Source organism: Herpailurus yagouaroundi, unplaced genomic scaffold (assembly GCF_014898765.1).
Source record: "Herpailurus yagouaroundi ecotype Mexico unplaced genomic scaffold, PumYag 193, whole genome shotgun sequence".
NCBI classification, from domain to species: Eukaryota; Metazoa; Chordata; class Mammalia; order Carnivora; family Felidae; genus Herpailurus; species Herpailurus yagouaroundi.
Genome location: NW_024412424.1, coordinates 9,090,158 through 9,226,487, shown reverse-complemented (window position 1 = coordinate 9,226,487; position 136,330 = coordinate 9,090,158). Strand labels below are relative to the sequence as shown.

The 136,330-nt window shown below is 47.0% G+C and overlaps 6 protein-coding genes across 24 annotated transcripts in view; 1 reads left to right on the top strand and 5 right to left on the bottom strand.

The window, feature by feature from the left end:
• Positions 1–6,592: 6,592 nt before the first annotated feature.
• On the bottom strand, positions 6,593–8,340 carry IQCF3 (IQ motif containing F3). Its single transcript, XM_040445532.1, has 3 exons — positions 8,238–8,340; positions 7,792–7,836; positions 6,593–7,043 (listed from the first exon to the last, which is right to left on the bottom strand). The coding sequence occupies exons 1-3, from the start codon at positions 8,253–8,255 to the stop codon at positions 6,648–6,650; spliced, it is 459 nt and encodes a 152-aa protein (XP_040301466.1). The 5' UTR covers positions 8,256–8,340; the 3' UTR covers positions 6,593–6,647.
• Positions 8,341–17,469: 9,129 nt separating this feature from the next.
• On the bottom strand, positions 17,470–70,158 carry LOC121011263 (IQ domain-containing protein F5-like). 5 transcript variants are annotated; one of them, XM_040445529.1, is made up of 4 exons: positions 69,958–70,157; positions 49,828–49,901; positions 20,312–20,434; positions 17,470–19,245 (listed from the first exon to the last, which is right to left on the bottom strand). In XM_040445529.1, the coding sequence occupies exons 3-4, from the start codon at positions 20,375–20,377 to the stop codon at positions 18,727–18,729; spliced, it is 585 nt and encodes a 194-aa protein (XP_040301463.1). In that variant the 5' UTR covers positions 20,378–20,434; positions 49,828–49,901; positions 69,958–70,157; the 3' UTR covers positions 17,470–18,726. The 5 variants fall into 5 exon arrangements, with proteins under 5 accessions (XP_040301463.1, XP_040301464.1, XP_040301461.1 ...); XM_040445530.1 differs by lacking the exon at positions 49,828–49,901 and having other exon boundaries at positions 69,958–70,158; XM_040445527.1 differs by lacking the exons at positions 49,828–49,901; positions 69,958–70,157 and adding an exon at positions 46,853–46,906.
• On the top strand, positions 47,304–48,262 carry IQCF6 (IQ motif containing F6). The gene is made up of 2 exons (XM_040445533.1): positions 47,304–47,625; positions 47,837–48,262. Exons 1-2 carry the CDS (start codon positions 47,611–47,613, stop codon positions 48,203–48,205), a joined length of 384 nt encoding a protein of 127 aa, XP_040301467.1. The 5' UTR covers positions 47,304–47,610; the 3' UTR covers positions 48,206–48,262.
• A 6,142-nt stretch (positions 70,159–76,300) lies between the features above and the next one.
• GRM2 (glutamate metabotropic receptor 2) lies at positions 76,301–87,338 on the bottom strand. 7 transcript variants are annotated; one of them, XR_005781557.1, is made up of 6 exons: positions 84,963–87,338; positions 81,747–82,584; positions 79,170–80,245; positions 77,831–77,885; positions 77,110–77,290; positions 76,301–76,880 (listed from the first exon to the last, which is right to left on the bottom strand). XR_005781557.1 is itself a non-coding variant. In XM_040445513.1 (6 exons), exons 2-6 carry the CDS (start codon positions 85,410–85,412, stop codon positions 76,807–76,809), a joined length of 2,619 nt encoding a protein of 872 aa, XP_040301447.1. In that variant the 5' UTR covers positions 85,413–85,548; positions 87,212–87,338; the 3' UTR covers positions 76,301–76,806. The 7 variants fall into 7 exon arrangements, 5 of the variants coding, with proteins under 5 accessions (XP_040301447.1, XP_040301446.1, XP_040301449.1 ...); XM_040445513.1 differs by lacking the exon at positions 77,831–77,885 and having other exon boundaries at positions 84,963–85,548; positions 87,212–87,338; XM_040445512.1 differs by lacking the exon at positions 77,831–77,885.
• Positions 87,339–88,126: 788 nt separating this feature from the next.
• Positions 88,127–122,490, bottom strand: TEX264 (testis expressed 264, ER-phagy receptor). 7 transcript variants are annotated; one of them, XM_040445525.1, is made up of 6 exons: positions 121,046–121,155; positions 120,036–120,111; positions 117,240–117,532; positions 107,492–107,713; positions 94,169–94,337; positions 88,127–88,310 (listed from the first exon to the last, which is right to left on the bottom strand). In XM_040445525.1, exons 3-6 carry the CDS (start codon positions 117,495–117,497, stop codon positions 88,156–88,158), a joined length of 804 nt encoding a protein of 267 aa, XP_040301459.1. In that variant the 5' UTR covers positions 117,498–117,532; positions 120,036–120,111; positions 121,046–121,155; the 3' UTR covers positions 88,127–88,155. The 7 variants fall into 7 exon arrangements, with proteins under 7 accessions (XP_040301459.1, XP_040301458.1, XP_040301455.1 ...); XM_040445524.1 differs by lacking the exon at positions 88,127–88,310 and adding an exon at positions 90,137–90,731 and having other exon boundaries at positions 121,046–121,154; XM_040445518.1 differs by lacking the exon at positions 88,127–88,310 and adding an exon at positions 91,079–93,998 and having other exon boundaries at positions 121,046–121,157.
• A 5,814-nt stretch (positions 122,491–128,304) lies between these two features.
• The window catches only part of RAD54L2 (RAD54 like 2), a 112,294-nt gene continuing 104,268 nt past the window's right edge, over positions 128,305–136,330 (bottom strand). For all 3 annotated transcript variants that reach the window (XM_040445509.1, XM_040445510.1, XM_040445511.1), the window contains 4 exons: positions 135,594–135,793; positions 134,429–134,518; positions 132,123–132,215; positions 128,305–129,482 (listed from right to left, as the gene is read on the bottom strand). In XM_040445509.1, the coding sequence (XP_040301443.1) occupies positions 128,488–129,482; positions 132,123–132,215; positions 134,429–134,518; positions 135,594–135,793 (1,378 nt within the window). In that variant the 3' untranslated portion in view covers positions 128,305–128,487. The remainder of the gene's footprint in view (positions 129,483–132,122; positions 132,216–134,428; positions 134,519–135,593; positions 135,794–136,330) is intronic.

Here is a 136,330-nt window from a genome sequence, read left to right as displayed (position 1 = left end):
TCTCTCTCTCTCTCTCTCTCTCTCTCTCTCTCTCTCTCTCTCTCTCTCTCGATATAATTTACATTCTACAAAGCTCACTATTTAAAACTGTACAATCCAGTAGTTTTTAAGCATATTCACAAAGTTGTGCAACTATCACCACTATCTGATTCTAGAACATTTTCATAAGCCCCCAAATAAGCCCCATACCCATTAGCAGTTAATCTCCATTCTTCCCTACCCCAACCTCTGGTAACCACTGAACTTCTTTATGTCTTTATAGATTTGCCTATTCTGGATATTTCATATGGTTTGAATCACACAATAAATGGCTTTTTGTGTCTGGCTTCTTTTGCTTAGTACAATGTTTTCAGGGTCCACTCATGTTTGTAGCATGTCAGTATGTCCTTATTTTCTATGGCTAAATAATATTCCATTGCATGTATATACTACATTTTTAATCCACTCATCAGTTAATTGGCATTTGAGTTGTTTCTACTTTTTTAGTATTATGAATAATATACCTGTAAGTATTGATGTGCAAGTTTTTGTATGAGCATATACAATGCTCATACATTTTCAATTCTCTTGGATATATACCTAGAAGTGGAATTGCTAGGTCATATGGTAAGGTTTTTGTTTTTTTGTTTTTTTCCTGAAAGCAAAACAGATGCACCTGGGTAGCTTAGTCAGTTGAGCATTAGGCTCTTGACTTTGGCTCAGGTTCTCTTGGTTCATGGGATCAAGCCCCACATCAGGCTCTGCTCTGACAGTGTGGAGCCTGCTTGGGATTCTCTCTTTCCTTCTTTCTCTGCCTCTCTCCCATTCTCTCTCTCAAAATAAAGAAACTTAAAAAAAAACAAAAACAAAAACAAAACTGCCTTTTACAACCACCAATCTGTTCTCTGTATCTATGAGTTCGTTTTGTTGTTTCCAGTTTTTAGGTTTTTTTAGATTTCATATAAGAGAAACCATATGGTATTTGTCTTTGTCTTGCTTATTTCACTTAGTAAAATGCCCTTGAGTTTCATCCATGGTATCATAAATAGCAAAATTTCATTATTTTTAATGGGTATCCCATAAAATGGGTAACATTCCATTGTATGTACAAACCACAATTTCTTTATCCATTCATCCATCGATGGACACTTAGGTTGTTTCCATATCTTGACTATTGCTGCAATGAACATGGGGGTGCAGGTTATCTTTTCAAATTAGTTTTTTTGTTTTGTTCACATAAATACCCAGAAGTGGAATTGCTAGATCGTATGGTAGTTCTATTTTTACTGTTTTCCATAGTTTCAGCACCAATTTACCTGTCACAACAGTGCACGAGGGTTCCCTTTTCTCCACATCCTGATCAACTTGTTTTTTTTAAATTTTTTAATGTTTATTCATTTTTTTGAGAGACAGAGAGAGACAGAGCATGAGCGAGGGAGGGTCAGAGAGTGAGAGGAAGACACAGAATCTGAAGCAGGCTCCAGGCTTTGAGCTGCCAGCACAGAGCTTAACGTGGGGCTGGAACCCACGAACTGCAAGATCATGGACCTGAGCAGAAGTTGGCCACTTAAGCGACTGAGTCACTCAGGTGTGCTGTCATCAACTTGTTATTTCTTATCTTTTTTTAAAAAAAATCATAGCCATTCTAACAGGTGTGAGGTTATATCTCATTGTGGTTTTGATTTGCATTTCCCTGATGACTAGTGATGTTGAACATATTTTCACATACCTGTTGGCTAACTGTGTGTTTTCTTTGAAAAAATGGCTTAGATCTACCCATTTTTATTATTATTAATTAATTAATTAATTGATTTTTTTTTTTTTTTGAGAGAGAGAGGGCGCAAGTGAGCAAGGGGCAGAGAGAGAGAGAGAGAGAGAGAGAGAGAGAGAGAGAGAGAGAGAGAATCCCAGAAGGGACAAAGAGAGAGAGGGAGAGAGAAAGAGAAGCAGGCTCACCCGAAGTGGGGCTCGTGTTTACCCACTGAGGTTTGAGCTCACCCCAAGCAGGGCTTGTGCTCATCTGAAGTGGAGCGCAAGCTCACCTGATGTGGGATTCGAACACATGAACCGTGAGATCATGACCTGAGCCAAAGTCAGATGCTTAATGACTGAGTCATCCATGCACCCAGACTGGCCCATTTTTAAATTGGATTGTTTGATTTTTTTGCTATTGAGTTATATGTGTTCTTTGTATATTTTGGATATTATCCCCTTATCAGATATATGACTTGCAACTATTTTCTTCTATTCAGTAGGTTGCCTTTTCATTTTGTTGATGCTTTCCTTTGCTGTGCAGAAGAGTTTTATGTAATCTCACTTGTTCATTTTTGCTTGTGTTGCTTTTGCTTTTGGTGTCAGATTTTAAAAAATCATCACTAAGACCAACGTCAAGGAGATTACCACCAATGTTTTCTTCTAGGAGTTTTATAGTTTCAGGTTTTACATTCAAGTCTTTAATACACTTTGAGTTAATTTTTGTGCATAATATGTAGATAATGGGCCAGTTTCATTCTTTTGCATGTGGTTGTCTAATTTTCCCCAACATTATTTATTGAAGAGACTGTCCTTTCCACATTGTTTATGCTTGACTCCTTTGTTGTAAATTAATTGACCATTAGTATATGAGTTTATTTCTGAGACCTCTATTATGGTACATTGACCTTTGTGTCTTTTTTTAATGTCCATACCATACTGTTTTAATTACTATAGATTTGTAATATAGTTTGAAATCAGGGAGTGTGATGCCTCCAGCTTTGTTCTTCTTTCTCATGGCTGCTTTGGCTTGTCAGGGTCTTTTGTACAGGTTCTACTCAAATTTACTGCATGTCACACAGGATCACAGGGAAGCATCAGGTTTTAGTCAGGTGGCAGAAAGCAGGAGTAAGAAAAGAACTTCTCCCATGGCCTCTATCAGAGTGGGAAAGGCAAGGAAGGATAGGGTAAACAGGTTAAGATTGCCTGGTTTGAGTCATTTCTGTGGTTCCTAAGCTATATAGATGTCTAATACCTGGCTTCGAATGATTAAGGCAGAGGATTATGGCTTCCTGGATGTAGAGGACAAAGACAGAGGGGGTTTACCCTGAATTGGTTAGTTTGAGACCCATATAAATTGTTCCATGTATCCGTAGTTTGTTCCTTTTTACTGCTGAGTAGTGGTGCATTGTATGGATGTACCACAATTTGAATAGTCATTTGGGTTGCATCCACTTTTCTGGCTATTATTCTACTATGTAATTTTTGTGGAAGGTTTTGTGTTTTCAATTTTCTTGGATATATACCTAAGAGTGGAATTGCTGGGTCTTATGGTAACTCTACACCTAACTTTTGAGAGATCATCAAACTATTTTCACATCAGCTACCCCATTTTACATTCCTAAGAGCAATCTACATAAGATCCAGTTTCTCCAATCCTACTATCTACTGTATTGTAGATATTACTATATTGCACAGCTGCAGCTGACTGCATTTGCTGATGGACTGATGTGAATGGGGATGGATAGAGATAAGTAAAAGGGAGGGTTCAGAAGAGAATTTGAATCAAACAGATGTGGTGAATGGTCAAGGCACAAGGAGAAGCAATTTTGGATAAAATCATGAAGTGTGGGGGTCCTGTCTGCCACATTATGTTTGAAAAAACCTATTATACATCAAAGCAAGACATTAAGTGGGAAGTCATACGTTGGGTATGGAATTCAGAGGAGCTATTAGGGATGGTGATGTAGATTTGAATGGCATCAGAATATAGCAGATAGCTAAGACCATGTCGGTGATGTTATCTGGGAGTACACATTAAGAGGGACTAAAAGAACTTTTATGATTGAGCCCCTCAAAGGTTAGAGGCTCATCAATGAAGAAGCCATTGATAAGATTAAGAAAAAGCAGCCAGTGAAGAAAAAGCAGGAGTGTGTGATGTTCCTGAAGCCAAACAGAGTGTTTCAAGTAAGAGAGAGTTGTCAACTTGTAGTCTGATGCAGAGAGAAGGCAGAGAGCAGAGGATTCACCATTTTCATGTAAGCAAGTTAGTTGGTGATTTTAGATGGTGTTAGTTTTTGTTGTTCAACCAACCACCAAAACATAGAGACTCAAAACAATAACCATTTATAGAACTCACAGGTCTGTGGAGTGACAATTTGAGCTAGGATCATCTGGGTGATTTTTCTGTTCTCAACTGGGTTCGCTAAAAATACGTGGTCCGTTGGTAGGTGTGATGGGGGCTGGTGATGTAAGATGGCCTCATCAGAGACAGCTCATCTCTGTCCCATATGTTGTCTCATGCAACAGTGGTAATCTCCTTGTTCGCATGGGAGATGGTTGTTTAAGACCTCTTAAAGTCTAGGCTTGCAACCGGCACAATATCACTTTTACTGCATACTATTGGCCAAAGAAAGTCACAGGGAGGCCTAGATACAAGAGGAGGTTAAGTAGCCTCTGTCTGTTATTGATAGAGCTACAAAGTCACATTGCAAAGGTGCATGGATACAAGGAGGACAGTAATTTTGGTCATTTTTGTAAACAATCTCTCTCAATCAATACCCTTGACCAGTGTAGCTTCCATGGAGTTGGGGGGAAGGAAAGACCAATTGGAGTGAATTTATGAGAGAATGGGAAGAGCAAGAGAGGAAACAGTGACAACATGTTTTTCTATAAGAAGATGCAAAGAACTGGATAGGAGGTAGTCAAGAATGGACTTTTTAATGGTGGAGGATACTTATGCTGATGTAAATGATTTGGTGAAAAGGAAGAAACCAGTTCAGAGAAACAAATGAAATTACAGAACAACATCATTGCAAAGGCAGGAGGTGACAGTGGGCAAAAGGAAAAGAAGAGCACCAGAAGAGCAAAGTGGAAGGGGTGGCATTGGATGGGGCAAAGATAATTCATTTCAACTCAAGGAAGGCAATGAGTGTGGTAAAAAAGGCCAGCTGAGATGGAGGATGAGACAGTAGGGAGACGGAAGTCCAGTCTGCTGCCATTTTCTCAGTTAAGGGTGTAGTGATATCATCATTTGAGGTCAAAAGGAAAAGAGGAAGAATAGCGCATTGAGGAAAAAGGAAGTGATGTGAAATCTTCAGGTCAAAAAACAAATTTACAGAGAAGTGTCTTGAGAAGCAAGTCTGTCCATCTGTGGTCTTGAAGATAAACCCAAACCACGCAATACAGTGATTTGTTTTTCTTCACAGAAATTCAGCTTTTCTTGTGGATGAAGTAGGTGAAGGGTTGGGTTCACACAAAGGTGGAGAGAGAGGGCCAACAGTGGTAAAATTGTAAGAGAATCCTTGACAGAGAATGGAATCTGAGCTGGGGAAAAGGGTAGTACAATACTGGTAAAGTCAATCTTTGGGAAGTCCTTATTAGGACTGAAGAAACATTTGGATCAATGCATAAGAATCAGCGACTCTAACACAGAGGTTGACAAACTTTTTCTGTAAAGGACCAGATAGTATTTTAGGATTGATGTCACAATCACAACCACTCAACTGCAAACCATAGTTTTCTGACTTCTGCCCTAAAGCATAGAAAGCAAAAGTTAGAGACCAAGATTATTAAAATCAGTATTGGTGTTGCTGTGGTCAGTTATGACAAGGACCAGGACAATGCCACCCAAAGTATGGTGAGCATTTGCTACCACTGAGATTAAGTACAAAGATTGAGATTAAGCACTTAGAAATTTGTATAGCAAATTGAAACAGAAATTTTATGTGTGTCCAGCCTAACAAAAGTAAGCCTTATATTCTGTATACATTTTCTACTTGTTTTTTCCCACAATTCATTTTTATTGTTTTACAAAAGAATTAGTATATGATGGATCGGACACTTTTTTTTTTTTTTAAGGCCATTCCTTAAAGGCAGCTTGAAAAGCAACAATCTCTGGTGCAATTATAGGAGTGGGTGATTCAGGTAAAATGGAAGTCAGAATCACTGGAGGTAAGAGGCAAGGGGCTTGGAGCATCATCTAAGTTAATACTGAAGTTACTAAGAATGGTGTCACACATAGGGTGGCAGTGATATCAGTGGGAGCCCTATTTTGTGTTTCAGCACCCTGGAGAAGCTGGTCCTGAGGATGGAAGCAGAGCTGAGGTTCCTTAAGATCATGATACCTGCTATTTCCCAAAGAAAACAGCATCCAAATTAGCACAAAACTTGAAAAACCTTGTGCCTAGTCACCACTAAGGTCAGCCTCCTGTGCATTCTATGGGCTGTACTGCTCTCAAGAGCCTGCAAAGTGTCTGACTTCTGTCTAGGGGCTTGCCAAATAGACAGCCAATGGGTGCAAGCCCCAGCTGGCTCATGATGGCAGGCTAACAGAGCATGGATTCAAAGGCGACTCTCATAAGAAGAGGTGCCTGGAGTCTTTGGGAATATAAAGCCTAACTGCTCCCAATTGCAAGATCAGGAGATAATGGTGCCAGGGCTATGGAATGGTACACTTGGCTCTTGATGTGTGAGAACAGCTTCAGGTAGCAGTTTCTGATTTGGATAGAGCCAGTGGCATATGGCCACTGTCAGTCAGCACTAAAGGGTGGGAGTGGGGGGAGAGATATCTGTCTTTTCCCACATAGAAGGTGGAGGCCTTGGGGTCTTCATGGTGTAAGAGTCACTGAGACACACAAAACCTGGTCAGACATTTATTGGGGGGCAGTGGAGTAGTTCTCCACCCTCTGGTACTTTTAGACTGATAGGATTTCAATATGGAACTCCGGCTGGTTGGGAGTGACTTCATATTGTGCCTGTAGAATATCACTGGTCTGGAAGGCAAAATAGCTCTTTGGGGCCTGAAGGATGCAGACAGCATTGCATATTCGGCGGTAACGTCGATGGCACTGCCACATGCGAACCCAGGACTGGAGCTTGACTGCCGCCTCCTCCTGGATTACATAGATCTTCAACAGGTCCCGCCGCTGCTTAAGAACCCGCCTCCACAAAAGTGTTCTCCACCAGAGCTGAATCATCCAGGCCCTGAGGGCTGCCACCAGCAGGGTGCGACGTACCAGGGTGCCACGCCACCAGGCCTGGATCTTCTCAGCTGCCTTGATTCTTGCTCTGTGGCGTTTTTGACAAAGCCTCTAACCAAGCAAAGCAGAGGACTCCACATGAATTTGTTATGAACAACCACAAGTCTGGTGTCTGCCACGAAGGAGCTCTGATCTTCTTTCTTAACTAGCCTTTCTCCTGGTGGTTCTGAGGACCCAGGAGTCCTGGGTGGGGTTTTGCCTCTACTTCTACCTTACCTGTGGCCATAGACGTATTGGTCATCTTCTGAGTCATGGTGTCCTCATCTACAAAATGGGGATATGCTTGCCCTGTGATCTTCACAGGTTCTGTGGAAACAATTTCTGATCCAGAAGACCTGCCATGAGTGTGAGGAACCAAAAGGTCCTCTGAGGATGAACCTCTGCATTTATGGCCTACATCTCAACCCAGATTCCAGCCTATGATGCTGCCTCCTGATGCCTCATGCCAACCCATAGCCCCTTGAGGGTTTTCCTTTACCTCACTTCTTTTGATTTCCACTACCTTTCAGTCACCGCTATATCCTTCTAAACCCAGGCTTTACTTTCTCTGGATTTCCAGTTCCCACTACTGTGCCCCACCTTCCAGTGGCCTGTCTGCATCCTGATTCCTCACCTCTCTGCTGTCTCTTCATACTTAACATAGCTCACTCAGAATAGGGAGGGAATTTATGGGGACAGGAGGGCAACACTGAGCTGACTTCTCAGCTGTGGGACCAGAGATGGATCCTTCACTTTCAAGAACTCTGTGCTCAGATGGTCAATGAACTGTGGTTCTCTCATGCTCCTAGGCTCCACCTACCTTCAGCTTCTCAGTCTCTAGTGCATCCTTATCTGGACCAGACTTCTGCAATCAGAATATAGAGAGAAAGCATGAGTGAGGACCAGTTTCTGTGCAAAGTCCTCACAGGTCTACTTCCCCATTCTTTCTGAGTCCTTTTTTTTTTTTTTAAGATTTAAAAAAAAAGTTTATTTATTTCATGTGAGAGAGGGAGAGAGGGAGCATGAGTGGGGGAGGGGCAGAGAGCGGGAGAGAGAGAATCCCAAGCAGGCTCCATGGCATGGAGCCCAACACAGGGCTCAATCTCACAACTGTGAGATTATGACCTGAGCCCAAATCAAGGGTGGGACGCTTAACTGACTGAGCCACCCAGGTGCCCCTCCTGAGTCCTTTTGAAGTCATCTGGTGCTTCCCTCTGCCATGGGCTAACTCCCTACTTCCAGGGAGGGGGTGTTTGGCTGTCTTACACAGCATTTACCGCCCATGGTTTGGGGCAGTAGTTCAGGTGTTCACACCCCCTCTGGTTGCTGCTCCATTGGTCCTGGCAGAATCAGGAAGGGTGGGAGAGGAGGAGATAGCCATGATGTCACAAGGGCAACTATGACCCAGGGACCAGGTTGCCTCAAATTTTTTGGGTAAAGAGGAAACATCTACCCATTTCCCTCCTGCCAGGGATTGACCAGGGATTGTCCTTGGGGAAACCATAGCCCCCGTGAATCTGTCCTGTCCAAAGGATGACCTCTAGTCTGGCCCACCCACAAGACTTTTCTGTCATCATCACTAAGGAGAGCTGCTTACACAGTGCAGAGGAAGGTTCCTGGGCTCAGGGTGCTTCCTGTGTCTTGCCTTCTTTGCCTCCATGCCCTTCCTCAGTATGTGGGAAAATCCTTCTTTTAATTAGTGAGTATGTGAGACTGTGAGTATGGAGGGTGAGCAGAAGGGGCTAAGGAAGGGTCAGGATGGAGGTACCTCAGCCTATTTCTATTCCCCTCCAGCTGCTGAACCTCTGTATTTCTACAGTTGTTTGGTGCCTAACAAGCCAATATATGTTCCTTAAAACAAAATAAGCCCTTCCACTCAGTGTCTGAAATTTACTGGGCTGGAGGAATTTTCCAAACATGAGTCATTATGTAAGAGACAGTGTTCCCCAGTGTAGATTCCTCTAGTGGTAGCAATGGTCATATTTGAAAGAGTCACTTAGTTATTCAGGCTTGCCTCCAAGACCAGCTGCCTCTGGCTGTCCCCACTGCCATCTCACAGGCACGCTCACTTTCATCTCTTAACTGACTCTGGATAGCCCCCTCCAGACCTCAGTGACATGCTGACGTGGTCTCTTCATTTCAAGACCTTAACTCTCCACCAAAAAAGATGAGGACTTGGCTTTCTGCCCCATCCCCAAAACCTCACTTTTTCTCCCTTCATCTTCCCCACTAGGTCACTTGCTGCCATTTAGGTCCCCAATCGCAATTTAGTGTTTATATTATCATGACTCTGTGAGTGCCACTGACCACTGTGCCATGGAGCACATTCTGGTTCCCTATCCTTTCTTGCACAATTTCATAAAAGCTTTTTATCATGAAAATGTTTAAATATATACACAATTTGACAACAGATAAGGACTCCCTATGTGCTCATGACCCAGGATAACCTGTTTCCCTGCTCTCTGCCCCACGGATGAGTTAAGCCATGGCAGAGAGTGCCATGAGGAACATCTTCCCGCATGTGTCTGTGCCTCCATGGGAGGGATTCTCCAGGGAATGCACATGGGGGTGGCTTGCTGTGTCATGGGACAGGTGGTTCTTCCATGCTACTAAATGCTGACAGATTGTTTTCCACAGTGGCACCACCAGTGCAACCTCTGTCAATCACCTCCTAATTTTCGTCGAACTGAAAGACGTGAAGTGGTGTCACCTTGCTCTTTTAATTTCCATTTTTATCACTAGGGACTTGAGCAGAGCAGGATTCTTCAGGGTGAATAACAGGGATCCAACCTTGACACAGACCCTTTCTAGCTGTGTGCACTTGAGCAAGTCTTCCAGTGGTGTCTGTTTCCTCCTGGGCAAAGTGAAGATAGAAACATGGTTCCTCCTCCAAGGAGCTCTTGTGGAGATTCATGAAGGTGAAGTCCTTGGAATGGCACCTGGTCTTAGTACTGCTCTGTGTCTTTCAGCTCTTATGATTATTTCATCTTGACCTTCTAGCATCTCTGTGTAATTGCCTGATAGAGTCCTTTGCCTATTTTTTCTGTTGGATTCCCATCATCCTCTTGGATGACTTCCTTGGACAACCTTTTGTGGATAGATATGTTACAAATATTCAAATATTCTCTCCCCAACAATCATCGGCCAGCTGACTTTCTTCATGGTGTTATTCATTGCACAGATATCATTCCATCCATTTCTCCCTTTGTAATTGTGCTTTTGAAATTTTTTTTTTTAATTTTTTTTTTTTCTTTCAACGTTTATCTATCTTTGGGACAGAGAGAGACAGAGCATGAACGGGGGAGGGGCAGAGAGAGAGGGAGACACAGAATCGGAAACAGGCTCCAGGCTCTGAGCCATCAGCCCAGAGCCCGACGCGGGGCTCGAACTCACGGACCGCGAGATCGTGACCTGGCTGAAGTCGGACGCTCAACCGACTGCGCCACCCAGGCGCCCCTTGAAATTTTTTAAATTAGTGCTTTCTCATCTAGGGTCACATATTTTCCTGTTAAATTCTGGTTTACATCTTACACTGAGGTCTTCACCAAGTGACAGAACATGATCCTGCACATTGGGTCTCCTTCTTTCTTGGATTTAGTCCCTATTTTGGATACAGCACATGTTATGATAGTTTCCTAAGGAAAAGTATATGGATATCAATATGTAGAGATTTGCATGTCTGAAAATGACTTTTTTTTTACACCTTCAAATCTGATTGATAGTGTTGCTGAGTATGGAATTCTAGACTGAAAATAGTTTTCCCTCAGAATTTTGAGGAATTGCTTTAACTGTTTTCCTAGAGGTCTAATGTTACTCTGATTCCTTTCTCCATATGATGTGACTTATTTTTTCCTCTCTGGAAGCTTTTAGGATTTTCTCCTTATCCCTTATCTTTAGTTTTTAGGATGTTCTGAAATTACTGTTGTTTCAATAAGTGATTGCACAGTGAAGGAATACATGATTCCATCTAGGTCTTAGATTTATGTCTTCATCAGGGTTCAAACCCTACTCCCTAGAAACAACTGTCCCAACATTTCTGAGCCAACCATCCCAGATCCCTCACACCCACTAGACATGTTGTTCTCAGCCTCTCTGAGATGTTCCCCCACTCCCTGCCTCACTCACTGTATGGGGCACATTAGTTTATAAAATTTGTATTATTCAACTATTGGAAACTTTATTAGTTTTTTAAAAATCATTTCTACCTTTTAATTTTCTCCATTTTAATACTTAGAGAAAACCTATTAGATCATAGATTGATCCTCTAATTTTCCAATATTTTCTACACTATTTTCTTTGTCTTTTTATTCTACTTTTTTAGGAGGTATTCTCCATTTTTAAAAGTCTTAACTTTCAAGAGCTCTTTCTTGTCCTTGGATTATTCTTTTATAGCACAGTATTCTTATTTCATTGATTTGTTATCTTTTATTAGGAATAATAGTAATAGGGGCACCTGAGTGGCTCAGTCAGTTAAGCATCTTACTTTGGCTCAGGTCATGATCTCATGGTTCATGGGTTCCAGCCCCACCAGCTCTGTGCCAACAGCTCAGAGCCTGGAGCCTGCTTCGGATTCTGTGTCTCCCTCTTTCTCTGCCCCTCCCCGGCTCGTGCTCTGTCTCTCTCTCTCTCAAAAATAAATAAACATTAAAAAAAAAGAGAATAGTAGTTGTAATTGTTAAGTTTGGTTTTTTAAACCTTTTTCTTCTGTTCCCAGTATGATCTCTTTTCTTTTAAGTCCCCTTTTTTCTTTTTATTTCAGTCTCTCATGTTAATGATCCTTGGTTGTTTATTCATGTGTGTGAGCGTGGCACTAAAATGCTAAAGGGAAGCTCAGGGTGCATGGGTGCGGTTTCTTAACTGGTACCACTCAGAGTCGGTTAATAAGGCAGAGTTGGGTTTTGTTTCAGTGGGGAACCCCCCAAATTAGCATTCATTTGTTTTATTCTTTGGAGCTTGTGGTAGATTGCTTTAGTGGTCTTACATTCATACTTTTTCCTATGGGACTTTGTAGTTTCTTCCCTTAAGGGGACAGAATCTATCTTCCTGTGCCTTAGATTGGCAATGTGATGTGCTTTGGCCAACAGAATAAGGTGGAATGATGACATGCAAGTTTGGCCTTGGCTTTGAAAGTCTTTGCCAATTTATGTTTACCCTCTTGGACTTCTGCCATTGCCAACAAGGAAGTGCCCGGGGTATGAGGAAGAGGATGAGAAACGTGGGGCAGAGTTTCTCTAGACAAGCTACCCCAGTTAAACACAGCCTAGGTCAGCATGCTTACTGCTGCCTGCCACTGAGGCTTGTGGCAGTCTGCCATGCAGCATTTGCGTAGCAATAATTGACTGATGTCCCAGAAAGGAATCCCAGAACCTCAAGTCAGAGAGTGGAATGAAACCTGACTGACTGCAAGCCTTCAGGGAGCTGAGCTGGCACCAAGGGTTGGAGGCCTCACTGTCTAGCCTACACACTTTCAATTAATTGCTCCATTTTAGTATGCCTTCCGCCACCTCTGCCTTCACCTCTGCCTTCCGCCATGACTGAAATATTGGAGTCTAGATCCTCTCTGGTTCAACTTAGGCAGAAAAGAAAACTCTCGTCAGCCAGGGTGGAGGAGGGGCTATTGCCAGCTGTACACATGAAGGAAGAGAATGGGATGAGGGAAATCCAACAAATCCGTATTTAAATGTTTACTCCTCACCTTAGATTCTTAGTGTCTCAACTACACACTGTTATTATTACAGTCTTTTGATGTATTTTCATGTGCTTTACCATACTCCTAGCTCTAGTCTTTTTGTCAAAACCGTCTTAACTGATTGTGGACACTTACTTAATATGATTTTTTATCAGCTTGTCAAGTTCCCAAAAACTCCTGATCAGATTCTTATAGGAATTGAGTTCCACCTGGAGATCAACTTGGAGATAATTTGCAATTTTACAATGTTGAGTCATTCTATCAATAACTATATGGTATATCTCCCCTTTTATTTGGTCTTCTGTTACCTCCTTTGAGCTATGGACAAGAGTGGCATATGTAACTTTAAGGATATGCCCTAAAAGAGAAGGAATATGCCTTTCTCCTTCTCCTTCCTCCTCGCTGGCTAGATTGTGGAGGGGATTGTTGAAGTTGAAACAGCCATTTGGGATCATGAGGTGATCTTGGGCTCACAGACTGTATACAGCAGAGTAACAAGGTAGAAGGGGCTAGGATTCTTCACCCTCTGAAGTGCCATCCCAGGGTTTGGACACCTATTTCTCAACTTCTTTGGAAAGGAGAAATAAACCTCCAATTTATGTGTGGCTCTGCTATTTTGGTCATGCTGTCCTTCACAGTGACCACATAGTTAAGATCTACCCCAGTGGTTCTCAAAGTGGGGTTCCCTAGAACAGTAGCCACAGCATTACCTAGAAAACATACTAGAAATACTCATTCTTGGGACCCTGTAAACTAAATCAGGTATGTTGGGTGGGGCCAGCAATCTGCTTTGATGAGCCCCCTCACATGATTGTGATGTATGCTACAGTTTGAAAAGCATTGCTCTATTTCGATCCAACACATATAATAGGATGTCCACTTTCTTTAAGAGACACAGCTCAGAGGTTATCCTAGAAGTGAAGACTGCACACATGTGCTTTATGTAAGTCGAGTGAGGCAAGAGAAGGACCTGACAATTCTATTCATTCCTAACACAGTTGTTTCATGAACGGCTGATGGTTGCCCATGACTCCTGCCTGCTGACTTGTTGAACTAGGCTAAAGACTCCACATTTGGCTCATAGGTGACCAATCCATGATTAGATTCACATTCATTCATTCTAATTCTAGATAATTAGCTGATTTACCCATCAATCTATAGCACTTTCCCTTTTCACCACACTACACAGCATTAGAAGACCTGGGTTCATTAAATGAGAGATAACCCCACGCTTACCTGAGAACTCCCTAGGCACACCTTCTGTCAGGTTTCTAACTCAAAAACTAATTTTTGAAAACCACTTTCTGAGAAGCAGTTCACATCAAATTCAATCTCTTTTAATTTTTTTTGTCCTTACATTTTATTTAAGTCTTTTTTAAAAATTTAAATTCAAGTTAGTTAATATATAGTGTAGCAGTGGTTTCAGGAGTAGAATTTAGTGATTCATCACTTACATGTAACACCCAGTGTTCATCCCAACAAATATCTTCCTTAATGCACATCACCCATTTAGCCTATCTCCCCAGGCACCTCCCCTCCAGCTGCCCTCAGTTTGTTCTCTGTATTTAAGAGTCTCTTATGGTCTGCCTCCTTCTCTGTTTTTATCTTATTTTATTTTTCCTTCTCTTCCCCTATATTCACCTGTTTTCTTTTTTTTATTTAAAAAATTTTTAATGTTTAATTTTGAGAGAGAGAGACAGAGCACGAGCAGAGGAGAGGCAAAGAGAGAGGGAGACACAGAATCTGAAGCAGGCTCCAACCTCTGAGCTGTCAGCACAGAGCCCAACGTGGGGTTCAAACCCACCAGCCATGAGATCATAACCTGAGCCGAAGTTGGACACTTAACCAACTGAGCCACCCAGGCACTTCCTTTTGTTTCCTAAGCTCCACATATGAGTAAAATCATATGATATTTGTCTTTCTCTGACTTATTTCGCTTAGCATACTACACTCTAGCTCAATCCACATTGTTGCAAATGGCAAGATTTCATTCTTTTTGATCCCTGGGTAATATTTAAATGTTTATCAATCTAGTGAGATTTTTTTTTTTTTTGCTGTTTTAACAAACTGACATAAGTGAAAATGAAGGTTTACTGGCTCACAAAATGAATTCCCATAGTATAGGTAGTTGTAGCTTCAGGCATGGCTGGCTCCAGGGGCCCAAAGGAATCCTCACGGCTTAGTCTTTATCTTGGCAACTGATGGATCCACTTTACTCTGTGTCAGTTCAATTCTCAGCTATTTCCATGTGGTGCCCCTAGCAGCTCTGGTTTCATAATCCTTATAGTTGGTAATCCTAGGAGTTTCAATACAGCACCACAACAGAGACTCAATGGCCTGACTTATGTCATGCACTCATTCCTGAACCAATCGCTGTGGCCACATGCATAAAATATTCTGACATTTCTAAGTACTTGCACGTCCTAGGCTGAGTTTAGGTTAGGTGCATGCCTCCATCATCCAGGAGCAACCATATCGGTACGCTCCATGAGACTTCTCCATCTCATCTTTGAGGGGCTCTTAGGGATAAGGGGCAAGCAAGACCTAGAAGAGAAGAAATACATATAAGGCAGGTTAGCTATTAATGATCTCTACCAGAAAGGTACAGATCCAGAAAATCCAGTGAATTGAAAAACAGAGACATCATGAAATGTGTAGGACAGAGGGAGGCCCAGACTGGGGGAGAAAGATACTGAGGAACAGATTATAGATATAATGAGAGACAGAATTATGAGGGATAGACCGAGACACATAGAGAGATGAAAACCAACAGAGAGAGCAGTATCTGTAGATGAAATGGCGAGACCAATAGATCCTCCTTCCATTGCCCATATATACACACACACATACACACATGGAAGCATTGCCAGAGAGACATAATAATTCCAAAAATCCTAGAATAACATGTCAACTGGGTATGAAGGACCTAGGATGGTTGTCTGAGAGATTCATTCAGGGATGGTGGGGCAGCTGTTTCCAGAAAATAGGCTGTGAACCATGGTGAAGCCACAAATTCAAGTCCTGGTAGGATTGTGTATTCATTCATTACATAAATGTTTATTGAAACTGCAAAAAGACAGCCACAACCTAATGAAAAGTTTCTCAAAGTTTGAACAGACTTTTCTCCAGAGGTGGACAAATGACCAAAAGGCACAAGAAGATGCCCAACATCATTCATCATGAGGGAAATGTAAATCAACTGCAATGAGATACCACTTCCCACTCACTGGGTTGGCTAGAATTTGCAAAAATGAAAAAAAAGTGTCAGAAAAGATGTAGAAAAATTAGAACCCTGTACCCCATTGGTGGGAATGTAATGTCGTGTAGTGGCTAAATATTTGTAGTGACATTATTCACGTAGCCAAAAGGTACACACAATCCAAATATCTATCAAAAGATGAGTGGAATGGGGTTCCTGGGTGGCTCCATCAGTTGGGCGTCCAGCTCTTGGTTTCGGCTTAGGTCATGGTCTTGAGGTTCGTGAGTTCGAGCCCCACATGGGGCTCAGTGCTGACAGTGTGGAGCTTGCTTGGAATTCTCGCTCTTCCTGTCTCTCTGCCCCTTCCTGCCCTCTGTCTCAAAATAAATAGATTTTTTTAAAAAGTTAAAAAAAATGAGTGGATAAACAAAAGCTGGTATAGACACACAGTGTTAATCAGCTATAAAAAGTCATGAAGTACTGATGCATACTACGGTGTGGATGAGCCTCAAAACCATAGGAAGTGTATGAAACGAGACAAAATATTTTATTATTCCATTTATATGAAAAGTCCAGAGTAGGTAAACTTATGGAGACAGAATGCAGATTGGCAGTTGCCACTGGCAGGAGGACGGGCTACCAGGGAATTAACGCTTAATGAGTATAAGGTTTTCTTTTCTTTTTTAAAAATTATTTTCAATGTTTATTTATTTATTTAAAAAAATTTTAATGTTTATTTATTTTTGAGAGAGAGGGAGAGACAGAGCATGAGCATGGGAGGGGCAGGCTCCAGGTTCTGAGCTGTCAGCACAGAGCCCGAAGCAGGACTCAAATCCATGAACTGCGAGATCATGACTGAGCAGCCGGACGTTTAACGGACTGAGCCACCCAGGAACCCTTTCTTTGGTTTTCTTTCTTTCTTTTTTTAATGTTTATGTATTTATTTTGAGAGAGAGAGTGTGTGTGAGTGGGAGGGGGCAGAGAGGCAGGGAGAGGGAGAGAGAATCCCAAGCAGTCTTCATGCTAGGCACAGAGCCCGATGTGGGGCTCGATTTCACAACCATGAGATTGTGACCCGAGTCAAAATAAAGAGTCAGATGCTTAGCTGACTGAGCCACCCAGGTGCCCCTTAATGGGTACAGGATTTTCTTTTAGGACCATGAAAATGTTTTAGAACTTGATACAGAAGACAGTGGTTGCTTAACATGGCGAAGGTACTAAAGGCCACTGAATTTTTAGTCTTATATATATATTTTTTGTATTTAAAAAAAAATTTTTTTTCAACGTTTATTTATTTTTTGGGGGACAGAGAGAGACAGAGCATGAACGGGGGAGGGGCAGAGAGAGAGAGACACAGAATGGGAAACAGGCTCCAGGCTCTGAGCCATCAGCCCAGAGCCTGACGCGGGGCTCGAACTCACGGACCGCGAGATCGTGACCTGGCTGAAGTCGGACGCTTAACCGACTGCGCCACCCAGGCGCCCCTAGTCTTATATTAATCGTTAATATTATATGGCTAATCTAAAAATGGTTATGTGAATTTTACTTAAATTATATTCATGTTTTGTGTTCTTTCATGTGATGATCAGTCAGGTGCAGCTGCAAGAAAATAGAAGCACAAAATAAAGTTTATTATACTTCAATGTCTCAAAGAAGAGGTCATCGCATGTCACACAGGGTCATCAGGTTTTTGTCAGGTGGCAGAAGACAAGGATGAGGGAAAAACTTTTCCCATGGCCTATGTCGGAGTAGGAAAGGCAAGGCAGGAAAGGGTAACAGTTTAGAATGGACTGGTTTGAGTGTTTTCTGTGGCCCCTAAGCTGTTGGGGGTGGGCAGGTGCCTAGTACCTGGCTTGGGATAATTAAGGCAGAGAAATGCAGCCCTCTGGGGTGTAGAGGACAGAGAGAAAGGAGGTACCTCCCTGAATAGGTTAGCTTGCAGATGAAAGGCGTGCTCTGGGATGAGTCCTTAGCTATCTCTAAGAACTAACTGGCTAGACCTGGGCGGGGCAGTGTCTCCCAACCCAGAAAGGGACTTTTTTTTTTTTAAGATGACAAAATGACATGATATACAAAACCTAAAATATACATACAATAACATATTGGAAAGGGAGAGAGATGAAGAAACAGAACCTACTGACCTAGGTTCTGGGAACACAGATTTGAACCCAGAGTCCTTATTCTCCTGAAGCTCATCCTCTAGTGGGGGCAACAGAAAATAGAAAATGAGGCAAGATAACCTTGGGTAGTGATGGGAACTTTGAAAAGAGGAAAGCAGAGTCAGGAGCTAGAGCGTACAGTAAGGTGGGGAAGGCATTTCAATAAGGTGGTCAAAGAAGGTCTCCTTGAGGAGAGAGAGTGGAGCACCTGAACGGAGACACACCTGAACGGAGGGGGAGCTCCACCTGGTAAGAGCATCCAAGGAGAGGAGGCTGCAGGTGCAAACTGCTGAGATGGGAATGTGCGGGGGAGGTCTGAATAGCAGGGTGGGCCAAGGAGGACATGGAGAGGGCGACGTGGTAAGGGCCAGACCCTGCAGGCTTATCTAGACCATGGGAGGGCTTTTTGAATTGTTCTACATTTAATGGGAAGACATGGAAGAATTAAGGGCATCAGGGGACACAACCTCCATGTGGCATAACTATAGGAGGTACCATTTATATGGACCACAGTGTGAAGGAGTCTCCCTGGAGTTGGTGGAGTTGGTGGCCCTGCATCCCCAACTCTCCTACCCATGGCAGACATTGCTAATCAATTACAGATCCCCCTCACCCAGAACCTGGTAGTTAGAATCCTTTTCCACAAGGGACCCCAGATGACCTCTGCCACTTCCTCAGAGCGGACCGTGACATGCCCGGTATCTGCCATCATTTTCCCTGACCCTTTGCTGACACAGGACCTCCTGGAGCTTGTGACAGAGATCTGGTGACACAGAGTTGGAGCAGACCTGAGTAGCTCTTTATTGGGAAGGGGATGCAGTCTGTAATCTGACAAATCTGTGACCCCAGAAAAATCTCGAGTTCTAGTCCCAGATGGGATGCTGTGAGGTCATAGCTGCCCTGGAAAAAGCCACGGCTATGGCAATTATGCCAGCGCCAATACAGCTGAATGATGTGGGCAGCATGGAGCAAACGGCAATATCGCTGGCGTATGTGCCACATGCGGACCAAGGACTGTAGCTTGACCACTGCCCGTTCTTGCTGAGCGTAGGACTCTAGGGCTGCTCGTTTCCTCTTTTCCAGCAGCTTTGCCAGTGTCATCTTCCACCACTCCTGAATGATCCATGCTCTGAGTGTCGCATGCAGCAATGTCCTGCGCACCAGGGTGCCCTGCCACCAGGCCTGGATCTGTATGGCTTTCTGTTCTTGGTCAGGGAGCTTCTTTTTCTTTGGGGGAAGAGGTTGCAAAGACAAAGAAGGGACTCTCAGGGGACATTCCCCACCCAACTCAGCTCCAGGCTGTGCCAGGAATGGCTCCTGATCCTTTGTCAACAACGTCCCCTTCCTCAGGATTTCAGGAAGGCTAGGCAGGGAGCCAGTAGACCAGATAGGTGTCCTGTCTCTGCCCCTCTCTGATTAATGGACCTGGACACGTCACACTGTCTGTCCCCTGCATCTCAGGGTCCTTATACGTCCTAGCTACCACGTGGTGACATGGACCTCGTTGGCCAGCCTGGAACCAGTACATCATGTATCGTGTTGCACATGGGCCTGGCCACCTACCTGGGGTGCAATATCCCTTCCCTTACATCCCACTTGGAGGCTGGAGAAGTGGCATCCTTTGCTCACCTTTCATGCCTGACTCCAGCCCAACCCACAACCTGCTGTGTCCCTCCGGGAAGTCACAGTATAGAAGTTTCCCTGCTCCACATGGTCTGGAGTCCTTACTGAGAATGAGTCTTACTCATTTCTCACTTTCACTCTTCTTGGTTCTCACACCCTTGACTTTAGTTAGCATGCATACATGCACACATGTGTGCACATACACACACACACATGCTCCCACACAGTTCTACACTCAGCTCTCCCTGTTCGTGGCAATGCCTTCCCTACACTGGCTCACCATTCCACTCCCCAGCTTGACATGGTCTGATCCCCACTTGTTCCCCTCCCTACAACCAAGTCTCCGTGCCTCAGTCACCCACATTTCTCTGACCGAGAAGGAACTAAGAGGGGAAGATAATCAAGGATGAGTCCATCCCTACTCACTCCAGCTTGGGATAGGCCAACCATTCATCCTGGTTGCCCAGGGACGTTCTGGGGTTATGCTTATTGTTCCTGAGGAATAATTGATACCACTATCTTTCACCTGTGGATCCTAGTTCAGATGACAAATTCCAGGATCATGCCATGCTATGGGGCACAGAGAGGACAACCCATGACTGTTGAGTGACTCAGGTCAGAGATGCTGCAACTAGGAGTTAACCTTCAACTTTGAGGACCTCTCACTCACCTTTGGTGGAGGGGGTGGCGGTGTGGGTGAAGGCTGTATTTTTTTCTTTTTCTCTTTCTTCTTCATTGATCTGGTTTCATCAATGTCTTCTTCTATTGTGATTTCACAAAACTGGCCATCCTTCTGTAATCAGAGTTTAGAGGGGAAAGGTATCGATAGGTGCTCTTTGTACAACTTTGTGCCAAATCCACCAAACACTCAACCTCCTGCCTTGCCCAGAGACCCTAAATGTAGGACTGGCACCCTGAGTTAACTGTGCAAATCCACCTTCCCCTGACTGTAACTTTGGGTGGCTCTCTCTTACACAAAACCAAATGCCCATGACTTGGGACATAAATGGTTCAAATCCCCTCCAGTCTGCAATCCCCTAAATTCCCCATGATTAGGAGCTCAATGTTTTCACTGCCCCCAGGTCTGTGCTCTCCCAGCCACAGCCCGGCAGGAAGAGGGAAGAAGGAGACAGGGTTATGATGTCATAAGTGTACCTATGACTCAGGCAACAGGATGGTTCCAGATGTAGAGTTTGTTTTGGTGAAAATGTGGAAATCCTCCCACTCTTTCCTACGTCAAATGCCCAAAATTTGGCTAAAAAGGCAGCACACTGAAAATACTGGCCCACTGGCACCAAAGTGTATATAGAGACAGTCATTTCTGGCTAGTTGGTAAAAACATAAAGTTGAGACAATTTAAACATTTATTAATAGAGAATTCAATTACACGCATTTCAGTTCAAACAAATAATGGAACCAAATAAGCATTAGAAACAAGGAGTTTGGAGCAAAATCTTAAATGCTTCACAAAAGGTTTATGAATGGCTGGAAAGCACACGAAAAGATACCCAACATCATTAGTCATGAGGGAAAGGAAAATCTGCACCATATTAAGATACCTTAGAGAATGACGAAAATAAAAAATACTGACAACACCAAATATTGGCAAAGACACACAGCAGTTGAATCTCTAATAACACTGCTGGTGGGGGTTAGAAATAGCATTTGGAAAGGGGTTTGGCAGTTTCTAATGAAGTTAACCATATATCCACCCTATAACTCTGCAGTTCTACTCATAGGTATTTATACAAGAGAAATGAAAACACATGTCTGCAAAAGAGCTGTGCGTGCCTGTTCATAGCAACTTTATTCAAAGAGGTCAACGTTGGAAACAACCCTAGTGTTTACCAACAGGTGACTTGACAAAGAAATTGTGGTATATTCATTTAATGAAATAACAGACGGTAATAAAAGTGAACAAACTACTGATACACACGATAACAGATGAACCTCAAAAAACATTATGCTAAATGAAAGACATCAAAGAGCATCCACAGGATGATTCCATTTATATAAAGTTAGAAAACAGGCAAAACTAAACAATAGATAAGATAATTCAGAATGGAGTTGACATCTGGGGGTAAAATGTAAGAAGTGTTGCCTGCAAACAGCACAAAGAAAGAGAAATTTGCTTACCTTATTTTGGATGGTGGTTATCAGGGAATACAGAATTATGAAAACTCATCAAACTCTATTAAGAAGCACTTAATAAAGCCACAAAAAGGGGGTATGTAGAGAGGAGGCCATCTAAGGTTGGAAGGTGTTAGTGTGAAGTTAACAGGATGAGGGGGTAGGGGAAGACAGGTGTAGGCTGGAAGATGCAGGCAGAGGTGGGAGGGACACATGGAAGGCACGGGAAGCACCTGCTTGGAGATATAGGTGTTGGACAATCTCCAAATGCCAGGCTTGCATCTTTTAATTTCTTTCGTAGTTTAGATCACGGCCCAGAAATTTTTTACTATATTGTTAATTTTTTTCCTTTTTTTAAAAGTCTATTTATTTTTGAGAGAGAGAGCATAAGCGAGGGAGGGGCAGAGAGAGAGAGGCAGACACAGAATCCAAAGCACGCTCCAGGCTCTGAGCTGTCAGCGCAGAACCTGACATAGGACTCAAACCCACGAACCACGAGATCATGACCTGAGCCGAAGTCGGATGCTTAATGGACAGAACCACCCAGGAGCTCCTATATTGTTACTTTTCAATCCATTCAAGCATAATTAAAAAAATATATATTTTGATCAGTTCTTCCAGTATTCTCCAGTATTTTCCAGTAATTAATCCTAATTACTTATCACAGCATTATCAGAAGTGGAAGTCTCTCCTGGATCATTTGTGTGTTTTTAAATCGAAGTACATTGATACACAAGGTTAAATTAGTTTCAGGTGTACAACACAGTGATTTTAACAAGTTGAACCCCTGCTATATTTTTATCCACTGCCTTATTTTCAACTTCCATCACGTTTTGTTAACAAAATACAGGTGTCTTTTTTCAGCATTCTTGCATTTATTAAAATTCAAAAATCAAAATTTGATTCTTGTACCAAAGGATTTGTAAACAAAGCACATACAGTCATACGTAGAGCACATGTAACAGTGAAGAGCAGCACCAACCCCCCCCCCCCCCCAGTAAACCTTCTAGAATAACAGTCACCAGTAGAGAATTCTGACCAAGAGCTTCTAATGATGGAATGTGTTAAAGCCACACTTACCCCCACAGGCCAGATGCAGAGCCAGGTGAACACAGCCTGGAACCAGGCTCAAAACCATTCTCATTCATCGCAGCCCATGGCACAATCTCAGGACTGCACAGACCACTACGGCCTCTCTCTCATGGTTTCACACCGTCCTCCTTCCGGACATGCAAGCTTGGTTTCCTTGTATGTGTGCTCGTGGAAGGGGTGACAGCCCCACAGGCTCCAGCTGTGCCTCATCAGGGCAGGAGCACACCCTTCATGCTCCTGGAACCATCCAGGAAAGTGACAAGGAGACTGGTGGGCAGGAGAGGGACAGAACCAGCTTGCAGAGGATACCTCTTGGGTAACACCATTCTTCTCTTTTTTAAAACAGTATTAAATTCAGAAGCACACAGGAATATAAAAATAGTAATCCACTATGTTTCATTATCAATACATCTTGGATTCTTACCCTGCCCTTTTAGCAAGGGTTTAAAAGTTTTGGAAAAATCTAAACAACAGACCTATCCATCAAAATAATTCTGCAGAATCTTTCTGAAATGACCCAGAGAAGAATATCAAATGGTGTTCACTAGTCCCAGTATACAGAATCTCTGTGACTTCCTGGAATTCTAGAAATATCTAGTGCAGCCATATGCTGAGGGGATCCATGCAAAATGTTCAGCAGGTTTTCTGATGTATCTCTGACAGTTTTCATCATCTGTGTGAAAGAACTGCCTTAACAGAAGAGATCCAGTTCAGATTCAGTATCTTGAGGTGGCAAGTTCGGGGCAGGGGGCAAAGGCACCACGCAGTAGCTGAGCTCTAGGGAGAGAAGCCTCTGGAAGGAGAAGCACCAAGACCTGGATGCTTCTACTAGTTGCTGGCTATAGCAGCCCCATGACCCTTTCTTTGATGTCCAGGGTCATTGCCATCCTGCTCCCACCAGACCTAGGAGTAGATGCATGAACTGTGATCTTTCCTCTTCAGGACAACATCTCAGCCACCACCTCAGCTGAGGATCTGTCCACCTGCTCCTTGCTCAGCTCAAAGCACCTGCGGGCGATCTGCGACTGTCTGGCATCCTCACTCACCATCAGCTCCCCGGTACATGTATATGCCCATGGCCTGAACCTCAAGGAAGAATCTCTCCACATCTTGGTAAGCTTTTGTGTATTTGTGCCTAACAATGAGTTCACACCACCCCTGGTGAACCTCTGTGTCCTGCTGGGGGAGGTGGTATGTCTTCTCCAGGCTTTGCAGAGTTCAGGGTTCAGAAGTCTTCTGCTCCAAGGGATACTCCAGAAGCAACACAAGCTTGTCTGGAAGGAGATTTTCAAACACTCCTTTGGTCTCCCTTCGTTTCCATTGTCCGGGTCTCCGGTTCACTGGAATCCATTTTCTCAACCTCAGAGCTCACCTGTCAAGTGCAAGGCCTCGCTCAGCCCGGATCTGGCCCTCCCTCTGCAGCACCTGCCCATGTAAGGTGAGCGGTGGGCTCACCTTACCCCCCACCGCCTGCTGGCCCATGGGAGAGCAGTGGGGAGTGCGCGTGGCTAGCAACAGCTCAGGCGCAGAGTGGGCAACAAAATACAGGTGTCTTTTGATCCAGCAAGAAACTCTGTATTTTTAATAGATGAATACTGCAGATTACATTTATCATAATTTCTAATATGCCTGGACTTACCGCGATACTGTTTTATGGCTTCCATGCCTGGTTTTCCCAGGAAGTGGCCAGCAGAAGGGAGGAATGCTTTGTCACTCAGCCCCTGGGGAGGGAGGCTGCATGCACAGATGTTGCTTCTCAGCTCTTGCTCTGACCTTCCCTGCTGGCTCTGGCTACAGCCAGACTCTGTTGTCCTACCCTGAGTGGAGATGCCTGGGCAAGGGATGCAGAAAAATAAAGCCCAATTTCTATACTCCCTGGGGACACGTGTTAGAACATGTTCCCTGTCTCTATTCCCATCCCAGTGAGCCTGAACCCTAGGGTCTATTTCAGAGAGGAGATTTGCCAGATCTGTCATCAGGAGCAGAGGCTTAGGGTGGCCTCGACCCAGGCCCTCTTCTATGTGATAGATTTCCATAAGTGGCCATCAGGTTGACTGAGCATGAGGTAGGCTAGGGTTTCCTATATCATGGCATTCTCTATTTTAAGCTCCACCTAGCTTTGCAGACCAGACAGATAAAACAGGAATCAAGGAGGGACCCGGTAATACTGTCTGGGGTCCAGAATCTAGCTGCAGCTTGAGCCACATCTGCCCCTTGAAAAATGGGCCTCCAAAAGATAACCACATCAAATCTCTGGAACTTGGGAAAGTGACCTCCTACCGTAAAAGATGGGATTAAGTGAAGGGTCTAGTGAGGAGGGGCTTATCCTGGATTATATGGGATAATGCGATCACACGCACGCTTCATCATCGCACGCACACGCTTCATCAGAGAGGTGCTGAGGGAGTTTTGAGAGAGACACAAAAGGGAAGGCAATGTCAGGATGTAGGCAGAGGTCACGGCAGAGGTCACAGCAGAAACTGGAAGAGGCAAGGAAGGAATTCTCTAGAACTTGTTGGGGGAGTATGGCTCTCCTGATTACCTTGATTTCAGACTCCAGCCTACAGAACTGAGAGAGAACAAATTTCTGTTGTTTTAAGCTCCCATGTTTGTGGTAATTCGTTGCAGCAGCCACATAAAGTAATACACCCCGTAAGTTTTAAGTGAAGCAGTAAAGTCTCTTTTGCTTAAGCCAAGTCAGTTTTCTGTCATTTGCAACTGAAGGAGTCCTAATTCAGACAGGAGTTTGAGAGAACAGAGAGGCAAAAAGCATGGGGAATGTTATCTGAGCATAATGGAGGAGAGAAGAGGGGAAGGGGAAGGGTAGAGAAAAGGGGATGATGAGCCCTGCTAAAGTGGCGATGTGGACACTGTTGCGGGGAGGAAAAAACAGGCGGAGTCAGCGCAGCAATGGGAAGCGATAGGACCATTATGATTATCAATTATGACATAGGAACATCCATGCCATATCTACAACTGTGTGTGCATGCGTGCGTGTGAGAGAGGCAGAGACAGACAGAGAGACAGACATTCAGAGAGAGAGACAGTGATCAGAGGGATGAAGCTGATCTGAGACACAACCCAAGAACTGCCAACCTAAGTCTGCCTGAAAGCCCAAATGATGGAGCACCAGCTTTGTGAGAGAAAAGAAGTCAAATAGTGATAAGCCAAATTCCAGTACCTAACAGAACAAAACTGGGACCTGTTTGTTGTATGCAAAGACATAAAAAACCTGGCCCCATACTAAAAGGAATCAAGGTAATACAAAGTTAGGGTCAGGGGCTAGAAAAAGCAGAACTTGCCTGAGGAAGGAGAAGGAAAAAGGAAAGGAAGTGGTCCCTTCTCAAATCCACGTAACTGCCAAATGTGTAGACAGCCTTTATTGGTACATACAAGGGCAGACCCAGCCATGGGGGATGCCCAGCCACCACTATCCTCATCAAAGATGATTGTTAAATTTTTATAGTGTTTATTTCCCTTATCCTCCCCCCTTTAAAAATAAGGTCTTTAGGGGCACCTGGGTGGCACAGTTGGTTGAGCATCGATTCTTGATTTCAGCTCAGGTCATGATCTCATGGTTCATGGGTTTGAGTCCCACGTTGGGGTCTACACAGACAGTGTGGAGCCTGCTTGGGATTCTCTCTCTCCTCTCTCTCTGTTCCTCCCCTGTTCTCTCTCTGTGTCTCTCAAAAATAAATAAATAAACATTTTTTCTTTTAAATAAGGGCACCTTGAGGCACTTGGGTGGCCTGGTCGGTTAAGCGTCCGACTTCGGCTCAGGTTATGATGTCACGGTTTGTGGGTTCAAGCCCCGTGTCGGGCTCTGTGCTGACAGCTGGAAGCCTAGAGCCTGCTTCAGATTCTGTCTCTCTCTCTCTCTGTTCCTTCCCCGCTCATGCTCTGTCTCTCTCAATAATAAATAAAGATGAAAAAAAATTAAAAATAAAATAAAATAAAATAGGGGCACCTTGGTGGCTCAGTCAGTTAAGTGTCTGCCTGCAGCTCAGGTCATGACTCTTGGGTTTGTGAGTTCAAGCTGTCAGCACAGAGCCTGCTTCGGATCCTCCATCTCCCTTTCTCTGTGACCCTCCCCCACCTCACACATGCTCGTTCTCTCTCTCAAAAATAAACATTAAAAAAAATTTTAATGAAAAAAATTAAGAAAAAATAACGCCTTTATAACACATACATAGAATATGTATCTAGACAGGGACCATGTTGTGCAATTCAATTTGTTTTACTTACACCTTCCATGTCAGTCCATAGAGAACAACCTTATTCTTTGTGGTTTTATTAAGTGCTTCTTAATGGTGTTTGATGAGTTTTCACAATTCTGTATTTCCAGGTAACCACCGTTCCAAAACAAGATATAGCAAATTTCTCTGTCTCTTTGTGCTGTTTGCAGGCATAGACCTTTTATACCTAGATGTAAATTCTATTCTGAATTATTTTACCTGTATTTTCCTTTTGCCAGTTTTCTAACTTTATATAAATGGGATCATCCTGTAAGTACTCTTTAACGCCTGGCTTCTTTCATTTAGCATAACATTTTAAAAATATTTTTGTGAGAGAGAGACAGAGTGTGAGCAGGGGAAGAGCAGAGAGAGAGGGAGACATAGAATTCAAAGCAGGCTCTAGGCTCTGAGCTGTCAGCACAGAGCCCCATGCATGGCTCGAACTCATGAACTGCAAGATCATGACCTGAGCCAAAGTCAGACGCTTAACCGACTGAGCCACCCAGGCACTCCTAGCATAACATTTTTGAGATTCACCTATGTTGTGGTTATCAGCAGTTTACTCATTTTCAAGTTAAAATTTCTGTCCTATGAATTTGACTGCTTGAGGTGCCTCATATACATGGAATCATTTCTTTCTGTGAATGACTTACTTCACTTAACATAATGTTCTTAAGGTTCATCCATGCTGTAGAATGTGTCAGAATTTCTTTCCCATTAAAGGCTGAATAATGTTCCATTGCGTGTATATACCACATTCTGTTTATTCATACATCTGCCAATGGCCACTTGGGTGGCTTTCACATTTTAACTGTTGTGAAAATTGCTGACATAAACATGGGTGTACAAATATCTTTTTGAGACTCATTTTCAATTCTTTTGGGCATATACCCAGAAGTGGGATTGCTAGATCACATGGTAAATTCTATTTTTAATTTTTTGAGCGTTCACTGAGCTGTTTCTATGATGGCTGCACCATTTGACATCCCCACCAACAGTGCACGAGGGTTCCAATTTCTCTACATCCTCCCCAACAGTTGTTATTTGTGGGTTTTTTTGTGTTTTTTTTTTTTTGAGAGAGAGTGCAAGTGAGGGAGGGGCAGAAAGAGGGAGACAGAGGATCTGAAGCAGGCTCTGCGCTGACTGGCTGACAGCAGCGAGCCTGAGGTGGGGCTCCAACTCACTAACTGCAAGATCATGACGTGAGCCCAAGTCGGATGCTCAACCGAGTGAGCCACCCAGGTGCCTCTGCTGGTTTTTTTTTTTTTTTTTTTTTTAATAGTATCCATCCTTATGAATGTAAGGTGTGTCTCACTGTAGTTTTGATTTGCATTTCCCTAATGATCAGTGATGTTGAGCATTTTTACGTGTATTTATTGACCATTTGTATGTCTTCTTTGGAGAAACACTTATTCAAGTCCTTATTCAAATTGGGCTGTTTCTTACGGAATTTTAGTTCTCTATATAGTCTAGATATTAACCTCCTAATCAAATACATGATTTCAAGTATTTTTCCCCATTCTGTGGGCTGCCATTTTACTCTGACAATAGTGTCTTTTGATACACAAAATTATAGCTCAATTTGTCTATTTTTTGGTTTCCTGTATCTTTGGTGCCACATCCAAGAAATCACTGCCAAGTCGAATGTTGTGCAGCTTTTGCCCCGTGCTTTCTTCTGAGAGTTTTAGGTCTTACATTCAGGTGTTTGATCCACTTTGAATTAATTTTTTACTATAGGTGTTAGATAAGGGTCTAATTTCCTTCTTTGGCATGTGAAGATACAGTTTTCCCAGCACCATTTTTTAAAAAGTTTCCTTTCTCTTTTGAGTGGTCTTGGCATCCTTGTCAAAAATTACTTGACTACATAAGTGAGGGTTTATTTCTGGGCTCTCTGTTCTATTCCATTCGTCTGTCTTTATGCTGGTACCACAGTGCTTTGATTACTGTAACACTGTAGTAACTTTTTTTAATGTTTTGTTTGTTTGTTTGTTTGTTTGTTTGGTAGTAACTTTTGAAATCAGGAATCAAGAATGTGTGAGTCCTTCAGTTTTGTTCTTCCTTTTCAAGGCTGTTTTGGCTATTCAGAGTTCTTTGAGAGTCCATATGAATTTTAGAATGGACTTTTTTTATTTCTGCCAAAAAATGTCTTTTGAACTTTGATAGAGATGGTGTTGAATCTATAGATTACCTTAAGTCTTCCAATCCATGCATATGGGGTGTGTTTCCATCTATTTTTGTCTTCTTTAATTATTTTCAGCAATGTTTTGTAGTTTTCATTGAACACTTGTCTTTCATTTTCTTGGTTATGTTTGTCCCTGTTTTATTATTTTTTATGCTATTGCAAATGAATTTTGTAATTTCCTTTTCAGACTGCTCATTGTTAGTTTACCGGGAACAACTGCTTTCTATCATTGACTTGGCATCTTGCTACTTTGCTTAATTAATTTATTAGTTATCACAGTTAGTAGAATCTTTAATGTTTTCTACATATAATATCATCTGTGAACAGGGATAATTTTATGTTTTCCTTTACCATTTGGATGCCTTTTATTTAAATTTCTTGCCTAATTGCTCTGGCTAACACTATGTTGAACAGAAGTGGTGAAAACAGACATCTTTATCTTGTTCCTGACCTTAGAGAAGCTTTTAGTCTTTCACCATTGAGTACCATGTTCACTGTGATGTTCATATATAGCTTTTATTATGTTGACTTAGTTTCATTCTATTCTTAGTTTGCCCAGTGTTTTTATCATGAAAAGGTACTGAATTTTGTCAAATGCTTTTTCTGCATTAATTGAAATGATCGTGTGGTTTTTTCCCCTTCATTCTGTTAATGTGGTGTACTACATTGATGGGTTATGTATGTTGAACCATTCTTGCATTTCAGGAATGAATCCCACTTGGTCATGTGTATAAAGCTTTTAATATGCTGCTGAATTCAGTTTGCTAGTATTTTTTAGGATTTTTGCATCAGAGTTCATAAGGAATACTGGTCCAAAGTTTTCTTTTCTTTCTAGCCAGCCCTGCACATGTTTTTGATGATCCCTTGTCTTTGGGTCAGCTTTCTTTCCTCTTCTTCTGTGGGTACTTGAAGATGTCCTTCCCAGCTAAATCTAGATGCCACTCAGCACGTATCTCTCCAGCTCTCCTCCGTGCTTCACAGACACACTGTTGGTCCTTTTTATTTTTTAGATATTGTACGTGAGGAACAAAATTTGAGCACTGCAGCCCAGTATATAAAATCCTTGCTCCTTACTACATGAGATGGTACAGGAAACCCAGGTATCCAAAGGTTTAATACCTCAGGGCTGGTGCCTTAATTTTCTTCCATAGCAAGCCAGCCACCTCAAGATTTTCTATGGCAGCCAATGCCAACTGGAAGGACAAGGTCCATCACGACTTCCTTCCTGGGCTTTTCCCCAACCATCTATGTATATGTCTGCCATGGCACTGGGTCATGGCTGTGGTGACATGGTCAGGAGGAGATTTTACTTTGTTTCCCTTCATGGATTCCCTTGGGCTAGCTCATGTGATGGAAGCAAATATAAGGAAGAGGATGTTCTGGAGATGCATGTAAAGAAATGGTCATAAAATGGAGCATCTTGAAGATGCGGCTGGAATTCAAGGCAGCTTTGGGCTCTGCAGGGCTTTTGCAGAACTCACTCTGGGCCACTTTCTCCAGTTTGGTTAATTTTTATGTCCTAACTTTTCTTGCTACCACCATTTCTTTATGATCTTTATTCTTTTTCTTTTCCCTGCCTTGTAACATTGATTACTGAGGAACTGGGGCTTGGCCACCACCGCTCATAACCCTCACATGTCTAGGCATGAGCCTCAGCTCTGCTACTCCCTTTTCAACTGTCTCTACTTTTTACAATTCGAACTTCAGGGCACGAGAATTTTTTTCTTTTTTAAGATTAAAAAAATTTCAATCTCTACACCCAATGTGGGGCTCAAACTTACAACCCCAAGATCAAGGGTCATATACTCCACCGACTGAGCCAGCCAGGTGCCCCAAGAATGTTTGCTGATAGTGTTGTGTGCTTAAAAACAAGGTTCCACAGGGGCGCCTGGGTGGCGCAGTCGGTTAAGCGTCCGGCTTCAGCCAGGTCACGATCTCTCGGTCCGTGAGTTCGAGCCCCGCATCGGGCTCTGGGCTGATGGCTCAGAGCCTGGAGCCTGTTTCTGATTCTGTGTCTCCCTCTCTCTCTGCCCCTCCCCCGTTCATGCTCTGTCTCTCTCTGTCCCAAAAATAAATAAACGTTGAAAAAAAATTAAAAAAACAAACAAACAAACAAAAAAACCCCAAGGTTCCACATATATCCAATAGCTATTTCAAATATTATCTTTTTTTGGTCCACTTTATCCTGTGAATGTCCAGGATAAGTATACGTGTAGAATTTTCTACTTGTCTCTGTAACTCTATCAGCTTTTTGTTTTTTTTCTACAAGTTAAATGTTTGTTTATTTTTGAGAGAGAGAGAGAGAGAGAGAGAGAGAGAGAGTGCAAGTGGGGGACGGGCAGAGAGAGAAGGAGACACAGAATCCGAAGCAGGCTCCAGGCTCCAAGCTGTCAGGACAGAGCCTGATGCAGGGCTCCAACCCATGAACTTCGAGATCATGACCTGAGCCGAAGCTGGATGCTTAACTGACTAAGCCACCCAGGTGCTCCTATTTACACATTTTGAAGTTATGTTGTTGAATACATACACATTCCCAGTTATTATGGCTTCTTGGAATAATGTTCCTTTCATTGGTTTAAAAAAGGACCTGCGGAGCGCCTGCGTGGTTCAAATGGTTAAACGACTAACTCTTGGTTTTTGGCTCAGGTCATGATCTCACAATTCATGAGATTGAGCCCCTTCCAGCTCTGTGCTGAGCAATGGGGCCTGCTTGGGATTCTCTCTCCCTCTCTCTCCCCCCACCCCACTACATGCGTGCACTCTCTCTCTCAAAATAAATAAACTTAACAAAAACAAAAACAGGAACTGCCAAGAGCCAGATAGTAAATATTTTGCGCTCTGCCAGCCATCTAGTCTCTGTAGCAACTGCTCAACCCTGCCATTGTAGCTCCACAGCAGCCATACACAATATGTAAACAGACAAGAGTGGCTGTGTCCTAAAAAAACATTTTTTATAAAAACAGGCAGTTGGTTGGACTGGCCAGTGGGCCACAGTTTGCTGACCCCTAGTATAAAACACTTTTAGTCCTTCCAGTGTTTAAATTCCACTTTATGTCCTATTTATTCTATTCTATGTTGCAATAGCTTTCTTTTGTTGAGAGTTTGCCTGATATACCTTCACCTTTTTGTTTTCGAATTTGTTACTTTGCTTTAGCTGTCCCTATTATAAACATTTGGTAGATGCATTTAATGTATTTAATTCCACCTATGAACCTGCTTTTTAAAAAAATTTTTTTTTCAACGTTTTATTTATTTTTGGGACAGAGAGAGACAGAGCATGAACGGGGGGGGGGGGGCAGAGAGAGAGGGAGACACAGAATCAGAAACAGGCTCCAGGCTCTGAGCCATCAGCCCAGAGCCCGACGCGGGTCTCGAACTCACGGACCGCGAGATCGTGACCTGGCTGAAGTCGGACGCTTAACCGACTGCGCCACCCAGGCGCCCCACAAGGTGAGCATTTTAACTTGCAGCTCTCCCAGCCCAGATGCTTCATAGTAACCAAGACAGATAAACTGCACCTGGTGCATGGCTTTCTATCAAACACCCTCAAGACACATGACAAGGGAAAACCAAGGCCAACGCCTGACTGGGCTTGCTGGTAAGGATGCAGTGGGCCACTTTTGATTCAGACAGTTTATCACTCTGGTAGACAGTGAAAGCAAGATTATTCAAAGCGCCATGTCCCTGTGGTTCTTGTCTCCATGCGACAACAGGAAAGATATGAAATAAAAGGGCCAGATGACTGCAGTTCAAGTCATTGCCGAGGGGCCCAATCTAAGCTACTGCTGGGTGGCTTTATATTCTGCAGTTCTATGGGGGGGGGGGGGCAGGGCAAAGAGCCCTGCTCTTCTTCAGAACCCAGGGGGAGATGGCAACGGTCTCATAACAGCCTCCCAGGGAAGACAGCAGCTCCTGACATGCCCTCTGCTCCCTCATCTTCCTCCATTCCAGGAGGATCCCAACGTGTCCGGTCAAAGACTTGGATTCACTGTGGTTCAAGCTTTTGCCTTTTGTAACCTATGTGCATGTGTGCAAGTCTGCCACGACAAGGTCATTCTGCTACAGCTTCATCCCCTTTCATGTATCCACTAAGATTTCTCAGGGGCTCAGGCCACTCCATCAGATACCATCATTAGTTGTGCATATGGGGCCTGAGCCTCATCTTAAGGCAGCATTGGATGAGTGACCATAACGTGACAATTCCCAGTCAGGTGATCAGGCCCACTGACAGTACTGACTGCAGCCAGGCTCTGCATCTGGAGCCGAGCCTGCAGAGTACGACATTCATCCAGATGCAGCAGAAGTGCTGGCAACAGGGCATGCTCCACCCCGCCCAGGCAGTAGAGTCCGGGGCGGTGCCCTTGTCACCCCCACTCACACTAGAAAGCTCAGCATGATTAGCAGTCTGTGAAACGGTATTAAAGAGTCCAAAAAAATAGGATGAAGCTGCAGAGAATCTTTTCAGTGTCCAGAAAGTCAATCTTGTTCTGTTATCTCAAATGGAGACTGCTCCTTTCTGGAATCAGCAGATGTTGGCAGGTTTCAAGAGTTTTCATTTTCTTTTATTTTTAATGTTTATTTATTTTTGAGAGAGAGAGAGAGAGAGAGAGAGAGAGAGAGCAAGTGGGGGAGGGGCAGAGAGGAGAGGGGCAGAGACACAGAATCTGAAGCAGGCTCTAGGCTCCGAGCTGTCAGCAAAAAGCCTGACATGGGGCTTGAACTCACAAACTGTGAGATCATGACCTGAGCTGAAGTCAGGTGCTTAACTGACTGAGCCACCCAGGCACCCCAAGAATTTTCATTTTCAAGGTTTTCATTGGTCAGTGGAGGGTGGTGGCGGCAGTTTGGGTAACACTGACCAGATGCCCTGAGGACAAGAGCTGAGAGAGAGTAATGGTCCCTGCACCCCTCACCCTTGGGGTCTAAGGGCATTCTCTTCTTAATTTAGCTTAGTTCAGCAAGAATCTGGTTCCGTGGCCTTCCTTATATACCCTGTGCCATCCTAGCACACCTCCCATCTCCTGACATGTCGGCCACATCATCACCACCTTAGGATCTGTCAACCATGGTCATGATCAGACTCTTTGCAAGCAAATGATCTCTGATTAGGCAGCCTGGAAGCCACTTTTGGAAGTACAGACGTCTGTGGGAAAGCCCAGCCTCACTCTTGCCCTTGACTTACAAGGTTCTTCCCCTTGCTGGAAAGATCCCAAACATCCTCTCTAGTATTTCACATCTCTGCGGTGTATCTCCTAAATTTATCTTTCTGACTTCATCTTCCTTCCTGTCCTCCTCTCTTACTCTGCTTCTGCCATACCAGCCTCCCTAGTGTCACTCGAACATGACAGGGACATTCTTGCTTCAGCTCCTTGACACCTCCCATCCCCCAGATACTTGTATAGCTTCCTCCCTGCCTCCTTCATCATGAAGTGACCCACAATCTGACCACCCCTATAAAAGTGGTACCTCCTTTCCATCCAGCATGCTCTGCCCCCCCCCATCCAACTTTTCTCTATAACAAACATTACTATCCAAACATTCTCTATATAACTGTTCCATAAATACAGGAATCTTGCCTGCTTTTTTTCACTGTTGGATCCCCAGCCTCTACAACACTTTGTGGCAGAGTGGATGCTCAATAAATAAGTGTTGAGTAAATTAATTTGGTCTAATCCAGTGAAATAAATCCCACTGAGCACAGGCCACTCAGCCCTAGTTCATGGACAAGTGCCTTCCCTTGGCCCCAGGCCTAGTCATGGATTCCAAGCAACACTAAGCAAAGAATTTCTGCTCAAAAATTCACTCATCCATTCAACAATTACTGAACCCCTACTATGTGCCAGGTACTATTACAGGCATTTGTTAAAGCAAAGAGTGAGACAGGGAAAGTCCATACCTGCATGGAGGTCACATTCCAGTGAGGAAAACAAACCAACAAATAAATGAGCTTTCCATGAACTGGGACAGATGGTCATTTCTGATTGCTGTGCACTGACGAAGGGGTTTATGGATCCCACTGTCTAGTTTTGACAATGCTAACCCTCACCAACAATGACTAGTGTGTTAGAAAGATTCCTGCAAAAAACCCTAAACAGAAATGTTACTTACTGAACTCACAAGTCACAGAAAGAAACCCTGGTGCTGCAATTTTTCTAGCCTCTAGAGGGAGCTCCTAATCAGCCAAAATAAGATGCCATGGAAAATGCTTTTAGAAAAACAAATGTTTTGAAACATTTCCCTCCCTATGTGACTTTGTTGCCAAAAAGTTCACTTATAAAAATTCTTATAGCTAAACACTTAAAGCTTTGAAAATATAATTTCCTTATATACTTATCACTTATCTCCCACCTTCAGCCCCCCTTAAATTTTATTTGTCAGTGTTCTGGACAAAAGAATTAACTAACAAACTGCCAGAAGTATAAGATGCAGGGAGAATGTGATCATTATTATAAGAGATTTCAACATCTGTAGCCAAAACTAAGGGCACAGGGGAACTAAGAAATGATAACAAACAAAATTCATCAGACACATGCAGAACTTGACATCTTTCAAAACGGAGAGCAATCATTTATTTCATACATCCAAGAATATTTACAAAGGGCTGGCATGCACTTGGCCGGCAAAAAGAGCTTAATTTACAATTAAAAAAAAATTTTTTAATGTTAATTTATTTTTGAGACAGAGAGAGACAGAGCGTGAGCAGGGGAGGGGCAGAGAGAGAGGGAGACAGAATCCAAAGCAGGCTCCAGGCTCTGAGCTGTCCATTGCAGAGCCCAATGTGGGGCTCGAACTCACGAACCGCGAGATCATGACCTGAGCTGAAGTTGGACACTTAACCAACTGAGCCACCCAGGCACCCCTCAATTTACAATTATAATCAGTATGTCTAATTATATCAGAAACAAATACGTTAGACATGTTTAAAGTGTTACCTCATTGGAAATTAAGGAAAACCTTTGATGGAAGGTGAAACCAAAATAAAACCACAAACTACAGAAACAGCAAAAAGAAAAAGAAGACTACTTGTTATTTTTTTCTGAAAAGAGACTATTTCCTAATGAAGCCTGGACATGGACAGACTCTCACAGCCACAAAGCCTTCGTTATTAAGGAAGAAAGACCAAAAATGTGGAAACCCAGTACTCATCCTTTGAATGAAGATAAAAACAAGAACAAAAATGATAGAAGAATCCAAAACAAATGAGGACAAGGGAGATAATACAAAGAAATAAAATTTCAAATTACTGAAACAGACACGCGGCCCCCCCCCCCCAAAAAAATTACAGGAAAGATAAATAAGCTTAAGACCCCCTTATTTGAGGGGTGCCTGGGTGGCTCAGTCCGTTAAGCGTCCGATTGCAGCTCACGTCATGATGTCGCAGTTTGTGATTTTAAGCCTCGCATCAGGCTCTGTGCTGACAGCTCAGACTCTGGAGCCTGCTTCAGATTCTGTATCTCCCTCTCTCTCTGCCCCTCCCCAGCTTGTACTCTCTCTCTCTCTCTCTCTCTCAAAAGTAAATAAACATTAAAAAAAAAAAGACTGGTTATTTGAAAAAGACTAATAAAATATATAAACTTCTATGAACCAGATTTAAAAAAAAGAGAGGGGGTAAAAATATACAAAATAGGAAATGAGAGCTGAGGACTACAGTAAATTTATAATTATTTGGAGAGAGTATTCTGTTCAATTTTATGGCTAACCAAATTTGAAAATATTGAGGAAATGGATGATTTCCTAGCAAAATATAAATTATTAAAATCAACCCAAGAAAAGTTGAAAACTTGAATAGATCAATTACCACAGAAGATTATATTTATTATGTATTAAATATTGCCTGGGAACCAGATGGTTTTATGGCTGAGTTTCATTTAACATTTACAGAGGAGATGATTCCAAATCTATTTAAATGATTCCACATAATAGGAAAAAAGAGGGAAAACTCTCCAATTCCTTTCAGGAAGCCAACTTAACATTCACACCAAACCTGATAAAGATAGGCGCCAAAAAGAAAGCTAGACAGACCAGGGTTTGGCAAACTTTTCCTGTAAAGAGCCAAAGAGTCTATATTTAAGGTTTGCAGGCCATACGGTGTCTGTTGCAAGTACTTAACTCTGTGTTGGAACACAAAGGCAGCCAGAGACATTATGTAAATAGATGAGTGTGGTAGTGTTCCAATAAATCTTTATTATGGACACTGAAATTTGACTCTGACATAATTTCAAGTGTTGCAAAATATTATTATTATTTTGATTTTTTCCCAACCATTTAAACATGTAAAAACCATTCTTAGGTCATGGATTGTACCAAAATTGGCCAGATTTGCTTGGGCAGGTACAGTGGTTTGCTGACCAAGGTAATAGCCCAATTTCACTAATCCATATAAATGTGAAAATGTGAAATAAACATTACCAAATAGAATCCAGCAATGTCAAAAGAATCGTACAGTGGGATTAAATCAAGTTTATTCCAGGAATGGCTCAATATCAGGAAGAATTAGCATATGCCCTTAGTGAACAATTCAAAGTAAAAATGAACAGCCACTTGGCCAAGTCAATATATGCCTAAAAGGATGCTTATAAAGTTCAGCAGATCTTAGGAACACTCTGCAATAGGAAGAAACTACTTAAAATTGATGAAGACTTATTTTGTTTCAGGCAAACAGCATTCTAAACGGAAAGGAGAAAGAAAACAATTTCCAATAAAATCAGGAACCTGACAGGGATGCCTTCTATCATTCTTATTATGCACAGTGCTTTGGGTCCCGCAAACGCAACAGGATGGGAAAATTAGTATAAGTTTTGAAAAGGAAATAAAAACTATTTCCTTCTGTTGCTGATGTGATCATATACTTTGAAACTCTAAGAGAATCTAATGAGAAAAAACAGTCTATGAGAAATAGTAGAAAATTTGGCATGTGGCCTCATAAAATAAATATATAAAAATCAGCAGTGTTTCTCTGTATTAATAGTAACCAAATGGAAATTCAGTTGGATAAAACATTCCGTCCACAACAACAACAAACTATTAAATACTTAATAATAAATTAATCTGTAAGGACAATAACAGCATAAGAGAGGGGGAGCAATACAGGGTCAAAGTTTTTATATACAGTTGAAACTAAATTGTATTAATTTGAGTGGGCTGTCGTAATTTAAGGTGCTAATTGTGATCTTTGGAGTGACACTAACAAAAAATTTAAAAATATATAGTAAAGGAAACAAAAAAGGAATCAAAATGGTAAACTAGAAAACTTAACACAAAAGAAAGCAGTAAAGGAGGAACTGAAAAACAACAAGAGGGGTGCCTGGGTGGTTCAGTCAGTTAAGCGTCCGACTTTGGCTCAGGTCATGATCTCATTGTTCATGAGTTTGAGCCCTGCATCAGGCTCTTTGCTGACAGCTCAGAGCCTGGAACCTGCTTCGGATTCTGTGTCTCCCTCTCTCTCTGCCCCTCCCCTGCTTGTACTCTGTCTCTCTCTCTCTCAAAAATAAACATTAAAAAAAATTTTTTTAAATAAAAGAAAGAAAACAACAAGGATATCACATATAGAAAACAGCAAGATGTCAGTTCTTTCTTATCCATGATTACATTAAACAGCTTAAACTCTCCAATCAAAAGCAGAGAATGACAGAATAGATTGTAACAAAGAAACATGGTCCAACTATATTGTCTACAAAACACTCTCTTTGTATCCAAGAACACAAACAGGTTGAAAGAGGAAGGATGGAAAAAGATACTCCAGGAAAACCGTACCAAAAGAGAGCTGGGTAGATATACTAATATCAGATACAGTAGAGTTTAAGACAAAAATCGTATAAAAAACAAAGACGTTATCTAGTAATAAGAGAGTCAATCTATCAAGAATATGTTATAATTATAGGGGCGCCTGGGTGGCTCAGTCGGTTAGGCATCTGACTCTTGATTTCAGCTCAGGTCTTAATCTCGGGCCAGTGAGTTCAAGTCCCGCATTGGGCCCTGCGCTGGGTGTGAAGCCTCCTTAAGATTCTCTCTCCCTCCCTCTGCTCCTCTCCCCCACTTGCACAAGCTCTCTCTCTCTCTCTCTCAAAAAAAAAGTAATAATTATAAACATATATGAAAGTAACAAAAGTCTCAAAATATAGGAAGCAAAACCTGACAGAAATCAGTGGAGAAATAGAAAGTTCAACAATAATAGTTGGAGACTAATCATTTGATCAATTAGACAAAAGATGCTAGGGAAACAGAAGATTCAGACATCACTATATAGCAACCAGACCTGACAGACATCTAGAGAACACCCCTCCCAACAACAGCAGAACACCATTCTCCTCGAAGGCATGTAAAACATTCTTCAGGACAGAACATATATTAGGCTACAAAACAAATCTCAATGAATTTAAAAAGGTTGAAATCATACAGAGTATCTTCTCTGACCACATGGAATGAAAATAGAAATATATATATATATATATATATATATATATATATATATATATAGTAGAATGTTAATAAAAATAATAGAAGGAAATCTGGAAAATTCACCACTCTGTGAAAATCAAAACCACACTTTATTTAAAAAAAAATTTTTTTTAAGTTTATTTATTTTTGACAGAGAGAGAGTGCAAGCATGAGCTGGGGAGGTGCAGAGAGAGAGGGAGACACAGAATCTGAAAAAGGCTCCAGGCTCTAAGCTGTCAGCAAAAGAGCCTCACGCGGGGCTCGAATCCATGAACTGTGAGATCATGACCTGGGCCGAAGTTGGACACTTAACCTACTGAGCCACCCAGGGGCTCCAAAAACACACTTTAAAAAAAGAATATTTATTTTGAGAGAGAGTGTGTATGCACGTTCAAGAGTGGAGGAGGGGGAGAGAGAGAGGGAGAGAAAGAGAATCCCAGGCAGGCTCCACCGTTGTTAGTCCAGAGCCTGAAGCCCGAGGCTGATGTGGAGCTCGATCTTACAAACCATGAGATCATGACCTGAGCCGAAATCAAGAGTCAGACATTCAAATGACTGAGCCACCCAGACAACCCCTACTAAAAACACACTTAAAAAAATTTTTTTTTAATGTTTATTTATTTTTGAGAGAGAAAGACAGAGCATGAGTGAGTGAGGGGCAGAGAGAGACGGAGACACAGAATCTGAAGCAGGATCCGGGCTCTGAGTTGCCAGCACAGAGCGCGATGCAGGGCTCAAACTCACAAACCAGGAGATCATGATCTAAGCTCAAGTTGGATGCTTAACGGACCGAGCCACACAGGTGCATGCCCCCAAAAACATACTTTTAAATAACTAGTGGGTCAAAAAGAAATCCCAAGGAAAATTAGAAAATACTTTTATATGATTAAAAACAAAAACACAACATCCCAAAATGGATGGGATATAGCAAAAGCAGTGCTCAGAAGGAAATTTATAGCTGTGAATGCCTCCATTAAAAAAAGAAGAAATATCTCAGGGCACCTGGCTGGCTCAGTCAGAATAGTCACTGAGAGTCACTCAGTGACTCAGTGGCTCTCAGAATAGTCAAGAGAGTCACTCTTGATCTCAGGGTCATAAGTTTGAGCCCCACATTGGGCATACTTTACTTAAATAAATAAACTTAAAAGAAAAGAATATCTCAAATTAATAACCTTCCACCTCAAAAAACTAGAAAAAGAAGAGCAAACTAAATGCAAATAGGGCAGAAATAATAAAGATTAGAGCTAAGATGAACAGAATAGAAAATAAGATAAACAATAGATCAATAAAACCAAGTTGATTCTCTAAAAAGACTAACAGAATTGATAAGCCTTTAGCTAGACTGAAAACTCAAATTAGTAAAATCAGGAATGAAAGTGGGGACCTTATAGAATAAAAAGATCATGAGAATCTTACAAACAATTTGCTATACCAGCAAATTAGATAACCAAGGGGAAATGGGCAAATTCCTAGCCACACACAAACAACCAAAACTGACTGAAGAAGAAATAGAAAATCTGAATGGGACTGTAACAAGGAAAAAGATTGAATCAACAGTTTAAAAACTTCTAATAAAGAAAAGGCCAGGGCCAGCCGACTTTATTAGTGAATTTTATAAAACATTAAAGAACTGATACCATTCCTTCTAACAATCTTCCCAAAAACAGAAGAGAAGAGAATCTTCCTAACTCATTCCTTGAGGGCAGCACTTCCATGATGCCAACTCCTGACAAAGATACCATAAGAAAAAAACTCTAAGGACCAATACCAATTATGAGTACAGATGCAAAAACCTCAAAAAAAAAATCAGGAAATCAAATCCAAAAACATATTAAAAGGTATACAATGGGACCTAATGGGATTTATCCCAGGAATGGGAGGAAGGCAAGTGCAACATATGAAAATCAATGTTAATAAAGGGGAAAATCACATGATCATCTCAATTGATACAGAAAAAGAATTGACAAAATCTAGTATCTTTTCATGATAAAAGCATTCAATAACCTAGGAGTAGAAGGAAATTTCTCAACTTGATAAAGGGCAGCTATGGAAAACCCACAACTGACATTGTTCTCAATGGTGAAAGACTGAAAGTTTTTTCTCTAAGATGAGGAATAAGACCAAGATAATCTGCTTTCATCACTGTTATTCAACATCATACTGGAAGTTTTAACCAAGGCAATTAAACAAGAAAGAGAACTAAAATGCATCCAAGTTAGATGAACCATGGGTTTGGGCCCTGCCTCGGGCTCTCCGCTGTCAGCACAGAGCCGGCTTCAAATCCTGTCCCCCCCCCCGCCTTTCTCTCTGCACCTGCCCCATTCACACACTCTCTCTCTCTCAAAGTAAATAAACCTAAGCAATTGTTTAAAAAGAATAAAAATACTTAGGAATAAATTTAACCAAGCAGGTGTAGGACTTGTAGACTTAAAACTATAAAACACTGAAAGAAATTAAAGGAGACCTAAGTATATGGAAAGATATTCTGTGTTCATGGGTCAGAAGACTTAATATTCTCCAAATTGATTTACAGATTCAATGCAATACCTTTCATTCTCACTGCCCTTTTTTTTTTTTACAGAAATGGAAAGCTCAGATGGAATTGCCAAGGTGTCAGAATAGCCAAAATGATCTTGAAAAAGATAAAGTTGGAGGACTCAAACTTCTCAATTTCAAAGCTTACTACAAAGCTACAGTGATCAAGATAGTATGGTACTATCTAGATATGTAGATCAATGGATTAGAATTGAAAGACCAGAAATAAACCTATAGATTTATGTTCAATTGATTTTTCTTTTATTTTTTTAATTTTCTAAGTTTATTTATTTTTTGAGAAAGAGAGAGCAAGAGCAGGGGAAGGGCAGAGAGAGAAGAGGACAGAGGATCTGAAGCAGGCTCAGCAGAAAGCCCAGTGTGAGGCTTGAACTCAAGAACCATGAGATCATGACCTAAGCCAAAGTCAGAGGCTTAACCAACTGAGCCACCCAAGAGCCCCTGTGTTCAACTGATTTTTCAACAAGGACACCAAGACTCAGGGGAAAGGATATTCTCTTCAGCAAACACTGCCTGGACAACTGGGTAACCCTCTGCAAAAGCATGGAGTTGCATTCTTGTCTCACAGCATATACAAATATTAACTCATAATCGATTGAAGTCCCAAAGGTAAGAGATAAAACTATAAAACTCTGAGAAGAAAACACAGGAGTAACACTTTATGAGCTTGGATTTGGCAGTGGATGGATTCTTAGCTCTAGCACCGAAGTATAAGCAATGGAAGAAAAATAGATAAATTGGATGTCAACAGAATTAAAAACTTTTGTGCACCAAACGTCATTATATGAAAAAGGAAAAAACAACCTACAAAATGGAAGAAAATATTTTTTTTAAATTTTTTAATGTTTATTTATTTTTGAGAGAAACAGAGACAGAATGCGAGTGGGTTAGGGGCAGAAAGAGAGAGAGACACAGAAGCAGAAGCAGGCTCCAGGCTCTGAGCTGTCACACAGAGCCCAACCGGGGCTCGAACTCACAAGCTGTGAGATCATGACCTGAGCCGAAATCAGACGCTCAACCAACTGAGCCACCCAGGTGCCCCAAGAAAATATTTTCAAATCAAATATCTGATAAGGACCTAGAGTCCAGAATATATAAAGACGTCTTACAACTCAACAATGAAAAGACAAAGAAGCCAATTAAAAAGTGGTCAGTAGGGGCGCCTGGGTGGCGCAGTCAGTTAAGCGTCTGACTTCAGCCAGGTCACGATCTCGCGGTCCAGGAGTTTGAGCCCCGCGTCAGGCTCTGGGCTGATGGCTCAGAGCCTGGAGCCTGTTTCCGATTCTGTGTCTCCCTCTCTCTCTGCCCCTCCCCCGTTCATGCTCTGTCTCTCTCTGTCCCAAAAATAAATAAACGTTGAAAAAAAAAATTAAAAAAAAAAAAAGTGGTCAGTGGACATGAATAGACATTTCTCCAAAGAAAAATACGCAAATGCCCCCAAAGCACATGTTCAACATCATCTGGCAAATGCAAATCATAACCCCAATGAAATGCTATAATTTTTGAAAGTGGGAAATAACAAGTGTTGGCAAGGATATGGAGACTGGTGGGAATGTAAAATGGCCTGGATGCTGTGGAAAACAGATTGGCAGTTCCTCAGAAAGTTAAACACAGAATTCCCACATGACCCAGCAATTCCACTCCTAGGTATATAGTTAAAAGAACTAAAAACAGGTGTTCAAACCAATACTTGTACACAAATGCTCAGAGCAGTACTATTGACAATCACCAAAGAGTGAAAAACACTAACATATCTGCCAATTTATGAGTGGATACACAAAATGTGGTATATCCATGCAAGAAAATAGTAGTTAGCCATAGAAAGGAATGAAGTACTGATACATATTAGAACACGGATGAACCGTGAAAACATGCAAAGTAAAAGAAGCCAGTCATAAAAGGCCATTTATTCTCTCATTCCATTTATAAGAAACATCTGGAATAGGCAACTCCATACAGACTAAAAGCAGATTAGTAGCTGCCAGGGTCTGGGGTGACAGAAGGGTAGGGGGAAATGACTGTGTAATGGATACACGGTTTATTGGGGGGGGGGGGCGGCGGCAAAATTAGAATTAAAACAAGCCGAGGGGCGCCTGGGTGGCTCAGTTGGTTAAGTAGATAGCAGTGATAGCAGTGATGGTTGTATAACATGGCACATGTACTAAAAGCCACTCAATTATACACTTTAAAATGGTTAAGGGGTGCCTGGGTGGCTCAGTCAGTTAAGCAACAAACTCTTTTTTTTTTTTAATGTTTTTTTAATTTATTTGAGAGAGAAAGAGCCAGAGAGAGAGAGAGAGAGCAGGGGAGGGGCAGAGAAAGAGAGAGACACAGAATCCAAAGCAGGCTCCAGGCTCTGAGCTGTTAGCACAGAGCCCAATGCGGGGCTCAAACTCACGAACCATGAGATCATGACTCGAGCTGAAGTCAGACACTCAACCAACTGAGCCACCCCGGCGCCCCCAGCAACCAACTCTTCGTTTTGGCTCAAGTCATGATCTCAGGATTTGAGATCAAGCCCCGTGTTGGGCTCCGTGTTGGGTGTGGAGCCTGCTTAAGATTCTTTCTCTCCCTCTAACGCTTGTGCTGTCTCTCTAAATAAACAAAATAATAAAATTGTTAAAATGGTCAATTTTATGTTATGTAATTTTTACCTCAATTAACTTAAAAAAAATACATAAAACACACAAAACAGTTTTATATTTCCTTAGGTACATGGATGTACCGTGTCTATAAAGGCATAACCAATTGTCCAGGATACTCTCCAAGCTGGAATTAGTACTAATGCCAAGAAGGATTGCTAAGGGATATTTTAGCTTGAAATATATGAATTAAAAAGAAATTATTTTTAATAGAAAATGTAAATTAGTCTGTGCATGGTATAAATTCTGGAGGAAGAGCTTTGGAGGCAAATTTCATGGGAAATCCACTTTCCACCTTACATGTTTCTGCATTATTTGAAATGTTAGCAACATATGTACCATTTTATAATCAGATCAAGAAATCAAGCAAGGAAGAGAGCCGGAAGCTGGGGAGCGGAGGGGACTGATGAAATAGAGACCAAGGCTCATAGTCTGTAATCTTACCTCTCGCACCCATCTGCTGCCACTTTGTGAATACCTATAAAAGCATGAACATAAAAGGGGCCAGCAGGTTCTCCCAGAGACTTCTAAGAAGGAGACAAAGCCAAGGTATTCTGGCAACAACACACCTAGGCCAGAGTGGGGTAGGAGAGAGACTCACAAGGAATAGTGGGATCTGACACCCTGATCATGGCAACCTGGCCCAGATGGACTGAGCCTCCGAACACTGGCCATGCCCACAGCCTGTGGATCCCTTCTGCAAAATCTGGCGGACTGGACTAGGAGTGGATAGATGCCTGATGCCAGGACCAACAGCTGAGTGCAGCGATGGAGGCCTTTAAGACACTGATACCAGCTCTCTGCTCACCCAGACTGACAGTCATTAAAGGAAGCAACAGAGTCTGCTCCAGAGGACTTTTCACATGATGCAAAGAGCTGGTGTGGCTGACAAGAGGGACAGAACCTCTGAGACACCCCAATGGCCAATGCCATGGCCATGAGAATGAGCGTTCACACAAGGTCTCAAATACACATAAACAGAAGCCACAGACAGTGCATAGCCCAACAAGCAGCGGACGCCTAGCAAACCCTCATGCAGAAAAATGAATGCTAACACGCATGCTAAAGCCAGAGCCACAATGGCCTTCCAGATCCCAAAGGACGCCCGGCATCTCTGCATCACCTGCGTCCGCACTTCCAGTCCCAGCCCTGAATCCTGGAATCGCAGCTTTCTGTGAGCTCCCGGGAGACCTGGCTGCACAATTGCATTCTTACACACGGCAGGGCAGATCCAGGTTTTGTGGGGCCTGAGGTTTATATAATTTGGAAGGCCTACTTTAAGAAAAAGAATACAAAATTACAGGCTTGAAATTGGCAAGTGAATAATGAAGGACAAATAAAGAAATTACAACAAATTGTAAATTCTCAAAAGTTGGCAAATACCAAAGCATAGCATCATGTATATATTAGCTCACCTTCCCACCTCTATCATGCTTTTCCTACATCTTTTTGCAGCATAACCTTTGGTTACTTCTGAATATGATGATTTTGTAATATCATTTTTGATAGAAACTTATTTATTATAGATACTCAGGATGCCATGAAGTAAAGTATGATTTCTCATGCTGACTTACACACTGTTTGTTCTGAGTAGCTCTGCTAGTTGCTGCACTGAAATCACAGGAATTCTGATCAATTCCCTTTCACAAAATTCACGCCAAAATAAGAGAAAAGTATGGCATGTTTATAATGGTCTCACTGCATTAGCAGGTATATTCCCGACAAGACAGAACCTCAGTTTTAAGCGGGCATCAGTGAGAACAGAATCTTCCAGTTACGGTTTTACATGTCTAACAAGAGGAAGAACTTTCTACAGAGCAGCTTTTATCTCCATACTTTTCAAGCCTCCGTTTTCCTCCCCCGCCCACCTACTTCTGGTGCCTGGCACTGTAGGGCATGTTCATATCACCGTAGCAGCATGTGTCGCTGCATCTTCTTACCATGACACAGTAACTGGTGAGAGCCTTCCTGGAAGCCATTTCTAGTGGAATGGTTGGCAAGGATGTATCTATTCCCCACGGTGACTGTGAACGACATAAATCTGTCTCATTTAACCCATACTAAGTACACATATCCCAGCTCTGTTTCTCCTTAGTCATGTCCCAAAAAGGGCCGCAGCCACTCCAACACCACCCAGTAGAAGAGTGACAGAGGTGGTCAGACAGGGGGAGACAGAGGGCCTCTTCAACTGTCTTGCTTTCAGAAATTTTACATGAAAGCATACTAGCCTGTGAATGCACTGTTTGGAGGCCCTCCCATGGGCTCTGACACTTAAGCTTCTGGAAATCCAAACTGGCTATGAGTATTCCTAAGTAAAACCCCTTACTTGAAGGAAAGCTGCATGAGTCTCTTATTGCTGCCGCCAACAGGAACAGAAACAAGTGACTGGAAAGTGTAGAAAGAGCAAGACTTAAGAGGCTAGTTGGGTCTGTGAAATATACTGCAAGCAAGAGATAACGGCCGACCTCCAGAATGATGGGAATTAACAAATGAGGGGACTGGTCAATCCGAAAGGAGGCACGAACAAGAGGAGAGAGGAGAGAGATGTGGCAAAAATGTGGATGGACAGGACCTGATGAGGGAGGAGACCTGTGTGCAGGTGGGCGGAGTCTAACGGGGGGGGGAGTGACTAACAGTTGAGGGCGGGGCTAAAGACTAGGGTGGCCTGATAAATGAGTGGACTCTGAAGACCAGGGCCATGGACACACAAAATGTGAGTAACACCCACACGGAAAGGGTCTGCCTGACAGATAATAAGCAGTGACTACTGATGAGTGGGGGACTGGAAATAAGATGAATGGGCCTGGAAATGGGAGGGCAGGGCCACCTGTGCCAGGCCCCCTTTCTACCCAGCACCACAGATGGGGACAGAAATGGGAGGGTACCCCAATGAGCATCTCCGTGTTCTTCCCTCCCCTGATCAGTTAGAGAATGCAGCCGTAAAGATTCAGTCATGGTGGCGTGGCAACATGGTGCGCCGGACGTTACTGCACACAGCACTCAGGGCCTGGGTCATCCAGTGCTGGTGGAGGTCAATGCAGGCCAAGATGCTGGAGCAGAGACGGCGCCTGGCACTAAGACTCTACACCTGCCAGGAGTGGGCAGTGGTGAAAGTGCAGGCACAGGTTCGGATGTGGCGGGCTCGCAGACGATTTCTTCAGGCACACCAAGCGGCCTGCATCATCCAGTCTCACTGGCGCTGGCATACCAGTCAAACCCGGGGTCTGATCCGGGGCCGCTATGAGGTCAAAGCCAGCCGGCTGGAACTTGACATCGAAATTCTCTTGACCTAGGGCACTAGTAGAGCCAAGGAGACTGGATCTCTCTTCCAATAAAGACACTTAACTGAGCATACTCTTGCTCTTTGGAAATTAGAGCCATGAAAGAGGGATCAGCCCATCCCAGGGTACCCCACTCTAGGCCCTTACTCTTAATGCAAATCTGACCCATCCTGTACCCAGAAGAGACCCCAGGACCAAGGACAGGCTCTGACACCTCAGCCAGCCCGACCCCAGCTCTCTCCACAAGCAGGGTTAGGCATTGGGCTTTATTTTTCTGCAGCCCCTCCCCAGGCATCTCCATTCAAGATAGGACACCAGAGAGTCAGGCTGCAGCCAGAGCCAGCTGGGAAGACCAGGATTCCACAGGCCTATGCTAGGCAGGGTCCTCAGGGCCAGTGCAGTGTTTGACAGGGAGCCAGGAAGACAGGGCACCCAGCTGAGCAACAGCAGGACAGGAGCTGTGCCTCACTGGGGGATAGTCAGCCAGAGCTAGCCTCTGGGGAAGACCAGGACAGGAGCCCAGGAGCAGCAGCTGTGCCTGCCGCTTCCACCACCAGGGGTTGAGAGACAAGGTTTCCCTCCCCTCTGCTGGCCACTTCCTGGGAAAACCAGGCACTGTGGGGGAGGGGAGAGAGAGCCCAGGGAGGTAGGGCTGAGGAAACAAGCAGAGGGAGTCCAAGGGTAGACAAGGACTGTCCCTATGCCACTGGAAGTCATTGGTTTAGGGATATGACCTCTAAATCTTACCACATCTTCAGAAGCAGCTCTTCTGGCCTCCCCCCAAGATCCACTGTATTTGCCCCAACCCTCCCACAGATGGCCACGCCCCCTGCAGGGCCTGTCTCAGGAGCTGATGGCCTGTGCTGGCTGAATTTCTTGCTAACTCTCAGCACCCAGGCTCAGCCCTCTGTCTCTGTCTCTCACAGCCTCTGCTTGGATGCTCAAGGTCCCTCAGATATTTGTCTCTGAACCTGCCTCCCAGAAGCCTGAGGCTCATGACCCTCCCCAGGTGTCTGCAATGGGTGGCCTTGCCTGAGAGGTGGGAGGAAGTGTACAGAAATCAGAGGTCCTCAGGGGCCTTGCATCTGGGTAAGGCTTCCCCTCTCCTCAGGGGTGTGCGTGCATGCGTGTGGGGCTCAGGGGAGGGTGTTTCCAGAACAGCTATGGCAGAGACGGGGATTCAGGGATCAGTCTGACACCCATTGCCTCCAGTAGCTGCAGGTGGCAGTGATGCAGCCATAGCTTGCTCTTCCAAAGGAACCCCTCCAGGAGCTCTGGACACAGCTCTCATCTGCCCGCCTCGCTGGCGTGAGAGGTAGGAGACTCGCTAGGTCTGCATGCTGAATATGGCAGAATTCTGCATGACTTTCCCTGTAGGCACCACCCCTGCAGCGAGAGATGGTTAAAACCCAGGCTGGCAAGGCTTTACTTCTCTGATTCTCAACCTATGTTTCATTGGAATCCCCTAAGACACAAAACATACCAATGCCTGGGCACATCCAGAGATCCTACTTTTACTGGTCCGTGGAGAGGCCTGGACATTGGAATTCAATGTGCAACCATGATTTGAAAACCGTTGAGTTAAGCCCTTCCCAGCTCAGGTAATATAGCCCACTAGGCCCACGTGGTCCTACCTGGGGATGGTGATGCAGAATTCCAAACTGCTCGCCAGGCTCAAGGTAATTAAGGCTTTCCACTCTGCGATGAGCTAAGAATGCAAAGTAAAACAGGGATTCAGAGGGAGAGCTCCTTTGGTGGAAAATTCTTGGAAGCAAGAAAACACAGGTAGCTGGGGCTGGGATGGGGAGAGGCTGTTGGGGGGAAAATACGTGGGGCCTCTTATCCCCAGAGACAGGACCCCAGGAATATGGCACCATTCCTGTGTGAGCAGTGGAGACTCAGGGACCAGCCCAAGAAGGTCAAGCTTCATCCAAGGTCTAAACTACCACCTTGGGTGTCCCTCTAATGGCCGGGGGTCTTGAGAACCGGAGGTGTCTGGACCTGTGGGTGTTGGGCAACAGACAGCCTGAGGCAGAAGAAATCAATGGACATAGGATGGGAATCCACAGAGAGGATCTCCTTTAGCAGCCAGGTCTGTGGCTAGAGTCGGCCTGGATTGGTGGAGACACCCAGAGCTCCTCAGCAGAGGTGAGGCTGTAGGTGGGGCTTTCAGAGTCAGACCTCTCAAACCCTCACAGAACATCACAGAACTTCCCTTCTCTTCCCCATCATCATTGAGAATTGAGCTGGAGAAGGAACTCTCCCTGAGAATACACTGAAACACTAGAAGTAGGGATGGGGGGGAGGGGGAGACGCTTGTAGCCTTGGGGCAGGAGTGGTCCTGAGCACACTCTGGGGGACTTTGTATCCCCATTCTTGCTCTTTCCCCAAGTGACATTGTGTCCCCAAGAGATATTGCCCTGTGCCTGATCAACAAAGAAATAAACTGACCTTCAGACTGGCCCAGCATACTAGGCCCCTAAGAAGATAGTTCAGCAAGTAAGGGCCCATCTCGTACTGGTCCCTTGCAGCTCTGAAAAAGGATTCCCAGATGGCATTTCATTCTTGCTCCCAGGATGCTCACCCCATGCTCTCAAGCCCCTCACCTGATACATCTCCAATCTCAGTTCTGATTCTACCATTCAGGGCCTCCATCCTGCCTTGTCTTCTGCTTCTCTCTGTCCCACATGGCAAACCCAAAATGAGATGGCGCTGTGCAATTACAAGATTTGCAGTACAGATACAGTAATTAAGATAGTGCAGTATTGTTGAAAGAATAGATCAATGGAACAGAAGAGAGAGCCCAGAAATAGACTCACACAAATATAGTCAACTGAACTTTGAAAATGGAGCAAAGGCAATCCAATGGAAAGGTTTTTTTTCAATGAATGATGTTAAAAAACAACATCCACATGCAAAAAAGGTGAAGCCAGACACAGACCTTACACTTTTTACAAAATTAACTCAAAATGGATCACAGAAGTATAATACTCCGAGAGCCGTGAAAGAATTGATAAGCTGGACCTCATTAAAATAAAAGCTTCTGTTCTGCAAAAGACGGTGGTTATGAGACATAAGAAAAGAAACCACAAACTGGAAGAAAATGTTTGCAGAAGATAGTTGATAAAGATTTGTTATCTAAAATGTACAAATAACCCTGAAAACTTAATAATAAGAAAATGAACAACTCATTAAAAATGAAGAAAAGACCAAGCAGACACTTCACCAGAAAAGAGGTACGGATGGCAAACTAGCATATGAAAATATATTCAACATAATACATTATTAAAGAATTGAAAATTAAAACAATAATGAAATAACCCTACACATCTATTAGGAAGTCAAAAATCCAAAACACTGACAACACCAAATGCTGGCTAAGATGTGGAGCAACAGGAATGCTTATTCAATGCTGGTGGGAATGCTAAATGGCACACCCACTCTGGAGGACAGTTTGGTGGTTTAATACAGAACCAAACATAGTCTCCCTATATGATCCAGCAATTCAGCTTCTTTGTATTTACTCAAGTGAGTTGAACACTTATGTCTACACAAAAATCTGCATATGAATGTTTATAGCAGTTGTATTCACAATTGTCAAAAGTTGAAGGCAACCAAGAAGACTTTCCAATGGGTAACTGATAAACTTACTGCGGTACATCCATACCACAATGGAATATTTAGTGAAGAAACAAGCTGTCAAGCCACAGAAAGACATGGAGGAATTTTGAACTTAAAGCTGAAAAGGTAACATATTGCATGATTCCAACTATATGACATTCTGGAAAAGGCAAACTATGGAGACAGTAAATGGTTGGCAGGTGTCTGGTGGAGGGAATGAGGGATGAACAGGTGAAACCATAGGAGCATTTTATTCTGTATGATACTATAAATGCAGATACATGAAATTATGTATTTGTCAAAAACCAGAGAACTACAAAACACAAAGTGAGCTCTGATGTAAACCATGGGCTTTAGTTAATAATAATGCAGCAATACTGGTTTGTCAATTGTAATAAATGTACCACGCTAATGCAAGATGTTAATAATAAGCTAAACTGTGTGCAGCAGGATGAGGAGCAGGGAGCCCATGGGACCTCTATTTTCTGCTCAATTTTTCCATAAACCTAAAACTGCTTTAAAATGAAAGGCTGTTAATATAAAAAATAAAAGGCATAATGACTAGAACAAAAGTACTAAAGCTGTCTGCATTTGTTTTTTTTTTTTAATTTTTTTTTCAACATTTATTTATTTTTGGGACAGAGAGAGACAGAGCATGAACGGGGGAGGGGCAGAGAGAGAGGGAGACACAGAATCCGAAACAGGCTCCAGGCTCTGAGCCATCAGCCCAGAGCCCGACGCGGGGCTCGAACTCACGGACCGCGAGATCGTGACCTGGCTGAAGTCGGACGCCCAACCGACTGCGCCACCCAGGCGCCCCCAGCTGTCTGCATTTGTAAACAGCTTGATTATGTACATAGAAAGTCATTAATTATCTACTTGAACACCTACTTGAATATGTGAGTTTAGTAGAGTCATGGGATATAATGTCAATATACAAAAATCAATTGTCCAAAGAAGGTATATAAATGGCCAACAAGCACATGAAAAGATGTGCAGCATCACTAATCATTAGGGAAATGCAAATCAAAACCATGATAAGATATCACTTTGTATCCATTAGGATATGAAGACTTTTCTGAAAAAAACCAACAAACAAAAAAACCCAAAATAGCAAGTGTTGGCAAGGATGTGGAGAAATTGAAAAGTTTGTGCATTGCTGGTAGGAATGCAAAATGGTACAGCTATTGTAGAAACTTGTATGGCAATTCTCAAAATATTAAAAATGGAATTACCATGTGACCCAGCAAGTCCAGTTCTGGGTATACACCCAAAAGAAGTGAAAGGAGAAATTCAACAGATAGTATGACCCATGGTTATAGCAACATATTCACAATAACCAAATGGTGGAAGCAACCCAAGTGTCCATTGATAGATGAATGCATAAACAAAATTAGCACATATGGAATGTTATTCTGCCCTCAAAAAGAAGGAAACATCAACATATTTTATAATATGAATGAATCCTGAGGATATAATGCTAAATGAAATAAGCCAGTCACAAAAGAACAAATACTATTATGATTCCTCTTATATGAAACTTCAAGAGTAGCCAAATTCATAGAGACAGAAAGTAGAATGGTGTTTGCCAGGGGGAGGGGGAGGAGGGAATGGGAAATTAGTGTTTAATGGATACAGAGTCACGGGGAGAAGATGAAAAAGATGGATGGTGGTGATGGTTACATAACAGCATGAATATATTTAATCCCATAGAAACATTCTCTTAAAAATAGTTAAAAGGGCAAATTTTATGTCATGTATATTTTACCACAGTAAAAAAGTAAATTATAACTAACAAAAAACTGGAAAATGAAATTAAACTTAAATAAGCATTTCCAATAGCATAAAAAAAAAATCAAATGCCTAAGAAACAGAAATAGAAGATTTCCATGCTGAAAACTACACAACATTGCTGAGAGAAATTAAAGAAGACTGAAATAAATGAAAAAATATGCCATATTCATGAATTGAGTGACAATATTGCTAAGATTACAGTTTCCCACAAATTGATCTATATATTCAATACAATCCCAAACAAAATTCCAGAAGATTGTTTTTGTGCAACTTAAAAGGCTGATTCTAAAACCTATGTTGAAAAGCAAAGGACCTAGAACAGCCAAGACAGTCTTGAAAAAAATCAAATAAAATTGAAGAGCTTACCTCACCTGACCTCAAGCCTTACTAGAAAGCTACAGTAATTAAGACAGTGTGGTGTTTATTAAGATAAATAGATCAATGAAACAAAATAGAATCTGGAAACAGTCTCACCCATTTGTGGTCAACTAGTATGATCTAAGTCCTACATGTAAAAGCTAAAAAGAAAGTTTCTAGGAAAAAAAAAAAGGAATGTAGTGATATCCATGAAAATGACACAGTGGATGGCTCCTAGGCCCATTCCTCCATAGAAACATCAAAAAGTCAAACAAAAACTATCAAAACCAACTTTGTCAGAACTCTACAAAACAGTCAAAAGTTTACAGCAACCAAATGAATGCTGATTAAAGAAAAAGGCAATTTAAAAACAGTAGGAAGATTTTGTGGAATTTTTACTTGCCATTGTCCCATCCCTCCTCTTCAGAATGAGGGCTGTCTTGCAGATGGCAGCCCAGTGTGGGACCTGGTTACTGATTCCAGAGCAGAGCAGACCATAGAATCATGTTTGCTGGTCTAATCTGTCTGGGTGTTACCTGAAGGACTAATGCAAGGCACCTGCCTTCGGTTTGCCAATCTCAGAGCTCATTTGGGGTGGAAAAGCAGTAAGCGTTCCTGGAACAATGTAAGGCAAATGAACAACCTCAGGTGTTTGGGGGAAAAGATTACATATTAGGCACACAACAGAGTGCTAAAAGCCTCATGGGAAAATCTGGGTGTAGTTTCCTTCAGAAATTAAGGCATTCAAAGTGCCTGTGTGTACTGGGAAATTAAAAAAGCCATGTTCATGACCAGGGCAAGACTTATGCTCAGAAGACACCTGCAAAGACCTAAATCTTTCATCCCTGTCTCATCCCTAAGCTGTTTGGAAGCAAAGACTAAGGCAGATGGCCAGGCTAAATGGCCTGGCTAAGTGTTGAGGGAGTGTCCCAGTGCAGAATCAACTTGCAAAAAGTAGAAGAGTTCTTTTTTCTTCTCTCTCTTGGAATTCAAGAAATTTTCCAATAAATCACTAGCTGAACACAGGTAAAGGAAGACAGACTTCAGAGACCACACATTACAAAGAACATAGACTTGGGGAGCTTGGGTGGCTAAGTCGGTTGAGCATCCGACTTTGGCTCAGGTCATGATCATATGGTTCATGGGTTCAAGCCCCATGTTGGGTTCACGGCTGTCAGCATGGAGCCTACTTTGGATCCTCTGTCCTCTTCTCTCTTTGCCCCTACTCCATACACATGCATGCACACACACACACACTCTTTCTCCCAAAAATACATAAACATTTAAAAAAGAACACAGACTTAAAATAATAATTTAGAAAAGTCACTAACCAAACAACCATAGCCCACAACAAGCCACAAAAACACAACTTGGGAAGAGAGAAGATTCTGACTTCCAGAGTTGCCACATTATAATCAAAATGTCCAGTTTTCAACAAAAAGTTACAAAACATGTGAAGAAATAGGAAAGTATGACACATTCACAGGAGAAATGACCAGAAATTGTCCCTGAGGAAGCACAGACATTGAGTCTACCAGAAAAAGAATCTAAATCAATGGTCCTACATATTCTCAAAAAGCTACAGGATATCAGAGACAAAGAGTTAAAGGAAACTGGGACAACAATGTATGAACAAATAGAGAATATTGATAAAGAAAAATAAATTATAAAGAGGAACCAAATAGAAAATCTAGAGTTGAAATGTACAGTAACCAAAATGAAAACTACTAAAAGGTAGTTTTCAGCAGATTTCAGCAGGCAGAAGAAAGAATCAGTGAACTTGAAGATAGGACAATCCAGTCTGAGGAGAATAAATAAAAGAAGAATGAAGAAAGGGGAACAGAGCTTAGGAGAGCGAGACACCATCAAAAGTACTAAAATATGCATAATGGGAATCCCAGATTAAGAGGACAGAGAGTAAGGGACAGACAGAATATGTGAAGACACAGTGCCTGAAAACGTCTCACATTTAATAAAATACAATAATCTAAATACCCTAAAAGTTCAATGAACTCCAAGAAGGATAAACATAAAGAAACCCACACTGAGGCACTTTATAATTAAATTGTCTAAAGCCAATGACAAAAAGAGAATCTTGACATTAACCAAAGAAAAATTCATCATGCATAAGAGACTTAGTAAAATTAATGGATTTCTCATTAGAAATCAGGGAGATGAGAAGGGAGTGGGATATTTTTAAAGAGCCCCTAAGAGACTTTAGATTCAAAGACACAGAAAGGTTGAAAGTAAAAGGATGAGGGGTGCTTGGGTGGCTCAGTTGGTTAAGCGTCTGACTTCGGCTCAAGTCATGATCTCACAGTTTGTGAGTTCAAGCCCTACGTCAGGCTCTGTGCTGACAGCTTACTCAGAGCCTGAAGGCTGCTCTGGATTCTGTCTCCCTTTCTCTCTGCCCCTCCCCTGCTCACACTCTGTCTCTGTCTCTCTCAAAAATAAATAAGCATTAAAAAAAAAAAAAGTAAAAGGATGGAAAGACAGATTCCATGCAAACAGTAAACAAAAGAGCTGTAATGGCTGTACTATTACTATTTTAAAATGTCTATATTAAAAAGAGAGATCTCGGGGTGCCTGGGTAACTCAGTCAGTTAAGCTTCCGACTTCGGCTCAGGCTGTGATCTCATGGTTCGTGGGTTTAAGCCTTGCATTGGACTCTGTGCTAACAGCTCAGAGCCTGGAGCCTGCTTCAAATTCTGTGTCTCTTTTTCTCTATGCCCCTTCCCCACTTGTGCTCTCTCTCTCTCTCTCTCAAAAATAAATAAAAACAATTTTAAAAATGAGAAAAAAGAGAAAGATCTCAAACAGAAAGGGGACAAAAATGTCAACCAGCAATACTATATTCAGCAAAACTGTCCTTCAAGAATGAGGTAAAAATATGGGGCGCCTGGGTGGCGCAGTCGGTTAAGCGTCCGACTTCAGCCAGGTCACGATCTCGCGGTCCGTGAGTTCGAGCCCCGCGTCGGGCTCTGGGCTGATGGCTCGGAGCCTGGAGCCTGTTTCTGATTCTGTGTCTCCCTCTCTCTCTGCCCCTCCCCCGTTCATGCTCTGTCTCTCTCTGTCCCCAAAAAAAAAATAAATAAACGTTAAAAAAAAAAAAAAAAAAAAAAAAAAAAAAGAATGAGGTAAAAATAAAGACTGCCCCAGACCAACAAAACCTGAGGGAGTTTTTCACCATTAGACATGCCTTATGAGAAGAACCAACAAGAGTTCTTTAAACTGAAATGAAAAGACATTAAACAGGAACATGAAAGCATATGAAAGTATAAATCTTACTAGTAAAGGTAAGTATAAAGACAAATACAGAATACTGTCATACTGTAATGGTAATGTAATGGTAATGTAAATCACTTTTAACACTGGTGTAAAAATTAAAGTACAGAAGTATTAAGAATAACTATAAACAGGCGCCTGGGTGACTCAGTCAGTTAGGTGTCTGACTTCAGCTCCAGGCATTATCTCACAGTTCGTGGGTTCGAGCCCTGCATCAGGTTCTGTGCTGGCAGCTCAGAGCCTGGAGCCTACTTCAGATTCTGTGTCTCCCTCTCTCTCTGCACCTCCCCCACTCACACTCTGTCTCTCTCTCAAGGATAAATTAAAAAAAAATTTTTTTTTTAAACAATAACTATAAACAAAGTTGTTAATGAAAGCACAAATTTTTAGAAAAGTAAAATCTGGGGCACCTGGGTGGCTCAGTCGGTTAAGCGGCAGACTTGGGCTCAGGTCATGATCTCACGGTTTGTGGGTTTGAGCCCCGCGTTGGGCTCTGTGCTGACAGCTCAGAGCCTGGAACCTGCTTCAGATTCTGTGTCTCCCTCTCCCTTTGCCCCTTCCCTACTCACATGTGCACACGCGCTCTCTCTCTCTCAAAAATAAACATTAAAAAAATTTTTTTTTAAAGGTAAAATCTGACATCAATAACAAAACGTGTGTGTGGGGGATAACATGTAGAGTTTTTATATATGATTAAAGTTAAGTTGTTACCCCTTAAAATAGACTAACATACCTATAAATTGTTTTATGTAAACCTCACAATAAGCACAAAGGAAATAACCCAAAGTAGGTACACAAAAGATAAAGAGAAAAGAATCAAAGCATATCACCACAAAAAAATCCCTTCAAATCACAATAAAGACAATAAGAGAGTAAGATAGGAATAAGAGAGCTACAAAAAAGACATAAAACAAAATGGCAAGAGTAAGTCCTTACCTATCAATAATTACTTCAAATGTAAATAGACTAAACAATCCAATCAAAAGACATATTGTGGATGAATGGATTTACACTTGATCTTAGCCAAAAGGTCGAGAAGCATGGATGAATGGATTTAAAAACAAAGTCGGGGCACCTGGGTGGGTCAATCGCTGAGCATCCAACTCTTGATTTTGGCTCAGGTCATTATCTTAAGGTTCAGTTAGTGAGTTTGAGCCTTGTGTCAGGTTCCACACTGACAGAGCAGAGCCTGCTTGGGATTCTCTCTCTCCCTCTCTCTCTCTGCCCCTAACCCCCTCAAAATAAACAAATTAATTAAAAAGAAAAGGAAATCCTTTAAAAAAATAAGATAAGAAATAAAAACAAAACCAAACAACATGCTGTCTATAAGTCACCTTAGATTTAAGGACACACATAGGCTACACGTGAAGGGATAGAGGAAGATATTACATGCAAATGGGAACCGAGAGCAGCAAAGATAATGATTAAAGGGTCAATGCAACAAGAATATATAACAGCTTGAAATATGCGTACACTCAACATCAAAGCACCTAAGTATACAGAGCCAATGCTGGCAGATATAAATGGAGAAATACACACCAATACAATAAAATAGTAGGAGACTTTAATACCCCACTCTCAGTAATGGATAAATCATCCAGACAGAAAATCAATAAGGAAACAGAACTGAACAACACTATAGACCAAATGGCTCTAACAGGCCTATGTTAAACATTCCCCCCAACAGCAGCAACATATTCATTTTTCTCAAGGGCACATTTTTTTCTCCAGGATAGATCATATGCTAGGTCACAAAACAAATCTTAATAAACTTAAGAAGAGTGAAGTCATTCCAAGTATCTTTTCTAATCACAATGCAATGAAAATAGAAATCAGTAACAGAAAGAAAAGGGGGAAATCCACGAATACATAGAAATTAAACAACAAACTCTTAGCCATTGAGCCAAAGAAGAAATAGAAAAGGAAATTAGAAAATATATTCATAAACAAACAAAAGTGAAAATACCTTATACCAAAACTTGTAAGATGTAGCAAAAGCAGTTATACAAAGGAAATTCATAGCAACAAATGTCTATCTAAAATAGAAGATTTCAGGGGCACCTGCCTGGCTCAGTGGGTACAGTATCTGACTTTTGATCTCACAGTTGTGAGTTCAAGCCCCACACTGGACACAAAGCCTACTTAAAAAATAAAAATAAATAAGTAAATAAAAATAGAAGATTTCAAACAACCTAACTTTATACCGCAAAGAACTAGAAAAAGAACAAACTAAACCCCAAATCGGTAGAAAGAAAAAAATAAAGCAGAAATAAATGAAACAGAGAATACAAAAACAATTTAAACATTGATGAAATTAAGGGTTGATGGACTAAGAAAAAGAGAGAAGATTCAAATAAATAAAATTGTGAGTAAAAGAGGAAACTTTACAATTGATGCTACAGAAATAAAAAGAATCATAAGGGACTATTATGAAAAACTATATGCCAACAAACTGGGCAATGCAGCAGAAGTCAAAAAATTCCTAGAAACACATCATCTATCAAGACTGAATCAAGAAACAGAAAACCTGGACAGACCAATAACAAAAAGGAAGGCTAGAGCAGCAATCAAAACACTCCCAACAACAGAAGACATGAATACACATTTTTCCAAAGAAGACATCCAGATGGCTAACAGACACATGAAAAGATGCTCAACATCAGTCATCATCAGGGAAATACAAATCAAAATCACAATGAGAGACCACCTCACACCTGTCAGAATGGCTAAAATTAACACAGGAAACAAGTGTTGGCAAGGATGTGGAGAAAGGGAAACCCTCTTGCACTGTTGGTAGGAATGCAAACTGGTGCAGCCACTCTGGAAAACAATATGGAGGTTCCTCAAAAAGTTAAAAATATAACTATCTTAGATCTAGCAATTACACTACTAGGCTTTTACTCAAAGGACACAAAAATACAGATTCAAAGGTGTACATGGATCCTGATGTTTGTAGCAGCATTATCAAAAATAGCTAATCTATGGAAAGAACCCAAATGCCCACTGACTAATAAATGGATAAAGAATAAGTGGCATATATGCAATTGAATATTACTCAGCCATCAAAATGAATGAAATCTTGCCATTTGCGATGATGTGGGTGGAGCTAGAATGTATTATGCTAAGTGAAATAAGTCAGAGAAAAACAATACCATATGATTTCACTCATATGTGCAATTTAAGAAACAAAACAGATGAACATACAGAATGGGGGACAAAAAAGAGGGAAACAAACTGTAAGAGACTCTTATGGATGGAGAACAAACTAAGGGCTGATGGAGAGAGATGGGTGGGGGATGGGATACATGGGTGATGGGTATTAAGGAGGGCACCTCTTCTGATGAGCACCGGGTGTTGTATGTAAGTGATGAACCACTGAATTCTACTCTTAAAACCAATACTGCACTGTATGTTAACTAACTAGAATTTAAATAAAAGTTTGAAAAAAAAAACCCACTCTCAACAAATAAAAGTCTAGGACCAGATAGCTTCATGGGTGAATTCTACCAAACATTTAAAGAAAAATTAAAAACAGTCCCCAAACTCTTACAAATTAGAAGAAGAGAGAACACTTCAAATTCATTTTATGAGGCCAACACTACCCTGATACAAAAGTCAAAAACACCACAAGAAAAGAAATCTTCAGGCCAATATTCTTGATGAATATAGATGCAAAATCCCTCAAGAAAATACTAGCAAACCAAATTTATTAGCTCATTAAAAGGATCATACAAAGTGACCAAGTAGGATTTATCCCTAGAATACAAAGATCCCAGGGACCTGGGGGCTCAATCGGTTAAGCATGTGACTCTTGATTCTGGCTCAAGTCATGATCCCAGGGTCATGGGATCGAGGCCCATGTCAGGCCCCCCGCTGTGAAGCCTATTTAAGATACACTCTCTCTGCTGCCCCTCTCCTCCACTCCCATTCTCTCTCTCTCTCAAATAAAAAAAACAAAACAAACAAAAAGATCCCAACAAACGCAAATGAATCAGTGTGAGATACCACATTAACAGAACGAAGGATAAAAATCACATGATCATCTCAAGATGCAGAAGAACATTTGACAAAATTCAACACCCTTTTGTGATTAAAACAAAACCACAATTCTCAACAAATTAGGTATCAAAGGAACTTACGTCAGGGGTACGCAGACGGCTCAGTCAGTTAAGCAACCTATGCTCAGGTTCATGAGTTCAAGCCCTGCATGGGCTTCTCTATCTCCATCTCTCTCTGTCCCTCCCCCATTCTTTCTCAAACATAAATAAACACTAAAAAAAAAAAAGACACTTATTTAGAAGGAACATAATAAAGGACATTTACGGAAAGCCCAAAGTTAATAGCATACTCAGTGGTGAAATCATACTCAGTGGTGAAAAGGTGAAAGTTTTTCCTCTAAGATATGGAGCAGGGAATGGGTGTCCACTCTTATCTCTTCTATTCAACATAGTACCAGAAGTCTTACTCAGAGCAATTAAGCAAGAAAAATTTTAAAAACTCTAAATCCAAAAGAAAAAAGTAAAACGATCTGTTTGCAGATGTCATGATCTCATATGTTAAAAACCCTAAAATTACACACACACACACACACACACACACACACACACACACACACAAAACCTGTTAGACTTAAACACTTTCAGTAACGTTTCAGGATGCAAAATCAACAAACAGACAAAACTCAGGTGTATTTCTTTGTTTTTTTTAATTTTTTTTAATGTTTACTTTTGAGAGAGAGACAGAGTGTAAGGGGGGGGAGTGGAGTGAGGGGGAAGAGAGGGAGACACCGAATCAAGAGCAGGTGCCAGTGTCTGAGCTGTCATAAAGCCTGACACAGAGCTGGAACTCACGAACTGTGAGACCATGACCTGAGCCGAAGTCGGACACTTAACCAACTGAGCCACCCAGACGCCCCAATCAGTTGCATTTCTATACACTAAAAATGACCTCTCTGAAAAGTAAATTAGGAAGACAGTAGCATTTACAATAACATCAAAAAGAATAAAATACCTGGGAATAAACTTAACCAAGGAGGTGAAAGACTTGTACACTTTAAACTATAAAACACTGATGAGAGAAATTAGAGACATAAATTAATGGAAGAATACCCCATGTTTATGGATTAGAAAAATTAATGCCATCAAAATGTCCATATGATCCAAAATAATCTACAGATTCAATTTAATCTCTATCAAAATTCCAATGGCATTTTTTTTACAGAAATAGCAAAATTCATTTGGAACCAAAGAAGACCCCAAATAACCAAAGCAATTTTGAGTAAGAAGGATAATGCTGGAGGTGTCCTATTCCTTGATTACAGACTATATTATACAGCTCCAGTAATCAAACAGTATGGTATTGACATAATAACAGACATATAGGTCAGTGGAACTGAATAGGGAGCCCAGAAATAAACCCATGCATATATGATCAATTGGTCTTCGACAAGGGTGCCAAGAATGCACAATAGGGAAAAAAACAGTCTCTTCAATAGGTAATGGGAAAATTAGACTTCCACATGCAAAAGAAAGATATTGTGCCTTTATTTCACACCACATATAAAAGTCAACTCAAAATGGATTAAAGACTCAAATATAAAAGCTAAAACAATAAAACGTTTAGAAGAAAACATAGGGAAAAGCTTCTAGACATTGGACTTGGTATGATTTCTTGGATATGACAACAAAAGCACAGGCATTTAAAAAAATACATAAGTGGGATTCCACAAAATTAAAAAGCTTCTTCACAACAAAGGAAACAATCAACAAAATGAAAAAGCAACTTATGGAACAGGAGAAAATATTTGCAAACCATCTATCTGGTAAGGGGTCAATATCCAAAAAATATAAGGAACTCCTACAACTCAGTAACAACAAACAAACAAACAAACAAAAAAACCAAATAGGTAAAGGACTTGAATACACATTTCACCAAAGGAGACATACAAATGGCCAATAGGTAAATGAAAATGTGCTCAACATCACTCATCATCAGGGAAATGCAAATCAAAACCGTAATAAGATATCTCCTTACACCTGTCAGAATGGCTAGAATCAAAAAGACAAGAAACAAGGAGCACCTGGTGGCTCAGTCAGTTAAGCATCTCTCAGTTTTGGCTCAGGTCATGATCCCATGGTTCATTGGCCTGGACCCTGTAGGGCTCTGAGCTGACAGTGTGGAGCCTGCCTAGGATTCTCTCTCTCCCTCTCTGCCCATCTCTCTCTCTCTCTTTATCTCTCAAAAAAAAAAAAAAAAAAAAAAGACAAGAAACAAGTGTTGGTGAGGATGTGGAGAAAAAGGAAGTCCCATACACTTGTGATGGGAATGTAAATTGGTGCAGCCACTGTGGAAAACAATATAGAGTTTCCTTAAAAAAATTTAAAATAGAATTACGATATGATTGAGTAATTCCACTACTAGATATTTATCCAAAGAATATGAAAACACTAATTCTAAAAGATATATGCACTTGTATGTTTATTGCAGCATTATTTACAATAGCAAAGATATGGAAGCAACCAAGTTGCCTATCAATAGATGAATGGACAAAGAAGATGTGGTCTATATGCACAATAGAATATTACTCAGCCATAAAAAAGAATGAGATCTTGTCATTTGCAACAACATGATTGGACTTAGAGTACATAATGCTAAGTGAAATAAGTAAAAAAGAGAAAGACAAATACCATATGATTTTACCCACATGTGGAATTTAATAAACAGAACAAATAAAAAAACAGAGAAAAGAGACAAACAAAAAAACCAGACTCTTTTTAATGTTTATTTATTTATTTTGAGAGAGAGAGAGTGAGCAGGGGAAGGGAAGAGAGAGGAGAGGGAGAATCCCAAGCACACTCAACGCCATCAGTGCAAAGTCTATCGTGGGACTTGATCCCACAAACCGTGAGATCATGGCCTGAGCTGAAATCAAGTGTTGGACGCTTAACTGACTGAGCCACCCAGGTGCTCCCCCAAAACCAGACTTTTAAATACAGAGAACAAACTGATGGTTGCCCGAGGGGAAATGGGGGGTGGTGGTGGTGGTGGTGGGTGAAATAGATAAAGAGGATTAAGAGTACACTTATCATGATGAGCACTGAGTAATGTATACAGTTGCTGAATCATCGTGGGGGGTGAGAAAAAACAGAATTGTTGAATCATTATGTTGTGCAAAGTAATATAACACTGTATGCTAATTATACTTCAGTTAAAAAAAAAAGGAAGAAAACGTGACATATATCCTATCACACACTCACAGTGGAATATTAGTGGCCATAAAAAGGAAGGAAATGCTGTCATTTGCAACACGAATAAACCTGGAGGACATTATGCTAAGTGAAATAAGCCAGATACAGAAGGACAAATACTGCATGATCCCACTTTTATGAGAAATCTAAAATAGTCAAATTCAAAGGAGTAGAATAATCATTACCATAATGCTTGGGAGAGGTGGCGGCCAAAGCGTACAAAGTTTCAGTTATGTAAGATGAGTAAATTCTGGAGATCTGCCATACAACATAGAGCCCATAATGAACTATACTGTATTGTATACTTAAAAATTAGCTAAGAAGGTAGATTTTTTTTTTTTTTTTGCCAAGGGCTCTTAGCAAAAAAGAAAAAATTTTAATTTAGTAAATAAAGAGAAAGGAAGGAATCTTTTGGATGGCGTTGATTTCAGTGATGGTCTCATGGGTGTAGACTTATCTCCAAACTAATGGTATTGTATACATTAAATATGTACAGCTTTCTGTATGTCAATCATGCCTTGAAAGAGTGGCTTTAAAAAGAATTATAAGAGGGGCTCCTGGGTGGCTCAGTTAGTTAAACGTCAGACTCTTGGTTTTGGTTCAGGTCATGATCTCTCTGTTTGGGAGTTCGAGCCCCGCTGTCAGCACAGAGCCTGTTTGGGATTCTCTCTCTCCCTCTCTCTCTCTGCCCTTCTCCCACTCATACTCCCTCATTCTGTCTCCTTCTCTCTCTCAAAATAAATAAGTAAACTTAAAAAATTGTTTTTAATAAAAAGAATTATAAGTATACTATGAACAATTATACTCCAACAAATCAGATAATATAGATGAATTGGACCCATTCATAGAAACACACAAATTATCAAAACTGCCCCAAAGAAAAATCTGAAATAGACCTATCAGAGATTGAATCACTAATCAAAAACCTCCCAATATGAAAAGTTCAGGATCAGGTGGCTTTACTGGTGAATTATACTAGACATTTAAAAAATTAACACCAATCTTTTCCAAACTCTTCCAGAACACAGAAGAGGAGAGAATACTTCCTAACTCATTCTATGAGGCCAATATTACCCTCATGCTAAAACCAGGCAAGGATGCCACAAGGAAAGAAAACTGCAGATCGATATCCCTTATGAATATAGATGCGAAAATCCTCAACAATATACGACTAAAGCAGATCCAAAAGCATATTAAAAAGACTGTACACAATGACCAAGTGAGATTTATCCCTGGGATTTAAGGCAGTTCAACATACAAAAGCCATTCAATGTAATAGAACAAAGGGGAAAAAATCCTACGAACATCTCCATTGATGCAGTGAAAGCTTTTGGCAAAATCCAACATCCTTTCATGATGAAAACATTCAGAGAACAAGGAATGGAAGATCCTGAACATGATAAAGGGCAATTAGGAAAACGCCCCTGCTAACATCATACTCAATGGTAAAAAGACACAGCTTTCTCCCTAAGATTAGAAATAAGACAAGGATGCCCACTTTCACCAATGTTCTTCAACACTGTACTGGAAGTTCTAACCAGAGAAATTAGGCAAGGGAAATAAAGCATCCAAACTGGAAAATAAAGAATAAAGCTATCTCTGTTCACAGGTGACATAATTGCACAAATAATACATCCCAAAGAATTTTTTTTAAAACTACTAGAAGTAAGAAATGAATTCAGCAAAGTGGCAGATACAATACCAACACACAAAAATCAGTTGTGTTACTATACACCAGTAATGAACAATCTGAAAATGAAATTAAGAAAACAATTCCATAATTTACAATAGTATCACAAAGAATAGCGTGTCTAGGAATAAATCTACTCAGGGAAGTGAAAGACTCACATATGGAAACTATAAAACATTGCTGAAAGAAATTATAGAAGATCTAAGTAAATAGAAAAACATCCTGTGTTCATGGGTTGGAAGACTTAATAATTTTAAGATGGCAATAATCCCCAAAGTGGGCTACAAATCCAGTACAATTCCTATCAAAACCCCAATGGTCTTATCTAAAGAAATAAAAAAGCAAATCTTCAAATTCATATGGAATTGAATAGTCAAAACAATTTTGAAAAAAAAAAAGGACAAAATTAGAGTACTCACATTTCACAATTTCAAAACTTACTATGAAATTACAGTAATCAAATCAGTGTGGTACAGGCATACAGATAGATGTAGTGCTGAGACGACTATCCATATGCAAAAAATGAAGTTGGACTCCTCCCACTGTACATAAAAATTAACTCACAATGGATCAAGGACCTAAATATAAGAGCTAATACCATAAAACTCTTAGAAGAAGGCAAGGGGTAAAAGTCTTCATGACCTTGGATTTGGCAATGAATTTTTAGGTTACACCAAAAGCATAAGCAACAAAAGGGAATATAGATAAATTATTTCACCGAAATAAAAAACGTGAGTGCATCAAAGGACATTATCAAGAAAGCAAAAAGACAACCTACAGAATAGGAGAGAATATTTACAAATCATACATCTGATAACGGTCTGGTATCCAACCATCAGCTAAGTGAAAGAAGCCAGACACACAGGATCACATACTGCATGATTCCATTTATACCAATATCTAGAATAGGAAAATTAATAGAGATAGAAAGTAGATTGATTGGTGATTTGCCATAGGCTGAAGGAAGGAAGAATGGGGAGTAACTGCTTAATGGGTCCAGGGTTTTATTTGAGATGATGAAAATGTTTCAGAACTATAAAGAGGTGTTGATTGTACAACAGTGTGAATTTATTAAATGCCACTGAATTGCCAATTTTAAAATGGTTGGTTTTATGTTATATTAGTTTTTCCTCTTAAAAAAAAGTATAGACCAAAAAAACAGGAGAAAACGTTCACAAACTTGGGGCAGGCAAAGATTTCTTGGACAGATCATAAAGGTACTAACCATATACCAGAGGGAAGGGGGGCAGGGGAATGGGCAAAATGGGTGAAGAAGAGTGCGTGATACAGGCTTCCAGTCATGGAATGAATAAGTCACGAGGATAAAAGGCACAGCATAGGGAGTACAGGCAATGGTACTGTGATAGCATGTCTGGTGACAGATGGCAGCTACACCTGTGGTGAGCACAGCAGAACATACAGAGAAGTTGAGTCATTATGCTGTACACCTGAAATTAATGTCACATTGTGTGTCAACTATACTAAAAAAAAAATGTAAGGCATTAACCATAAAAAAACAAAATTACAGTCTTTGCTCATTAACTGAGTAAGATAAGTAAAAGCAAAGCTACAGAACAGGGAAAAGGTTCATAATACATTTATCCAATAAACTCATCCTGCACATATAAAGAATTCCTACAAAACAGTATTAAAAAAATAAATAGCCCAATAAAAATGAGCACAAAATTTGAAGTACTTCAAAAAAGAAGATACAGAATAGCCAAAAAGAAGGTGAGAAACTGCTCAGTATAATTTACCACCAGAGAAATACAAATTAAAACCATAATAAGGGGGCATCTGGGTGGCTCAGTTGAGTATCTGACTTCCGCTAAGGTCATGATCTCGTGGTTGGTGAGTTCCAGCCCCATATTGGGTTTGCTGCTGTCATCCCCGAGCCCGCTTCCGATCCTCCGTTCCCCTCTCTGCCCTTCCCCAGCTCACAGGCACACGCACATGCGCGCTCTCTCTTAAAAATGAACATTAAACACACACACACACACAGTAAGATGCCACTAGACACGCACTACAGTTAAAAGGACTGGCAAGTGGCAAAGAGTATCTGGGATATATTGGTGTAAAATGGCACAATCAAGGGGTGCCTGGGTGGCTCATTCGGTTAAGTGTCTGACCTCGGCTCAGGTCACGATCTCGTGGTCCATGAGTTCGAGATTCACGTCAGGCTCTGTGCTGACAGCTCAGAGCCTGGAGCCTACTTCAGATTCTGTGTCTCCCTCTCTCTCTGACCCGACCCCACTCACACTCTGTCTCTCTCTGTCTCTCAAAAATGAATACATGTTGAAAAAACAGTTTTTAATGGCATAATCACTTGAGAAAACCATTTGGAAATTTCTGATAAAGATTAAAAATCCCTGACTCTATGACTCAGCCATTCTACTCTTAGGCATTTACTAGAGAAAGTTGAAAACCTATGTCTACAAAAAGGCTTGCTCAAAAGTGTTCATAGTAGATGTATCTATAATAGCTTTAAAAATTGGAAACAATCCAATATACATCTACAGGAGAATGGAGAGCGGAATTCCAGTGAGAGCGGAATATTCCAGGAATATTACTCGGCAATAAAAAAGAAACAAAGATTTGATTCTCACAGCAACATGGATGAATCACATAAACAGATTTAGAGAAAAAAGCCAGACACAAAAGGGTACATACGGTATGACTCTATTTATATAAAGTTCTAGGCAAAGCTAGTTAATGGCGATCAGAATCAAACAGTGGTCATCTCTGGGAGGACGTGGTAGTTACTGGAAAAGGGGCAAGGGGGATCTTTGAGGAGGAAAGAGAAAGTTATATATCTAGATTTGGGTGATGTTTACATCAGGGTACACGTTTGTCAAAATTTACAGAATTGTACCCCTAAAATCTGTGCATCTTATAGTATGCAGAATACTGCTCAATATTTGTTTTAAAATCAGACAAGCCTCAAATCTCCCTACAGCAACCACTCAAGGCTAGAAGACAACAGAGAAATGCCCACCAAGTTTTGAGGGGAAGAGTCTGGACCGTGAGGAGGCGGTCGAAGGTACAGGCCTCCAGCGACAAAACAAGTGAGTGCTAGGGATGTCCCCTCCCGCGTAGTGACTGAAGCTATGCTGCTGCAAGCTTATACAGGGAAGTCAACAGAGTGGATCCCAAGAGTTCTTGTCACAAGGAAAAAAGGTTTTTTCCTTGTTTTGCTTTCTCTTTTCATTTTATCTCCAAGAGATAACAGATGCTAACTAAATTTTTTGTGGTGATCATTGCACAATATGTGTAAGTCAGCCCACTCTGCTGTGCACCTGAGATACACAGCGATATGGGTCGACTGTATCAATAAAACCGGGGAAAAAAGAGATATTTTTTAAAGGTTTTGTTTTTTTTTTTAATGTTTACTTTTATTTTTCGAGAGAGAGACAGAGTATGAGCGGGGAGGGGCAGAGAGAGGGGGAGACACCGAATCCAAGAAGGCTCCAGTCTCCTAGCTGTCAGTACAGAGTCCTACACGGGCTCAAACTCACCAATCGCGGGATCATGACCTGAGCCGAAGTCGGACACTCAACCGACTGAGCCACCCAGACGCCCCTAAAAAGTTTTGTGTGTGTGTGTGTGTGTGTGTGTGTGTGTGTGTGTGTGTGTGTGTTTTAATTAAAAAAAAGGGAGCCTGTTGGGTGGAAAACTGGTGGCCGAGAACACGGAGGGCAAGGAGAGACGGAAGGAAGGGCCAGGGCGCTCCAGACTGGTAGGTGGCGGGTTTAAGAAGCAAGCCGACTTACAGGCTGGTCCAGGCTTGTCTTTGACCCTGCAGGATCTGAGGCCTTAGCCCCGTTCAGAAGTTCTCAGCGCCACATTGCTCTCTCCAGGCCTCCTGCTTGAAAATGGCTCCCGCAGTCGGATGGCGGCTGCGCGCATTCCAGGGACAGAGGAGGGGCGAGGAGCCCCTGAGGCCCGGATCCAGCTTGTGGCTCCGCAGCCAGCGGCCACGTGCCCCAGGCCGCTTCCTCCCACAGCGCGTAAGCGGTATCCTGGGTGGGATCCTGGAACAGAAAAAGGGTATTAGGGGGAAACTAGGAAATCTGAATCAGCTATGAATTTTTAGTTAATAAGAAGGTACCACTGTTTCCCCATTAATTGTAACAAATGTACTATTTGTTACTAATTTACTAATGTAAACTAATAATAGAGGAATCTGGGTGTGGGGCCTGTGGGAACTCTCTGTATCGTCTCTCACAATTTTTTTATAAAGCAAACACTTTTAAAATTTAAACTATATAAAAATGAAATAATATGAAGTTGTAACTTTTTAAAAAAAGAGCACGGACCCCCAAATACTAAAACCAGTTCATTTTTATTCAAGTACAAAGTCAAGAGGAAAATATCTCCATCACTAATCTGGGTGATAGTTTAAAGGTGTGTTCACTTTGTGAAAAAAATGCATTGAGATCTACCTCTATGAATTGTATACATTTTTCAATAAAACTTTTATTTCATGTCTGTATAATGGGTATATAAATAAAGTGCACCTAACATGACTACTGGATTAAATGAAACAAGCTAAGTACAATATGAACTCTTATACACTTATATACACACACAGTCCAGAGCACAGTAAATGCTCAATAAATGTTGTATATTATTTTAATTAAAAGGATAAAAGTTCCCCTGGATTTACATTTAAAAATTCTGAAGGGAGTGAAAGGAAAAAAATAGGCATATATTTGAAAAAAATATGGGCCAGAGATTGATATAGCTAACGCTTAGTGGAGGCAGTCTACTTTTTTATATGTAAATAAAATTGTCATAGCAAAAAGGGGAAGTAATCATTAGAGACAAAGGGATGTTTTAATTAAGATGAGTTACATTAAAGGGGTGCCTGGATAGCTCAGTTGGTTAAGTGTCTGACTTCGGCTCAGGTCATGATCTCACAGTTTGTGGGTTTGAGCCCCAAGTCAGGCTCTCTGCTGTCAGCACAGAGCCTACTTTGGATCCTCTGTCCTTCCCCCTCTCTCTCTGTCCCTCCTCTGCTCGTGCTCTCTCCCTCTCTCAAAAATAAATAAAACATTAAAAAAATATGTGTGAGTTACATTAAAATTTGGTAAAATAAGCTAATAAGACGAAATCTTCGTAATAACATTCATGGAAAATGGGGGGAAAGGACATTGTCAAATATAAAAGAAGTCAGAGGGGCGCCTGGGTGGCGCAGTCGGTTAAGCGTCCGACTTCAGCCAGGTCACGATCTCGCGGTCCGTGAGTTCGAGCCCCGCGTCGGGCTCTGGGCTGATGGCTCGGAGCCTGGAGCCTGTTTCCGATTCTGTGTCTCCCTCTCTCTCTGCCCCTCCCCCGTTCATGCTCTGTCTCTCTCTGTCCCAAAAATAAATAAAAAACGTTGAAAAAAAAAATTTAAAAAAAAATAAATAAAAGAAGTCAGAATATGGGGGCCACAAGGCTTCCATGAAAAAGAAAAACTACTTAATAAAATTACAACAATTAAAAGTGACATCAAGGGGCACCTGGGTGGCTCAGTCGGTTGGGTGTCCGACTTTGGCTCAGGTCCTGATCTTGTGGTGGGTGGGTTCGAGCCCCAGTCAGGCTCTGTGCTGAGCCTGGGGCCTGCTTCAGATTCTGTGCCTCCCTCTCTCTCTGCCCCTCCCCCTCTTGTACTCTGTCTCTCTCTCAAAAATAAACATTTTAAAAAACTTAAAAAAAAAAAGTGACATCAAAAGTTGGAACTCAAGGGGGCACCTGGGTGGCCCAGTTGGTTAAGCATCTGACTCTTGATTTCTGCTCAGGTCATGGTCTCACAGTTGTGAGACAGAGCCCTGTGTGGGGCTCCTTAAAGGCAGCTCAGAGCCCACTTGGGATCCTCTCTCTCTCCCTCTCACCCTCTCTTTCTCTGTCCCTCCCCTGCTTGTGCTCTCTCTCTCTCTCAAAATAAATAAACTTAAAAAAAAAAAGTTTGAACTCAGGAATGAGGAAGCAGAAGAGGAAGGCAGCAACCTGTGGATGCCTTGGATAAACAATGAATATGAAATAACTAAGTAAATTACTGTTACCAAACAATTTAGACGAGATAAAACTGGACAGTGTAAAACTACTAGCTAATGCTAATGTTCTCAATTTCTCAACAAGGGATCAGTCAATATGGCCTATAAGGAAAATGTGGTTAATAAAAACATAATGATGCTGAAAAGACCGCCAGAGTGAGTTTCAGATGTTGTGACCAAGAGGCTGTCCCAGCACCCAGTTTATTTTGCCCAGAGAAAGGACTCATTACAGGGAGCTCAGTATCCCAGGGCTTCCATGCCGCCATACCTGAGGGATGAGAACCAACGTGAATGCAGAGATGGGAGGGTCAGGTGTGGCATGGCTGAAATACAAACACCACGTGAGCCACCTGGAACCTGTGGGCGTCTGCCTCAGTGCGACAGTGCACAGTGACAACTTAGACAACAATTCCTGGGACAGGTGCACTGTACGTGGTGGAGGGCCCACTGTCCTTTCCTTCATGGGGTGAGGTTGGCCACAGGTCAGACTCACCTCAGATTCCCTGAGACTAGCCAAATGTATACCTCTAAAGGTCACTCTCTCTTTTCTTCAACCTACTGTGATTTTTCAGGGGGAACATATCTTGTGTGGTGAAGAAATGTCTGTGAAGTTCAAGAATTTCTTCAGTTTTACTTTCAGATTCATTTTCTTCAATTAGAATCAAGTAAAATTAAATCTTCACTAAGAAAATAGACATATGGCATGATCCCATTTTTATGAAAGTATTTCTATCCCTCCTTCTATCTGTAAAAAATGCATGGAAATATGTCTAGGATGCTGCACCAGAAATGTTAATGATGGTTATATTTGAATCATGCAACTGGAACTAATACTTTTTTTTTTTTTAACTTTTCCACAATGCTTAAACTGTTTATAGGGAGCGTATATTGTTTCCACAGAAAGAATAAAGTGATTTTTCTTTAAAAAACAAACAAACAAACAAATAAACAAACCTGCCTTCTTGATGAGAGCCCTTGGGGTTTAAAGCTTCCATGTTTTACTTTCTCCCTCCTCTGGCTGCCCGCCACCCCCCTTCCCCCCACCACTGTCTTCCTCCCAGTTTCCTCCATTTCTCTCCTCCCTCCCTTTGCACCCTGCAGCTTTTCACCTCCCTTTAGCCCTCCACCTCCTTCCCCTGTTTTTCCCAGATCTAGCCCCTCCCCCCCGGCTGAGGACACCCCATCTTTAGTGCTCAATGGCCTGTTGGCCCATGGGTGGGGAGGCCAGGCTCCTTTCCTTTCCTGCAGGAAGTTGGGGTGGGGACATTTTCAGAGGGTTTTGAGATCCTCAGTGACCCCTCCTTTCCCCTCTACCTCTCCTAACCCCGGAACCCAAGGGAGGAGGCAAGAGCAGCCAGGGTGGGGTGGGGATAATGGAGAAAGAACTCTGTATGAATGTAGCCATGGGGCAAGTCTCCCCACAGGACCCAGGGGATGTGGAACAGCTTGAATCATTTCCCCAGCTCTGTGTCATCCCCTCAGCTCTATTTATTTTTTTTTTTTTGTCCCCAACACCTTTGCTCAATACATCACCAACTTCTTGGATTTCAATATTCTTTCTATCTCAAGGGCCTCCTCTGGAAAGGGCTCACTCTCCCTGATCCTATGACAGGACTGGGGGAGCTGTGAAAAGAGTGGCCTTGACCATGCCACAGGGACTCCTGGTTGAGAGAGAGAGAGAGAGTCAGGCCCACCCAGACAGGCTGCTGTAGCTTGCCCAGGACCAGTGCAAGGGACAAGTGAAAGGGTGGCAGAAGGGCAGGGTGGAGCTGTGGGCAAAGCCACAGGGCAGCTGCCCAAGCAAAGCAGACTGCTGGTTACACTGAAGGACAGTCAATTCCCTATGGCTGGAGAGAACCCCAAATGTTTGGCATCTCAGCTGTCAGGCCCCAGAAAGGGCAGGGCTCTCCTTGGGGGACTCCAAGTCTCACATAAGCAGGGCCAGCCCATCAGGGACCCCTGGGCCCCCACCTGGTTCTGGCACCAGGGCTTTGTGGGACATGGATGTGGTACTAAGCAGGGACAGGGGAGACATAAGCCTAGGACGGTCAGGACCAGGGGGAGGACGGGGGCAGGGGCAGCTGGAAGGGCCTGGTCCGAGCAACATGTGAGAGTTGAGGAGTGAAATCCAGCAGATTCTCTGCCCACAACAGTGTGGGCGTGAAGAAGGCAAGGCAGAGGTGGTGGTGGAAGGAAAGGGGTGTGGTGGGCAGATGTGAGGACTGGCCCTCAGGAACTCTTCATCCACCTTCTGCCCCCAGGTGATGGGTGACAGGGACAGAAGGTGATTCTTCACTGAATATTCCTTGTACCTCCTTAGTTATGAGCCATTTTAATAACTACTTTTAACAAACTATTATTATTATTATATTAAAAAATTTTTTTACGTTTATTTATTTTTGAGACAGAGAGAGACAGGGCATGAATGGGGGAGAGTCAGAGAGAGAGAGGGAGACACAGAATCTGAAGCAGGCTCCAGGCTCTGAGCTGTCAGCACAGAGCCTGACGCGGGGCTCGAACTCACGAACCGCAAGATCATGACCTGAGCCGAAGTCGGACGCTTAACCGACTGAGCCACCCAGGCACCCCTATTATTACATTTTAAAGTAAATAGCTGAAGCCATGGAAAGGAGGGTTGCTCCCCCCGGTACAAAACATCAGAGCACATCTTGGCCTGTCCAGAAGCTGGGAAGGTGGGCAAATGCTTCCTGGGTCCAGTTTTGCAGGAAGATCCAGAAAAGGCCACACTGGAAGCACAGATCAGCACCACAGGTCCCATGGGATACAGTGCCCCGGTGCTCAGCCACTGGGGGCTGCACCCAGGCCTGGGTCATTCAAGACCAGGGATCCTGAAAAGAGACACCCCAGTAGTCTTGCCAAAATTAGCAAATGAAAATACAGGAGGCCCAGTTAAATTTGAATGCCAGATAAATAACAAAATGTTTAGTATAATTATGTCTCAAATATAGCATGGGGCATACTTATACTAAAAATTTATTCATTGTTTATATGCCGTTCAAATGTAACTAGGCATTTGTATGTTATGTGGCACTCCTACACTTCAGATATTGGCTGGAGAGGAAGAGCCACTCCTGCAATTGTTGTTTTGTTTTGTTTTCTGTTTATATTTTTAAAATTGTTAACCCAAATTTCCACAGCCTTGCTAGCCTGTAACTGCAAATGAATTAACTTAAAAACAACCAATGTCCCTGGCCTGCCCATCTCCCAACACAAGACCTTGTCCCTCTGAGACTCCGCAGTGCCGGGGCACCCCAGAAGGTGCCAGGTTCTGCTCCTGTTTGAGTTCTGTGCCCACTGCCCCCCTATGCCACAGGAGGGCAGCGGTTGCCTGGCTGAGCGCTGTGCCTGAAACCCTGCCTCTGCGCCCTCTGCTGGTGAGCCCCAGATGGCAAGTGCGGGGGTGGGAGGATGCCCTAGGGCCCCGGGCCCCGGGCCCCACGACCCAGGCAGTTGGGGGAGAGCTCCTCCGAGACTGGAGGAGGCCCCTTCTTCCACCTCTCACAGTCTGACAGCAGATGACCTCTCTAACTGCCCAGGCTCTGTCCTTCCTGCTTCATCTCCTCCCTCCACACCAGCTCTTTCTGGCTCTGTACACGGTACCCGAACAGGCAATGTTCAGCTGTGTCTCCTCTTGGTTCCCTCCACACCAAGGCTCAGCCTGGCTTTGTGCTAACCAGTAGCTCTTCGGAGTGCCAGGCAGGCCAGCTGTGGAAAAGCCCACAGTTACGGGTCACAGTCGGCCGCCCCTCTTGCCCTACCGCCCACTCCATCCGGGTCCTCCCTTGCGCTGTCAGAGGAGCCTGAGTCCCTTGAAGACCCCTGCTCTCATCCCAGTAGTTTCTTGGCTGCTCTGCGGGGGATCCTTTTCAGAGAGGATGGCTTTTTCATCTTCTGTCTCCCCAACCAAGCAGGACTGGGTCTGTCTTGCTGGCTGCCAGATCCTAGCATCCGGCACAGAGCAGGCACAGATCAGAGTCAACAAATACTATGGAAAGGAAGGTTGGGTGGCAGTGGAGGGCATGAGGGGTCTCCCTAGGTCAAAGGCAACGAGTGATTTTTTTTTTTTAAATAAAGACACTTTATTTACAGGTAATACAAAATAAACCACAGGACAAACTACTATGCACGGGGAGGGATGGCCCCCACAATAACCCCCCTCCCCATCCCAGAATAACTTATGTAAAAAATTAAAAAGGCCCTAGAAGGAGGGAAGGGTGGGGCTGGAAGCACCTTTGCTGATTGGGGATTGGGGCCGGTGGTCCTCGGCCATCCTGTTCCAGGGCAGAGTAGACCCTGGCTTGCTCCCTTCTGAGTCCTGCCTGGGCCTAGCAAGGAGGGGACACGCTGCGAGGACAGTTGGTGGCTGCTGCAGAGGCTCCCAGGCCAAGGACCCTGACTTCTGACTCTGAAGGGTTGGAATAAGTAGGTAGGTAAGTGGCTGCAGGGGCGGGCATGGAGTTGGGGTTATTGCAATGCTCCAGCTGACTTCCTCCTGGCCCTGGATGTGGGGGTACACCGGATTCCAGGGAGCAGCTGTGTGGGGGCAGGAATGTGGGGTCTTCAAAGCGACGATGTTGTTGAATCTACCACCTCACGGCCGTTGCAAACGGTGGGGACAAACTGGGAGCCAGACCCTAGGAAAGGAAGTCAGAGATTGGGGCCAACCCTGAGGTCCTTTACAGAGGCAGGCAGCAGGGCAAACAGGAGTGTGGAGGGAAGTTTCCCGCCTTCACCCCTCCCTCTCCTATCCAGCCTCATCTAAGGAGCTCTCCACCTCCAGCCAAGGAATCCCAGCAACCCAAGGAGTGGTCCCCATGTTGAGGAGCTGAGGCAGAGAGCAGGCTGCTTAGGGTGAATGCTGACCTTGGCCGAGGCTGGAGCTGGCCCTGGTGGCGGCGCTGCTGAAGCGGCTGGTGGGTGCACGATGGCTAACCACGTTCTTCTGTGGCTGGAAAAGGATGATGTGCAGCTTGGGCGCAAAGAGACAGCCGAGCACCACAGAGCCGCTGAGGCTGACCGACACGCACATGGTGGTGGTCTGCACCTGGGATGGGTGAAGTCAAGGATGAGTCTGGCCCCATGACCCCTGTCAGGCTGCAGGGTTAGGGAGTAGGGGAGATGGTAAGCATCCAACACTGGGTCTTGGTCCATTTGCCAAGCCCCAAAGGATTTCTAGGAAGGTGGGCACAGTCCCAGCGTCAGCCCGTGAACCACCTTCCCAGGGAGATCAAAGTTCCAGCTGAGGGGGGTGAACATGCAGGGTTGCAGGAATGTATGTGTGCATCGGAGTGTGTCTGCCAGTGTGTGTATAAGTGTGTATCTGCATGCATATGTGTGCAGGTATGTGTGTGTGCATGAGTGTGTGTGTGTGCATGTGTGCATGTGTGGATACTGCGTGTGTGTGTGTCCAGGTTAGTCCTTAGCCAACTATGATTGGCATGCAAATGCAAATCATATGCAAATGCAGGCTGAGTCAGAGCAGATTCCCTCCCCAGCCCTGGCCTCCACCAACCAGGCAGGTGGCCCAGCAGGTGCAACAACAGCCAAACCCAGCCGCCCTGGCCCCCAGCACTGCCCACCATACCTCTGTCCTGGGGGAAAGGGCCTTTGCAGGGGCTCTTGTCTCGATTTTCCTGCTCCTTTAATTGTTAAGATTGTCAGTTCAGACCCTGCTCTACACTCCCAAGCTGAGTGACCTTAGGCAAGGGATTGAACCTCCCTGAGTCTCCGTTTCTTCGTCTGTAAAATGGGGAGAGCCAGGGAGTTTACTCCAGAGTCGTGAGGATTCATCAAGATGATCCTCTTACTGTCTAGAGGACAGCTCATCTGTCACCTCTGCAGAGAGGCATTCCCTGACCACCCCCATTTAAAGCAGCCATGGCCCCCTAGAAGGTGAGGAGACCTATGAGACACTCAGTGCCAGTTGGAACTTTGCTTGGAAGCCACCAACTGGGGTACAGTTTCCACCTGCTTAAAACTCCCTTAACCCTATCCCCTAGATCTCCTACTGCTCTGTGTTTTAGCTTCTCTGCCTTTCTTGCTTTCATCTCTCAACCCCAGAGCTGCACAACTCCAGGGGCACTGTGCTACACTGCAAGGCTCCAAGAGGCATCAGAGCATGGTACCCTCTGAGACCATGTGGCCTGATAGCCCACCATTCCCATTCCCACTTTCCACCCTCACCTCTGCCTATCTTGCACCATTTGTGCCTCCCCTCCTCAACAAGGGAGGTCAATGCACGCCCTCTGCTCCAATCGGCCTCTGTATTGACTGCCCTTCCCTACCTTCTCCATCCAACCTATTGAAACCTGCCTGTCTTGCAGAGCCCAGTTCAAGGATTCCTCTTCCAAGAAGCCCTCCATGATTCTCTCTCTCTCTCTCTCTCTCTCTCTCTCTCTCCACACACACACACACACACACACACACACACACACACACACACCCCACATACACACCACACACACACACCTCCCTCTTCTGTGCTCTCACTAGGACCTAAACAAGTCAACAACATTTCCTGACTTAGTTCTTTAGTTGATCCCCTGGTCACCCACCCACTAGCCCAGGAGCTACCCAAGAGCAGAAACCAAGTGTCCCCTTCTGCAGCCTACCCCTCCATGGAGCAGGGCAGAGCATCGGCCCATCTGGACATATTTCAATCCATGCCTCTCCTTGAGCTTAGGGGGTGACATCTGAGTCCTGAAATCTCAGCTCTAACTCCTCCACCTCCTTGTCCATTGTCTTAGTCCCCACTCAACCTTCCCACCTTCCCCTGGGATCCAGTCCCAACTGGGCCACTGCAAGCTGGGTGAGCTTTCAGCCTATTGGAGCCTCAGAGTTATCAGAAGAGTAAATGAGACACCAGGAAACAAGAGGTCCGGGACCCACCCCCAACCCCACTGCCACTCTGGCAGGTGGCTCACCCGGTAGTCACTGGAGGTGACATAGAAGATGGGCAGGAAGGCCAGCCAGATGATGCAGGTGGTGTACATGGTAAAGCCTATGAATTTGGCCTCATTGAAGTTCTCGGGGCACTTGCGGGTCTTGAAGGCATAGAGCGTGCAGAGCGCGATGAGGAGCACGTTGTAGGCCAGTGAGCCCAGCATGCTTGCATCTCGATGGTTGCAGCGCAATGTCACCACCTCCCGCCGCTCCGGGGCTGTCTCCTTGCCGGTGCCCGGTGCCTCCACCACCAGCCAGGCAGCCACAATGAGCAGCTGGCCCGAGATAAGTGCCAGGCAGATGGCCACCTGTGAGGCAGGACTGATGAAGCGTGGCCGCTGGGCTCCCTCCCGGGCCCCACCGAAGATGCGCGCGATGCGGTTGGTCTTGGTGAGCAGAGCTGAGTAGCAGACAGAGAAGGCGGTGCCCAAACCAAGGCGCCGTAGGGTGCACACCACTGTGGATGGCTTGGCAATGAAGATGAAGGTCATGCAGTAGCAGAGGAAGACACCGCCCAGCAGGATGTAGCAGAGCTCTCGGCCTGAGGCCTTAACCACTGGGGTGGCATTGTGCCGCACAAAGACACCCAGCACGAAGAGGGTGGCCAGGGCGCCTAGGCAGGCAATGGTGACTGGTCCCACGGCCCAAGCATCGCCCCAGCGGATGTACTCCTGGGGCAGCTCAAAGCAGCCAGTCAGGCTGGCGTTGGGCCAGTAGCCCAGGCCACAGTCAGCACAAGTGAACTCGTCCAGCCGGTACTCGTAAGGCTGGCAGGGGATGCAGAGCCAGCAGCAGACCTCCCCTGGCTGCACACTCTTCACCTCATTCTGGAGACAGGGCTCACTGCAGCGAGACGTGGGCAGGGGGCCAGCCAAGGGCGAGGCCCATGGGATGAGGCTGGTGTCCAGAGTCAGGCCTTCTGCCCAGTAGCCCACCTTCTGGTAGCGATAGCGCCCACTGCCTGCCCGCAGGTAGGTGAAGATGTTGTAGCGACCGATACCATCACCAAAGCGGTCGAAGCGGACTTCATTGTGTGTGTCAGCTGGGCGGAAGGGGGCTGGAATTGGGGAGGGAAAAGAAGGTTGGATTGGTGGGTAGTCTTGATGTGACCTCCACCCTCACCCTAACATGGAACCCAGACCCCGACCTGAGGCCACTCCTTGTCCTTCTGAGCCCCATCCCAACACTAAAGCTGGACTTAACCCCAGCCATTGTTCTAAATGAGAGGCTACAACAAATCTCAACTCTAAACTCCAAATAAAACCCCAACCTCAAAGCCCAGGCATCTCCACAAACCTAATGTCCACACCAACGCCCAACCATGACTCCCCAAAACCTAGCTTTATGCCTAGTCTCCAGTAACTTCCAACCCAGACCCCAGACCCTAGACCCCAACCTTATCACAACACACACTGCAGCCCTCCCCCCAGACTTAACACGGACATCCTCACACCTAAATTCAGCCTCAGGTCCAGTCTTGGTCCCACTTAATTCTCTTGATGACAAGTCAACTCTCTCCCCTCTAGTCCTAATACTCACATCAGTGCTAGCTGAACCCCAACTTTAGATGTGCTCATCACGCAGCTCACAAGGCACTTCTCTTCCCCATCTCCCCTCACCCGGGAACCTCACATCTCCCAGCCAGGCTCAAGAGGAAGCAGGACCCCTGTCATCCCAGGTCCCAGTGAGAAGTTGGGGTTCATACTAGCAGATGATGTGCATAAGGCTCCATATGGTGAATGATGCAGCCTGGAGTCCCTTGCAGGTTCCATGTAACCCCTGCTCCTTCAAGCCAGCCTCAAAGTCCTCAGAATCCAACTTGAGCCCTCCAATAAATCCTACCTAGCTCAGTGGGCTGAATTGAGCCTTGCTCTGATGGCAACCTCATGCACCCGAGTCCAATCCTAACCCCTCCCCTGATTCTCCCACAACTCTGAATATAAATCTCATTGGAACTATTATTCATCTTAACCCTGGGCCAGTGGGCTTTGGGGGCCCTGGCACCCTCCCACTGCTCCTACAGTGATGCTTCCTGAAGCACAGTGATGATTCTGAGGCGTTCATTTTTCGTAAAGCTGGAACGTTCATTAAAATAAATTTTGGTATGAAGAGACTGTGGCCACCTTGAATGGAAAATCAAGACGAGGAATAGAATTTTCCCAGAAAATAGAGTGCCACCTGATGCTCACTCTCAACCCACCCTTATTCTGACTCCCACTGATGTTTTGCTGCCTGAGAATGGGCTTGAGGGCCCCCAGTCCCTACTCTCCGCATGATAAAGAGGCAGGAGGGAGAGAGAGAGCAAGGTTCAAACAGGAACTAGAGACCCTCAGTGCAGGACTAGGCCAGAAAGTGAAACCTCAGCCCTGGCTTCAGTTGGAGTCCCCTCTGTCTAGCCATCCTTGTCCTGGATCACATCCCAGCCCTCCCCCACCCCCGGGTGACTCCCTCACTTGCTGTAGGCTACGTTTTCTTAGTCAGGTAATGGAACCTGAAGACCCGATCCCTCTTGCCTGCTGAAGGCCAGAAAACTGCTGGACACTAGCCAGCCCCATTACCATCAAACTTGACATTGAGCACGAAGTCCTTGTAGAGGCGGCGCCCGTTGACAGGCCGCATTGCATCACAGAGGTGTGTGGTGTTGGGGCAGAGGGCTCGGTGCATGTTGTGCAGTGCATGGGCCATGGCATACACTGCGTTGACCACAAACATGATCTTGGACTCTTGCTCAAAGGGCACGGAGCGCAGCGAGTGGGCTGCACAATCTCGCCGCCGGAAGCTACAGCCAAACCTCTGCTCCCAGAACTCACGGAACCAGGGGTTCCGGCTGTTGTTCCAAGGGTCCAGGCTCCGGAAGTAGGAGGCAAAGTCGCTGATGGGATAGGAGGCCAGCTCGATAGTGATGGCGCCCTCAGCGGCCCCCTCGCTGCCGGCCACCACGCTCTCCAGGGCGCCCCAGCCATCACTGGCCACCCAGGTGAAGCTGGCATTGAGACGCCGGGTGGCTGCGAGGAGCTCGCGTGCGTCCTCGGAGCGGGTGAACAGGACAGCCACACGGGCACTGGGCTTCTGCAGTAGGGCTCGCACCACACCTTCGAAAGCTGCGCGGCTCATGGCACGGCCCACCTTCTCCGAGGTGGCCACGCAGATGTTGCGGGCACGGGCCTCCAGCTCAAAGGCTTCGATGCCTGTCTCACCATAGTCACCCTCGGACGCCACAGTGGACACATATGTCCAGTTGAAGAAGCGGAGAATCTCGGCCATGGCCTTGGCTTGGAAGAAGTCGGGGGGCACAGTGCGGGCAAAGTAGTCATAGCGGGACTTGTCGCTCAGCTTGGCACTGGTGGAGGCATAGCTGATCTGTGGAATCTGAAATAGCCGCAGGAGGTTGGCCACCTGGGGGACCAGTAGAGAGGGCCAAGATCAGAGATCAGGTCAAACTCGAAAGACAGATGTGTTCCTCACAGCTACTCGACCTTGGGATCAAGTGTCTGTGTAGTCAGCCCTGAGGTCTGCTTCTCCCCAAAGACCCATACCCTGTCTTGATGTGTCTTCTCTCTGGGGGTAGGGAGTGTTCCACTCCTTCCCAAGGGCTGGGAGAGAGAAGACCTAGGGCTGAGGCACCTGGCTCCGGAGCCACACCAGGACCCCTCTACTGTCCCCCTTCAGATGCAGAGCAGTAGCAAAAGTAGGGAAGCAAGGGAAGGCCCAAAGCTTGGGCTGGGGAGAGGTTGGTACTTGGCTGCACAGGGCAGGGGGCAGGGCACTAGCTGGGATGCTCAGGGTTCTTGGGCTCTCTACCTATTTGGGCCAGGTAACCTTTCCCCAGAGTCCATCCTGATGGAATGATGGAGAAAGAAGGAAAAGGCTTCCTCAGGAAAGGAGACCCAGATCTTGGCTGCCATCAGATGGCTGAACTTGAAATAAACAAGGCTTCCTGCTTACCGCTGACCACCTGGCAGGCCATCTCCTACCCTTGGGTCCCTAGGACCTGCCCGCTAGAGTGGGAGACAGACAAGGACATGGTGGGATGGGTAGGTGAGAGCAGGACAAGGCCCAGGTTCCACACGTGGGAGCTAGGTCCTGCCTTTGCACCTGGGACACAGGCTCTTACTCTGACAGTCTCAATGCCTTCTCCTCTCATACTTTCTGCCTCTGTGTCCCTGGGCAAGTTAGCAAACCTCCCTGAGCCTCAGTTTCTCATTCCTGCCTGATGAGGCTGCTGAGTAGGGAAAAATGAAAATGCATGTGAGGTCACAGTGCCGGGCAAAAGGAAGATGATAGGGGTTTGGGCAGGAGAGATGGGGTTGAAATGAGGAGGAATTATTAACAGGCAGGTTCAGCCTAAGATGAAGGGCTGGGCCTTGTTTTGACTCAGACAAGGAAAAAGCAGACCAATTTTGAAGTGTGGGCCCTGGTACAGGAGGCAGGCAGCTTGGGGTGGGAGGAAAGTAACTGGACTCCTGGAGATGAATGCATGGAGTCCTAAGAACTGTGGAGAGGGTGGATGCTGGGAAAGCACCCTGGAGGCCCCTGAAAGCATCAGCAGGTGGGATGTGGCAGATGTGGGTGCCGGCACAGCCATACCTGTCCAAGTTGCTACTGGCCACCTCCAGCAGCTGGGACTAGCAGAACAGGTAACTCACTTCCTGCAGTAAGAGGATGAGGAGGCCTCCCCCATCCCAGGTCAGAAGCTGCCTCCACAGTTCAGACTCCTGCTTCATTTCTCCTAAGTGTGCCAGGTCAGGGGTCCTGGCCCTGCCTCTGACTGCAGTGCCCTTAGCTGGCCTCGTAAAGGAAGCTGAAGCCCCAGCCAAGGCCCTCTGTGCAAATCCTAATCCTGATCCCAGTTCTGGCCTCATCTTCTGGCAACCTATTCTGGGCACCAGGCAGGTAAGTATCCAGGCAAGAGGTGGGACCCAGTCAGGGAGGGGGAGGGTCCCACATGGGCTAAAGCAGCCACGCATACCCAGGGATATCAGCTGGGCCAGTCTGTGAGAAAGCAGGAGGGAGGGTCTCATTCCCTTACCTTCCCACCCCTGCAAATCCTGTCCCCCCAAAGACCCTAGGGGACCCTCCCCCCACTTCACCCATTCTGCTTCTCTTCCTCCGGGGTCCCCATCCCTGTTTCTCTCCTCTGGGATGCTCCTGGCTTCTATCTTTCACCCCTTTCTAGTCCATGGAGAGGTGATCTGACAGAGCTGGAGGCCCTTGGCTGTGAGCTCTAGGTGAATGTCTCCACTTTGCCAGTGCCTGCCACTCTTCAAGCCTCAGTTTCCTCATCTATAAAATGGGTTAATAACAATAGCAGTTAATATTGATTATGCCTCTGACACAAGCTTTGCATGTATTACCTCATTAAATTTCCACCGCAACCTTAAGAGTGGCAAGTGTTATGAGTCCTGTTCTGTAAGGAGGAAACTGAGGCACAGAAGAGAGAAATAGCATCCAGTGTCACTTAGTATGTCTGGGAGCCAGGATTCACACCTGGGGTTCTGATCCAAGAGGCCTAGCTATTAAGCTTCTTAGGACTCTTTAACATCAGCTGTGTGTGTGTATGTGATGCAAGTGGGATGTTTTCCTTATACAATTTCTAAAAGTCAGCCTGCATCATGTGACAGGGGCACTTTCTTGGTATTCTGTAAAAAGCTACTTAAAGGAAGCTCCTCGCCCCCCTTCTAATACATGGCAGCCTAGAGCCCCTGCTCAAAGGGAATTCTGGGCCCCTGCCTCTGGCCTCCCTCCCCAGTCCCCATTTGGGCAGCCCCACATACCTGAATGGAGACGTCGCTGTAGGAGCCGCCAATGACACCAGTGATGGCAGTGGGAGCATCACCGTGGGTGGCATAAGAGCCGTCGGGGCAGATGTGGCGTGAGCCATCGGCACCACGGCTAAGTGAGGCACGCACGAAGTCGAGTGCCTGCTCCAGGGCATGTGTGTCCTTGGAGCAGCTGTCGAGTATGTGCGCGCCCAGGCGCACACCCGGCAGCAGGCGTGGGTCACGGTTGATGCGGTCCAGTGCAAAAAGCATGGCCTCCAGGCGCTGGATGCCACGATGCTCATTGACAGGCCCACACTCCTCTGCCGGGCCGCCCTTCTGGTGTACCGGGAACAGCCCACCCAGGACCAGGTCCCCCTCCAGGGTCAGCACCTTCTTGGCGGGGCCCTCAGCCACAGTGCCCCATAGCAGAAGCAGTGCCAGGAGCCCAAGCAGTGATCCCATTGTCCCAAAGGGGATGGATGGGTCCAGCAGACCTGGGCCTCCAGGGGATGAGGGTAGAAGCAGCAAAGGCAAAGAAAGGAGAAAACAGGGACCAGGAAAGGACAGGCAGGAAGAGAGATAAGAAGGGGCCCAGCTCCTGCAGAGAAAGAGACAGACAGACAAACAGGGAGAGGTGGAACCCGAGAGTGGCTACCCCTTCTGACTCTGCCGTCCCCAATTCCCTCACCTAGGGACATTCCTAGGGAGCCAGGGAGAGGTGGTATCACTGACTAAGCTGAGAAGCTCCTGAGACACCCATTGACCTGTTTCTCAGCCTTGCCCTCATCTGGGTCTTTAGATGGCCTCTGTGCCCATTCCATACTCAGCAGAGAGGGAGGGAGGCAGAGAGTAGAGGCCCAGACATAAGTTAGGAGAACTCAGCTAACACCAATCCTGCTGTGAATCAAAGAGTGTCCAAGACCTTGCACAAATCTCCCAGGACCCCAAAGTCAACACCTTTGCAGCAGGAGCCAGGTTAGAGTATAAACTTAGGAGTCCAATCTCTATCTTGAATCTTGCATTCCCAGAAATGAGCCATTGTGCCTGAGAAACCACCACAGAAGAGGGAAGGAAAAATCTCCGAAGGGTAGTCTCCAACTCCTAGAGAGCCTGGAACCCAGGGTGAGCACCCAAGGGTCCTAGCCTCTAGTTCTTAAAAAGCCATCCCCAGAGCCCCTGACTGAGGATGTAGTAGAGACTCTAGACCCTGGGAGTTTGACAGCAAGGTGGAGAGGTTGGCCCCAGGGAGGGAAACTGAAGTGGCCACAGGTCTTAAGTCAACAGGAAAAGTCAATGTGAGCATATGTGTGTGTCCAGGGACGGGGTCAGTTCATCTAGTCAAAATCTCAAAATTGCTCAAGGTGAGACTTTTGGGCACCTCAGCTCTGCATAGAATGCCGTTTGAGACTTTATGCCCCTGTGTTTTCTTCAGCTCAGAACCATCTCTAATCTCCTTATCCTCATCCTTTCCCTATCCTGCCCACCCTGGCCCTGGCCCTCAGGGACCCCTCCTTCCCTCTTCCACTCTGCACTTCATTTGTGCCCCAGCTACCCTCCCAGATGCCCACCCCACACAGGCTCTCACAATCACGCAGGCTTGGGAAGGCTAGGAGAAGGAAACTGAGGCTGAATAAGGTTAGCCACTAGTTCAAGGACCCCATGTCCTGGCACAGAGACTGGGGTTCTTCATTTTGCCCCTCAGCTCCCCAGGGTTAATCTCCCACTGGTGCCAGGGCAAGGAGACTGGGATCCTGTGGGTACCGGGAAAGCAGCAGTTCAACCAGGCAACCAGGAGAGAGAGGTAAGCATGAAGACCAACACAGATGAGGAAGGGACCCAGATGGGGGCTGAGGTCCAAACGGGTCAAAACCACAAGCCTCCCACAGGGGCGGCCAGGACCCAAATTCAGACAGGGACAATACCCTGAAGGGAGATAGAATCCCAGAGGCGGGCAGCCAGGGGGCCTGGGCAAGGAGTGATTGAGACCGGTAGGCTGACACAAAGATAGAGGCACAGACAGAAAGACAGACCAAAGGATGTAAGGAGAGGAGGAACGAAGGAGCGTGATGCAGGGCGTGCGTTCTCTGGGGAAGAAAGGCGGGACGCCTGGGGTTGTCTTCCCGCTTCCCAGAGCTCCTGGCGAGCTCTAGCTGGACGCCCCGGCCCGAGCGCCCCAGAACTCGAGGGCCCGCGGGACGCTGGGACATGGGGTCAGGATCTATAAGGTCGGCGGCGGCCGCGGCACCACGGGCTTACCCTACCTGGCGCGCCCGACTCCGGCGCGGAGAGAAACGGAGAGGAGCCGGGGGCGCAGGGTTCCAGCTCTCGCTCACTAGCTCGCTCTCTCGGCAGCTCTGCGCTCTCCGTCCGCCCGCTCGCCCGGCCGCTTTCAATCGCGGCCCGCCCCGCCCCTGGCCCCGGCCCGCCCCGCCCCTGGCCCCGGCCCGCCCCCAGCCCCTCCTCCGTTCCTCCCCACTCCGGATCTCCCGCTCCCAACCCGGCCTCCGCCTCCCTCCAGACTCCAGCACCGCTCCGTGCCCGGCGCCTCTGGCTTCGGTTCTTCGCGGGGCTTTCGTCCCGGAGCTGTCCACCGCGTGGTGCTGAATCCTCGGGCGCTCCTGCTATGCGCAGGAGCAGGTGCCTATCTGCCCCCTCTACCCCGCGGTCAGACTGCATCCCACAGAGCAGCGGGCACGGGACAAGGGACACGGGGCTGGTAAGGTCACTGAGCCCCAGGAGGTGCGCACAGTGTTGTGGCGTTCCATCTTTGAGAGCGGAGGGGCTAGCCGTAGGGTCGAAAGGTGCCATTGGGAGATAGGTAAGGGGGCATGTGGGAGATAGGTAGAGAGCTTAGCCTGCTGCGACGAGTCTTTCCCTGTCCTCACATCCATTCTCTCCATCCACAGACTGCAGCTCAGTCCACATGCCAGGCCTGGGGTAGGGGCATATGTCTTTGGCCCTACGTGAGAGCTGGGGCCTGAGTCACTAGAGGAAGAGATGGGGGGGGCGGTCAGAGGAGAATGGGGCCTCCTCTTCCTGCAGATGACCTTTAAAGCTGCTATCCACCCCCTACACACACCCCGCCCTGACCTCCTCCCCCACCAACCTCCACTAATCCCCACCCTCATGTACAAATATTTATGGCAAAGATATATCAACCTGGGGTGTGTGGGGGGTGCTACAGAGCCAGTGACTAGGGTCAACCCTAAGGGACATGCTGGGGCTGGCAGGGGATCTGGGAGGGGAGGAGGGGTGGAGAGGAGGCTCCTGAAACTGGCTGCTGCGTAGGAGGGAACAGGAGCTGGAGCCCGAGCAGAGGGAGGACAGCTCTGAGAAGATGCTCTTGACTCTTCTTCTCTCCTGCAGCAGAATGGAGAAGGACGCCCCCATGGGTAGAAGGTGGTGGATAAACTGCAGCCCCTGATTGTGCTGAAGGGTTCGGGGGAGGGGGCCCACATCCAGGTTTAGCCCTGGAACCTGCATGAAGCATGCACACACTAGGTGCTAAGGCACACAGCATCCCTATATCTGCTCCCCTGGCACTGCCCTTTCTTCCACAGGTGTCAGCAGAGGCAAAGCTAGCTCCGACACATGCTAATGAGCACATGCCAAGCCCAGGTCCCTCTGGCACATGCACCTACATGTGTGTTTGGCAGTTAGGGGGGAGGGGTGTCACCAAGAAAGGATAGACTTTATCCCAGGATGCAGAAACCCAGTACCCCCACTGGGTTGGAAAGAGCACGGCTGTGAAACACACACATCAAACACAAACACAAACTCCATTGCTAATGGGAGGTAGGTGAGGTGACAGCAGAATGAGGGTTCAGAGCTGTCAGACAAGGCTGGGGAGACAGATATGTTGTCTTCCAGCCCTGGCTGCTCTCATCCTCTCTGGCTGGTTCAGAGCAACTGCTGCCTGGGGTAAGTGAGTGATGAGCTGGGCCCTTGGAGCAGAGGGGTTGATAGCAGCAGGGTGCTGAGGTAAGAGGACCACACAGCAATCCCTGCCCCCCTCACTAAGACAGCCTCACAAAAGACACAGGGCTTTAAACACAGCACCAGTCCCAGAGGCCCATTATGCGGCCCACAGAAGTGGCCTACACAGTCCCACTGCAGCACATGGACATGCATGTATGTCCACATGTATGTACCCAGCTCTGCAGCCACCACTCCCAGCCGTGCACACAAAGACACCCAGCCTTACAGACTTGTATATATGGACATGGCCACACACAGAGAAGTATATGCAACTATATGCACAGATGTACACACAGCCATAATACATAACTTTACATGCAGACAAACAGCTGTATAGACACCCCATCATATACATATAACCATACACATGGACATATCTACACATACATAGCTAAACTCACAGACACAGATGCACTGACCTATAACTTTACATGTGACACACAGAAAAGCACATAGCTTTACATGTGAACACACAATACAGCTGTACACAGACACACAGCTACACACAGATAGATGTATATGGACAAAGCCCCCACAGTGATGCTCCTAGCCAGCCAGTCTCACACCTCTGTCAGTACCATCACATATAGTTAAGACACATAAAGCACAGTACCACGTGCATATAACCACATAGCCATCCACACAAATACAGCCACACTCAGCCACAATCACATCCTAATGCCTACTTGGGCACAGCTTCACCTGAGACCACCATGAACAGACCCACCTTAGTTACACACACAGAGCCAAAGGCATGTGTGCATGTGTGTGCAATTACACACAAAGGTACACAGACACTGGCAGGCACAGCAGGGATGTCTTCACCTGCTAACTAGATACCAGCATGAGCATGGGCACACTTGAGCTACAGATACAAAGGCATCCCTTGGAAGCAAAGGCAGGCTGTGAGCTCCCCACTCCTGGGCCCCGAAGGGCACCCCATGCTTGGCCCTTACTCCCCTTGACCTGTTCTGCCTGTTTACCAGCAGCCCAGGGAGCCTTTGGGGCTGCTGCAACGGAGAAGCAGCTGTCAACTGGAGTCACAGAGCAGGGAGTGGAGGGCCTTCAATACCCTGCTTCCTCCTCTCACCCCAGGGTACCTTGACATATTCCCTCCTCTCCCCAGGCTAGGGGTACTTCTGCCCACCCCCAACCTATCTGCACAGGGCTCCTCAGGGTGAAACAAACACACAAATGCACAGCCCAAATCCAGGTGAAACAAGAAAATTATATGCTTTATTCTGGTTCTGGAAGCTCCAATGTGAATCTGAAAAAAGATGTCAGAGGGGCAGTAGCCCCGGGGTCTGGGTGCAGATTACAGTCCCTGGCTCCTTTGGCCCTGGGAGCCAAAAGTATGGTAAGAAGGCTTAGCTAGAGCCCAGGGCAGTGGAAATCAGGTCCCCCTGAGGCCCCAGGCCCCAGCCTGGGCCTGAGAGGTGAAGGAGGAAGAGGGCTGGAGAGTCTGCTCAGTTCCTTAGCAATTGTACCCCAGGAGGGTATGAGCCTAGGGTTACTCCTCACCCTTCTCGGGGGTACTAGGTTCCCGGGGCCACTTGGCAGCCCCTAGGGGTTCAGCCTCAGGGCTCAGCCTTGGCTCTCCCAGGGGTCCCTCGCCTTCCAGGTCCAGCTCCTCAAAGGATGAGCCACTGGCGCCCGACTCACTATAGCTGTGCTCACTGCGGGTGTCACCATCGTCCCAGCCACGGCTGCTCACCCCAGGGGACAGTGTGGCAGCTGAAGTCTCCCGGCTGCCAGGACCAACCTCCAGGCTTACAGAACTCGTGTCACTCATCGTATCAGCTCCTGGACCAGGAAGAGGGAGTACACATTAGCTAGGACCCCCATGCCCTCCCCTCCTCCAGGGAGAGGACAGAGGCCTTATCACTTGTTCAGCAATCCAGCATACATAGTGTGCTCATGAATAATAAAGTGGGCCCTGGCTGAGGAGACGCGTTGCAGCTGGCCTCTGGCCTCTGCCCTGAGCAGGGCTGCACTGACAGGGCAAAGGAAGAGAGGGCGGGGGAGGGCAGTCAGCTGTGCACTCCTCTCCCTCCCCTGAAATAGCCTCACAGCTCCCTGCACGCCCACAAAGCCTGCTGCCCCACCCCCACCCCCCAACAGTCCATTAAGGACCACTCAGCCCTGAGGTGAGGAGCTAAGGGTAGAACAAAAAGACTCAAGTACTGTCCCCTCCTCCACCCCCCATTTCAGGCTTAGAGAAAGGTTTGTTCAAGGCCAGCTACAGACAGTGCCTACAAGGCATGAGGACAGGAGAATGGACCAGGAGGCCTACTCTCTTGTCCCCTCCCCCATGCAGGGCTCCCCAAGGAGCAGCCGTATCCAGGAAGGCAGCTGGCCTCAGCCTCTGGCCCACAGAGCCCTGATTTGAGGAGGCAGCTAGGACAGGAGTGGGATGGAGAAGTCCTAGGAAACCAGCTGCAAGGAAGGAGGGTACTGGGATAAAGCATTTTAAAGGCTTTCTTCCCATATGCATGGGTCATCCCAGAGGAGCCCTTAAATATCTCCAATGACTGGTGGTTCCTGAGCCACAAGGCAGCAGAAGGGGACCAGAAGAGCACTCTGAGGGCAGCTGGAGAGCCCTGAGACAGGGGTGATGGTTCAGGTCCCTCCCAGTCTGTTCCTCCCACCCCTAACACATCCTCCAGGCAAGCAGACACTTCATCTGCCCTCTTCAGGAGCAACCCTTCAATTCATCTCCCCAGATCAGAGAAACTGACAACAGTTGGCAGGGGGCAAGGAGGGACAAAGAGCTCAGGCCTGCTGTGTAAGAATCCAGATTGAGAGAAGGCTGATATGTCTCCCTTCCTATGTGAGAGGGAGAGGCGCAGCTGTCAAACATCACAGAGGTGAAGGGTGGGCCAACTTCCCCAGATCCTGTCTCCATGGTGATGGAGCCCCGAGCCAGGAGCAGCTGGGGAATGCTTGGCATTTGGACTTGGCCTGGAACTTACACTGTGCCTCAGATGGGGACTAGCGTAAGGATGGGGAGACTTGGAGTCCGCTCTCCAGTCCCCTTGGCCCTGAGAAGATGTCCTTTGGGCCAACTGGCAGAGGTGAAGGGAACCCTGGAAGTGCCAGGCTTCTGGTCCAGGGCCCTCTTCTGGCTGAGCCCCAATCATGACGCCCAGAATAGAGGCATCCATGAGTGACCTTGGGTTACATCCTGAGTTATGGGTGGTTCCTTCTGACTCTGGGGCAGGACTCCAGCCTCTTAGTCACTCCTTAAATGATAATCAGTGCACCAGGGGCTGTAGGCCTGAAAAGAGCAAATGAAATGGGGCCCCCAGGCCCCATTAAACTGTCATGTTCCACCAGCCCACTTACCCAATGGCTCTCTTGGGATCTGGATATGGGAACCTGCCTGCTTAGCTGCCAGCTGCCTCCTCCTCCCTCTCCCAGCTCCTAGGCTAGGGGTGATCAGAGGAAGGAGCCCAGGGAGGCCCCTTCAGGCTGGGGCCCAGTATGCTGGGATAAGGACAGCCCCTGGGGACATTTCTGGCAAATGAGTCCAAGGCAGGGAAGTGGCATCCCTCTAGGCCTACCAAGGTCTGCACCAGAGGAAGTTCCAGAGTCTTGGGCCTGTGTCCCAGGGCACAGGAGGCCTGGCAAGGAAGAATAGCACCTAAGTCTCTAGGGCTGCTGGGGCAGGGAATGAAGCTACCACCTTCACCCCAGTCCCTCCTTCCTCCAATGCCCACAGCCAGTGCAGGGAGATCAAATATTCATTGCTTCTCTGGAGCTAAATAATACATCAATGTAATAACAGGCATAAGGCAGCTAATCATCCCCTTTCACCTCCTAGCCCAAGTGGAGGCCCCAGTGGGGAGGCAGGCAGGGGCAGGCCAAGCCCTGGGCAGCCAAGTACCCAGCACACACTGCCATGCAAATGACATGCACCTGGCAGACACATGCTCAGAGTCTGCCCTGGGTGTCAGGGCAGACCCTGTCAGAGGTGGGCAGACCCCTTGGTGCCCCCACCAGGGAGTGGGCGGGCAGGCTAGTGGGGAGGACAGGCCAAGGCTCTGGGGGCGTGGGAGCCACGGCTGCAGCCAGCTGCAGCAGGTGCCAAGCAGTCCTTCAACACCCCTGGCAGGCAGTGTTTGGGAGAGAAGCTGGATGGGTGGGCCAAGGACGGGATGGGGGTGGGGTGTAAGCAGCACAAGGAGGTTGAAGGAAGGTCAAGGCACTCCCCCTTCCTTCCCTGGGGACTGCCTGGGCCTGCTGACCTTGTGCCATGTCTTGTGCCCACAGTAGGGGCACTGAAGAATGTCTGCTGGGCTCCACCAGGCGGGTGGAGCAGTGCCCCATGGAGATAATTAAGTGGCAGATGAAGTTAACTGTGTTGGACATGGCCTCTAGGGAGTGGAGACTGACTCTCAGTACCCCAACCCCCTGCTACAACGTACACCACTCTAGGGTGACCTTGGCTATGGAAGACTGGCTGGGCAGACGAAATCTAAAGAGAGAGGGACAGCTGCTCTTCTCCAGCCCTGTACCACTCCCACAGGTCTTGGGCCTCCAGAATCGATTACACAAGGCTCCACGAGCATGGACAAGGGCTGGATTCCTTAGGATATTACCAGCAGGCCCCCTTGCTCCTGGGAACAGCCCAGGGTCGCAGAGGTGATGGAAGGGAGGGGGGCTGAGAGCAGGCAAACCACCAGCTGGCCTGGACCTGGGATATGAAGGCTGGCTCTGGTGGAAGGGGCAGGCACTGATCTTCTGGCTGCCCTCTGCATGCTCTCTGGCTGCTCTTCAGAAGGGAGAAAGCATCCTTCTTTTGGCTGGGTTCCATACCGGGGGACAGGAGAACAACCTGTTCCCTTCTGTACCTTCCAGATCCAGTGCCAGCCTTACTCCCTGATGAGCCCCACCCAAGTGATGCTTTTCCCAAACAGCTGCATCTACCTCCCATGAGCATCCAGCTGTCTGTGAGCTCAGTTTCCAAGGGTACTCCCCGTTGCATCTGAAGGGAATCCAGGCAGGGTCTTTGTATCTGTGTTGCCAGGGGTAACATGTGTGAATCCACATCTACATGGATCCATGTATCTGGAAACAGGCAATTCTGCATGTGGGTCCGGGGTAGGCACGTCTCCTTCCTCCACCTCTGTCAAGCTTAGCCTGGACACCCACAGTGCCAACCCAGCCATGGAGGAGTCTCCTAAACCATGCCCCACATGTCCAGGGAAAGGCTCCACAGAGGGCCCCACCATCCATACCTGTGCCATCCATCTGGGCGTCAGTGGCCTCTGCGGGCCCTCGGCTTTTCCGCTCTGTCTCCTTCACCTCAGGCACGTAGAAGTCTCCCTGCCGTGCCAGTGGGCACATGAAATAGATCTGGTCTTGCTGGTAGATCTCTAGCCGAGGGTGGGCACACAGCTTCCGCCCCTTGTTGGAAAGTGGCAAAAGGTGGAATGAGACCTATGGGGTTTCTGACCCACTTGTCCCTGAGAGGCCCTAGGAACTGTCGATTGTGCACTCCCTCCCAGGGGGCTGGCTCTGTCTCCTAACTCAATTTCCCCCAAGTGCCAAACCTCTGCTGAGGGAGGCACACACAGAGCACCCTAAGAGCAGGGCCCCATACTCCAGGAGGCAGTGGTCTAACGAACAGGAGTCCTTTGGACAACACCCTGGGGCAGGTGCTAAAAGAATCCAGGGGCCTGGAACCACTGGTCCTATCTGTATGCCTGCAACCAAAAGACTGTTCCAGAAAGCAATGGTCTCAAGGAGCCATGAAGCTTAGCGCCCCAGACTACCCCAGGGACAGGGACACCATGAACTGTGGCCCCAGCCACCCAAGCCAAGCCAAGTTGTGACCTGCTAGGTTTCCCATCCCAGGATCCTCAGGCTCTGACGTCCCCTCCACCCTGGACAATATTGATTGACCCAGAGATACCAGAAAGGAAAGGTCACTGCCCCTGACCCTTAGGCTTCCAGCTCCTGCCCTTGCAGACATGTTACTGACAAACCCTGGACAGGGGCTCCCGGCCAACTAAACCCCTCTTGCACTCCCATTCCCCTACCAGGTCAGGTCTATGCCAACCTTCAAGGCTACCAGATATGGTTGGTTCCCACCCCTTCTAGCACCTTCCCAGAGTTTCAGCCAAGGGGAAAGAGGCAGACCCTAGGCTGGAGGGGCAGGCAGGACAAGTAGAACTAGCACCGAACATCACCCCAATTCCCCAGGGAGCCGAAGTACCAGTTTATAGGGCCCCAAGTTCTGAGACAGGCACTCTACTCCCCTCTGCCTGGACACAAAACCCAAAGATCTCCCCACCCCCAGTGTGTGTGGAAGGGGGCAAAGACACATGCCAGAGCTGCACTGAGGCATTCAGAAACACTCACAACAGGGGTCAAGCCCATTTTGCTCCCCAGCCTGCCCCCCTTTCCTGCCATGGAGTGCAATTACCCACTAAGATGACTGTGAGGCCCCTGCCCTATCACTGCTCACCCGCCAGCCTTCACAACACGACTATTTATAGCACATGCCCGGCTCTCATCATGAGCTCTGAAATGAGCCTTCCACTTAGCAGTAATGAAAGACTTATTGCCTGGTAGGGAGAAGCCACTCTAGGACTCCACTTGTCCACCTCCCTGGCCAACATTAGGGTTGAGGAACCCCTTCCAATTAAAGCAGTGAAGAAAGGTAAAAATGAACCCCCCAGGGAAAGAGAAGAGGAAAAGTGAGCCTGGAAGGTTTATCAGCCAGGGAGTCCAGCAGCCAGAAGGGACAGGGTATGTCTAGGACCCCACAGGGTAAGTAGATGGCCTGGCCAAGGTCCACCTGCAGCTCACCTCACCTGACTCCATGGGTAATGCGGGCAAGGCCCTGCACCCTAAGTCTCCATGTGCTCAAACACTGCAGGGTCGGTGAAGGAAAGTCATTATTTTCAATAGTTTGAGTCCAGTATTTTTTGCCAATCTGGGTGCTCTTCATGCTACCTCATGAGTCCACATGCCCAGCTCCTTCCATCTCCACATACACTGATGGCTGCCTCTGCTTTTCCAGCTACCCACACACTCACTCAGCCCTGGTCCTCAGGAGGACGAACAAAAACACGACATCAGGAAGTAGGAGCTACCAGGCTCTGGGGGTTACTCTAATGCCAGCACTGGGAGCATCTGCCAAACCTGAGCCCCCCTCAGTGAACTATGCCATGTCACAAGCCCAGGGTCGGGGGGGTCTCCCTGAAGAAAGTCCAAGTCCTTCCTTGGTAGCTAGAGGGAAGAAAAAGGTCCCCGAAACCAATCAGGGCATAGCTTTCACCAACATGCCCATGCTCTGGGTATTCAAAAGGTGCAGAGGAAATCTGCTGAGTGGTCATCAGCCACCTGGTAGTCCATATCTCAAGGGATGTACAATTTTAGCTTTGGGAGATGCTCCCAGGAACAAGAGTCTGTGCCCACCAAGAAATTCCAGGGACAATGGAACCCTACACCAACTCTTGTCAACACTCAAACCACCTGCCTGGCTTCCCTTCTGGAAGTAACAGGGATGATAAGAGAGAGTAGTCCTTTTTTCAGTCTCCCCTCTAGGCTGGGCATCAGGGTGGGCAGTACCAGGCAGCCACCCTTACCACCTGCTTTGCCAGCCCCCTCATTGGCAGGCGAGAGGCAGCTCTGTGGCTGCTCTGCGCATCTGCCTCCTCCGGAGAGCCCGGCTCTGAAGTTGCCTGGCTGTGGACAGCCTCGTTGCCATGGAAACTGCATCCTCCATCCTTGCCGTCGCCTTCATCTCAAAGCCATCGGGGAGAACAGAGGAACAGGGGAGACAGAGGAGAGAGAGAGAGAACTGGCCTGGCTACACAGCCCTTCCTTCCCTGTCCAGCTCTCCCTCCTTATAGCATCCCACACAAGGAGTGCCAGCTGCCCATGCATGCCTGCCTCCAGGCCCCTGGAGGGGCAGCCTCCCACCCAAACCCAGCGTGGTCCTCCCCCCACCACCTGGGGGCCCCTGGCCCTCCTTGGTGGAAGGAGACAGGGAGCTAATTAAAAATCTCACTGACGGCTCAGCCTCAAATCATTTTAACACATGCCAGGTCCTGTCAAAATTCAGACTCAGGGCAAAGGAGAGAAGCAGGAGGAAAGCAAAGGTGCAAACTTCCAACTCAGGCCCATAGGCAAGGGAGGGGTTTATAGTTGTCCCTGTAGCCTCTCCTCAAGCCCCCCTCCATGTTCTGCCCCCAGAGCAATAATGAGCCCAACTGGGGCTGGGGGATGAGGGACAGGACTAGCCATAAGCCCTGTCCCTAACGGATTAGGCAGAGGACAAGCCTTGCCCTGCCCCCCCGCCCCCTGCAGCCAGGTAGAGCCTCTGAGGGAAGAGAGGGTAAACCATGGGCCAGCTCTCAGGTCCTTGCTACACAGAAGGAGCTGTGACCTGGGATGCATGTCGATGAGCTGATAAATATTGGAAAATCATTGGAGAAAGGCAAGACCAGCTGCCTCTCCCTCAGCTAGCCCCAGGGAGCCCTTGGAGAACAGACTGTCAAGGGACAAGGACACCAAGTCAATGCCACACTGACTGGTACTGCTGGGCAAAGGAGCCTGGATGGGCCTGGTGTCCTTCCAGCCCTGGGCACACCCCCTCCCACAGCCCAGATAGCCAGAGGCTCCAGGAAGCATCAACAGGACAGGGGAATCTACTCTGGCCACTGAAGCCACCGGCTATTTGATGAAGCCACAACACAAAGCAACTCACTCCCACACAGAATCAAGGAGACCACAAGGTCTCTCTCCTTGGAGGGAGAGATGCAGTCATCCACAATCCTTCCCACCTAATAGGAAAAAAGTCACTATGCCAAGGGGCCACCAGGAACTGCTAGAAACTGGATTCAGGAGTTCTAGTTCCTCAGACACATCTCCAAGGCTTACCTCCCACCTGGGCTTTTCATAGAAGAAACAAGAGGGGGACTTGGAACACCACCCATAATGCAGGGATTTCCAGGAGACCTGTCAACGGCACTTCCTCCAATACCACCGCTGCACTGACATGGGCTCATCCCCCTAGGGGTGCTGATAGACAAGGGAAGAAATGGTGTACACAGGCTGCCAGGGTGCCACTGCCTCAGCTACCTTGGTAACACACCATATATTCCCTTCTCACCTCAGGCTGAGCTCACTACTGGGTGGGTGGAAGGCAAGGATTTTGGCCCATGCAGCTTAGGGCTCCTACAGAGGCTTAGATGGTCATGGTGGGCCAAGGTTTCCCCATGCCACCAGCAGTGCTTCCCCTGGTAGTTCATACTGCATCAGGAGAGGGGAGGATGAGAGTAAGAGAGAAGACCTGAACTACTCTCATTTGGGCACCAACCAACCCATGCCCTTGGCTTTGGCTAGATGTGGGAAGGGGATGTGGGGCAGAAAAGGTCAGGTCCAGGTGGAGACTGAGGTTGGATCACACTCCCAACCTGCCTGGATGCTGGGTCTGCTCAGAGCTAGGTGGACTCAAATCCCCAAAAGGATGAGGCAAAGGGTACAGGTCAAGGATTGGTTCACACATCTCCCACCTGCATTTGAGCCCCAGAAAAAGATGAGTTCTGCTCTGCTGTCTCTACCCAATCACAGCCCTTTGCCTCACTGGGGTGAGGGGCTCTGAGCCTCCCTGTTCACCCTGAGCTGCCCAGTCCTACCCATCCCTCCATTCCAGGCTGGACAGCTGGGCAGCTACAATGCCAGCAAACAGCTGTTGCATCCCACCCGAGGTGGTGGCATCTCCTCACTGGGTGAAGTGAGGCATGCTCATTTTTAATTACACAGGCACCAATGTGCACCCGCCTGCACACAGCACTCCCTACAAATGGGGGCTCAGACCCTGGAGGCCCCTTAGGCAACTGGTCTGCATCACACGTGCAAAGTGATGGGGGAGGCACAGCAGGCGCTGCTACAGCTAGAATGTGGCACATTGTTATTATTCTGCCCAGGAACTTCCATCAACTTCCCTCTCCCTGGCTGTCTCTCATCCCCACCGGGCCTCCCAACAGCCTCTGGCCCAGAACCTAAACCTGTCTGTGGAGTGGGAGGGGATAGCACAAGATAGCTCTGGGGTCCCTGCAGTGCCACCAGGGAGAGCCTGCAGAAGGGTGGGTGAGAACCCTCCCCCCGCCACTTGTAGCAGGAGGGCTCGAAGCTATGAAAATGATGGGCAAAGGAGACAAAGAGTGAGATGGAGCTGCCAGGGAGGGGAGCGAAGGGGCAGAAGTGGCAGAGAGAGCTCCAGGCAAGAACCCAGAGCCTAGCTATTGATGAATAGATGGCTTCTCTATGGGTCTCAATATTCCCAACTGTAAAATAAAGAGACTGGAACAGATGATCCTAAAAGAAGTGAGAAACTGGAAAAGGTGAATAAAAACACCATCACTGAAAGATAGGACAATTATATACTTGAAAAACTCAAAAGGAGTCAATTGGAGAAACTACCACAAATGTTAAGATCACAAAATTAACAAAACAGCCAAGCCCAGTTTTCTGTGCACCAGTCAGCTACTTAGAAAACATAATGGAAGCAACAGATGAAGGCTTTGTGGGGTCATGTCTACCTGAAAGCCCCCCAGATGGCAAGGGAGGGGCTGGCAGAGGAGCCAGGCTTGGGCAGGAAGCTGGGAAAGACTGCAAAAAGGGGATGGTGTGAGGGAGAGTAGGGTGGGGAAGGAGGGCGCTGTGCCTGGCACCCCAGCCTGCTGTGCCTGCTGGCGCCACTGCCTCAAGACTTTTCATTTTCACCTCAGAGCCAACAGCTTGCCATGCAATTTACACCTCTGCTCATATTCCTGCATACCCAGGCTTCCTGGGCAGCTCAAGAGGGGGCCTCGGCAGCCATCAGACCAGGGCAGACTGGGGCACTAAGGAGCAGGGGAGGGTGATTCCCTCTAAGTAGGCACAGGAGACCCAGGCCCTTAAGCACCCTAGTTCCCATCTGAACCAGGAAGCCTCTGACCCTGCAGCCAAGCCCAGCCTTTCCCTTTCCCAGGGCCCAGAAGGCCAATTTCCAACCCCAGCTCAGTCCCAATCTGGCCTTCTTAGGTCCTTGTGGAGTAGGACCAGGGGGCAGGGAGCCCAAGGGTGAGGACCCTATGGGAGACTTGGAAGCTCAGCCCTGGGATCCCCCCCACTCTCCCTTCCAAATATGGGAGGGGAGCCACGGCCTCCAAGACGCTGCTGTTACCATGGCAGGCTCCACATCCCACCCCTCTCCAAGACCCAGCCATTCTCTGAAGCATCTGTGCAGTCAAGGACCTTGAGCCCTGTAAGATTCACAAGCTGACAAATATGTTACTGATTGATTATCCAGCAGCAGGAAGGCTGCTCGGTGCAGATGGAACCATGAAGCCAACCACCTGGGAGCCAGAGACATCAGGAAGTGCCAGAGGGGAAGGACAAGTGGGCAAGTAAGGATGAAGAGGAGAGGGGGAAGGAGGGGAGGTAGGTGAGGAGGCGGTCCTGAATTTCTCATCTCTAACTGGTACCTCTGACTTCTGCCCTCCACCCACCCCCTAGGAAAGCCCTTTCTCTGGAGACTTAGGTTCTCCTATCTGTATAATCAGACAGCTAAACTTCCTTATCTGAGGGCTCTGCTAAAGGGTAGAGTTTTTCTGCTCTGGATGACAAGCCCCCTCCTCAAAATCTCTCCCCTTTCCCTCATTCCTGGAATCCCAAGCTTTGTGGAGAGGAGCAACAGAATTCTTCCTTGGTAAATCCCATCTGCCTAGGGAAGAAGACTCCCTCTGGATTGGTGACAGCCCAACCCCACAGCACTATCCAGACAAGCCTCAGCCCCCAGGGTCCTGAGGACTGCCAAGCTACCACATCTGAGCTGGTATTTCGAGAGTAGTGGCTCCCACGCCCGCCCCAGCAAAGGCTGGCTTTGTGCTTTCAGCCCTGGGGTAGGGGAGGGGAAAGAGGTGAAGCCAGAGAGACTGAGGAACAGGTTCTAGGGCCTAGGCCAGCAGAGGGGAGAGACCTGGCCTCCTGTGGGTACCAGCCTCCAGGGGGAGTTCACTAAGAGGAGTCAGGGAAGCCATGCCCTGATAAGGTAGGGGGCTTCTCTTGGTTTGAGGGCTCTGGGAGTAGAATGTCATTCAGAGCTCAGCTATGTGGCCTCCAGCTCTCCCTCCCCATCTCTGTGCTGAAGTCCTGTTACAAAGCCCAGCTTGGATGCTGTCACTCATCTGCTCAGACACTATCAGTGGCTGCCTGGAGCATTTAGGACCCAGCTTCATCTCTTGGGCCCGAACTTTTGCTCCTCCCCTGCACTCTAGCCACAATGTACTTATAAGCCATGCCCAAATCAGTGACTCTGCCTGACCTCCTTTTTCACCTCGGGAAATGCTACCTTTCTTTCAAAGCTAAGCCTAAATGCCACCACCTTCCAAAGGTTGCTTTGCCTTTCCTGGTGAATCCATCCCTCCCCTTCCCACCCCACTCTCCCTGGGCATGCCTAAACCCTGTGACTGGGGGAAATGGGCACGGAAAGAATTCTTGGGGCCTGTCACTCAGCCCCAGGTCCTGGCACTGCTGAGAGTGCAGGTGGCCGCACCGGCAAGTGAGCCTCAGTAAGGGAAGCCTGGGAATGGAGCTGTCTCCACCTCACTGGGGGTGAGGATATGAGGCCCAATAAGGCACCTGCAGCAGCTGCTTCCTGTGCCCAGAGCAACTGCGAAGGTCTTCCTTAATGGGAACCTGCTGGGCAAATGGGCAGCCAGGCTCTTCCTGCCTTTGCTTCTGGCTCCCCAAGCTGACTTCCAGACCAGTAGCTTCAGCTCTGACTGCCCACCTACTATAGAAAGAGGGTCAATTAGATGTTGGCTCACACTGCTGCCAACCCATGCTCACTCTGGGGACCATCCCAAGCGTATCCCAAGTTCATGACAAGTCCTGAACCTCTTGGGCCCAGCCCCATTCATGGATGAGGCTAAGTGGCAAAAGGCACAAAACCATCAGAATGATATTCGGCCCAGGGCATCCAGTCTGGACGCAGCCACTGACCTTGGGTAACCTCCCTTTTCCAGGGAATGTCGGCTTTGATTGTGACCTTACGATTGCCTCCTAGCTGGTTACCCCATCCCCTGAACAATGCAGCATAAAAGAGGGCTCAGTAAATAACTGCTGAGGTAAGCAACTGAGCTGAGGTGCCAAGAGAGCCTCCCTTATTAAAAATAAAGTTCAGGGCCACCTGGGTGGCTCAGTTGGTTAAGTGTCTGACTCTCAATTTTGGCTCAGGTCATGATCTCACAGTTTGTGGGTTTGAGCCCCATATCGGGCTCCACACTGGCAGTGTGGAGCCTGCTTGGGATTTTCTCTCTCTCCCTCCCTCTCTCTGCCCCTCCCCAGCTCTCTCTCTTTCAAAGTAAATAAATTCTGAAAAAAAACCATAAAGCTAGGAACCCTCCCACATTTGCTCAGCAAAGGTGACGGGCACAGAGAGCGATTACCCTAAATTTCACATCCCACTGGGGTGTCCTCACCTAGATTCCCACTGCCTGGGCCATGTTACTCCACACTAGTGTTCTAGCCCCAGAGTGGACTCAAATCCTGCCCGCCCCCAGCACTGACTCCCTCAAGGTTACCCAGGTAGGATAAGTGGAAACACATACAGAAGATTCTGAGCCACTGGAGAGGACCCCAGGCTGACCATGCTACTAGGAAGAAGCAACAGACTCCCACAGCTCAACAGACCAACTCACTCTTGCAGGCACCTTGCTGAGGCCCCTGTTCCTTAGTCCCCAGCTGGCTGCTCTGTGACACCATCTGATCATCTACCACTCAAGAGTTCAGTCACCACCACCCCAGGGAGAACTGCAGGACTCCCCTCAGCTCCAACTCTCAGTCAGTCATGCTCCCCAGAAACAACTGCTTCTTCTGGGGGCGCTGCCCTTGGCTTGCACTTGGGATGAGCCCAGGCACCTCCCAGCTCCACTCACACTGCAGCTGCCACAGCATCCTCGGGATCTGCAACAGACATGCAGTTGGCCAGGGGTAGAGGGGGCATCTGCCCAGCTATGCCCCTCTCTAAGGACAGAGATTTTCAAACCACTTAAGCCTTAGATGTCCTCCTCCAAACAAAAGCTCACAAGATCATCTTGTTCATTAAAACCCAGAGGAAGAGCTACTCCAGTTGAAGCAAGTAAGGGACCAAGTGTAGTCCCCTACCCCTGGCTGCCAAGACACAGGGGCACCTAAGCATAGCCCTAGACTCCTGTCCCAAAGAGGTCTGAGAGCTATGGTCTGGGGTTCCTGCTACTTTAAACCCCTAGTAAGACAATCCCATCAACCCAGCTGTCCCAAAACTTTACCACCAAGACTCCCCCAAACAACCAGCTCACTATATCCACCCCGCCCCCACCTGCCCCAGCTTCCCCACAATCCTATGGAGAAAGAGCCAATACCTGACCTCCAAGGCCTACCTGTATTACCCAGCCAACCAGCTCCCACATGGACAATGCCCTTTGTCTCCCTAAACTCAGGAGATGTCCAAACATCACAAGGACCCTCCCCTGAAAACTCCTAGAAAGCAGAAACCTTGGGGAAGGGGGATTATGAAGATCAGGGATGCTGTTGAGAGGTAGTCAGGCACAGGGGGACTGGGCTGGGCAGTCTCACACTCTCAGTGACCTCCCCAACAACTGCTTCAGATAGCTGTGAGCCATGTACTGAGCTCAGGGGCCTCTCACACACAGTCTCACACATGGGATCCCCAGGCCTCTCACTCGGTCCTGGTCTGCTCCATGTGCCCCAAGCATTCCCTGAACACTCATTAAGACTGGTTCTACCCTGTGGTGAATCTGGGAGCCTTTGCCTATTGCTCTGGGCTGACACTTGGGCCCCAACTCTTCGGTGGCCCTGAAATTTCAGGGAAGTTCAGTTTCCTCCTGCAGCTGCCAAAAGACCCCACTTCCTGGGACAGGTCTCCTCCTGTCCTGAGGCCACCTCCTTGGACTCTGGTGGAGCAGCCTGACAAAGCTGGGGCATCTTCCACATAAAATAATAGTCACGTGGTACCCAGGCATCCCTTGCACAAATGCTGTCCCAGATTGCTCTGCCTAGGGCCCCCCAGTGGTTTATGTGAAAAAAGACAGAGTTCTAGCCCTTACAGCTCAGCTTGCCAGGCTGCCAAGGTGGGGAGGGCTGGCCGGAGAGCCAGGGGCTGCTACACAGACCACAAAGCTGGGGATCTATCCATCCTCCCAGAATCCTCACAGAAACCTGACAAATGCTTCATCTTTGGGTCCTTACAGTGACCCCTAGGGCCTTTCTGTCCCATTAGGTCAATCCTGCCCCAGCCTCAGGCACATCTGCAACTGCCAGGACAGCACCTGCTCTCCACCTCCCTCACCCAAAACCCTGAGACAATTCACCCTGCCCCCTGCTCCAGCCTGCCAAGCCCTTCCTTCCATCCTTCTGGCAGCACAACTACTGGCCTCCCTCACCTCTCCTGAAACAGAAAGCCGATGGCTGCTGTCATTCCATTTGAAACACCTTCACAGCAAACCCAGCCTCAGATCTTGAAAGCCAGAGAGGCGGAGAAAAAGAAGGGCACACATACACGTACACACACATACACACAAAGGCAGCTATCTGTCAGAGCTGGGACAGTCAGAAGAGCCCATAGTCTCATTAGCAGCCTTCTTTCTCTGGTCCCAGGGCAGTGGGGGAAGAGGGCAGGTGTGGGAGGGAGCTTTATAATTATCTTCTGTTTCCTAGGCTGAGAGGCACAGGGCCACCCCCCCCTGTCCACTACAGGCTGAGCCCCTTCCTCATTTCATGTGATGTGCTCCCTGAGACACAAGATCAGGCTAAACACAGGGGCAGAGGTGACCCCTGCCTCCAGAAACCATCAGAGCACCTTGGGCCATGCCTCTACTGGGGGCAGTCTGGCATCTCTCTTCTCCCATAGCACTGTGCCTCACAGACATCCCTGGAGAAGCCCCTTGCTCTCTCCTATACCCCTGGCTTCTTCATCCAAGGCAAGAAAGAGAATGGTAGCCCCCTGCTCCAGCCCCCACCCCAGGAGAATGAAGCCCAGAGCACAGCTAACAGGCTCCCACGGGAGGAGGGAGGAGGAAGGGCTTTCATCAAAGAGGTGACGTCAAAACCAGGCAACTTGTGAAGCTGTCAGGGGCCGGGAAATTTGGACAAAGGTGTCTAAAAATAAAACCCTGAAGCCAGGAAAAGGCTTTGGTGGCTGAGCTGCTCGCCACCACACCACATGCCACACGTCCTGTTCTGAGGTCTGGAACCCACAAAGTCTCTTCCCGGGGGTGCTCTGCCAATCCTGAGGTTGAGGATGGCACTGACAGGACTGGAGACACCACACAGCAGCCTTTCTTCAGGAAGCATGCTGAGTGGACCAACGTCTGCCCTCCTGCCCTTACCACCAGCCAGCGACCCCACCTCTTGCCTCACCTTGCCCCTCAGCCTCTAGTCCAACTTACCACCAGGCAAGCACAACCCCTCCAGCACCCTACTAGCTGCCACTGCCAGCTCACAAAGGAAATCCACCTCTGTCCTCCTCACACTCCTGCCCTGCCACAGCAACAGCCCTCCTGTTTCTTCTCTTCCTGTCCTGACCACCAAGGCCACAGCTGGTGACCCATTCATTCATTCATTCCCCAGCCCTGACACCAGACTCTACACCTCCCTAACCAAGACTGTCTGAGCTCCCATTACCCATCACCAAGGCTCTGTCCCTTCCTCCAGGCTGCTCTAGAGAACAAAGCCATCGAATTCCTTCAAATCCACCAAATTCAAATTCCTGCTGACTTTCTTCTCCTGTTCCTTGACCCTAGCCACATTGGCTGCGCTCCGTGCACAGCCCTTGCTGCCAGGAACTGTCCCCAGGGTGTATACTATCCACTGGCTCAGGTCCCTAAACATATCTACCACCCCAATCCTCTCTGAAGTCCAAACTGCACATGGCACTGGGAATTCCACGCCTCTATCAAGATGTCTCCCAGGCAGCTCCCCCACTATACAGCCCACAGAGCTGGTTGCATCCCCCACCCCCCAAACCAGGTCTTCCCTCAGCTCTCCACATCTCAGTTAAAAGCACCACTACACACCTGTCCACCTGCCCAGGCTGAAGGGGACTGGAGCCTGCTGTGACTCCTCCTTCCCCAGCCTCTCCACATCCAATCCATGCACAAGTCCATCAGTTCTACCTCCAAAATAGACTGTAAATCTCCACCTTTTCTGTATGTCTACAGCCACTGCCCAAGTCCAAGCCACCACCATTCACACTAGAAATCCTGACAGCTTCTTCAGTATCTCCACTGGCCAATATGATCTGGGACCCAGTACCCACTGCCCAAGATGAGAGGGCTTATTCTGTATACACGTGGTTAGAGATGATGTATTATTTTCCTGGATGCAACACTGCAGTGATTTCCCACCACCTTTAGATCAAACCCATGCTCCCACTCTGCTCTGCCTGGAATCTTCTTCACCCCTTCTCCAAGCGCTCTTTCAGGATTCTACGCGGGAGGTAACCTCCTCCAAGAGGCTGTCCCTAACCACTCTATCCAAGATGGACCCCTGCTTTTTCTCACCATTCTTTTCTAGCACATATCCCATTTTTGTTTGACATTTATCTTTTTAAAAAATATTTTATTTTTACGTAATCTCTACACCCATCGTGGGGCTCAAACTGACATCTCAAACTGAGATCAAGAGTCGCATGTTCCACCAACTGAGCCAGCTGGACACCCCTTGTCTGATATTTATTACCTGTCTCTACCACTTGCTGTCAATACCTATCTACCACTGTGTCCAGCATCTCACATTGTGTCCAGCACAGTACGTGGCACATAGACATTCAGTAAATTCAAGCTGAATGGATGAATAAGCAATTGCTTTCAAGCCCAACTGGGCCATTTCCCTAATACCCAAGTTTACAAAATGTTTCAGAGGAGGAGGGATGTGTAACAGTGAAAGTTTCAAAAAATCTCTGTGGACACAGAGACCCCTCATCAGATTCTCCTAGTATCTGGCTCTCTTCCTTCCTTCAGGTAGGCCAGCCTGCCAGCGTTGCTAAAGACTAGGTCAGGAACTGAAGGAGACAGTGTTCACTACTGCCCCAGCTCTGCACTCAGGCAGCAGGTGCATAAGCCCATGCGTGGGCCGGGCCAGGGGCAACACAGTAACACCTGGGGCCTGCCAGCCACCGAAGCCTCAGGGCTCTTGTACTGTGGGCCTCCATCAGGAAAGGGTCAGGATAGACCTGGCCATCCATCTGAGCCTGGAGTGGGGCCTGAGAACTAAAAATGTCTCTGGTCCAAGCCAAAGCCAAACTGATCAGGCTAAGTTTCTGAACAAGCTCCCTGTGCTCCCAGTAGATGCTCTGGCACCCACAAGGTCTTGGGCATTTGGGACAGATGCCAGTAGCCTCTGTCCAAATTCCTAGCTCCACAGGCACCTGCTCCATGGGGGTCCCATGGTGCTGCCCTCCCCAAGCCAGCTTTTCCTCCCAGCCTGGGCAGTCCTCCCTGGCTTTCACCCAAAGGACTGGCTGTCCCCCAGCACACGCATACCCCAGGCCTGTCTCTCACCTTGATGTAGGCATCCAGGGCAGGATGGACACGGCGGGTAGCCAGCCAGATGGACAGGGTGGAGGTATAGGGGAAGGTGGCCGTCACCACATGGCTGGGTGCCGGGAAGGAGAACACCTTGAAGCCAAATTTCTGGTAGAGCTGGATGAGCTCAGAGGAGGGTGACTCCTCACCTTCACTCAGAATGCTGCCCACTGCACAGCGGCACTTCTCAGGGGGTACCTGGGGAGGAAGAGCAGGAAGTGTTAGTGTTGGGAGCAGGGGTGTTAGTGTTGGGCGAAGGAAGGAGGCTCTTGGAACTCTTGCCACTTGGGTTCTGTGACAGCTCAGGCCTGGCAGAACCACCAGTTCCAATAGGCCACAGCCCCAGATACCAGGACGGAGAGAAGTATTTTCCTGCTACAACCTATCCATGGCCCCAGCCTATAGCATCTTGCTGCAGGACTCATCCATCCCTTCATTTATGCTTCCAACAAGCATGCCAGACCCTGTGCTGGCTGTGGAGAGGCTGCAGGAAGCACTGATCAGAAAGTGGGACCACACTGGACTCTGGGTTGCTGATGGAACTGTGAGATCCTCTTCCCGGGTTCCTCAGGCAGGGCCAGCCACCATCACCAGAGCCTCCGGACCTCCTTTCCAACCCATGCCCCCATCCCAGACCACACTTGCCAAGTCCTTTCCTGGCTCAGCTGGAGAATGCTCCTTCCCCTCCAAATCTCCCTGGGCCCCCAGTACCTGCACATCGCTGTACTCTGCTCCCCTCCCTAGCTGCCCTCCCTCTCCTGGCTCACATAAACCCAAGGCAGGTGGGGCTCCATGTGAGTCTACACACTTCCTAGGCCTGATCCCAGGCCTGTAAGGCCCAGCACTCACCTTTCCTTCTGGCGTCAAGGGGTCCCAATTTGTCTCATTTCCTGCCACCTGAGTCTATACCAGACCCTGATGCCCCCAGGGGTATCTGGTCTGGAATCTAAGACACTCATTACAGACCTTGTGTTGTCAATCCTAGATTTCCCTTGACCCGAGGGTCCCTTTCTCCCACTACCTGGGGCCCAGTGAATGACCCATAAATTCAAACTCCCTCTACCTCAGGTGCTCTTCTTCCCAGCCTACCTTCCCAGCACCATGAAGTCATTTTGACCTGTTCTTGCCTCTGCCCTCCCTTTCCAAGCCCTGTCAACAATGTCCTAGGGTTTTCTCAGCCCTGCTCTGCCTCTCTTTGATCAACCTAGCTCTGTCCTTCTAGTCTCACTTTGCCTGGGACTCATGCACCAACTCCAGGCTCTCACTTCTATGCAGTCTCACAGCTCTCTGCAGCTAGGGCACCCATGCTGCACCCTTGAATGCTACGTCATCAAGCCTAGCTCAGGGCTTTACTGGCAGGCAATATGGTCCAGCGGTCAGGACCACGACTTCTAGAGGGAGGCAGGACTGGGTGTGAATCTTGACTTGTGTGACTCTGGATAAGTCCCTTGGTTTCTTGAGTTCCAGTTCCTTTGAGAATTGACATATTAAATGAGATGCTTTATATGAGGGCTCATCCTGGTACAAAACTTAATAAGTGCTCTGTAAATGTTGTTGGTTATATTAATAGCTATGACACAGGAAAAACAAGTGACCCTTGGCCTGGAGAATGCCCATTCACCAAACTTCTTAACATGTAGCTCCTCCTTGCCCATCTTCAGGTTCAAGCACCCTCCTGGGGAGTCTTTCAGGGTAGCTCTGTGGCACCCCCCCCCCCCCCAACATTTTGCTGTAAACTCTTGCCTCCATCAACTCTACCTGGAAGCAGTCACTTAGCCAGCTGGCCACTCCTCCCACCCAACCCAGGCAAGTGCAGTACCACCTTTTGTCTACAGATGGTGCAACTGCTCCATTCACACCAAAGGCTTGAGCCTGGACATACCAGCAAGGCCTCCTGCTGACAGACCAAGGGACAGTGCCTGCTGTAATACCAATCACCATGATCCAGACCCCAGCAATTTAGGATACACAAAAGAAATATTCAATATAGGTTAGATGGAGAAATGGATGGAAGGTCACCTGATCACCTCTGGCCCACCTGGGACTGGGTCCCAGGATCTTTTCTGGGATCACTTCAGCAGCCCTCATGGAGCTCTCAGCTCAACATCCTCCTCAATCCCCAAAAAGCACCACAACACCCATGACCACCCTGCTTAGAACTTTTCAATGGCTCCCAATTCAGCTCTAGGATGAAATTCCCGAGCCCAGCATGAGACATCGCCTTACGTCGTCCACATAATACTGCCTAGATTTGTCCACACACTCACCTAACACTCCTTTTTTGCATCCCCAAGGCCCCAGCAGGGGCCAGAACCCAGGTGGGCAGGTGCCCATGAGCATCTGAGTGGCAGAGGGAGGGACAAATCTAGGTTCTGGCCCAGCCCACCTTGCCAACCTCCTCTCCCACCACAACCCCGCACACGCCCACACAGAACTATTTGCAGCTTCCCAGACATGCCACATCCTCCCATGCTTCCTGCCTTTGCATAAGCTACTTCCTCTGCCTAGAGTGTCCTTCTTCACCCTACTCCAGAGTTCCTTCTGCCTGGGCAACTCCTGCCCATTCTTCAAGACTCAGCTCAACCCTCCTACTCAAAGCCTTCTGATGCTCTCTGCCGAGCAGCTCTTCCTCTATGATCCCAAACGTTCACCCAAAGGAGCAGACCTTGTGCTGCATGGTAACTGACAGCCTCTCCATCTCTCCCCACCACTCTAGGCTTCTAGACAAAATGGCCCAGGATCCTGTCCACACATTAAGTTCTTGGGCTGTGCTCAGCAACAGCACACGCATGCACGCACATGTACACACAGGGGCCCTGCACATGAGCAAAACTTTTCTTCCTCCAACTTGAAAAGAGGAATGCTCATCAAAGGAAAAGGAAGCAGCTAATAAGGAGGCAGGACTTCTGAGATCTTGAAGGTGTGTTAGCCACAGGTTCTTCCTTTCTGTCTGAGCAACCCCTCATTTCCACAAGTGAGGACATTTCCTGTTCCCCCACCCACCACCTCTACCCTGTTCTACCCTGGCCAGTGGCTAAGGGGCAAACTAAGTGGTTACTCAGCAAGTCCACCAATGACTAAGCAGCTCTGTACCAAGCAGGAGCCGGGAGGCAGCTGAACCAGGCACCAGCAAGAAGAGGGAACAGGCCCTAAGACTAGCTGGGGAATGGCAAAGCTGGCTTAGGAGCAGGGGAAGGCTTCCCTGGGCTCCCTGGAGAGCCCATGCCTACCTCCAAGAGAATGGCCCACTGAGGTTGTCAGGAGCCTAGAAGATAAAGGAATGTCCTGATAGCTAGAAACTCCACCCACCTTGGTTCAATACGATGTCTCTATTTGGGCCCGGCCCTAGGAGGTCAGCCTGGGCCTCTTAGTTCCATCTACTTGCTCCCTTTCCTCCCTGTAGCAGTCATTTCTCAGGGTACTTATGCCTAGAACAAGAGCTATGAGGCCTCTTGAGTCCTGGCATGGGAGAAGAGGGTGGTCTGCTTGGAATCTAAAGCTTCTGGACACAAATTGGCCCCACTACCCTTTCCAGAGAGGTCTTGCAGTAACAGGTTGACCCTATTGGTGAAGCCATAGTGAAAAGAGGGTCTCAGGGTGCCTGGATGGCTCAGTCAGTTAAACATCTGACTCTTGATTTTGGCTCAGGTCATGATCGCAAAGTTTGTGAGACTGAGACCCATGTTGGGCTCTGCACTGATAGTACACAGCCTGCTTGGGATTCTCTCTCTCCCTCTCTCTCTCTCTCTCTCTCTCTTTTTCTGCCCCTCCCTCCCACACACATGACCACTGTCTCTCAAAACAAATAAATAAACATTTAAAAAAAGAAGAAGAAAAGAAGGTTCCTGTCTGGCCAAGACTTCACTGGAAACAGGACAAGACTGATTATCTTCCAGGATCCAGGAAAGGAAAATGGTGTCAGCTGGCCCATTTTGGGGTCAATGGCTGGTCAGTAGAAATGGCCAGCCCTAGGTCCATAACCTGCAACATCTGACAAGGAGAGATGCAATGCTTGCCAATCTCAGGCCTGGAGGGCTGCCTTGACTCCTCCCTGGTCAGCATATCCAGCCCAGAGCTGCCCATAGTAAGGGGAGAAACAGCAACAATGCCCTTCACTTGCACTGGTACCCCCACCCCCCGCCCAGGGGAACAGAGCAGCCACAGCTGTTCATTGCTGGAGGGTGAACAGTGGATTCATTTAACCTCCGAGGTGCTGCAGGTCAACATACCAACTTCCCCAAGCAGGTGGCACCCAAAGGCAAAAGCTGGGCTAGGACTAGTCATGAAGGGAGTGACACAGACATCAGGGTCAGAGGGTAGGACCCATATTTCAGGCTGGAGGGGAGGGGAGTCAGCAGGATGCCAACCTCCAAAGGGGGGGGTCCAGGGGCTTTATGGGAACTCTCACCTAGAAGTCTTTCAGGGCCTTCCTACTTTCAGTCCCAAGCATATCGTAACAACAGCTGGTACCTGACAAGGTGCTTTCCGTCTGCCCCAGTTGCTGCCTTCTGTACATCAGCTCATTCAATCCAAACAGCATTGTGCAATAGGTACTTTTATCAATTCTGTTTCTAAGACCCAGACAGCAAAGCTATTTAGCAAGGGCCACACAACAAGGTAGTGTTGTGGAGTCCGGATTTGAACCCAGGCAGACTGGCCCCAGAGCTGTGCCACACAACCCACAGCACCTGGAAGCCCAAGATATAGGCCCTGGCTAGGAATGGCCTGCACAATGGACTCTCTCTATGCTGTACCTCGTCACATGGCCTAGGCGACCTGCAGGAGGCTAGGCCAGAGGCAGGCAAGCAGGGTTCCCAAAAGTACAAAGTCCTAGTGGCACGAGGCATGGGGGTGGGGGTAGGCAAGAGTGCTAAGCATCTACTGGGGACCAGGTATTGGGCCTTACCCTTATTACTTAGTCCCTAGAGAAATAAAACCTCTGAGGTAGAGATTCTTGGAAAGGCCAAGTGACTCACTCAGAATCACACTCCAGGAAGCAGTGGGGCCTTGATTCAAACTCAGAAAGAGTCCAAAGCCCTCTCTTCCCACACCTCAGTCCTCCTCCCTACCAAAGACAGCTCTGCTGAGAAGAGGGGGTGTGCCTTTCCAGGGCTGCCCCACACAGTTAAACTGCTTATAGAGCAAAAGCCTGGACTCCATCTAGCAGAAAATCATCGCAGGTAACTGAGGTAGGGAATGGTCTGGGCTTTGGGAAACACCAGCTAGCCCACATTCCCACTGCCCTTTGTCAAGGGTCAACCCTGGGAAATCCCACTCCCTCATTCCTTCCCAGGGTCCATGTGGTCTCAATGTCTCCTGGGAGTGCAGGACGCCCCATCCCCAAACACACTAAAGGGGAAGGGGAAGTGCAGCACAGGCCTAAATCCATACTCTTACCAGCCTTAGCCCCTGCAGACGTGGTGGTCCCAAGCTGGCTTTCAGTGGACTCAAGAGAAAAAAGGAGCTTCAATACAGTCTAGTTTACTAAAGGCAGAACCCAAGCACCACCAGTTCCCATATCTGCCCCATGCCTAAGGCAAGCACCCTCTCCTAGGCCTCAGCCAGGTAAACTGAACTGGCTACCACGCCCCATTTGCCTCAGTCAGGCTCCCCACAAGGGCAGGCAGACAGGTTGCTTAAGGCCCAAACAGCAGTGGAGGCGGTAGCAGCAGAGGGTGGGGCAACAGGTGGAGGGCCAGGCTGGCACACAGGACAGATCCATGGGCATGGTGAGAGCAGCTGAGCCAGTACAGCCTATCCACAGGCCAGAGCTGGCCAGGATCAAGTGAGCCACCAGGGGTCTTCTTCCCAGCTCCTTCCCTCCCGCCAACACCCAAGGCTCCCAGAGGGACCAGGCCAAGGAGGGGAGGCTAAAGTCATTGTCCAGACCCCCACACTGCACCTCAGAAGCAGGGCTGAGAGCAGAGCAGTTCTGACCCTTCTCCAGCTTTACAAGGGCAGAATTGGATCTGTGTGTGTGTGTACGTGTGTGTTCACATGCTTGTGCACTGAGGGAAGGGAGCAGGCACAGATTGGTGACTGACTCTGGAACACACCCCCTCCCTTGGTCCTTAGAAGAAGAAATGGCTGCACTCCAAGAATGTTGGGCCCTGGAGAGGGAAGGAACACCTATGAGTCACCGCCAGGGTCTGTCCACTTCCTGTCACATGCTCCCTCATTCCTTCTCCTACCTCTCCAAAGGCCCTCAGGGATAGAGAATGGAATCCTTTATCTTGCCCAACACTTCCCCAGACCCTGCAACTTCCTCCCATACAGAACTCCAGGATCTGGAGTTGACTGACATATATATGCTGACAAATCCAGGACACAAAGCTGATGAGATATATATGCTCAAACAGCATTTGACACAAAAAAGTCCACAGCAATTGCCATGACCCCGCCTCAGTGGTGCCCTTTCCGGTGTCACTCCTGGGCCCACAGCCAAGTGAGGCCCCACCAGGCCTTTCTCAGAAACCAGCGTCCCCCTGCCCAGCTGAGGCCAGGAGCTGAGGCCTAGAAGGGGAGTGGCTAGAGAGCTGTCAGTCCACACATTATGGGGGAGGGCAGCAATGACAGCAGGTGGCCACCTCTCACCTGGTCCCTCCCTGTCCCACTCACAGAGCCTGAAATAGGCTCATTCCTCCCTACATTCACACAGAAGCAGGTTATGGCCCCCATTGTGCTCAGCCAGGAGAGGGAGAGGGTGTGGGGATGGGCCACACAACAGTGCAACCTAGATCCTGTCCCTTCCTTCTGTGAACCACAAATACACAGGGCCCCATGCTGGACACTGCTTAGGGAGGCAGCCGAGGGAGAAGGCTTGGGTTCTTAGTCTTCCCCAGGACTGGATGGGGTTTCTCCCCCAGGCTCCCCTGATATACCCACACTGAGAGATCCTGAGGGCTAGGCCCTTTGGTCCCCGAGGTGCCCCAGTGCCCAGCAGCATGGCATAGATCAAGTGTTCAAATACCGCTTAAAAAAAAAAGCATGTGTGAACTGTGTGAGATCAATACAACTCTTGCTATATGATCCTCAGTCTCTTCCTCTATAACATAAGCACTGTGGAACCTGTGGCCTTAGGTATTTAGAGACCAGATAGTCTGTGACAGTCATGAGCACTTGAAGTCTGAGGGTCCATGGTTCCCTGAAGCTTTTGTGAGAATCTCTTCTAGGCAGAAATATACTGCCCAACTCTAAGAGTAGGTGGAGACTAAGCATCCCTGAGCCATCCCAGGTGTCAGGGTATAACCTAGCTCTGAATGTGGACACAGTATCTTCTAGAGTGACCCAGGACTGAGAGGAACAGGATCAGAGGGGCCACTTTGACCTATATGTTCGTCCTCTGAGCCAGCCAGATGTCCATAGCCAGGCCAAGGTCTAGGCCTAGGTCATGAGAGCTCAGCCTAATGTCTCAGTGTACCTAATTAATATGAATATTTTGTCCACCCTTTTTGTTGTTGTTAAACAGCTACTGAGGGCCAGGTTGTAGGATGAATGCCTCACCTGTGTCACTTAATTTGATTCTTGCCAGACAACCTATGAAGCAGATATCTTAACACAGTTCTATAGATGAAGAAACTGAGGCCCAGAGTGATTATTTGACACGATCAAGATCCAAAGCATGACAGTGATAAGACAGAATCAGAACCCAGGGCTGCCAGCCTTGAGGCTATACTCTCAGGCTGTGGTCCCCCAAGACTGGCACCCAAGTCAGGCTGCACCCAGCCAACCCTGGACACCCAAGGCCACCCGACCTCAAGGACAATTGTATGGAGGACTGGGCTACGAGGCCATGGGAAGAGCACTCCATGCCAGGGTTTTTCTACCTCACTCTTCCCTGGACCAGCCTCCAGCACTGACCTCAAGGTATACTCCTGCTTTGGCTCTTTCCCATCATGGAATTAGCATTTCCAACCCAAGTGGCAACATGCTGCTTTAGGAACAGGACATGCTGATGAGGAAAGAGGCAACTGCAAGGACTCTCCTCCTTCCCACCACTGAGGCCTGCAGAGTCTCTAACTGGATCAGGTGAGGAAAGAGGGGCAGAGACCAGGGGAGGGCATATAAGAGGGGCAGGGACCTACATAACGGAGCCCTGCAAGGGTGGGGGTCGGGCATCTGGTCCAGGAGCTTCCTGAAGCCTAGCACCTGCCCCATGCCACTTAAGGTTCCAGTGCTCTAGACTCCCACTTAGTGCCATCTCCCAACCATGTGACCTCAAATCCTCATCATCTATTCATCCCTCAACCAGGCCATGTCACCTCTCACCTGGGCCCAGCCCAATCTCCTCAATGGCCTCCCTGTCTCATCTCCTCCTCTCCTCCACCTGCCATTCAGTTAGCTTCCTAAGTCACAGGGGGCAAACTGTGCTGTGCCTTGTCTCCCAACCTGCTCTTCTTCCCACTGCCTGGCCCAGTGAACCTTTCTACCACTTTCTTCACCCACACATGTCCACTGGCCACACTTTCCCTGTCATCCCATGTCTGTAAGCCTTTACTGCTGTACTTCCCTCAGTCAGGAGGCCCTTCGTGGCAGAGCAAAGTTCTACTCACGGGAGATGTCCCAGCTAAAGTCGACCTCCTCTCTAAGCCTCTTGGGCAGACTTGAGTATCCTCCCCAAATGCACAGCTCAAAGCTCTGTGGGCATCGAGTATAGTGGCTATTAGAAATTCATTTGCATGGGGCTGACTTGCCAAACACATGAAAGTTTTTGAGGAAAGGGCCAGGTCTGTTCATCTCCGGAATGCAGACGTCATGCAGAACCTGGCACAGACAGTCAGTACACCCTTGTTTCGACTAAGTACTCCAGTGAGGCTTGGTCAGCAGACAGTGGGTAGGCTGTAGGCCTTGCCTACTTGAGCTCTTCAGACAAGGAAACCAGAGCTGGGGATTCCCAATGGCCTGTTTGCCAAGGCTCCAAGCTGAAGGCTGAAGAACTCTTGGCAGAGCTGCCAGCCCATGCAGCTGTGGGCAGTACCACCCCATGGCATGGCAGGAGGCCACATTGGTGAGCCCTGACTCACCACAGGCTGTAAGTACAGCCAGACGCCCACAGGGTGCCAGTGATGCTGGGCTCGTCTGTGAGCCCAGCAGCCTAGACATTCTGGGGAGCTCACCTGGTTCCACTTGCCCCCTCCTCTCCACCAGGCCCTCCTGCAACCAGGCAGCTTGACATCCAAAGAGATGCTATATGACTGAGGCAGGAGTCACCAAAATGGCTGAAGAGGTAGGATTCTAAGCCCCATGCCCAGGGCCTGCCCTCTCAAGCCCACAGGAGCTGCAGCCACAGCAGGAAAGCTAAAAGAGGGAAGGCACAGAAACAACAAGGTATGACCCCAAAGAGAGGCAGAATCTGAACAGCCTGGCCTTAGAGTACTGGCCTCAAATGGGGATGGAAGAGGGAGGGACAGCAAGAGGAGGCAGGGGACGAAAGCCTTGGCAGAAACTAGAGACACACAATGCTGTGGCCCCCTGCAGTCAAAAGTCCATGGGTAGCTATGGGTAGCTATGAGCCAAGAACCAGACCTGGGCAAATAGAAAGGAGCATATGGATGCCTGGCACAGGAGTCCAAGCTAAATCTGGAAGGAGCTTCAAGCTCAGAGAAGAGGTTGTCTGCAGGACCAGATCACAGATTTTCCCACCCCTTCCTCAGAAACTACAACCCCCCGGCCCCATGTCCATCCATGGGGCAGAACCGCAGCCAGGGAACAGGGGGCTCCTTACCATGTGGGGGTTGTCGTAGTAGACGGCGATGGAGCGGAGCTTGGGGGAGACACTGCAGCTCTCGGTGAAAAGCCTCCCAGTCTCGCTGTAGGGCCCCACGTGGAACTTGTAGGCCACAGTGACATTGCGGATGGGGGGTGAGCCGGCACTCACCACCACCCCAGACAGCAGCCCTGAGTACCCAGCAAAGGCCAGCAGTGTCAGCAGCAGCAGCAGAGTCAGGCCCACAATCAGGCCTAGGAGAAGCAGGTCAGACATGGCTCTGTGCCCCCGACACTGTGCCCCCAAGACAGCTGCAAAAGAGACAGGAGGGAGAGGAGGCTGGTAGCCTGCTCTGACCAATGTGCCCACCTTCCCGCCAGCCACTTATGGCCCAACCTCAGCCCTGCCTTGGGTGCTCTGACCCAGGAGGAGGAGGGACCAGGGTGTTTACACACAGAAGTGACCTAGAAGAGAGCTACAAAGGATGACTGAAGCCGCAAGCCTCTTTATTTCTTAATCACAATTGTTGAGGCTCTCAGAACAGCTCTGCCTGTCAGCTGGCAGCCTTGGTCACACCTGGGGAAACTGAGTCATAGAGGTGAACAGGAGTGAGTCAGCTATGGACATACTCCCAGCCTTGACCAGCCTCCCTCAAGATGGGCAAGAAAGCCAGCTTGCCTTTTCCCTACACTACTTCTTCCTTCCCACAGCAGAGCCACACTGCCTGCCCAGCTTCCCCAAGCCTCATGGACCACTATCAGAGGGAGGATGGGCAAGCGCCAGGGTCCAATCATTTATTAACAAATAGGGAAACCATAAGGAACAAAACCCCATGGGGAAAATGTACCACAGGAAGAGACTTTCATAGGAAACTCTCCTTTGTGAAGCACATCGGGCCCTCGGAATCTTGCTATCCAGCAAGCTCACCCATCCAGAACCAAGGAAAGATCGGATCAAATCAGCCAAAGCAGCCAGAACAAAGTCCAGCACTGTGCTTCCCAGACTTGAGCCAATGGTACTAACAAGATTCATCCCACTTTTCCAGCCCACAGATTAGAAACAAAGAGGAGGAAGACAAGTTTGTTAGAAATGGAAACACACCAGGGAGAACAATTACTTATCCCTGGCCCAAGCAGTTCATCCCATGGGGAAGGGGTGCCAACCTAGAGGGAGCCACAGCTGGGTCCACTTGCTGCCCTGTCCCTCTCCCCATCAGCATCTCCAGGTGTTTAGAATTAGTTTTTGTAGTTTTGATCTTGCCACCCCACCTTCTCTACTAGGTAGTTCATGGAAAGGCATCCTGGGGTGAGGTGAGGGTGTCTTTTTTTCCTTTTTGTGTTTATGTCGTTTATCTGACAATTGTCCCTCCTCCCCATTGGCCTTTCCTCATTCCTCCTTTTTGTATGCTACAAGTAATAAAGACACTCATTTCAAGGAAAACAACAACAACAACAACAACAACAAAGAAACAGAGAGGCTATCCAAAAGCAGGGCCAGGAACACAACATAGAGGTTGGTGTGTGAGCCATTCAAGGCAGACTGTCCAGCCCTCTATGTCCAGCCCTCTACGAAGAAGCCCAACCCTCTTATACAAAGGGCTTGATTTGAGTCCCCCAGGGGGGTGGAAAATCACAGCAGTTTAAAAAGGAAGGGAAACATGTGACCCACTGGAGGAATATTCTCACTCCAAGTATTTAAAATTTTAAAGATTTGGGGCACCAGGATGGCTAAGTAGGTTGAGTGTCTAACTCTTGATTTTGGCTTGAGTCATGATCCCGGGGTCTTGGGATCGAACCCCACATCAGGCTCCACTGAGTGTAGAGGCTGCTTGAGATTCTCTTTCTCTCTCACTCCCTCTGTCCCTCTGCCCCATTCGTGCACTCTCACTCTAAAATATAAATAAACAAAAATTTAAAAGATTTGGGAGGTGGAAATCAATGCTTCAGCCCTAGGGAAATTTAGCTCTATGGAATAATTTGTTCCCTGTGGGTTCTGGGTGTCAAAATTTTTTGCTGAAAAACGGTCTTTGGAGTCAACATACACATAGTGTTTGCCTTAACAAAGAGGCAAACTAAACTCCTAAACCTTTGATGTCATAGCATGGAGGTGCATCACACTGGTATTAGCCATCCCTGTTCCTGCGCCACAGTTGTGCTTTTTTTGGATGCATTGGCCATCCTACTCATCTTGCCTCCAGTTAGTTTCATTCCTATTTTCCTTGGTGATGATGATGATGACGATAAATCTTTCACTTACTATAGTGTAGTACTAATCTACGGTACTTACTATATGCCAGGCACTATCCAAATGATGAAACACAGCTACTTTATTAATCCTCAAAACAAGGTAGGTAAGGATCAGGAAGTTAAGAGACTTCCCCCAAGGTCACACAGGTACTAAATAGAACGACTTGGACCAAAATGCAGGCACTAGGAACTCAGGCAGTCTGACTCCAGGCTGCCATTTTCACTTTCTCCTCCCAAGTGACAGGATTTCCAGAAAGGCTCAAGCATTTAATCCATGTTGGGACATCTCTGAACCCAAGGCTCTCAGCTGGAAGCTCTCACTCAGCAGCTAGGTCTCAGTTGCCATGAGAGTGACCATCCTTCACTTTGACCTACCCTCTAGGCTGCACATTCCCCGTCTACCTCAAAGGAACTTAGTTCCCACCTCCCTCTTCCTCTCACCTCCTAAAGTACTCAGAAGAGAGGGAAAATGCACCCCAGAGCTTAGGTCAGCACAGGAGGGAGGCAGGGCAAAGTGTATTTCCCCATACTCAAGAGAAAGGGCAGGAGAAGGGCCGAGGAAGCTCACCTGAAAAGCCAGGCTCACTTTTAGCAACTCATGGCATCCAGCGCCGCAGGGACCAAATGCTCCAAGTACTCCAGTGCTGGGGGCAGAGAGAAAATCACCACTGAGCTGGGCACCGTGCCCTGACTGTTCCCTTTTCGGGGAAAGCCCACTAGGGCCTCTACAGGAACTCCCTCCTCATCACAAGGCTGCACCTCTACCTCGTCCTCCTACCGCTTACGGAAATCAGAAGCCAAACTCGGCCTCATAATGTTAACTCTTCACTGGGGCTGTGCTTATGCCCCTGTTCTTGGAGAGTCCTCTTCCTGGAGGGTTCCAGCCTCTGTAACTGGCTTTGAAACAGCCCCTGTCGCTGACATCGGTTTCTCCTCGGGTCAGAGACCAGGGGTGGTCGTCTCTGACCCGAGCCGGCGAGGCTTCCTGAGGCTGCTCACTTGCGCCGCGGCAGTGGGCCGGGCCCTTAAACTTCGGTGCCAGTGAGCGGCGAAAGACCCAGGCCTGCGCGGGACTGAGGTGCGCCGACTCCCACTCTGCGCTTCCAGCCCTGCTCACTCGCGCCTCGCTTATTTACCCAGCTCTTTTCTTTTCAGCCATGACCTCAAGGGGTCTCACACACCTCCGTAACTTAAGAGTATCTAAAGTTTGCAGCCACGGCTGAGGCGCGGCCTCCAGGGATAGGGGCGGAGCTAAAGTGCGGTTTTTGCCTCAGTTCCCCAACCCCCACCCTCCACCCCCGGCTCCAGCTCCTCTGGCTCGGGGCGTGCCTCGTGGCCGAGGCCGGGGCAACGCGGGGTGGTAGGCTGGTCCAAGGTCGCGTTCGGGCCCTTGGACCTAGCCGGGCCCTTGGACCCAGCTGTGGGCGAGACGAGATGCAAAGAGCGCCCTGGGTTGCGGGGGTCACGAAGGGGACGCGGGAACCCCTGAGGTCGCGCCCGGACAGACGGAGGCTCCAGGCCCTCAGCGCGCGTGAGGCCGCCCAGGCGGGGACGCCTCTCCTCCGGCCCAGCCCTCACCTCAGCGGCCGCCCGCCGCGGACGCCGATCCGCGCAGGCGGCTCCAGGCTAGGTCGCGGAGCCTGCGCGCGCCCGCCGCGCACGCTCGCTCCGCCCCCTCTCGCAGCGGGACGTGGCCGTGGCCGTGGGCGCGTGCGCGCGGTACCGGAGGGCGGAGGCCTGCCCCGCCCGGTCTTAGCATCGAGCGGCGCCCAGCCCCCGGAGCTGTCAGGGGCGGAGCCCACTGAGCACTTTCCTGCCTCCCACAAACTTACCCGGCCCCAGGTGTTGGGGTAAGTCAGCCTGGTGGCCCACAGTAGAGAGCCAGACTGGGTCCAAGGAAGCCCGCACCAGAGTGAAGCGTTTGAAGAGGCTTGGAAAGTTCAGCACAGCAGTATCAGCCTATGGCATTTATTTGTAGTACCCTTCGTCCTGCCACTTCCTCTCATTGTAGCTTCCCGATGGACCTGGGAACCCAGCAAGTCAAAGGCTACCTGCCCCCGTTTTACAACTGAGGAAACTGACGCCCAACTTGGACTCAGGGAAGAAGCTAGTGGATCCAAACTCTGGAATAGCGCAAATATCAGTCATGCCTCCAACACTCCACCCCACCCCACCCCCAACCACAGGAGTGGTCATTCATCCACCCAACATTTACTGAGTAACACTCCTTGCCAGGACAGTTCAAGGGGCTGGGGATACTGAAGAAACGGAACTAAGGCCCTACCCTCTTGGAGCTAAGCAGGAACCGCCCCCTTGCAGTCTCCTCCCCAGAGCCCTGGAAGTGCCTGGGGGAGGTTGGGCTGACCTTCTAGCTTAAGGTATTCTAGTGTAAACTCCTTGAACATAGGCTGAATCCTCAGCTCATATTTCTGAGGACCTACAAACTATACAAAGCACTCTTCTAGAGCCCTAAAGATAAAACTTTGCCCTCCTGAGAGGCCCAGTCTTGCAGTGGAAGGGGTAGGAGAGGGAACAACTATGCTCCTAAGCTTGGCTACATGACGGGCTGGCCCAAGAGCTACCTTGGTGCCTCTGACACAGAGGATTGATATTTGGGAGGGGAATCATCTTATTCTGGATTCCACTACTGCACTAGCAAAGGGCAGACTGAACACACGGAGGCACTCATAATCCTGGCTTCCTTTCCCACTACTTCACACTGTTCCAATCCCAGGCAGGAAAGAATGACCCTCATCCACAGGGCCAAGCCTATCCCCAGCCCTCTGGGCAAACACTGGTAGGAAGAGCAGCTGGCCCCCCAGGCACTCAGGGCTGGGCTGGCAGAGTCATGGCAGTTTGATTTTGCTTATGAACATCAAACACATGATCAAAACCTTTAGGTGCTCCAGGCAAGTGGGCTATACACTTGGAAGCATTTCCTGTGAGATAAGGGCCAATTCATGGTTCAGAGACAAGACAGCTTCTGAACACAATGTTCACCTGGTCATTTTTCCTGTTTCTCAGAATCTGATGAGATGGTCCCAAGAAACCGTTGTCTGGAGCTGCTCTTTCCTCATCTTGTCCTCTTTGCTCACTTCCTTCAGGCTGGCTGGGGAATTCCAGATGCCCACGTCAGAGTTCAGGGTGTGCCTTAGGAGCTTCACCACCTCTGTTGTCAGTGGAGAGTCTACCTGTGATAGAAGCTGTTGGCCACAAGTCCCCACTCCTCCCTTTCATCTCAGGCTGCTCCCAACAGAGTAAGCCCAACCTTTGGTAGGGATCTCTGCAAGACCTCTGCCGGCCACCAGCTAAGGCAGCTAAGATGCAGTCCTCTTCCCTCTAGAAATAAGTGTAAGCAGACCTGTCCCACCTTATAGTACGAATCCTCTCATGAACCCAGACTTGGACTTTGTCTCCTCCTGCCTTTCTCTGTCCAAGAAACCCCCACAGAGCCACTTTAATTCTCCCTCTGCAAACTTCCAGAGACTCTTTCCATAAGGGCTTCTCCCCTTACAGGGACCAAACTTGGAGACAAAGAGTGGACTGCCCTCACCTTCCCTTATGTCTCATATTCCAAAGCCCTGGACAGTTCTCTGTGAGGCAATGGTTAGATCCACTAACCCAGATGACAAATGGAGAAGGCATATGCAGTGTAAGACAGTCTGCATACCCTGCCACCAGTCATCTCCCATCCTCTGAAGGCACTGATGCTGCACCCAATCCCCAATCCCCCACAGTCTGGTTAGGGCTGCCCCAGCAGGACTTGCCATGATTGAGGATCATCAAGCTTTAAGCCACTCTGAGTCAGTTTCGATGTTTCATCTAGAGCCTGGAAATGCGGTCCTCCTCAGGTGAGCAAAGGCAGAAAAAGCCTAGTGAACCCCATTGCAACAAAGAGCCTACCAGCAGTCTGCCCTCTATTCCCACCTCTCTCCCCCACCCCACTCACATCAAGTACCATCCCAGTGCCCACTATATTCTAAGTTTATATCCCTTTCACCACCCAGTCAGCCAGCCAGCTGTTCAGACAATTCCTTGATCAAACAACACTGCCTTCTGGAGTTTAAATTTTATTTTACAAAAAGAGAAATAAAGAAAACTGATAGGCAGTTATACTGACTTACAATTGTTCTGTTTGCTTTTTTAAAAAAGTGACATGAAACACAAGTAAAAATAAATACGTCATAGAAACAGCCAGTTGCCCAGTCTCTGGGGCAGGAGCACCTGCCCTGCTGAGAGAGGAGGGAAGCCCATGATCACACCAGCAGCTGGAGCACCCAGACACAGATGCTCCTCAAAGCCAGGCGCAGCAGGTCCCAGGCCTCAGGGGGCGTCCTGAGGAAAGAAGACGGAAAACCAAAGCCAGGTGCCAGGTCCCTGGGGCCACTTCATATCTCCCCCTCCCCCCAACTCCTCCCGGCAGCAGTGTGGCCTTAGTGGTTATCCATTGCGACCCCCTCAACCCACCTGGACCCCCTTCCCCTGACCCTTCTGGAGAGGGTACAGGATAAAACCAGTCTTGGGCAGGCTGAGGGGGATTTTTCCCATGAGTCCCCAGCCCACCCTGAGTAACACAACCAGATAACAGTTTACACCCATATGCACGAATGCACACTCTCTCGCGCGCACATGCATGCACACGTGTGCACACACATGCACGCACACTCTTTCTCTCTCTCTCTCTCTCTCTCTCTCTCACACACACACACACACACACACACACACCCCTGGGCTGAGCTCTCTTTCAGAGAAGGGTCCTGGGTCAGGTCACAGTATGAGGTCCCCTCTTCTGAATATCATCCCAGTAGTGGTAACAGAGTACCCAAATCTCCCCAAGCCCTCTGCACTACAGACTCCACAGCCTGCCTGGCTACCTCTTCCCAATGCACTGGATTACTATATCCAACCAACCTGTGAGAGAGGAAAGGGGCAGACTCAGGTCCCTGAAGAATGAAGAAGTAAGTTGGCCACTGCCTGCTCGGGAAGTTCATCGTTAAGACTTGGTATTCATAAAAGGCCTAGGGCCAAGCTAGTGGCACAGAAGAGACATGAAGGGGTCACATCAGAACACATAGGGCAGAAGAGTCAGTAGGAGGGGACAGAGTCTGACGGTGGCTGATGGAAAGCGCAGCATTCTCAGGCCTTGAGGTGCAGATCTCCTGGGAACAAGTCAGAGGAGGGCCAGAAAGTCTCCTGGGGGTCTGTTGGGGGAAAGAGCTCTTATCTCAGAGTTTTGCTAGGGAAAGAATGATTGATCTGGGTGCACAGGAGGCCATGACTCAGAAGGGAGACTGGTCTTCTGAGGACTCACAGGGAACTGGGAAGCAGGAGGAAGGGGGTCATGGCCAAGAACACTAGGAATAAGGAATGTATAACCCCCAGACCTTCCCCATGGGGTGAGGACTCGGTTCCAGAGCAATGCCACAGCAATGCCAGGCTCAAACGGACTGAGACAGACAGCCTTGCTCTGCTGACAGCTTTGGGAGTGACCATCCCACCCAGACCACTAAAGTTTGGTTATTTCAACCTATCAGCAAAACTTTACCCCAGTTAACTGCTTCACGCCCTAGAGAGGGCAATTTCATATTTAGTTGTGAATCACAAGTATATACAGAGATACCACATACTAATTCCTAGAGAAGAGAGTTCCAAGGACCAGAAAGAGTTCTCCTTAAGTCAGGAGGTGAAGAGATAGATGCTCAAAAAGCACAACTCGAGGGGTGTGAACTTGGCAGATATCCAATGATCTGATCCAACATGGTTCATTTACTTTCTTACTGAAATGGCTACTTTGTCTCTGGTTCCATTTTCATCCACAAAGATATTAAGAAAAGAAAATTGAACATCATTACAAATGGTAATCCTGAATCATTAAGTAGTACTATATTCCCTAGGCTGAGGATTCAGACTAAGCCAGATGGATCAAGCTTGAGAGGTCCTTGAAAACATCCTTTGGAAGACAATGGTGAGGGGAAAATGCTGAGAGGCCTGATCCACTGCACATCCCTCCCCACCCCCCACCCCCCCGCCACCCATTATCACCATCCTTCCGTCACTCAGGCCTAGATGGTGGTTGAAAGCCACCACCAAGTGTTTCTGATCAAAGAGGCTGTAAAACATGGTTCTTAGGCTCTGAGACATTTCCTGCTTCCCTCACACACATGCTCATATTTGATGTGCATGCACACTTGCCTACCAGCACACATAAAGAGATAGCAGAAAAGTGTTTTTTCAGATTAAAAAACAAAAAAACCCCAAACATGAAACTGGTAGCATTCTAATTTCCCATGATCCCACCCCATAGCCTTTATACAATATAAGCTGCACATATCAAAAAAAGGCTTCTCTAGCCAGGTCAGCTTCCCCAAACTATTGCCTCTTCTGACCTGAAGTAAGACCCAGCCCCTGGAATCAGTGGGTAGAGAGCAGGTATGTATTCCTCTCAGAATACCCATTCACTTCCTGGTACCTTCAAAGGCCCATCCTTCCAGTGACTGGTTTCAATTCTTTGCTGATAATTTCCAGATTCTCAGAGCCTGCTGCTGTGATTTCCTAGAGGTAAACACAGACATATTCCTCCTTCCCTAACACCACACACACACACACACACACACACACACACACACACCCTCTGGGATCCCAGTGCTCTGGGGGCCTTAGAGGCATCAGTGGTAGCCCAGATTGTGAGTGTGCTCTGCAAATCAGAGATCCAGGCTAGCTTGCTCCTACTGCACCAGCCTCAAATCTGAGAGCCCACTCCAACTGAGTCCCTTCACCATCATTCTTGGGATACCTCTGAAAGAGAAAGCACTGGTTGGAACTGCTATTTTAAAATTATTAAAATAATTTGCATAGCTAAATTGTAGATCTAAGGCTTCTATGAGTAGGAGAGCTAAGTGTCTGACAGGGTACCTATGAAAACAGAGAGAGAAAGCTCTTTAAGTTCCACTTTTGGTGCAACTGGACAGCACACAAACACACACACATGCATGCATGCACCCCCATTAGCCATCTCCTTGTCTCTTCTCTGGGGACAATACCCCAGAATGTGCTAAAGCCCTCTAACAATGGAAACAAACTTGTCAGAAGAGTTGCAGAAGCAACTACTACTAGGGGAGACTTGGCTAAGCTGCCTCCAAGGCTGGAAAGAGGCAGGTGCAGCAGCTGCCCAGTGGGGACCCATGAATAGGTGGCAAAACTCTAAAGCCAGACAGGTTTGTTCTTCACAAAGAACTGCCTCGCAAAGTCTCAGTAGCAGGAGGAAAAGAGCCAATAGGAAGACAGCCAGTGTTTATGCTTAAAGACTAGATACCCCCTCCTCTGCCACTGGCAACAAGAAAGAGGAGACCCAGAATGACTGATGTATTCTTTTAAGACAAAAGCCAGACTTAAGGCTCCTACAGAGGAAGGGCTGCTCTGTGTTCCTTCAAAGAGGATGGAGATAACAGACACCAGGCCACAATGATCATCTGTCAGGCTGGGGAGGCCAAGACATTTCCTAATAGGAAATCAGCAGTCTATTCTCTCAACCCAGCAGTCACCTACGCAGAGCTTCACTATTCAGCATAGAGAGCCTACCTTAAAGTCATCCCAGGAGGACACAGCTCCAAATTTGGGGTCACTGACTTCCCAATGGCAAACTCCATGATCCCAAGTTTCAATCTCTGTGGAATGAGTCTCACCTGCACTAACTATCCAGTCACAAGATTCACTGGTCTTCCTGAGAGGCCATTTCCCGAAAACATAGCTGTTTAGTGTAAACCTCGGTCAAGCCCAACTCTCTTTCCTTGGTCAATTCACCATCTACCTGGGACTTGTTTACCAGCAGCTATGGGATCTGGGAGATATTAACATTTCCCTTCCTATCTCCTACCCTCCTAAAATCTAACCGCCCCCCCCCCCCAAGAAAAACAAGACACGTGGAAAGTCCAAATAATAAATAATTGCCCATAAGAAATAAATTAACATGGAGCTTTCTAGCGGGGAAGGAAATGAAAGGCCACAAGGATAGGCAGGTTGGGGGCTCAGGTCCATCCTTGTGAAGAAGGTCTTTTCTGGCCACAACTGCATGACCTCTTGCTCACACAACACAGTGTTCCCCCCCGCTCCCAGCCTCTGCATACAATCTCACACCCTGTGAAGGGAAATCTGCTCAGAGACAGCCACTGGGGAAAGAGACAGAGATTGGTAATGCCCATTTTCTCTCATAATTTCCCCCAAATTCTAAAATAAATGTGGCTCTGAAAACCAGGGACTTGGATTAGCTGGGCCTTCTCTTCACCCAACCAGAAGGAAACTTGTGGGTTCCATGGCTCTTTTCCTGGGCTCATCACGATACTGATACTAATAGTTGCCATGAACCAACACACTCTGATTTCCATTTTAAAAAAGATAAATTCATTTTTTAGTTTCCCGCTTAGTGCCTCCCACCCTCCCCTCCCACCTCCACCCCTGCTCTGTTACATACAAGTACACACACACACACACACACACACACACACACACACACACACACACACCTGGTCTGCTTCTTCCCCCCCCCACCCCCAGAAAGACTCCACTTCATATGAAATCTCATTCTGTTCTCCCTGCCCACCCTCCTTCACTTACCCTCCTTCCCTCCCCTCCCCTCTCCAGGCCAAGCTAAGTCACCCAGTAAGGCAGCTCTCTTGGGAGAGAATGTTCCCAAAGACAGAAATGGGATGTGAGCTTCTACGCTCAGATGGCAAGCAAGCAAGCACACAGCATAAGCAAGGCAGGCAGGAAGAGAGGCAGGCTGCCCTGCCCCTTCATTCCTGTTTTGGGTCCCTGATTTCCCGCTATTGCTGCTCTGTTGGATTATTTTGCCTCTTTTGTTACACAGCAACAGAGCCCTGCCACTACAGTCAACCACCTTTCTTTGCCCTCTTCCTTTCCCCTCCTGCCAAGTGCCCTATTCTCAGAAAGCCCAGATTGCTGCCTTTCAGCTTGGTGGGCAACCTGCTGGGGGGCCCCGAGTGAGGTGGAGAGGGGCTCCCCAGCTATTTCCCAGTGACCTCTATCACATCATCGTCCTTATCCTCATCATCATTGGAGCTGAAGCCCACCTCAGCAACCTCATGAGAGTCAAATGGAGGCACCTGGGACCGGAGGAGGCCGCCAGCAGGGTAGCCTGCATGTGGGGACATGTAGCCTGGGTAGACAGACATGCCCCGTGAAAGGTTGCTGGGTAAGACAGGGGAAGGAAAAGGCGCAAACATCCTCGGCTCGGACAGGAGTGGCTGTGAGAATGGGAGTGAATAGCTGGGTAGTATCCCTGGAACAGACGGGTTGAGCATGAAGGTGGGGTTGCTGGCAGTGACTGAGGTAGCCGTGGAGGAGGAACTGACGGGGCCTGCTGGCACCAGAGGGTCAGTAGTCACTGGAAACACCAGGCGGGCATCTGCCAGCAAATTGGACAGCTGGTAGTAGGAGGGGGTACTGCCCATAAACAAGGAGTTCTCCCCAGCCTGGGAGGTGAAGGGAGCGGTGAGGTTATGGTTTAAGGAGACGGGTGGCATGGCAAACCCGCCAGAAACTGGATACCCGTGTTCGTACGGCTGCACGGGGGCTGGCAGGTGGCCTTTCCTGGACCGCCGGCGGGCTGACTCTTGGGCAGCAGGTGGCGTGGCCATCTTTCGCTTATGGCCCCGTAAGTCCAACACTGGGTTCCTGTCACCACAGGGCTGGCCGGTCACCAAGAGGGAACTATTGAGGCAATGACCCCCATGTCGAGGCTCAGTCCCGAGAGCTGTCCCAGGAACAGCACTGCTGTCCACGAGTTGAGCCGGGGGGCCAGGCAGGGCGGCATTGGAGTTTGGGGAGCTCTGTTGGGATTCCCTGGCGGCAGCCACATCTGCATACTGCTGGAGCTCACTGATGATCTCCGGGCTGTCTGGAGAGACGGGCCTGGCCAGCCCCTCGGGGTCGGGGGCTTTGGGTGATGAGGCACTGTGTCTGCCGTTGCTTGTGGATTCGAGAGAAGGCCCCTGGGAACCTGGGGATAAAATGTAGGTAACTGAGAACCAGAATGGCCAGGGAGAGAAGGAGAGTATAGGAAAAATTCCATTAAAAAAAACCCTTGTCGGGGCGCCTGGGTGGCGCAGTCGGTTAAGCGTCCGACTTCAGCCAGGTCATGATCTCGCGGTCCGTGAGTTCGAGCCCCGCGTCGGGCTCTGGGCGGATGGCTCAGAGCCTGGAGCCTGTTTCTGATTCTGTGTCTCCCTCTCTCTCTGCCCCTCCCCCGTTCATGCTCTGTCTCTCTCTGTCCCAAAAATAAATAAATGTTGAAAAAAAAAATTAAAAAAAAAAAAAAAAAAAACCCTTGTCCTGTGGTCCCCCAAATTCAAAGAGTTTGATATCCAAACATCACCCAGTCAACTTTTCCCAGTCACAAAGAAAGAAATCTCTTGATCTAGGAAATAAGTCTATGATAAGACATATAACTTCTCTACACCCCAGGTCTGCAATCTGTGAAACTCGACCAAAGTGAATTCTAGGAGATAATGAATATGAAAAGCTAAGAGATCATTTCTGCAACAAGTTGGACTCTTCCAGGGACAGAGACAGCCAGTGACCAAGATGGGAGGGAAAAGGAAAATGAAGTTTAAAAAAAGGTCCATCCTTGTTTAAAAACAAAACCCAATCCATGGCCATGAAAGACAACTGGGACAAGTGGGGATATAGTCTAGATAGCAGGTACTATTATGGAGTTTTAAGCTTTTTAGTGTGATAATGGTGTTGTGGCTAGGAGGAGAATGTCCTTACTCTTTTTTTTTTTTTTTTTCAACGTTTATTTATTTTTGGGATAGAGAGAGACAGAGCATGAACGGGGGAGGGGCAGAGAGAGAGGGAGACACAGAATCGGAAACAGGCTCCAGGCTCTGAGCCATCAGCCCAGAGCCCGACGCGGGGCTCGAACTCCCGGACCGCGAGATCGTGACCTGGCTGAAGTCGGACACTTAACCGACTGTGCCACCCAGGCGCCCGGAGAATGTCCTTACTCTTAAAAGATGTGTGCTGAAGTACTTATAGGTAAAATCACATGACATCTTCAGCACTATTTGCAAATAGTTCCAATAATAGGAAGGGAGAGAGAGACAGAAGAAAGTTTATGAGAACAGTAACAGTCATTGGACCTAGATGCAGGGTACATGGGTGCTCACCATGCTGTTCTTTCAACTTGTCTGGAGGTATGGAAATTTCCATAATAAAAGCTGGAAGCAAGAGCAGTCTAGTGCTCATACTCCACAGAGGAAGGATAGATGAGAGGCACTCCTGTAGAGGGGAACTTGGACAGAGTTCCTAACACTGTTAATGTGCCACATACACACTCTTTGACTTGACAATCCCACTTCTAGGAATTCATCCTATAGACATACCCACATGACTATGAACCAGTACTGTAAGAGGGGAGTGAAACAATGTAAATGTCCAAGGACAGGGAACTCGGTAATGCGCTGTGTTATACCCATCTAACAGCATCCTGTGTACACCTTCAATAAGGCACATCTAAAGAAATGGTAAGGAACAAGTACTGAGATACACTAGTGAGTGAAAAAATAAACAGTATAGTATAGTAAGTTAGCATCTGTTTTAAAAATATAGAGGGGGAGCCTGGGTGGCTCAGCCAGTTGGGCGTCTGACTCTTGATGTCAGCTTAGGTCATGATCTCACGGTTTGTGGGTTTGTCAGACTCTGCGCTGACAGTGTGGAGCCTGCTTGGGATTTCTCTCTCTGCTCCTCCCTTGCTTGAGCTCGAGCTCTCCCTCTCTCTCAAAATAAATAAATAAAGTTTTTTTATTTTTATTTTTATTTTTTTTTTTAAATTTTTTTTTTCAACGTTTATTTATTTTTGGGACAGAGAGAGACAGAGCATGAACGGGGGAGGGGCAGAGAGAGAGGGAGACACAGAATCGGAAACAGGCTCCAGGCTCTGAGCCATCAGCCCAGAGCCTGACGCGGGGCTCGAACTCCCGGACCGCGAGATCGTGACCTGGTTGAAGTCGGACGCTTAACTGACTGCGCCACCCAGGCGCCCCATCAAAATAAATAAATAAAGTTTAAAATAATAAATAAAAAATAAAAATACAGAGATGGGATGCCTGGGTGGCTCAGTTGGTTAAGTGTCCAACTTCGGCTTAGGTCATGATCTCATGGTTTGTGGGTTCGAGCCCTGCGTTGGGCTCTGTGCTGAGAACTCAGAGCCTGGAGCCTGCTTTGGATTCTGTGTCTCCCTCTCTCTGTCTCTGCTCCTCTCCCACTCACGCTGTGTCTCTCTCTCTCTCTCTCAAAAATAAATATCAAAAAAAATTTTTTTTAAATACAGAGAAAAGTTACATATGTATACTTAACACACACACACACACACACACACACACACACACACACACACACACATTCCTGTACCAAGTATATGTATAATATATCTCTGAAGAAAGCAAATGAGAGTAACACCTTCAGAAAGGAGCAATAGATGGCTGGGAGTGTGGGGGGAGCAAAACTTACTTTTCACTTTACCCCTCTTAAACCTTTTGAATTGTGAACTATATACACGTTATTCAAAAAATTAATTAATTACAAACCAAAACAAACAAACAAATGCCATGCAGGTCAATAGAAAGTAGAAGCCTTATACCTGAGGCAGCCATCCGACCATCTTCTGGTACCTTCGGTTTGCCAGTTGCTCGGACAGCAAAGATCCGCCCATCACTGGTGCGAATGTATGTCCCTAACAAAAAACAGGAGGAAGGCTGCTAGAAGCAGATACACAATCAGCCAACCCTGGGAACCCCAGGCCTAGGCATCGTGGGCTGGGAAACCAGCTATAAAATTAGGTCTTATGCCCTTTCTTGAGATCCCCTGAAATGACAAGTGGACCAATTGAACTGTGGACCCAGTATTACTCATTTACTCCATAAGACTGTGTGACTATGAGGCATTGTTGTAGACACTGAAGAACGTTAAGACAGAAAAGGGACCTGTCTCACAGGGCTCAACCTCTAGAGAAAGAGACAATGATACCAGAAAATATCAGGAAAGATGAAATGCAATGGAGAAAATAAACAGGATGCTGTGAAAGAGAGTAAGTTGGCTGCCTTGGTTCTGGATGAAGTACTCTGGCAGGAGTCCTCTTAATCTGGGAAGAAGGAGCCTCGTTGCCTCAACACCTTCTTCTACCTTGATAGGAATAATTTAAGACCAGCATTCTGTTCCCATAGGGCACAACCCTACCTTCTCTGTTTTTTGATATCAATCTCCTGGAAGGTCAGGGCTGCCTCTGGGCTAGAGGTCAGCAAACTTTTTCTTAAAGGGCCAGCTGGTAAATATTTTTGCCTTTGTGGGCCAAAAGGTCTCTGTTACAACCACTCAACTCTGCTACTATAGGTTGAAAACAGCTGGGCATGGCTGTGCTCCAAACATCTTCATTTAGGGACACTGAAATGTGAATTTCATATAATTTTTAGGTGTCACAAAACAGTATTCTTTTGATTTTTTTTTTTTTTAGCCAATTAAAAATGTAAAACCCATGCTTAGCTCACAGTTACAGAATCCAAGCAGGTTGGATTTGGCCCATAGGCCATAGTTTGCTGACCCATGCTTTAGGCTAGGAAGAGTCTGGTAAAGAGGCTGGGTATAATCTTCTCTGTGGGTCATGTACTTCATGGCATCTTTTCCCTGAGCCTAAAAGGTACTTTGACCCAACAGAAGCTAGGGCAAAATCTCCTTGCTAAATAGCCTCAGGGAGCCTCGTAGTAAAGGTTGATATGAATGATAGGTTCAGAATGCATTCTGACAATGTTCAGTCCAGACTTCTCATTCCAGTAATCTCATCTCCGTCTACAGTCTATAAGCAGGACAGAGGCAGTGGACTTTTTAAATTACCACACTCAAAATATCTGTCATGCAACCCACAGATACTAATTTATCTACCCAATACATTTCCTAATTGAGACCTCCACCCCACTCTGAGCAAGTGGGTAAGACAACATAGCAACATACATGTTAGCTAATAACCCATTCCACAGCTCTTTCCCTCCACTTTTGGTCTCCCTGTGTGCAGTGTAAGTGCCAGGCATTAAGCTGTTGTTTAACAAGGCATCCACTTCAAACGCATCTATCTCAAATAAGCCAATTGCACCTGTATGACAGCTACTAACTAAACAAGTAGATAAGGAACCAGACTGTGCCTACCCATGAAGTTCCCCTTTTAGAAAGCCCAGAGTAACCCAGAAAATTGAACCCTGAGTGACCCTGCTTTTCCTTTCCCATTCCCTAATTCCTGCTCTTATGTTTTAAATTTACCAATAAAGAGTAACCCACAAAACTCTAACCACCCCAACTCCTGGATCCTAATAGAAACCCAGGCCTTCTCTCCCTGTTTCTCTACCCATAAACTCATTGTGTGGCCCTAGGGTGCTGTACACCTACCAGGACCTGTGAGTCATAAACTTTGTTTTTTCAAAGTCCACTGATGGTTGCTGCTGAGGTGCATCATGCAATCACAGTAAGAACCACAGGGCCAGTCCAGTCACCACACTGGCTCTGGGAAATGTCTGTGGGGGCTTGCCATGATTAGTACACCACCAGGTCGTACCCAGGCACTTCTAGCTGATAGCATCACTATCAACACACTGTGATTGATACAAAACATGGTGTCTATTCAAATTCAACTCAAGATTCTCCATAAAAACAAGGACAAAAATACAGGAATGGAGAGACCCTAACTCTCTTCTTTTAAGCCACTGACAGATCTCTTTTGGGCCCACCCCAACTCTGCTAAGCTCCTAGAAATGCTTCTTCTCATGCTTCCTCCACATGTGACATTCTTACATAGGACGATTCCTATCCTCCCTCTAGCTCAGGCCATATATATTTATTCTGCTTCCCAGTCCCACACTCTGAACCAAAAGTAGAGGATGGGCCCTGTGGTCGGGCTCTTACCTTTCGTCCCACGGATGATGTGAATGCTCTCACCAGCATTAATTCTCGCCTGTACATCTGTGGAGCTGTTGAGTCCAGGAATAACAATATCTAGTGAAGATACAGACCTCAGATTTAGATTACCTGACTGAGAAGGGAAGAAGATGCAAAGTCCGTGTCTACCCCTGTTCCTCAATGGCTTCCCTAAAGCCTCTCAGTGGAGCAGAGGTCTGAACCAAGGGAGGAGAAGCAAGCAGGGCCTCCTCTCACAGTTGCCTAGCAAAGAATACTGTGAGAATGAGAACCTTTTAAAAAATCTGATCATCTTTCTGATCAATTTCCCTTGATTTAATTAAAATTTCATAGTTTTAGTTTGGAAAAAGTTCTAGTTCAAATGATTATTTCTATATTTGTTTGTTGTCCTCCTCTCTAAGCCATCTGAATCCATCTGCTCCACATCACTTTAGGCTCCAAAAGTGGCCTCATCCTCTTCCTTGCTGGCATTACTCCACACCTAACTAAAGAATAAAACGTATGTTTGAGAATTAGCAGAAGTAGGATTATAAGGGGCTCGCTTTTTGTCTTTAGTCATTTCACAATTTTTTATAATGGACACATATTATTTTCATACTCAAAAATCTAAGGTATTTTTATTCAAATTTATGTACCATGAATATTTCTAGGTAATAAGATGAAAAACAGCTCCATGAAATGCTTTCCTTCCCAAAGAACCAACTGCAGAGAGAGACGGGCTGCCAGCCTCCTACCACTGGCCCACCATGCTCAATTCACATCAAACTCACAAAGAAAGAAGCAAGTGACATTCAGGTATTCTAATTAATTAGGGAAGTTGACAGTTTATACCCAGCTGACCCTACAGTCAGGCAGGACTCAACACATTCACACCTCTCAGACCAACTCTGTGTTCCCGTGAAATTTCCACAATCTCTACAGTGTCTATCCTACATATCACATTTAAGAAAACCCAGTTCCATGTTAGAATTCTTAAGATATTCCATTAGAATGCAAATTCCTCAAGATCAGGGACTATCTTCTCTATTTTTACCCACAGTGCCAGTGTAGTAAGGCCTAGAATATAAAAGGTGTTTAATAAATACCTCCTGAATGAACAAAGTAAGTTTAAAAGGGATAGGCAGCCCTGGAAGAGGACCTAGGAGTTCCCAACCTGTTGTGGTGACCACCTTCTGCACAAGGACCCCCGCGCGCTGTAGGTAGTTGATCGGGAAGTTCATGGCTGGATTTGTGCTGGAGGCAGAGCTTACACTGCCTCCCAGTGGGACATGCCGGGGCATCATGGGGATGGGGGTGGACTGCACAGGACGAACACTGGCCACAGGCTTCTCATCACTCTTCAGTGTTGGCTGCCTGTGAGAGAAAGACAAACACACTAAGAGACTTTAGCCGAACAGCCCTTTCTGCAAAGGCTGCAGAGTTTCTCCAGATTCCCCCATTCTACAGTGCCCCCATTCTCAGCTGCTACTGAGAAGAACCAGAAAAACCTGCAGAGTATGGCCAATTCAAAAGGAGACTAGAAGCAGGACTGAGACAGAGTGGCAATGAGACATACAGCCTCTCAGAGTCAAAGAAGAATCAGATGTCAGCAGAATAATACCTTTTTGGAGATCTGAGGTGACATTTGCTCCTCTAGAATTTGGACTGTCTACATACATTAGGGATTAGTCCTTGGAGGGAAGTTAGGAAAAGGTAAAGATGCAATAAGGGAGAAGAAATTCTTCAGAACATAGTGCATGCCAAGTTGAAGGCAAAGGGGTGTAATTTTCCCCACTCACCCAGGAAAAGGCATGTAATGCCACACGTTCAGGTGATCTTGAGAGAGCACATGTTCAACATCAACCATCTTTATTCTCTGGAACCTCTAGTTTCAATAAGTAATGCAGACAC

Bases quoted from the DNA above. Each gene is read 5' to 3' on its own strand.
- LOC121011263 (XM_040445527.1), bottom strand. From the start codon at position 46,891: ATGGCTTCCAGGAAGGCTCTCACCAGTTACTGTGTCATG. The intron at 20,435-46,852 runs GTAAGAAGATGC...CTCTGATTACAG, and splicing joins TCACCAGTTACTGTGTCATG to AAGGATGGCCAGTTTTGTGA. The intron at 19,246-20,311 runs GTGAGTGAGAGG...CTTCCCCCAAAG, and splicing joins CGCCACCCCCTCCACCAAAG to AAAAAGAAGCTCCCTGACCA.
- GRM2 (XM_040445512.1), bottom strand. From the start codon at position 85,412: ATGGGATCACTGCTTGGGCTCCTGGCACTGCTTCTGCTATGGGGCACT. The intron at 82,585-84,962 runs GTATGTGGGGCT...CTGGTCCCCCAG, and splicing joins ACAGCGACGTCTCCATTCAG to GTGGCCAACCTCCTGCGGCT. The intron at 80,246-81,746 runs GTAATGGGGCTG...CCCCAATTCCAG, and splicing joins GCTCAATGTCAAGTTTGATG to CCCCCTTCCGCCCAGCTGAC.
- IQCF3 (XM_040445532.1), bottom strand. The intron at 7,044-7,791 runs GTAGGTGGAGCC...TTGCTTGGTTAG, and splicing joins TAGAGACTGAGAAGCTGAAG to AGGCTTTGTCAAAAACGCCA.
- TEX264 (XM_040445518.1), bottom strand. From the start codon at position 117,497: ATGTCTGACCTGCTTCTCCTAGGCCTGATTGTGGGCCTGACTCTGCTG. The intron at 107,714-117,239 runs GTAAGGAGCCCC...CTTCCTCCCCAG, and splicing joins ACTACGACAACCCCCACATG to GTACCCCCTGAGAAGTGCCG. The intron at 94,338-107,491 runs GTGAGAGACAGG...CTTTCCAACAAG, and splicing joins CCCTGGATGCCTACATCAAG to GGGCGGAAGCTGTGTGCCCA.